The sequence below is a fragment of the Coffea eugenioides genome, chromosome 5 (genome assembly GCF_003713205.1).
Source record: "Coffea eugenioides isolate CCC68of chromosome 5, Ceug_1.0, whole genome shotgun sequence".
Taxonomy (NCBI): Eukaryota; Viridiplantae; Streptophyta; class Magnoliopsida; order Gentianales; family Rubiaceae; genus Coffea; species Coffea eugenioides.
Window position 1 is genome coordinate 46,460,451 of NC_040039.1, and position 139,445 is coordinate 46,599,895.

The window sequence follows — 139,445 nt, forward strand, 5'->3', positions numbered from 1 at the left end:
GTTTCACACACGAAGTACAGCAACCCCTTCGTTGGTTTCTGTGACTCGACGATCTTCAGGGCTGCCCTTCTTCCACAACTACAGTAGCGATATTGGTACCTTAGGTCAGTAGATCCGCCTCCAGTATTGCTAGATGAAGACATTAGAAAGATGTAAACCTCCCTTGGAGCAGATGTTAGGAATTGATGTTTGTAATAAGGGATGATGTAAAGGTAATGTGTGTTGAACGGGATAAGTCACAAAGCTTCAGATTTAGGTGTGTGGGAAGAGACGATATAGGAAAAAATACATTTTTCATCCCCAACGTTTAAGGTGTTCACTAATTTCGTCACTAAATTTTCACACAAAACACATTTCATCCTCATAATTTTGTAATTATGAACAATTTTGTCCCTAAAATTTATGTATAACACATTTCATCTTCATAATTTTATAATTACTACCAATTAAAGGATTGTTAACCATTTTAGACATAATATCATCACATGTCCCATTCATAATTGTATTATTAATACTTAATTCAATTATTGATTAAATTATAGAAATAACAACAAGTGTTTTTTTGATACGAGACTATATCTATTTTTTTCCTTTAAATGGTGATATGATATATTTGAGACTAAATAAATAGATTGAAAGATAAATAGATGATTGAAAAACATGTATATGATACAACAAAACAAAATCTTGCAAATAAATGACAATCTAAACCATTCATTCTTTTGTATTAATATTTTTCTCACATTTTCGTGTACCTCATTGTGATTAAGAAGAAAGTAATGGTGGCTAAAAATTTCTTAGTCTTTTTTGTACTAAAATGAGAAAGTGAATAAAGAAAAGATTTTTGAGGTTTTAGTTAATCCATTTTTTTTCCTAATGGCCATGTTGTGATTAAGTGACGCTATCACATTCAAATTGATTGACAATCTACCAATTGTCCATATGAAGCCAAATTTAGGACATTATGAGGATGGAATGTGTTTTTATGAACTTGAAGGATGAAATTAATCAAAATTATAAAATTACAAGGATAAAATGTGTTGTGCATGAAACTTTAGGGATGAAATTGATTAACACCTTAAACATTAGGGGTGAAAAATATATTTTTGTCGACGATATAAACTAGCAAAGATGCTTCTCACAAATTAGCAAGTATGAAATAAGTAACATGTTGACTTGGATCTAACACAAAAACATCTCAGACATCAAACGACACGTTTGCGAGCTGTTCATGGTTAATATTCGGCCAAACAAAATTAGTCCAGTTTAGATATCATCTTATACCACATTTTTTAACAATATGTCTGGAACCCTTCTAATTTTGTACGAGACTATTACACGTTGTCGAACGGGAGTTACACCATATGCAAACAGAGTTATGGAGTATACAAAATGCACACACCTTCAGCAACGATTGCACTTGGAACCTTTCCTGTGTATGTAGGCAAATTTTGCATTACTGCACCTATGAAATAGGTGCAGGTGCAACCGTCCCTGGCAATTGTGGTCATTATCAACTGTGCGTAACTTTATTTGTACATCGTGTAACTTTGTTTTCACAGGATGTATTTTCCGAACAGATAGTGATGGGCCCCACACTTGGCGCGGAAATCGAGTTACATGGTGTAATCTCAGCCGCACAAAATTTTGAGGGCAAATCTTGGCCCTTAAATCCATGAAATAGGCATGCCAGGAAGTAGGGATTGAAATCTATAGAGTAACATCCTTTCTTGGGAATCATGTTCATTTGATTTCACACCCACTTTGAGTACAAGGCGTACAGGAGATATTATCGAGACGTTTGATGAGTGTTACGGCGAGTTACTAAACAGTTACAGAAAATTGCAGCTTTTATCATGAAAGGAACTTAACAAAAACTCAGCAGGTCATGTGCGCTGGTTGAGAGTTCCGACCTTCCGTATACCGTTTATATGTGTATAAAGTTTTTTCATGCAGTATTTGTTAAAAACAAGAATTTTTTCATGCTTTATGCCTTACCTGTATATTATTTCATCACACACTTTATCATCTTGACCCCATATTTAATATTTGATGCACAAGTACTTGACGTGGCTTTACACCTTGTTCAAAGAAGTCATCCTTTTGAGCAAGTGTGGTAGTTACTGACAATAAATGGATACAGATAATAAAACCTCCAAACATTAATGCCTGTGGTCGGTATTACAAGTTCTTGGCCAAGAGTCAGATGTGTAACACTCTATGGCCTTGGTCAGTGTATGAACCAAAATTTTGTACTAAAGTTACACGTGGTGCAAACAAAGTTACGCCGTGTGCAACCAAAGTTACGCGCTGTTGAAAATGGCCAAAACTAGTATCTCTAATATTTGATGCAATTTATTACCAGTCTGACTAATATAAAGTGCGATCAGGTGAAAGTTATAAACTTGCGCAAGATTCAAGATGTCTTATACAACAACAGTATGTGTAACTTTTTACGTGCTCTATGTAACACACTTTCAACTACGAAAGCATATATATACCAATCCATGTCAATTAATAATCCTTGCGTACAAAGCGTGAAGGCGATAAGAATGAGCAATGGCACTATCAGTGTCATAACGTGTTTCTAATAAGTCATGAATTTTGCCACTACTCTTCATTGTCCATAATCTTCGTAGTGCCGGTATTACAAGTAGTTAGCAAAAAGTCACAGACAGATTTAAAACAATTAATGTTCGGCTAATGTTATTACTGACAATATTCTAGTGACAACTCAAAACCTAACTTAAATTACAAGTAGGTGCAAATATTGGCGCTAATGTGTCCAGAAAAACAAAATCAGTAACTGTTTCAAAAAATATCCTTTGCTATTATGCATAGCAGAAACAACAAATTACATCCCTGTTGAAGATGCTCTTGCAACCATTTACTATTTACTCCCAAGCATGGCGGAAATAGTGTCTACAAACTTTGTATTATGCTCCGAACTACAAAGCCGCGCGGTGTACAGCATTCGATACTTCGTAATATTTTCCTGCCACAATTTCACCTCTGATAATCAGCACCACGATTAAGTCCAATTTATTAACCATTTTATTGCCACAAGTACGTACAAAGATAGTTACAAAATGTGACCACACCTTTGTAATTCGCATAGCCAATCTTCCACTCCAGTGTTCAAGAAAGGTCATCGTGAAAACTCCACTATCGAACCTGGTCAGATCAACATGAATCTTCTCAGGAATAAGGATAATATAGTAAAGTGATGGTAGTACACCATTGCAGTGATAAGCTATCGGGAAAAAGGACATGGAAGATCCGATATTATACCAGCTATCGGGTGACTGATGAGGGACATCAGCAACTTCGAGTTTGAAACTTGCAAAGTCTATTTTCATCCCAAATTTAGCTGCCATTATCAGTCCGAGGCCACGTTGCTGCACGAAACACGGTCAAGTAACTCAACATATGATAAAAATCAATGAACAATTCCCATAAACAATCATACCAAGCGCTTTAGAACTGTAATATCTTTGCTTTTTGCTTGTTGTGGGTCAGGGTCTAGCAGATGGACTACGTGATGCGTGACATGGAAGGAGTACACGAACCAGTAACTATCTACGCAGACAGGGACAAGAATCTGATGCAGAGCAAAAACCATTTCAATGGTAAACTACCATAATTTTCATGTTTACTAATAATTTGCCAATAAATACAAATTCAGCAATAGTTACGATAAGACATAATTGTCCATACCAACTGACACTTGGAAGGATTAGCCGAATTATCCGGGCCGCGGATCTTGAACAACTTTATAAGCTTAGCAGTTAGGATGTCATCCGACTGTGCATCGAATTTTCGAAGATTCAGGATGCCATCCTGTTAATAATCAGTACAAGGGAATATAAGTGTTAACGGTGATTTTCAGAATTAGTATAAGATTATAACATGCATTTGTGCGAAATTTTCATAATAGTTTAATGAATAACTTGCCATTAGCCAACAACAAATTTAATGCTTACAACTGCTATAGGCTCGACAATATAGCGTTTGACTCTACTGGTTGTGCTAGTCGCCCCGCCCCAGTTGATATGCCGGGCAAACATGTCGATGACCTGTTTATTCACAACACAGTGACAGAATTGATTTAGTTACTGCCATTTCAAAAACCTATCACTTTACCTTACCAAACCAACACAATGTATTATTTGTCGTATGTGTCAAATATGCCTAACCCGAGTCGAGACATGCATGCCATCACAAAGAGTCCTGAGGTCATCTCGTGTGAGAGAAAGTTGAAACATTTGAATGAGAGTCTCCCTGCCATTACGCGAGACAAAAGGAGGCGCTATTTAAATTTGCCAGTTCTTATCAACCATGAGTTACAAAAATGTAAATGCTTTATCAAGTTGTTACACTCAGTTTCAGCCAACAAATAGTAGCACTAATAAACCATGCATCCCCTAGGATGGAGAAATTTTACTACCTTCTGCTACTTCTTCATTATAATCAAGTAGTAAAAGATACGTAATTTGGGAGAAATTTTACAACCGTCTTCTAAGAAGAAGTGATGCCACTGCAAACCAACTTTAATTCTAACTGGGAGAGCATAAAAATTCAAAGGCAACATGCAAGAAATGACTGACTATTTATAAAAGGGATAATTTCAGATACCCCTATTCAGCTTTTGACAGTCTCACTCTCCTCCTTTACGAATTCAAAAAATTTCAGAAAAAGTCTTACACACACTCCTTATCATAACTTCAGGTCCTATTTCTTACATCCTCGTGGCTAAAACGACTCAAACCCACTCACGACTTTGCTATTTTTTCGTGATTATGGGTTCAAGAATCCGTCTAACATTCTCAAAAGTAACATTTGAGTATTCTATATCTAATCTCCATTCCACATGTACAAATAATCAAGTAACTAACACCTAACAGGAAGTACATTTTGCTAGTCTTAACTTGGTGACTAACAAATAATTAAATCGAAGAAGAGGGACAATGAGTTAACCTCAAAACATGCATGAATTCATTAGGAATGGACTGGAGAGATGCACTTAACAAATAGTGGCAACTATAAATTCTTAAGTGGCTGTAGCATAACCTTATAATCGTATTATAAACACATTGGAACCTTACTTGGGATTCTGATCTACCTCCCACGCGAATGCAGCGATCCTTTTATCGTACGTGCTGACTGTTACGTGTGAAGGCAGAAGGTACTCGGCTGACCGTAGCATGCTGCTTTTCTTCGTTGCCCGAGTTGGTCTCCCCTCATTCTCATCTTCAACAGCTGCTGAAGATATCAATACATCAGAAAACATAATTCAATAATTAGTTCACACTGACAGAATAATGCTTAGGTATGCGTGTTATACAAAAAATTAATAAGTCAGCAGCAGGGCAGTAAAGTTTAACCGATTAACCGATCAGCCAAGTACTCTTCAATTGATATGCAAAACTAAAATGCATTACGCAATAATTCAGCTTCAACGGTATCAGGGTTTACAGTCGACAGAACATAATACAATAAATTCATGGAAATTCGTATATCAAATTCTTGACAGCCACCAAGTTTACTAACCTTTCCTTTTGCGACTATAAGACCGCAACCTTCTCGGTGTGTTTGGCCCATCCAAAGGATGCTCAATTTGTATGGGACCTGTTGAGCAATCATGCTGCATATGTTGTGTGGCTTCATCCGTAATGCGGTCAGAAATGCTTGTTATATGGTCAGTATGTACTTCAACGTCTCGCGAATCAGGTTGGCCAATTGGTGGGGTATCATTTGCCTTGTTTCCACTGAATGAAATATCCTTTCCATCACCTGTGATGCCATCATTTTTTGCCTCCTTTCCATCACTAGTTCTCCCACTTTGCTCTTTTTCAACCGTCTTCTGCCCTATTGCTTGCCGATTTGTTGGTTCAGTCTCATCTATTGATCTGATTGACGTCACAATGTCATCGGCAGTACCACCGGCATCTTGTTCTTTTTCACTATCACCGTCATCGAGATCTTTGGAGTCCTTTCCATCCTCAGCCGATTGATATTCTGAATAATCTTCGCTTTCCATATCAAGATGTATGTGCTCTGAATCAGGCAGCCTCTGTTTCTGCTTTTCCTTTGAAACGACCTCTGTTGCTGCTGCTTTGGCCCTAGGATGAGAACACAATATTTCTGCAATCTTTAATATCCTTCTTTGACAATTCACTGTCATACTGTACACTTCTGAAAGCTCAGCCTGCTTATACATTAACAAACTATAATGAATAGCTCGTTTCGACTTAATCCAGAACAGATGAATAGGAAATTATGCATTGATGTGTATTACTTCCTTGTGGATCTCACTAAATCTGCCTTTTCACTTTCAATTGGTGAAATATTTTTCATGACTAAGTTATGAATATCCAGTTATATGTGAAAATGCCTTCAGCTGTATTTGCCACTCGAATCGAATGAGGTTATGATAGTTACTTTTATATTTTGCATGAATAATATGCGAGAATTTTTTTCACTGCTCTTTTCTGTCATAGAATATGGAAAATACGACACGATCTGTTCTATGCAAGAAATGTACCTAGCTTAGATCACAACAATAGTGTTATTTGTGACCGGTATTTGAAAAATGTTGCCACCTTTTACAAAGCTTAACAAACGATTGGGTGTACTTATTTGTCCCAAACTCCACTTACAACAAACTTTCCTATTTTTGTATGTTATGCATAGCAAACGCAAAATGATTGTATGCGGTCATGGAAGATTTATCATGATTGTATCGGACAAGATAACTTTCCCCAGTTATGAAGATTTGGCTGCTTACAAAAACATCAGTATAAATGCATAACATTTGCTCTTAAGCAACAACATTACACAATGAACTTTCTTCTAAGAAAAGTTAGGCAGCTTACAGCAATGTCATGATGACCGCTGTCCATCATTATTCCAACTAGCTCAGGGGGTAGTTCATTTATCTGTGCACCTGATTCAGCCTCTTCCTCTTCATGCGCCCCAATCTACGAAAATAAAGTCAAACCATCATTTCATAAGTACATGGTATGTGTGTCTTATACATATGAACTAGTAAGTTACAATCCTTATCCAAGCAAAAAAATAATTATCTCTCTTACTAGTTTTCCTTTTCCATAACCTCCGAGATTATCGATCTCCAATGCATCCCGCTGTGAAATTAAAGCATCTGTCCATGCCTTTGCTCTTGGTGTAACTCGAGCCACTCTATGCTTTAGTATTGTCACTCGATCGAGGTAATGCACCTGCAAGCCAATTGGCGACTGACTCATCATTTATATCATTTGCAAACAATATATATATCACGAATTTCAAAATTTTATTTATATCTAATGTTCAACAATCCTCTTTCCCGTCCTTCATACTCACTTATCATATCATAATATGTACGTTGCATAAACAACCTTCATGTGCCTAATTAAAATTTCAAAATCGTTGCATCCCCTACTAGTTAAATGACTTACTAACTTTCAATAACGTGTAATTAAACTTACCAGTAGAACAAAGATGCAGCCCCCAACATATTGGTGCTGCTTTCCGCTTTTCTTCTGTACTTCTAATATCCTATTGCATAGTACATTTCTAATGTACTGGGCCCAGTTTAATGAGGCCACCTCAGTAACCACCTTCGTGCAACCCCATAGCCGGATTTTATGCTCAGCCCGTGTAGTTGGAGCCAATAGACATCCACAAGCAAATGCAACAAATAGTCGCTTGAACTCGTCCCCACTGCTCATGGATACTAACTCCTCCGGCAGCTCTTTCCATTTGTATGTTCGGCGACTTGGTCCAGAATCTCCACCCTCACTGCTATCAGCATCTTCAACTGGTAAGGGGCCATCATTTGGGATTCCAAGGATGAAACCGATGTCTTTTGCTGTTAGGGGTAGCACACCATCTCCATGTAATTGAAAGCTGCTTAGTGTAGGATTAAAATTGTCGACCAGCCAGGTTCCTATGCCGTTCGGAATGGAGCGACACTGTATTTCCAGCAGCCCTCCAAACCCCATATCTCTGATTTGCTGTTTTTTTGTTTCATCAATGTTCGATGCTAACCAAACCATCTGATTTGGTGAACAACGAATGGTGTACTTCGGATTCTATAATCAAATTCAAGCGAAAAACTTAGTTAGTCATACACAGATTATTACATACAAACCTAAACTTCATCCATACTTTGTGCTTACCTTATACTGCTTTATTGGCGGTATAGTCTTTCCAAGTCGCGTCATTTCTCTCTTATACTCCTCTTTTTCTTTCCAATAGTTCTCTTTTCGCTTCTGTACTTCTTCCTCGCTTAATTTATCATATGCTGCTTTGACCATTTTATTATACTGCATTCGATGCATATAATCGTTAATCATTCCTAATGTCATCATCATTTTCTAATGGGTTAATAGTATAATTCCTCCCCTGACTTTTGTTCTAATCACATCTGACACCTCTCAAATTAATATTATCACACCTAGCACCCCTGGCAGTGGGATGTGACAAATTATCCTAATCAAAAGATAACAAATTATTCAAAAATCACCAACATCTACCCCATGCCACAAATAACCTTAACTCATTCAGAGGCAAAAAAAAATCTGGATAAATAATGTTATACCACAACTAAAGTTGAATGCCCATAATTTAAAAATAATCTATGCAGTATACGGAGACCAATACTCCACTACAAAACTAAGAACAAAACTGTATACCAAAACAGATAAAAAAAATCAGAAAATTCTTTTAAGAATTTTTTGATAACTATTCTGAATTATGTTATATTTTTTTACAAATTGTAACTCTAATTGAACTATCCGTAAAACCTATTATAAGAGATACGATTATTACGTATTGTACCCATATGTACACTAATGTGTTACACAAAATTACAAAATTTTCAAAACGTGTTACCCTATTCAAGGATGATTGATCTAACAACCTTATTTACCTCGCATCTCTCCAAACGATACATATCGTCGTACTCCATGGTCTACAAAATAACAAATTCGGTTACAGTTTCATACAAATCCTATTACAACCCTGATGCTATCCTATTATTTATTATATGATCATTTACGTATACTAAAAATCAAGATTTATACCTGTTTTGCTCCTACGAAGTATACTCATTTTGGGTTATGGATAAAAGAGGAACAAAAATAGAGTCTTTCTCCTATACTTCATTTTTTACTACTATTTTCAAATAGAGGGGCTGACAATGACATCAAAGTTGTCATTCTAGTGGTGTTAAGTGTGATTTTGATAACATGGAGGGTGCTAGGTGCGATTCTAAGAAACCAAGAGGGAGGTTTCTGATATTAACCCTTTTCTGATTGTGTTGATTACTTTTACCGCGCCCCAACTTTCCAAATTAATGTTTTATTTAGTTCTTATGCGTACCTCTGTTATCTTAATGCCTTTCGCTGGAACGGTGCTTTGATACTCCTTCCTACACACATTCAATATTAACCAATTAACTGTGCATTCTACTCATCATTATTATTTTTAATAAACACCAACATTACCTAAACTTCATCCACGGATTCAGCGGTGGAACTGGTTGTCTAACTTCACTTGTCCCCGCTGCCTCTATTCCTTCATTTTCGTCTAAACTCTTGTTCCGTCTTTTGCTTCTTATCCGTGCCATCCTGTTTATACATAGCAATGAATATAATAAACATACACCAACGAAGTCTCAAATACGACATACCAATTACGCACTAACTTTTCTACTCTATTTTTTCTCTGTACTTATTCATCCACACCATGTAACACTTATCCAACACAACCGTGAACATGCACAAGAACTAATACAATTAACATACATTAATGCAGTTTCAAATGGAAGCAAATTTGAATTTCAATCTAACATTTCTCTTCACTTTCTGGCCTGTGCCTGTTAATCCACACCATGTAACACTTTTCCAACACTTTGTTGATGCAAAAGAACCAATACAATTAACATAGATCAATGCAGTTTCAAATGGAAGCAAATTTCAATTTCAATCTAATATTTCTCCTCTTTCTGGCCTGCGCCTGTTAATCCATACCATGTAACAGTTATCCAACACCATGTAACACTTTTCCAACACTTTGTTCATACACAAGAACTAATATAATAAACATACATCAATGTAGTCCCACATACGACATTCCAATTTCAATCTAACCTTTTCTCTTTTCTTTCTGTTCTATTCCTGTTAATCCACACCATGTAACAGTTATCCAACAACATGTAAGACTTATCCAACATTGTGTTCATACACGTGAACTAATAGAATAGACATACACTAATGAATATCCAGAAAAGACATACCAATTTGACACTAAAATTTCTACTCTGTTTCTTCTCTGTGCCTATTAATCTACAACAAGTAACACTTATGGAACACTGTGTTCATGCACATAAACTAATACAATAAACATATACCAAAGATGACCCAAATATGACATATAAAATTCAAACGATCAATTCTATTCTATTTGTGTCCTATTCCTGTTAATCCACAACATGTAACAGTTATCTAACATTGTGTTTATGCATAGCAACGAATACAATAAACATACACCAACGAAGTCTCAAATATGACATACCAATTATACATTAACATTTCTACTCTGTTTCTTCTCTGTACTTGTTAATCCACACCATGTAACACTTATCCAACATTTTGTTCATGCACAACACCTATTACAATAAACATACATCAATGCAGTCCCAAATACCATATTCCATTTTCAATCTAACATTTATGTTCTCTTTCTGTCCTGTACCTGTTAATCCAAACCATGTAACAGTTAAAGGACAACATGTATGACTTATCTAACATTGTATTCATGCACTTGAACTAATATAATAGACATACAGTAATGACGATCAAAATACGACATACCAATTTTACACTAATATTTGTGCTCTATTTCTTCTCTGTGCCTGTTAGTCCGCAAAAAGTAAGACTTAGCCAACATTGTGTTCATACACACCAACTGCTACACTAGACATACAGATCTGAAATATCAAATACAACATACCCATCCCAAACTAACGTTTCTTATGTTAATACTTTACACTTAACACACCATATCAATGTTTCTCCATGTCACTTTTTTCTCACATACCATAACATTATTTTTAGCCAGCATGCTGTATGATCCATCCTTCACTGAATTATCTTGTGACTATTTGATAACGCAGTGTATCACACACTCAACATATTGTACATCTACTCAGCATATAGTAATTTGAACGTACACCAATTTTTTACACCTACGAACTCCCTCCCAAATCCATGCACACATTTTCTCAAGCGGTTGTGCCGCAACATTTTCCCCTCCTTTCCCACTATCCTGTTTCGACGATCAAAGGCTAACACGTAATGCTCCTATCACGCTGCACTTATCAATTACTATACACAAAATTTTGCATGTGTGCCATCCCTCTGTACAATCATCATAGTGTACACCAACAACATCCAGAAAGTAAGGTTTTTCCACTTTTTGGTCAAATTACATGCATTACTATATCATTCTAGGCTTCCTCATGTTTTACCTGACTGATTTGTGGTCGTTCACTACTTTCGAATCCCACGATCTTCCACTTTCAAACTTGGGTTCAACTTTCTTCTTCTTTTATTAAACCCCAATCACCAAAAACTTTTACTTCCGCCACCACTTCTTCCTTCTCTTTGCTCTTATTTTCCTTCAACGATGCCGCTGTTCCACAACTTTTGCCAATGTCGCACTTTGTTGCCCGTCTTCTAGTTTCCTCTTTTAGTTCCTCCACTCCAATCTTGCCCTATTTTTTTACATTTGTTAATTTCAGCAACCGCTTCATTTGGGAGGGAGTGTAAGTGGGGCTCTTCTTGGGGAACGTTTCATTTTAGGCGGGACTTTGCTTGCCATTGGTGCTGACGGTCCGTTACGGTCAACACCGTCATCTATTTTTTTTCCCTTCATTTATATTGAAACGACGTCGTTTTGGAAGTCTGCTAAAGGCTGCTGACGTGGTTCATTTCTTGCCATTCCTTTCTGCTTGTGAGGAGACCGCTTGGGAACGGTCAATCTGATGACCGTTCCCGCCCCGTATCCCTATTGGCTTGGTGGAAGTAAACTCTAAGATACACCATTGCCACCTGGAAACTGCCTCCAACATTTGATGCCACGAGGCTAATAACAGCAGAACGGTGGAACTTGATCTGCTGCCAAAAAAGTATATATGTATAAATTTGTTTTTTTTTAAAAAAAAAAAAAATTTACTCTGACGGATTAATCATAAACTGATTTATAGTGTTAATGATGGCAATTTTAAAATCTGGTAATTTTCCTGTTGAGATGAAGAGCATGTTGTTCAACGCCTTCCACCATGCCACACAACCAGAGAAATGTGCAAATCTGACCATATTTTTTCTTACTATAATCTAACAATTCTGTATTGCAATGCTAAAGTATTGCCTGAAATAGATTATCATTTTGTACATTTGAGCAAAAGCTTGGGATCTTTGCATGAAGAAAATATTCTTTTTTTCCCCCAAGCATGAAGGATTCTACCATCTTTCGTCACCTGATTCTGCTATGTCAAATTTGGACAAATTTTTCCAAAAAAAATTTTTCGCCGACATCATAAATACATTTTTCAATTCTCTTTTTTATATTTTTAATGATCTTTTCTTCTAATATACATCACATCACAAAAAGTGTTACGATAATTATTTTAAATAATTATTTATAATAATACTCTATCTAAACAAGGATTTTTCTCATAACTTCTGATCAGAGAGAAAGTTTTAATACAAGTCAGCATCAAAACATCCAAATGAAAAGGTATCAAAGATGAAATATCCCACAAAATGAAGTTTTACACACAAAAAATTGTATAATCACTGATCAAAATCAGCCACTAATTGTTTTATTTTAGTACAAATAGTTGTTACACTTAGTCTTTCGTCTCCTTTTCTTTTGACTTTTTTTTTTTGTAATAAAATAAGTGTCCACTAAACACATATGCAACCCGAATTAACCATCCGGGTCTGCTCATACCCGTCGGAGTTTTTTCCAAAATTCAACAGAGATCCCAATTCTTCGTCCAAAACTGGCCCTATATTTGTATTTTATACAGTTTGCCTGAAAAAAAAAACTACTAGAAAATGCAAAGGCTGATAAAGTCTAAAGCGGGTCTTTCAACCGGGCTGACCCGCCGATGGCTGACCACCACCACCACCACCACCACCAGCAGTGGAACCAAAACAACTGTAATGAGCTTCGGAGACGGAAGCCACGGGGCGTTGGGCCTACCCTCGTCCGTTATGGGCCTGGGCTCCGACGCCTACGAACCCACTCCAATTCAAGGCCTTCCGGATAATATCTCAAGCATTGCCGCCGGCCATTACCATTCCCTCGCCGTCACCTCCGACGGCCATGTCTGGTCTTGGGGCCGTAACCACGAATCCCAACTCGGCCGCAGCCCTCCTTCTCCAAGGTTCTCCAAATACCCCCTCTCCCCCAACTCCATCCTCTTTACTGCTGCTGTAACAAGATTCGATCTTTTTTATGCTACTCAATATTTTTCTGCATCATCATTTCTTGTATCATCAGAAATACAGAATACATGTCTCTTTTTTTTCCAAATATTTCTTTCTTTTCTTTGGCATTCGTACTATGTATTAATCCATTTGGGAAATAGGAATCAAAATATGGGCATTCTATTAAACTTAGCTGATAAAAATTTACTAACATTTTCTCTAGAATGGTGCTTATTTATTGAGTATCTAGATTTTCTTCTTTTTTTTTGGGTATGATGAGCTATTCAAAGAATTCTAGTTTTTTTTTTTCCCTTTTAACTGGGCTTATATGTTCCTTCAATACTCGTACTCAACGATACATTTATATAGAGCTCATACTCTTATCATAACCATGCATAGATTTTATGCATCGAATATATAAAAGCTTGAGTTTAACTTGAGATCCTTGTAGCAAAACGGGAGAAATTTTCTTGGTGCTCTTCTGTCTGCTCAATAGTGAACTTTTTCTTGCCCCTTCCTCGTATAATATGTTGAAAATTTTGTAGAGAGACGTGGAACGAACCTAAGAAAGTAGAAGGGTTGGATCAAGTTAGGATTCAAGCCGCATTTGCGTCTGGAGTCATTTCTGCAGCTATTGGAGAAGATGGTTCACTATGGGTCTGGGGGAAGTCCAAGCGCGGGCAGCTTGGGTTAGGAGGAGGAGTTATTGATCCTGTTTTACCTACTAGAGTTGAAGCACTTGCTGGAGAAGATGTTGTTAAGGTGGTCTCATCATTGTGCTTAAGGTAGAAGGATAGTGATTCTTAACACTAAAATAATATTCTAGACCGGTTGTAATGTCATGACTCTCCAGGTTGAACGAAGTAGCTTGATTTGTCTTCTGCAGATTTCATTTTAATTATTTGCCCTATGGGAAAAGTTACTTATTGACTGTCATATTCTATTTGCAGGTCTCACTAGGTTGGGGACATGCACTTGCACTTACTCAACATGGAAAGTTGTTTGGATGGGGTTACTATGCTGATGGAAGATTAGGGAGAATTGGGAAGTCATTTGAGTCCTCTCCATTGGATTCAGTTACTGGTAAATTTCAACCTTCGAAAGAAATTTCAAATCCAATGCTTGAAGCTGCTGAGAAGCTGGTCTTGGAAGGTATTGAGAAAGAAAAGGGCATGCCAATCATTTGGGAACCCAGTTTAATTGAAGAACTACGTGATGTTGAAGTTGTAGATGTGTCATGTGGGCTTGACCATTCCCTGGTTCTTTGTGGTAAGTCATACAAATTATTTGTACATTGGTGAATATTTGATGCTACCTACAAAATAATAATAATAATAAGAATATCTGATGCTGATATATATTGATCATGTAACATGCTTTTGCAGGGGATGGAACTCTTTTAAGTAGTGGGAGCAATGTGTATGGCCAGTTGGGTAGAGTAAACCAAGATTCAGGGATGCATCCAGTTGACATAAAGTTCCGTCCTCTTTCTATAGCATCGGGCATGGGGCATTCTTTTGCAGTCTGTCAGAATCACGCATCAGACGTTACTGAAGATTCACCAATCATTGTTTCATGGGGATGGAACCACAATTCTCAACTTGGGAGAAATGGTCCAGCAAATATCCCGCTGGTGGTTGAAGCACTTTCTAGCGAGACACCTATTACAGTATCGGGGGGGCGGGCTCATTCAGTGGCTATCACAGCTAGGAAAGAACTTTGGACTTGGGGCTGTGGTAGAAATGGTAGACTTGGCTTGGGCAGCTCAGCTGATGAACCAGAACCTATGGTTGTTGAAGATCTGGAAGGTTGTGAAGTTATGGAAGCTGTTGCAGGTTTTGATCATAGTCTTGTTCTCATTGGGGAATGAGGTGTGTTGAGAATGATTTCAACTGATTCTTGCTAGTGCTCTTATTGTACTAGATCTTCCACTGATAAATTGTGGAATTTCCTCATTCCCATTTCAAAAGTCAGAAGTTATTTGCTACTAACAAGATCTTTTTTGATTGTCCAGTGAGTTTTGTTTCCCTTGGCAAGAGTTAACAAATCAACTTTCGTGTAGCGTTAAGTCTGCAAACCCATCACTTAAAGAAGATCCATCCGTTAACATACACAATTACACACACAAATGTATGCAGGGGTGCATTTGGAAAGTTTCACATTAAGGTGGCTTAGACCTGTCAGCGTGCAGGAGACAGGAGGGTTTGCCGGTTGAAGCGATCTTCTTGAGCCTGCTGTTTTGCAACATGAACATATGATCATTAACAACATGTTACTCTGTGCTGGGGATTACAAGGAGGTGATTCTGAGTTAAGCTTTGTTTCTTTTGAAGAGAAAGATCTGGTGTAGAAAGACAAATGCAATATTCTGTCTCATGACATACCATGTTTGCTGGAGTTCAGTCAATGTTAGAGTTCCAAAAAAGTTTCTTGTATCCGGGCCATGCTTTCAAACCTCATAAGTTATAGATTTCTCATGGTTTATGGTATATTCGAGTGTAATGATAACTTCTAATTTTTGTTTTATGGGAATACGCTATATTTTCTTGGGAAATGTGTATTTTTGCCAAGATCCTGTACAAATCTGAAACTGAAAATTAATTTGTTTGCCTCTGTCGTTGAAATGGAGCTCAGGAACCTTGTTGGCTTGGCAGTCCTATGTGAAACTTGGACAAGAAAGTTAGAAAATAGTCGGTGCTCAGTTATAACCTTGAAAAGAGCATTTGAACCCTATGAAGCTATTGCAAATCAAACAATCATTCACTTTGTATCAGTGAGAGAATACATGTCCAAGATTTTGCAGATGTAAAAGACCAAAAGCTAAAGACATTCAAATAGCGGCAACGGGCGTGTCAGAAATTTTCAGGGCTATCATCCAACTGCTTCTCATCTTCTATGTCTACCTCCAAAATTTCCTGAGAGCAAACATTTTTATAAATTCAGACTCAGTTAAGCTTATGGGCAATGAGTAGCATATATTACTGATTCAGTATACCCAATGGAAGTGAGATAATCCCAGAAAGAACGAGGAAATATTGACTTACAGGAATCCTCTGTTTCAAGTAATTCCCCAGTCTAGCTAAAACGGTGGAACGTTTGTGCCAAAATTTGCCCCTAAGACTAATCTTCACGTATGGTCCATCCAGGTCTGTTAATTCTGCTTGTCCTGCATATACATCTACTTGGTATCAGAGTATTACTACAGACTCAATATTTCATCGGGAAGAGATGCATTAACAAAAATAACCTGTCATTCCAACAGAATCGTCAAATAGTTGTCCCAGCTGCAGAAGCACACACACACGCACAATCTCAATTAACTGAGCACAAGAAACTAAGCAAGCACGATAGTAGGAAAACAAATAGCAGAATAAGTAGGAACAATGCCTCGACTCTTGCATCAGCCAAGACTTGCTTGATATTATCCTCAGTCAAATCCAATGGCGAAAGTGATGCTGAAACTGAATTGTACTTTGAACTGTTGAGAAATAATGGCAGCGTCCTCCTCCTCCGACTTTTTAACGCCACATTTGGACTTTCTTTGAGCTTTAATGCAGAGACTGCTCGGAAATTTTTGAAGGGGTGATGTAGAATTTGAGGGACTGAATGTTGGTGATGATGAGTATGAACATGAAAGTTCATCGTTCCTGTTTTCTTTTGTGGGGAAGAGTCGGAACTGCTGTGGCTGATATCCCGCTTCCTACAGTTGATGAGTGGAATATGTATGTGGTTGGTGGCAATGGTGTTCCATTCGGATTGAACCGGTCGGTCCAACTGATTTTCTTGAAAGTTGGCAGCTCTTTTTTTTTTTCACAAAAGACAAAATGTCAAAAAAAAAAGAAGATAAAAGCTCCCTGTAATTTCAATGATCCCTGTAGTAATACCCTGATGTAAATTTGGCCCAACAGTGTTTTTATGAGTGTTTTCCTCCATTTTACTAATCTCTTTCACCTGGAACTATTATTTTGTTATAGGGATTCTGCATTTCAGTCCGGGAAAATAGTCAATTTCATCCCCCAACTTTTCACTAGTGTTGATTTAGTCCCTAACTTTTATTCCTAACCAATTTGATATGTGAACTTATTTTACAGTTCCAATTAAGGACTTCCGTGGCGGCTTCACCACCTAAAACTAACCTGGCTCTTAATTAACCTACTAAACAATGGTATTTTAAGAACATCACTTATGGGGCTATAATAAATCAAATAAATTGTTTAAAAAATTACAATATTAAACTTTAAAAAAGTTTTACCTGATGATTTTTTATACGATTTAAAAGTTTTATTTGGTGATTTTTTATACGATTTACTTGTTTTATTACAGTCTCATGATAATACCCCTGTTTAATTAGTCAATTAGGAACTAGTTCAATTTTAGGTAGTGGTGCCACTGCGAAGGTTCTTAATTGGAACTGGGAAATAAGCTCAAGTATCAAATTAGTTAGAAATAAAAGTTAGAGACTAAATCAGTACTAACAAAAAATTGAAGGACGAAATTGGCCATTTTTCCTTTCGGTCCCTATGTATTATTTCTTGGGTAATAACATGATGCTGATGATGGGGTGTTGCAGAACCAAAGAGAAGACCCTAGAGATGGACCAACTCCTAATCCAACCATTTCCCCCATCAAGAATCTAACCATTGGAATTCTTTAAGTAGAAAAAGCTGTTTTTCCTTGTTTGTCTCTTCAGGCCAACTATTGTATGATTATCTCCCCAAGTACTTGAAGATTTGAATGCTCAACTAAAAGGGTAGGTACCATGTCACAACTACACCAAGACAATTATAATGCTTTTCTTCTCAAAAAAAAAAAAATGTGTGCCACATTTCCTGATCAATCTGCTAGATAAATTTAGTCCACACCTCAAAATTTATTCACAATCAGGTTAAAGCAACTAGCCTTTGCAGTGGACATGTAGACCCATCAACAATATGCTCCAGAATATCTCCTAATTAACCTCTAAATAGGAAAAATAATAATTTTTATGACCCACATTCATAAGTGCATCAATTTTCCACAAGCAGCCAGCTTTGAAAAAAGAGAGTAAATGAATCCAATTGCAGAAACAAACTAAGAGTCAACTATTCTCACATGTTACTCTTGAAGTCAATGCTGGTGGACATTTCTTGAATGGTAATCTAGTAGTAACTTTTCATAGGACTATTAGAGCAAAATACACTCTTATAGATTATGCAAGAGTCCTGTATAATTGCACATGCAAGGAGACAAAATGGTTGATTGTGAAAACTTTGCAAGTCTCACCTGTTAACGGCTTGGTCAGCACCTAAATGAAATCATAAGACAATTAATCAACCTCCAAAGAGGAAGACTTGAACAAATTGAAGACTCGTTACGAAGGAACATGTAACATGCAAGATAGCATGCATCATCAGATTGTTGTAATTATTAAGTTGGGACTCTATCAAATTAGATTATACTCTGCATTAATTTCAAGACTACAATCATGAGTAATTCCCGAACAAGAGGACTCAAATAAATTGATCACTGCCCAATGGAAGTAGTACGGTCACTAGTCTAGAGGGTTTATCACACAATTTACACGATCTCAACTATTAAGTACAAATCCAATTGCTTTTTTGGTCACCTAAATGTCCACGTCCTGAGGAATCAGAATGGCCCCATTACAACTTCTGCTGAATTGTTACGGTATACAAACAACTATATATGTATCCATGACTGTTTCCCGAATGCCAAAGAGATTAGATGGGATGAGCCTTGGGTTGGGGATTATTTAGTCATGTGTGAGGGAAAGAGAGATTGCACAATCGCATGGGAAAGTGTGGTTAGCTTTGATGAGCATTCAATGCAGCACCATCTACCCATACGGCCTTACCAAGGATTCATTAATAAGTAGTACTGAGAAAAGCCACACAACCACCTCCCGCAGGCTCATTCTCTTCCCTTCGCCAAGAACATCTTGGTTGGAGTCAAAAGAACACGAGAAAGAACAAAAAGGGGAATATAAAGAAGATTTATTAAGATGGAGGATAAGAGGGAGAAGGGCAACAATATAATAGTTGGTCATCAGTCTCCAATGGAGAGGGGAATGGGATCGCCACAAGATGATGATAATGGAAGCCCCGGAATGCGCACTGCTGAGACTTTGCTCAGACTGTTGCCTGTGACCCTCTCAGTTGTGGCACTCGTGGTTATGCTCAAAGACTCCCAAGCTAATGATGATTTTGGCTCTGTCTCCTATTCTGATTTAGGAGCCTTCAGGTAAACAAATCATTGCTCAAGCTCTATACAGTTTAATTTACAACATCTTGAATTTTTTTTACTTTTTAAGTTGATTTCATTATTTTGGGTTTCTGATAAGCTTGAGTTTCTGAATAATTCCAGAACAAACTTGGATTTTTTTTTTTTTTCCATTTTCACTTCTTTGCTTGATATGATAGAGTTATCTGTTCTGGACCAAGTAAACAATCCTGATACCTTCCGCTGCTCTTGCTTTGAATCTGCTCAATAGAAGAAAATGATAGGAAAAAGAGATACTAGTGGTTAATTCACTTGCTTGCCCTCCATCAATTGAACCCTGGTTTCCCCAGTGAAGTTAGCTGCTTCAGCAACTTGTTCAAGATTGTAAAAGGATTCATGGATGTTGAAGAAAATAGATGTTTCTACGTCTTTTCTTGGTAAATGGGAAGGAAAAGGGCGGTGGTTATGGTTTGAGCCCCGTCCCCCGTGATCTCATTTACTTTTAATAGGGCTTTGTAAATGTTCTTCTTAGACTATCTCGTAAAATCTAATGCCGCTGGTTAATTGAAACTCCTGCAGGTATTTGGTACATGCCAATGGTATCTGCGCTGGTTACTCCCTCTTGTCAGCCATTTTAGTGGCTGTACCTCGCCCATCAACCTTGGCTCGAGCATGGATTTTCTTCCTCCTTGACCAGGTTTGCACCTAAACCATGTTCCACCCTTCATCTTCTTTATAGGGGATATATGATTACAGGATTTCAAATTGGACTTAGCTGCTGCTGCTGCTGCCCTGTACATGCAGGTGCTCGCATATGCAATTCTAGGGGCAGGTGCTGTGTCCACGGAGGTGGTGTACCTGGCCTATAAAGGAGATCAAGCTGTTACATGGAGTCAAGCTTGTGGATCATTCAATGGGTTTTGTCGAAAAGCCACAGCTTCCGTAGCCATAACATTTGTCGTAATGCTGTGTTATGCAGGGCTTTCACTGATATCCTCTTACAGACTCTTCAGCAAATATGATGCACCGGTTGGCTACAATAACAAGGGGATAGAGATTGCTGCTTTCCGGGCCTGACCACAGTCATATGCAATAAGCTACAATCTTCCAAGCCATTAGATCTTACTAGCTAGCCTTGTAAACAGCCTAGTTTAATAAGATGCGTACGCTGCATAGCCAGGAAAAAACTTGTTTGCTCAAAAGATTTAATCAGCCAGGCAGTTTGACTACAATGCTATGATCATTTAGCTAACAAATGTCATGTGTTGCACCATTTTCACTTTCTCAAGGTGTAATAGTGATGACCGTGCACTGGAACGAATCTCATGTATGGTACCATTTTCACTTTCTCAAGGTATAGTACTACTCCATACCTTGAGGATTCCCTGTCTGATTTTTAAGTTCGCCGACATGGTACATTGCATCTTCCGGAGCTCAGTCTTGATAATGACTCACAAATTGGCACCAGGTAGCATCACTAAATTATTCGAGAAAAGGACATAGTGCAACTAAGATTACACATAATTGTCGGCAAACAAGAATACCAACAAATAATTGAGTGAAAAACACATATAGCTGTCGGATACATTACAACCAACCAAACCCCCAGACCATCGTTTCTGACTAGGCAAAACATTCTAGTCCTAGAAAGCGCCCTTTAGTTCAGTATCTCATATCTGTTGCTTCCATTTGCTTTTTGTGTTTCCTTGTATTAATTTGCCCTGGGCAAAAAAGGAACGAGCGAAGAATACGCAAACACACAAAGGACGGTCAAAAGATAACAATAGAAAGTGAAATGCTCAAGATGCAAGAGCCTACAGCATGGATGAGACTTCCCTGGAAACTTTAGTCATTGTGTCTACAGCATAGGAGCAAGTCTACAATACAACTGATACATCAAGAGCAGACTCCATCAACAAGTAGAAAACATTAACTACAATCCATCGAATAAAACTACCAACATATATCACATCAGACATAAAAAATATGCAGCAGCAGCAGAAGAACTCAAAATACTTGAGATAGTGATGATGCACAGTTGAGATCAGCTCAGCGAGCTTCATACTGAACAACTGCATCAAACAAGAATACCCTTCAGTATTTTATCTATAGAATTCCTTCAAGATAGCATATTCGATATTTAACAGGCAAATACATGCATTAATAAACCAAAAACGAGTCATTATATGATGAGACAGAAAATCCCACCCCCACCAATCCATATCACTTTAGTAAAATCTAATTCTTGCATTAAAAAAATAAAGATCAAGCTCTATCTGAACATACACTGCATGTTTAGTATCATTCCGAACAGAACCCAGAGTCAACGGTATCTTTCTACAAACAGCGAAGTCAATACTCGGTAATACTTGTCAAATCACAACACTAGATCTCTGATCATAAGCACGACATGGGCTCAACTTTCAGTTCAGGCCTCAGGGACAAGGATTCCAATTGCAAAACTAAGGAACAACAGTTAGATTTCAGGATTTAAGAGACATTAACAAGTCAGCAGAAGATGTCTGTCCATCTTAAGATCAACATCAAGATCATAAAGGCCTCCACTCTTTCACAATCTCACAAGCCACTATACTCCACTCACATATTCAAATTATGTTTGAACAACAAACTTTATCAATCGAAAATTAGTGGAAATCCCATTAGAGCTAAGAAACATGTATTTCAGTTCAGGGACAAGGTTTCCAATTGCAAAACTAAGGAACAACAGTTAGCTTTCAGGATTTAAGAGACATTAACAATTCAGCAGAAGATGTCTATCCATCTTAAGATCAACATCAAGATCATAAAGGCCTCTACTCTTTCACAATCTCACAAGCCATTATACTCCACTCACGTACTCAAATTACGTTTGAACAACAAACAACAAACTTTATCGATCGAAAATTAGTGGAAATCCCATTAGAGCTAAGAAACATGTATTTCGGTTCAGGGACAAGGATTCCAATTGCAAAACTAAGGAACAACAGTTAGATTTCAGGATTTAAGAGACATTAACAAGTCATCAGAAGATGTCTATCCATCTGTCCATCTTAAGATCAACATCAAGATCACAAAGGCCTCTACTCTTTCACAATCTCACAAGCCACTATACTCCACTCACATATTCAAATTACGTTTGAACAACAAACTTTATCAATCGAAAATTAGTGGAAATCCCGTTAGAGCTAAGAAACATGTATTTCGGTTCAGGGACAAGGATTCCAATTGCAAAACTAAGGAACAACAGTTAGATTTCAGGATTTAAGAGACATTAACAATTCAGCAGAAGATGACTATCCATCTGTCCATCTTAGGATCAACATCAAGATCACAAAGGCCTCTACTCTTTCACAATCTCAGAAGCCAATATACTCCACTCACGTATTCAAATTACGTTTGAACAACGAACTTTATCAATTGAAAATTAGCGGAAATCCCATTAGAGCTAAGAAACATGTAGCATAGGCGAATGCAAAAACACCTAAGCATTATATACAAAAGTATAAAATAAGTTGCAAAACGAGATCTTTATGCAAATATCTATGGAAAAAAGCAGAAAATTTCCGGGAATTTCAAGAAATGTGCAGTGATGATTGTAAGTAGGATATTCCAGCAAGAACCCATAAACAGAACAAAAAAAATTAAAACTTGGAAAACAAAAGGTCCAAAAAAAACGTACTTCTACGGGTACGCTTCTTGTAAAGAATACGATAGCCGCATTCTCTACACTGAATCACGTCCCCTGGCTTCAACGTGTTCTCTTGTCCACAATCTTAATGTTCAAAAAAAAAAAAAGCTCGAATACATTAGTTACTTCAAAAACAAAAGCACCTGACTTTGTCTGCGAACAAAAAAGATAAAGATTTAAAAATTAAGTATGGTATACCTCCACAGATATAGCTGACTGGCTCAGGTTGAGGATCCATTATACCCGAAATTCGGTAATTTCTACAATAAAACAAAAAAAATCAGAAAACATAGACAAGAATAGCAAATACTAACGTGTAACAAATTTCTTAGATCAAGAAACCAAAAACTACCAAGCTCTGGAAGCTTCAAAGTCGCTGGGAAATGGCAGAGTTTTAAGCCAAGGGACGGAGACGACTGGGTCTGGGAGGGACGGGTTTAAGCCTTAAGGGTTTGGTTTGTATACTAGTATCTGTCACGTCCTATGTTGATACTAACGATTAATTACTTTACGGTCCTCGAGATTTCTCCATATTACAAAACTAATCATGTGGTTTGACTAAATTGCGATTAACCCGTTAGTAGAAATATCGTTTTAAAAAAAATGTTGTGAAATGACTAAGGTTGCAAATGAATCGAACTGCTCGCGAGCGGCTCGAGTCAGACTCGAGCTCAGAATATTAAGCTCGTTAGCTCGCGAGCCGGCTCGCGAGTTTGAGTATATATATTTTATTTTTATTTTTATTTTTATTTAATAATAAAATTACGTATATTATATATATATATTTTTTATTTTTTATTTTCATAGTAAAATTATGTATATATCTTTAATATTTTATTATTTATTAACAAAAAAAATATTATTTTATTTATTTTTTAAAAAATAAAATAATTATTTTTTATTTTTTTCGAACTCGAGCTCGAGCTCGAAAATTGCCGGCTCGTCGAGCTCGAGCTCGAAAATTCAGTCGAGACTCGGCTCAATTAGCTCAAAACTCGATTCGCTCGAGCTCTTGGTAAAATTCAGTCGAGACTCGGCTCAATTAGCTCAAAACTCGATTCGACTCGACTCGTTTGCAGCTCTAGAAATGACCAAAAGGCCTACTTAAAAAGATTTCAAAAACTAAAATAGAAAACACAACGAAAGAGCATTCTTTGGCAACAAGGCAAAAGGAAAAAAATTATTATGCTAAAGGGGGGAAAATATACCACCATAATGGTGTATCAGACTTTACGAAAAAGAAATAATAAAGTAAATATTGAAACAGTTAGAAGTAAAACAACTACTATGGCGGAGATCCTATCGTTTCAGGAAAAAAAAACACTACTATTATAGAGATATGGAAGTTACAAAACAAATAAAATACAAATAAAATAATAAATGTCAAAATTCAAGAATACGGCTTTAGTACTGGTCATGGATTGAATTTTCATGAAAGTTACAGTTATCTCTTAGGATTTCTTAGTAAAAATAGAAATACAATATCTAATGGATTTTTGGCTTGACTTACATTTTTTAGCAAGCGTTTCATCTTTTCAGAATTTTCTAGTGAAAATTTGTTAAGTTTTTTGGTGAGAGTTTTTCTTCTCTTCTATCTTGGATCCAGAAATTTCACGAATAATATTATTGATGTTTGAAACAATTAATTGGTAGATCTACCAGCAGATCTTACCCTTAATAATGGAACTCGAAACAAATCAAAGCAATTGAAGCGCACACAGATGCTAGGACCATAAGTGATATATTTTAAGTATACTCTTATCAATATTTTAGATGTTTAGCATCCGCTCTTCACATCTATTGTGTTTGGTGCCTTCTTCTCTTTTTTGCCTTCTTTATTTATTAAAGAGCAAATTATCTGAATGGCCACTAAACTTTTGCAATCATTGAGTTTTGGCTATTAAACTATTAAATGCTTGGTTTTGACCATTAAAATATCAAAAATTGTGACTCGAAACCATTCCGTTACATTTAGCCATTAAATATACTAGATCTAATTGCCCGCGCCATTCCCAAGACAAAACGAAAGGGCAAATTAGAAAGTTGAAAAGAGTGCTTGTATCACTTCTTCCTCTCCTATGCTTCTGGTTGCTCGTCTTCCTTTCATTTTTGCTTAAACCCAACATCAAACATTTGAGAAACGAAGAAAAACGAAACGACAAAGTGAATGGAGGAATTAAGAATCAGTAGGAAGGGTTGACGAATAAGATCTTCATTTCCTAGAACGATGGACTGGGTGATTAGACTAGCAGCAGCAGCAACACCAGCAATAGCAAGTTCAAATTGGTAAAGTGGCGGAAGAAGAAGTAGTACTGACTTTGGAGGCAGAGGTATGGGAAACCGAAGAAGCGATGGTGATAAGCTTGTTGAGGCAATCGGAACTCGTCAATGTTGAGTTTCCAGGAGGAGGAGGAGTCGTCATGGTGGATGGAGGCAGTAGGTTGAAATGGAGGAGAGATCAATTCTCTCCTTGAAGATTCCAAGGAATCCGATCCTCCGCCATAGGCATCTCTACTAGCCAAGGCAGCGGGGCTGGGGCTTTTCATATTCTTCTTCTTCTTCTACTTGAGATTCTACTGCCACTACTATCCAATGATAAAAGATATTCTCCAGCCTATTAATCACCACTAGATAATTTGCCCCTTTTTCTTGCGGTCTTGAGAGTTGCGCGGCAGTCAAATTTTGGCATACTTAACGACTAAATCTAACGAAATGATCTCGAGTCTTAACTTTTGACATTTCAATGGCCAAAATTAGACATTTAATAGTTCAATGGTTAAAACTCAACGATTGCAAAAGTTTAATGGTCATCCAAATAATTTGCTCTTTATTAAATTCCAACTAGCTCGTCTTTTTTTTTCCGGACCCAACTAGCACTTGTCGTTTAGCTGAATTTTATGTTAGTACTTGCTCAAAAGGGAAAATGATCATTTTCGTCCCTAAACTTTTTTTTTCCGTCGATTTAGTTCCTAACTTTTATTTTTGGCCAATTTAATACATGAACTTAATTTTCGGGTCCAATTAAGGCCTTCTATAGCGGCGCCACCACCTGAAAGTAATTTAGCTCCTAATTTAACATTAAACAAGGGCATTTTGGAAACTTCAGATATAAATTGTAATCAAAGCCCTCTTCTTGCCTTAGAAGCAGATGAAGGAGATGAACAACCCCCAACAAGAAGATGAACAACTTTTGAATCTGGAGAAGCTTTTGAAAAGCCCTCTTGTTGAATCTGTAGAAGATGAACAACCTCTTGTTGAATCTGTAGAGACTACACTACCATTATTATTTAAATCCCTCTGATCAATAACTGGGCACTTCCCACTCCTGCTCTTCTTCCAGCATAGCATCCGGGTAACCTATGCCTAGCTCAGCTAAAACCCATCCATCCAGCTCCTTTTGCGTTGGTCTATCAGACCCTCCAACAAAACCGGCTACTCTGATGGTAATCCTGTCTTTTGCCAAAATCCCAAATTAAGTAACAAATGCACGCAGTTTTCCCTTTTTGTTGCCCCAGTAATGAATGCTAACCATTGTTCAAGGTAACTAATTGTGTGTGTTACTATATTCAAGACAACAAGAAGTTCCCAAAATGCCGAGCCAAAATTCCTAAGCTGGTGCCAGACACTTTTGAAGTTTTAAGACTCAGATATGTCAAAATTAGGTCAGGGAAAGGGAAAGTGACGCCGCCATGGCTGCAACACTGGTTGCAGTGTGATGTGAGGAAAACATTGAAAGTTTAAACAGACAGAGGACCCAACCCTAGAAAGAGCGATGGATCCTCTCAAACCCCTCCTCTCCCTCTCCCCCTCCGCCTCACATTTGCATCCGGGTTGTCTAGCCAAGATACGGGTCAGACTTGCCTCAAACACACTGACCCATTTGCTCTACAAGTTAAATCATCATAGCCCTCTTGTTGCCTTAGAAACAGATGAAGAAGAAGTACAAGGGTCACTCATGTCAAAAAGAAGCAAGACGTTAGAGATCATTAAGGCTCCATTTGGTTCGCCGAAAAGTCACATGGGAGTATTAAAGTCAGGCTCTTGAGAAAGCTCCTAGTCAGGCTGGAGAAGTTGGTCAAGCGCGAGGGGTTTAGGGCCAAGGCAACCGTTCTGCGGTTCATGGGATCCGTGATCGAATCCGGCGGGGCTCCTGCCGGGATGATGCTGAGCAACTTGTTGGCGTGTCTGGTGCAGTTTTTTAGCAGTGAGGATTGGGCAGCGAGGAAGGCCGCCCTTGGGCAGCGAGGATTAGCTGAGAAAATAACTGTTCCACGAAAGAGGAGTGGGTAGTTGGTGGCAGAGATTGGTAATAGAGAGGAGATAATTCAAAGTTCCCCAAATGCCCTTGTTTAATGTTAAATTAGGAGCTAAATTACTTTCAGGTGATGGCGCCGCCGTAGAAAGCCTTAATTGGACCCGAAAATTAAGTTCATGTATTAAATTGGCCAAAAATAAAAGTTAGGGACTAAATCGACGGGAAAAAAAAGTTTAGGGACGAAAATGACCATTTTTTCAAAAACTTCTACAGTGCACTACAGTAAAGTTTTAGACAAACTCCCAAAAAACTCAGGTTCCAGACAGGCCCATCGTTTAGAAAGCCCAAGGTGCAAAGAAGTTAATAATAGCTACGACCCCAACATCTCGCAGAAAAAATTAATAACATGAAATGGTAAGTTCATTTCAAGTTGATTGCACAACATAATTGAGTTATATCCGAAAAGTTCCGACAGACATATGAAAAAAAAAAAAATTCACGTCGTCTTCAAATATCACTAATACCAACCACTTAAGCAGTAGCAAAATTACTTGGAACGAAGAAATGCTGTTGAGTAGCCCAACAATCTATTAGCTACACTGATGACTGAACCGGCTCATTCAACTGTGAATAAGTGTTATCGACATTGCTGAAGACTTTAACTAAACTCTTTTCCATCTGTTGTGGACTTGGATCTCCACCAACATAACAGCACAAGGCACTGCAAGAGTGAAGCGAAGCCAAACGTCACAGTAGTTCTGCAAAAGATCACAGGGCCTGGAGATTTAGTAACCGCAACTGGTTGCCTATCATATATGACTACAAGCAACAAAAATACAACAGAATCATAAATCAAGGAAAGCAAAAATTTTCTGTTCTCTGCCTGGTTTCCAGATAATACTTTTGGTGGGTCCACGCAATTGGGTCGTAAGACAATAGCTTTACTTCATTTTGAACACGTATAATCAGATGAGCAAATAAACAAATGCTTATAAGCACAAGATGCCCATAGAATGGTGCAAGGCCTAATCTTTACATCTTTTTATCTTGTGGTGGTGGTCAGTGGATTTGGTGGGTGAAGTAGGGGACTGTAGCCTGCTCGGACGCTACTATCAGTTCAAGAGTGTAGAATAAGATTATTTAGGTTGGTTAACATCCTTGGATTAGGGTCCATACCTCAAATGGTTAGTAACTTACCGGTTTGTATTAGACTTCAAGATCTAATTCAGCTTTGTCCATGACTTTTGCTAAATGAGTGATGTGCCAAGAGTTTTCGACCAGGTGCAAGATGATCATCCTGTAAAAGCTCATTTCGTTAGCAACTGCACATATTTACATATCCAAGTGAAAGAGTGAGAGAAAACCCACACGAGACTTGGCAACAGACATAAAAGATACTGTCTAGAATAGTTTTATAAAAGCATTAACTATAATTTCCTTGTACATTTAATACTTCGTAATACTAAACCAGACTACCTATAGTTACCATCCACAAAATCACTTTCATCTTTCATGAGGAAAGCGAGTGATGATGCCATATTAATTCCAATCAGAACCCAGAAAAAAGATGACCACTCATAAATAGAGATAGTCCTTTAATGAGTGAACTCAAAAGAAAAGGAAGCAGGATGTCCCTAGCCATTGAGGTCCTGTAACACCACATGGGAATGAAGACATTTGTACTTGAAAACGCTCATAATGGCCCACAATAAGCCATTGCGCAGCCAAATTAACCGGGGGACCTAAAAAAAAAAAAAAGATTGCGCTATTCGTTATAATTCAAAATAGCTTAATGTCACTAGATATATCTAAAATTTTGGCTTCTTACCATAATTTTCAGATAGTTCATCTCGAGAACATAAAGATTCAGATTCATGCATGAACCACAAAAAGTCCTACCGTTACCCTTATCATCACTAATATTGCAGTTACCACAAGTAGTTTGCACACAACCACCACCTCTATTACGTGAAAAGCTACTGCAAATACAAAATTCACAGATCCCGATGCCCACTGCAACCCACAGGTCCATATTCTAAATCAAAATATACTGAAACCTAAGAAAGACGAGCTCTGGCAAAGCAAGATAAGATGAAAATGAAGGTAAATACAAGATACTACGAAAAGGAGGCAGATAGAAAACCATAAATTAGAACTAATGAACCTTGTACAGGGAAGCCGCTGATTCAGATTCCACAGTTTGAATGGGAACATTTCCAAGTGACTGAAAAGCATCGAGAGCATCTAAAGTCAGCTGCCAACCACAGACAGCCAGAGCACCAGCACTGGAGCCAGAACCACTACTACTACTGCAGCCTGCTGCAGCAACATTTCCATTAACCCATGGACAGAAGTGATTGTGATGCTTAATTGGATCAAACTCAATCGTCTCTTCATAGTTGCTTTCTCCATTGGGAGGGCCTGAACAACATTTCATTATCAGTAGATCACCAAGTGATAATAACAGAAAATCAGTCAATTTGGACTCCACAGATGAAATCATAACACCAGTAGCACTGGAGAGGTTCTCCCTTCATCCCATTTATACAGTCATGCATTCCTTTTCAAATCATCCAAAACTTGTCATTCCCATAAATGGTGAAAAAACTTTACCCCATTTCCTATCTATACCTTATAACGTGAGATGAACTTCCAGTTGAATTAAGTGCAACAAAACCTCATCCTTGTAAGTGCAACAGAGATGATGACACTTAAAAGTGCCCAGCACCACTGGAACTCACAGATAAACTTTCCAGTGAAATTTTGGGGACATTATTTAAGATTTGTACTCGTGTTATATCACTGCAGCATTAATAGAGCAGAAAATGAAGGCAGCATGGATATGGGTTGAATCTATAGTAAAATCTAACCATATCTTTGCACTTTCCTTAAACAGCTGAGTTACCATGATCAAAGTAAAACTTTTGCATGGTGAGAGAAGCTGATTAACCATGGACGAGATCGCTATAATGACCGGATACTTTACCCTCTGAAAATTAAAATAATGAACTAAAAGATCTGAAATTTTCAAATGTTTGAGACTAGAGAAGAACAAGAAACCTAATTTAGACATCTGTCAGTCTTCTTTTCACTTTTTTTTTTTGGTGTGATTTTGGCTAACTTGTCCCTTCAGAGAGCTGGAAGCTTACTGAATAAGGATCTCAGGGTTAATTCAGCAACACTCAGAAGTTAGCAGCACCCTCTTGCCTAATGAATGTAGTACGTAAGCTTTATGCTTTATAGAACAATGGCATGTAAGCATGCACATCTATTCACATACATTTGTACAAACACATACACATATACAGAGACACATAGACACCTGCCGAGCCAAAGAAACATAGAGATGTGCTTTATATACAGAGCACATATCTATACCGAAAGACAGACATGTTTTGTCTGGAGAGAGAGATAGAAAGAGGGGGGGGGGGGGGAACGAAGCAATAAAATAATGGTTACCTGTCCCATTCACAACCAAATATCCTGATTCAAAAAATCCACATTCTTCAGAAGGCGCTGTTTTCCCAGCCTGAGTAACTTCTTCTTTTGATGCATCAAAACCAGAACATAAAATGGCATTGCAAGAAAGAGAAGGATGAATCCTGTTCTCCTGGGGGTTTAAGTGCACGTTACTTGTCTTCTCACCACTTTCAAAGGACTCTGCCTTGGCTGAACCAATAATTTTTGAGCCACTATCTGCTCTTCCTACCGAGCCAGACATCAGATCTTGACTATCACCATGAGCATCTTCTCGGTCCATTTCTTCAGGGACAAAATCACCCATAAGCCCTGGATCTGGTGCAAATTCACCAGTCATACCCTGATTTTCAGTGATTTCAGCTATTGGTTCCACATCACCCACAACACTATCTGCTCGGTGCACAGAAGCATCTGTTCCATGAATTTCAGCTTCATGACTGGCACCCATCCCTACACTCCCTCCACTAATCCCAAAACTGGGGCCATCTCTTCCATGAGCAGTGGCAGTATCTGCATTCACCACTTCTTCATCATTAGTGCTACTCACTCCCATTTCACCAACATTTCTCATTCCACCCGGACAGGTACTCTGTTGTGCTTGGTTGCTGTAGTTCAGTTCTGATGTTTCATTCAGATCAGTGAATCTTAAATATGATGTAGAAGGGAAATTGACATCATCCACATCTACAGGATAGTTTTCAACACTTTCCATCGAATCATTATCGGGACTGCGGCAGACTGTATCCATTGCAATAACTGAGGAAACATGTGTCGAATCTCTAGTAGATTGAATGCCAAGCATTAGCTCATGCCCTTGGTTGAAAAGATCATCTCTTGGAGCATCTGATCCTATCTCAAATCCAAATTGCTGGCTAGGACCAGCACCAGATGAGTCCATTTGATATGATGAATGATGAGTGTCAAAAATATCTAAACCACGGGCACGTTTTGAAGGACCAGCTGAGTACTCTTTACCATCATCAACTTCATCACCATCACGATCAATAACAGTTCCTTCAACACTATCCGCCTGTTGCATCACTAGCTGTGGCCTGTCAACTGTGCTTCCACCTTCATCTAAGTTCCGCTTGCGAGAACTAGGACCTCGAGATTCATATGAAGCTGCACGATCACCAACCTCGCTACTAGAAGGTTGCCCAATTATGATATCTCTTCCTCTATGCACATCTTGGTAATTTTCAGATGTCACATTCATGCCTAACTGTGAAGACGGTAAACCACCAGCCATTGAAAGGTTGAGATCCACCCCCATGTTCGACAACGATTTCCCTTCATCTGTTGTGGCAGCTTCATCACGGTCCTCTGTCTGCTCCTTTTCCAAAACATCAGTTCCAACCCATCCGCTGATTCCACTTGCCGCACTTACTCCACGTGTCAATTGCATCTTCTTGCTGGTTTCAGGAACATCAGTGCTATTGGGAGCAAAGCCAGATGGACGTCCAACAGTGAGGAATTCCCAAATTCTCACTGTGGCTCCACATAAGCTACAATCCAACAAAGGTGATCTAGATTCACCTTTGGAATTAGGGCCAAGAACATCATTTTTAACAAACTTTTTTCTTGTCGAAGTAGACATTGCCTTCTTGCCACGGCTAGTATCTCGCGGAGGACCATAACATTTTGCTGGACCAACAGAGTGCCCATTCCTAGCAGACTGAGCAGAATGTTCTTCACAGTCTTGAACATTTGGAAGCCATCTTGGCTCCCATCCACACAGACTTATCAACTTTTGGGCCTATATTGCACCCAAGAGAAATAAAACATGAATTTCTTAGAAAGTCAGAGCATAAATGAATAGGTTGAACATAAACTACAATTTCAGTCTTACGCGAGAGTATGGAAAGAAGACATCATCTCTAGCATTCTCATTTCCAGATGTAAAGTCAGACCTAAAGCCAGATTCACCACCAACAAATATCAGCGGCTGAGCTAAAAGGCGGTCAAATTCTGAGCCCCGAGATACCCTTATCTGCTCAACTGCAGATGCAGCCACAACAGGAAGGGAGGGGAACTGGAGCAGTCCATCACATCGATCCTTAAACCCACCAATCAGAGCTGAAGGAGGAGTAGGAGGGAACTGCACCAAACTTTCTGCGCAGCAGTTTCCCCTCCATGGACAAGTGACTTTGTGCCCTTCATCAAGTTTCTTTGAAAAATCTTCCCCAGCACAGTCAGCTACAAGATCATTATAGACTTGTTGCAATGAGCAAGTGTCTAGTACATTATCATTGATCCCAGAAGGTAACTAGAAAAAGTCTAAATTTATCTTACGGTAGACAAAAGAAAATAAACTGCAATGAATATCATATGGCTGGATTTCTCCATGCACAATAATTAAAGTACTAAAACTCAAATAAATGCTAAATTAGGACTTTCTTCTCCTTTCTATTCTCCATGTCCCTCTCCCGCTAGACATTATAAAGGACAGAAATTTATAGTATCCAACTTGGAGCAAATTCGGGATAAAAATGATTTATATATATGCCGCAACTTTTATAATGATTTATACTATTATCATGATTTATATATATGCCGCAACTTTTTACCAATCATTGCACTGGCTACTTTAACAATTTAAACACTAACCTATTTTGCTGGGATACAAATGCCTCACTCCCTCTTAAGGCAAGGGCTGAAAGAAGCAGGAAACAAAAGTGTTATCATCCTGGCCAACTTTTTGCAATACAACATTTGCCTGTCAACCTTTCTGACTAAACTACCACCTCATCTATCTCATCACCTTTTCAGGAACCACTTTCTTAACCAGCTCCAAGAAACTCAAGGGAAAAACAACAGGACCTTCATCTATTGTTTCTCCCACTGAATGGTGTATTTATAAATCTTATGAACTGTTTAAAAATTCATTGACCAAACTCTAACTAATGCTAGTACTTGACATCTCATTTCATTGTTTTTTATGTGTCATCCATAGATTTAACAATGATTAATTTCCTATAACTTTTCGAAAGGACCAAAAAAACTCAAAAGATATTATTGGCAAGTGCAAGTAGAGAATAAATATCACAACATCCAACTCAAATATGAAATGCAAATTTCTTAGAATACACCAGGAAAGTCCACATCCAAGCAGACTAGCGCACTCCCTAATTCCAGTTACATGACAATTGAACATCTGAACCCACAAAATATGATGGGAGTAAAACTCTCTGATGTCTGACAGCATCTATAAAGAAACCTCAGAACATAGTTAACCCAAAAAATAAAAAAAAATTACCTTCAGAAGGAGTCCAGGTTGCTAGGGAAATAAAGTTCAGATTAGCACCACAAGACTCGCATTCAATTGTATCAGGATTTGTGTTTACCCAGCCTCTTCTGGCACAAGCTAGTGAACTTGCAGCCTGCATCAGCATTGATGCTAGGAATTTAGAAATCTAAAGATGTTATGCTTCATGTCCAAGTCTAGCAGTAATGTAACAAATAAATTATATAAAGACGGAAGGAACATTATCCAAGACATTCATAACTCTGATAACAATGAAGTCTGTAGCATCTTTTACATGTTCTTCTATCAGTTAACTGACAGCGATTGTGACCAACACTCCAATAATAAAACATGAATAAAGGAGAAGAAGAGCAAGAAAATATGAAAAACAAGATTTGCATCAAGGAAGTCAGTACAAAACCTTGGGCTTTCCGAACCAATTTTCAGGTTTAAATGTAGAGAGACGCCTAAGTAAATCACCCCTTTCCCAGGGCCTACATGAAGGTTGTGATGTTCCTAGTGCAGAACCACCAGCACTGGTGCTCAGTGAAGTCCACATGGGCTGTGACCCAATGCGGGACAGAGAACCCCCTTTAGATCCTTGTCCTTGACCCAACCAATCTGTGCTCCCAGCATTGGTTGGAAGTGCAGGAGAAGATGCCCCTGCAGAACTGATAGAAGAATAGATTGATTGACTAACTCCCGTGCAAATCAAAGAGGAACCAACTAAAAGGGAGGCAGCAATACTTTTGATTCCAATTATCATGAAAAATTCGTTAATTAAGAACAAAATACCACAATGACCTAAACTACAGACATTACTCTCAAAAGCCCCTTTGCTATAGCAGCTAAAACAAATCCACAGACAAAAATCCTAAGAAAAAGATAATGTCAACCTCAATCTGTACATTTCAAGCGTTTGCTCCTATACGCCAATCCTCGCAGTACTATCTTGTGTATATCCAACCACAAAGTTAAATAAACATATATAAACTCCAATAATACATAAATTACTTACTGCTATAAAGAAAACAAAATTGACTGAAATTCTCTAAAATAAAACTAAACATCAAAATTCAAATCCCATGTTATAAAATCAAAAGCTAGCAAAAAATTCCCATCAAAGCAGAAATCATTTACATTTCCCCCAGCTAAACAACATAACATAAACTAAAGGGAAAGGAACCCCAACGAATATACAGAAAAAGGAATGACCTTGGAAAATGAACTAAAAATAGAAAACCTAAATTTACAAAAATGATTGAAAACCTCAAAACCTAGATCAAAAAACAGACGAAATTCTCCTTTCCACCTTTTTCCCAAAATACCAAACACTTAAACCACAGTCCTGAAAACCAATTGACATCAATTCAAAAAACCCACGTAGGAAAACGCAACCAATTAACAAGAAAATGCATTCATGGTTAATTGGAATGCAATTACAAGCAGAAATAAAATTGGGAAGTAGGGTTTTGTGGGAAGCGGGAGTTTACCTGGCAGCAGGTGTAGGAGTAGGGGGAGGAGAAGAAGATTTACGGGGTATAATAGGGTCCCGAGATGAGCTCACAACTTCGTCTTTCATGATCTTTCACTCTTTCTTTCTCTTTCAGCAGGTGTCGGTACGAGTATTCTTCGTCGATTTTGGGGATTTCAGCTATTCGGGTAAATGGGATTTTTTTTCCCCCCAAGTGGAGGGGTTCAGTTTTCAGTGCCCAATATGGTAACTAGAGGCACTGATTCGTTTCTGCTGGTCAAACAGCCGTTTTGGCTGTTTCGTATTTCCATTTTGTTTTTCTTTTGCCTTCGTATTGGTTCTTGTACTCTATGGTGCGGGTTGCAAACCAACCTAATTAAACTGAACATCTAGCAACTGTTTGGATTCGCCATTTTTTTAAAAAAATAAATTTTTTAAATACAATATTACGGTAATATATAAATAAAAATAATTAAAAAAATATCTTATCCATATAATATATCAAATATTTCAAAAAATATTTATAGTAAAAGTTTTTCATGTACACTGTTACAGTAAAATTTTTTAAAAACAACCTAAAAAACTACTAATCCAAATGAATAATGTGTAAGGTTCTTGCACTTTACTCGTGTCGTGCAGGGTGTAAACGAATCTAATTAAACCGAACATTCTAATGTTTAAGGTTATCTAATTATTTTAACGAATTTACAATTTTATTTAAATTTGACTTGTTTATTTATCAAGCTGAGGTTGAACGAGGGTTTTTTTTTTTATCGAATTTGAATGTTATCAAACATAAAACGATATTCAAATTTGTCTTGACTAATTAGCGGATCAAGTTCGAATGAACTCTTATCAAATCAAACTCGATTAGAAGATCGAGGAGTTTGGTTCAGCTTTTAACCTTACGTGCCAATGTCGAATTGGAACAATTATTTAAGTACTTCTGATTATGCATTCTAAATTGTCATATTTTAAAATATTTGGAAAGTTTATAAAAATATAAGAAATTGGACTCATTTAAACATTAAATTCACCCCCTGAATTCAAAGAAATTTTGTTTTTTAATTTTTTCTATACAATCCACACTTCGGATCTACTTCTTATCATGCGTCCTTAAAGCACATAATGGAAGAATCCTTTTAAGAATGACTAAAAAAATAAATAGCATAATTTGACTCATCTACATTATCAATGCTTCGATTAATTATAGTAGTATAATCTACTGATATAGTTCAAATCCTTCAATTTCTTAAGTCATGTTTAATTAATGACAGTTTCATTTTAACCATGTAAGTATTTGCAGGTTAATAGATCGGATAAGTCCATTGCTTTGTATATTAACACATATCTGCCACAAGTAGATGACTTAATTTCATTATGTAAAGAACTAACACTGGAAATACCTACCTAGCACTTGTCAGACAAATCCCTATCAATACTAGATCCATATATTTGATTAAGTCTCCTGTACAAATACATGTACAAATTTATGTATTTGATGAAGCCCCCCCCCCCCCCCCCTTTTTTTTTGGGAAAACAATAATAATGGTTGCAGTCTTTTTCTTCCTGGTATATTATAATCCTGCTAGCCCAATAGAATAACCTGCCCGAATTGTCAACAGAAGAAAATCATTACCCAATCATTCAGATTTGCGTGATCATGCTAATCAAGGAGATAGCAGAAGAGATAACAATAAAGCCAGGGTCAGATTATGAATGTTTGACACTCCATATTCTTGTTTCAAAGTTTTCATATTTCATTGTAAATTCAAAAGAAGGTTGCTATTCAAGTTTGTGACGATTTTGTTGAAAGTGTCTAAATTTTTTTTCTTTCTGACATTTTCTTACAGAAGTAAGAATTTACGCAAATAAACCTAATCCCCACAGGAACTTCAAAAGTCGGCAACTTTTGAAGTCCTGTGAGGGACTTATCTACCGATGTGGGATAGAAAACCAACAGGGTGCCCGCTGCTAAGAGATAAAGACCCCCAAGTTGAAAGTGTCTAAATGCAAGTACACCAAACGTAAAAATGTATGCAATTAAATAGTACAAAACTGAGCGCAAATCAAGTCAAATGACTCGTGGGACACATCGATGTGCAGATTGAGTGCAGATCACATCAATGGGATCATTTGACAGCATTAGAAAATTCTTGTCCAAATCCAAGGTTTTATCTTGAGACAAGGGTCTATGGCTTTGCCAGGCTCTACGTTTCAGTCGATAACTCGGTACAAGTCTCTTAGAGTCATTAGAGTAGGTAATCAACTACAACTGTTTGGGGGTTGAACCAAGAGCTGAAATCAACCAAATTCCCACGGCCATGGTGTAGCTTTTTTTTTTTTTGTCAATACAATAGATTTCTATACTAGAGGGAGAGAGAGGACCTAAAGAGATCCAAGAGATACGAAGGAAACTGAACCACCACCGGACCAAATAGATGCGTAATGCACCCGTCTGAATTTTTTAAGCAAAGCCACTTTTTAATATAACGAATTGGTGGGAGACAAGGATTTCCACCTCACCAAGTTTTAATGCATTGGTGGTGGCTACCAACCTTTGGACTGGTGGTTTTCCCACGGCAATGGTGTATTTTTATTTTTTTTTTTGTCGATACAATAGATTCCTACTGCAGTGGTGTAGTTGATCGAATGAATACTGACATATACGGAATTGAGATGGGGGACATGGTAGTATTGGTGGGATGGGGCGATACAGAAGAAAGTATGAGCAGCCTGCGACAATAGAGAACAGAAATCCCGACCAGGGACATAAAGTACGGATACATATTAGTTTACAATCTGTAGGAGATATCGGTTTCATACTACGTCAATACCAAATACTAAATATTGACAGAGCCAAGCATCGTCAACTTGAGCGTATTCCACCCATGAAGGTTCTTGGGTCCGGACAACTCCCACTGAACTGAGCTTGTGAGAAGTCAAAGCCAGGGTTCTGCATAAAGGATTTGTTAGTTAAGATTTCTGTGAAATAACAAGTAGCCAAAATCAGAGATAATGTTGCCCCTATTGAAATAAGATAAGAGGTTTGCTTTAATACAAACCAAGGGAAAAACCAGTGATATATGTGTAATCTTTCCATTCTCTTAGGCATTCGATGCGATACAGTAGGATAATGTTAGATGTTCAAGGTAGCAATTCTTAAGGATGTCAGTTTATATAGATGAATGTAATGCACGACTGACATAGTGATATGTCACTCAGTTTACTAGCTATCAGCAGTTCCCAAGGAGAATCAGAAGGCAGCATTACTCCCAACGCATATTATCAACAGTTAGTCTAGCTGCAAGAAAGCTGAGAGTGGTGAAGGTAGATGTACTTTTTAATTTATCACTCTAATATACTATTATAACAGGTGCAAAAGCTAACTTGGCCAAAGTAACAGTAGCCGGGGAAGAAAAAAAGAATGCGAGGAAATTCTGAAGAGAGAAACTCAACCAGTTGCCTAGAGATATCCTAGTTTAATTGAAATCTTGGGAATTTGGATAGGTCATTCTCGCACTATCTGATTCCGTGTTAAAGCTGTTATTTGCTCCAAATGCATACCATGTCTTTTAAGTCTTGAAATACTTGTAAATTCTTAAATCTAATAACAGAAATTAAGTGAATTTGTAGTTGTTCTTGTAAAACTCTCTGCCCAACACTTGAAAGACCAGATGTTCCATGACAAAGTATAACATGGAGGCTTCTTTAGAAATAGAAGCAAAGAACCAACTACTCCAGTATTCAAATTTTATAGTTTAACTGTTTCCTTTAATACCTCCACAAAACTGAACCAGAATCGAACTTCAAGATAGTAAAATTATTGGGCTAAAGCTACCATAGGAAATGACAGATAGAAATTTGGTCCAATAATCAGCTTAATAAACATCAAGCTAGACAAATCACCAACATGCATGCACTGAAACATACATGTGTTCTAGATGCATGAAAAATCTAAACAGTGAGTTAGTATGAATATGCTAAGTTCATCAGATAAAACCAGAAAAAAAGCGACAATTTAAGAATTAGCAGTTGTGTAAGATTAGAGAGTGCATACCTCCTCTTGAAATCTCTGAAGCATAAGGCGTTTCTGTTCCATGTCTGTGGCGTAAGGATCCAACTGGCCTTGTCCCATTATTGGAGAAGGCCATGTCTGACCTATATCCCTTTTCTGCAGAGTTATGTGCATTGTGTCATCCTCTGTCACAAACCAATTCTTCAGTCACCACACATATATAATCTTTTAATTTATAAAATACCAGCAATAGTAAAACCAAACAATTAGATTCCAGAACATTAGTACACATCTACAGAGCATTTGGATATATTGGCTCAAGCTAAAAGGCAAGTGCATGAATCAAACTCAACATCTTTTCAAGCCATTCAGATCAAATACCGGACAATTAAAACTCTAGCAAGACATCTGAGCAAGTACCCTCTGTATCAAGCTAAACTCAACACAATTCAAGAAATCACACATATGACAAATGGGCACTAGAACCAAAAGCACGAATTCAGTAGCATATTATAAAACAGAATCTCCTTATGCACTAGAAAATATATGAAGAAATTACCTAGAGTCCAAAATGAACAATCAGTCTTCACTGGGTTAGTAAGATCATGCTGAAAAAGAAAAGAGAAAAAGAAATCAACTTTGCAATCACTTTACAGCCATATTCTAACTTAAGTTTCTTTTTTGGGGCTAGAACAAGCAAATTCCTAATAAATAATCAAATTCCTCAACTAACAAAAAAATGGTAAGGCTAAAAAGAAAAAAAAGAGAGGGCTGACATTAAGATAAGGAGGGTTGCCTTTGATCCCAACTTCCAAATGTTTAGATTCAATCTTGCTGTAAAATAGCTTCTTAGGAACATTTGCTGGAAGTGGGATGTAAATGTTAACTTCTTCAAGCGTTTGATCCCACTCAAACACCTTTTGCCCTGCAAAAATTTAATCACCCAATAAAAATCAGCAATTTCTACACAGATAACCAGTTAGAAATTGAAGAATCATCAAAAACACAAAACCGTTGTGGGTGAAGCTATGGCGCTTCTCAGGGGCCAATTTCTCTGCCATCTTCTTCTAGGGTTTCGTTTGCTGGTTTTAACAAAATTGATCGGCCAGGGGATTATGGGGAATTGGGGCACCTAGGTTCCCGGCAGAAAAATGGAATGACTGATTTTCCCGGGAAGAAGAATGCTTGCAGATTACTATAACAACGAGAATAGAATGAAGAACTAAATATAAGGAATTTTCTATTTCTCAAAAAAAAAAAAAGGGAATTTTCTATTTCTCAAAAAAATGGATTTTTCTCAAAAAAAAAAAAGGTACAATGTGCCTTAGAACCTGTTCTTTCAAGAAAAAGCAAGCAAATTACCTGACTACCCCCTAAACTTTTAGAAGGATAGAGTTTTGATCACTCAACTTTTATGAATATATTTTTACCCACTAAATTATATATATATATATATATATATATTTTGTCAACACATGGAGTATCCCAACATAGCCGGACTAATCTCCCTACGCTTGTGCACCTCGCCCCCCAATAATACACAAGCGTTAAGAGGGATCGAACTTGTGATCTTGGGACCGAATGGCTACCCCAAGACCAGCAGGCCAACTCCGAAGGGCTCTTTTACCCACTAAATTATAGAAAAGTATAAATGTTGGACTATTTTGTCTATTCTCACAATCAAGTCTATCAAATCTAAGGAGCTGCACTAGCCACGAGATATAATGGCAAAAACAGACAAAATAGCTCAAAATTTATATTTTTAATAATTTAGTGGATAAATACATGAGTGGCCAAAGTATTACTATTCGAAAAGTTTAATGGGTAACCAAATAATTTACTCTTAAAAATAAATGTACAAGTATTTGGAAACACAATTTCTTTAAATAACTAAAAAAAAAAAGAGAAGATTCTGCAGACTACAATATCATTTCACGTTAATCCCAGTCTTGAATTTAGCATTGATGAAACTTTTTTATGATGAAAATGGAAATGTAATTCAATAGATTAGTCTTACATATACTCTTCATGTATAACAATTTCTCCTCTTTTGCTTTTTCATTTTGTCAAAATAGGTCTCGATTTTAGTCACGTGTAAAATTCTAATAATTGACCATTTGCTTCTAAAAGACATTAATGGGAGACTCTAAACCCGCTTGTATATAAATTTACATTTCATTCATAATGGTCATACTCTTAAATACTAATTTTTGAGATTGTTATGCAACATTTATCCTAATTCATATGCCATAACTATAGAATATATATATATATATATATGTATAAATATATTTTACATAAATTCATCCATAGTGACTTTGCAGAGGGACCATATACAGAGGGACCATATAACCATCTCAATTAAGCTGAAAAAACAATGATTTAAATACCAAGAGGGACATGACAGAGACAGATTCATCACGCTTTTCTTGTAATTTGCGGAGGGCTGAATGTTGAAGAGTATGCTATATCACGCTTTTGGCAATAGAGAAACTAATTCAAGGGGCTGATGGGATATCATATAACCTGTACGCCTTTGGTGACAGAGGATACAGCAGAGTAGCTGTTGAGAAAGCGTGATACAGTAGTTTGACGCCTTTTCTATTATAGATAGAAAAACATGTTATCATGCTTGAAAAAAAAGTTAAATCAATCACCAGCTGAAATAAATCAGAGTAATGCAGTACACAAAAAGTAACACCTGACAAAAGCTATAGTCATCTAAGAAAACTGACAGAATGAAATGATGCTAAGAGAAGGAATGTAGCAATTGATCAGAACAAAAGACCAGTTTGGTAGATAAAATAAGACACAGAAATAGAAGGTACAAATCCAAAGGTAGAAATAATCATATTTACACGTTCAGCCTTCAACCAGCATACATTACTACAGCAGGTTCTTCAAGAAATCTCAAGGAAGAGCATCTAAAGGAGGGGAAGGAACTGGAAAGAAAACTATGCTGATCCATTGAGATTCTTGCCCCGGCTAAACGCTATGATCTGTACGTCAGTCTGCCTATCAGCTCCCTTCTCAAAGTCGACGATTGATGGGACAAATTTCTTCCGGCACCAACAGTGAACTGAACATGTTACATTGTTTCCTTGCGTCCAGCATACCGCTTGAGAGGTCAATCCCTTCTTGAACTCGGATCCATATTTTGCGAGCAGCATAATATTACGAGTGAAATGGCCTTTACAGATAGATTATGACACCGCTATCCCAAGTTTTTACGACTGAAGGTATGAGAGTAAACTGAACACCCAATTTTGATGCAAGGACGAGCAAAATTTCAGAAACATATGCACAGAAAGTAAGCAACTAATACTCTCTATGATTCCAAATATTGATATGTCTGACGTGTAAAGGGGGACAGAGATATATCACCCAAAAGGCAGAAACCTCAAGCAAGACTAGACGCGACATCCAGGAAGGGTAATCAGGCCCTCAATGTGTTTATGAACATCAATCCCTATATATCTTCTGGTGATATAACAATCGAAGCAACTGTCATTCAGATCACAAATTTTCCTGCAACTCACTTGGTTGATGTCATAATACATAGCACAACCAGCAATGTAGAACACCAATTCATCTTTTTGATCCACTCTAGGGATGAAGGACAACACAAGATATGGGCATTTATCAGAACCAGCCCTCTCCCTAACCATTGAGGGACATGCACCCAAAACTGCATCCATATCAACAGAATATTTGAGAAGCCACCCCGAACAACTATCCTCCATCTCATGGACAAAACATTGTGACTCTTGATGCACAACATGATATAAATGACCGCCAGACTCCACAAAAAATGAATTGCAGTACGGCCAAATTCCATTTGGAGGCATGGGTATAGACTTTATTGATTCTTTAGCTACATCAAAGCACAAGGTAGTTCGACGACCAAAAGAAGGCCAATAAATTATCCCATTCAGGAGTACCCCTCTGTAAAAGTTAATGGACAATTTCAAATCATCCCCTGAAAGTATATCATTGTTGACTAACTTCCACAGTCCTGTCTCTGATGAATAGATTTCAATACTGTAACGATAGCAACTAGACTCAAATTTAGGCCTAGAAAAGTCAATGATCTTATAGGAGGATGATTCAAGAGGATCAAAAGCCAAATTCCAATAATGCTCATTTAAAATATCATAAAGTAAGTCTCTCCTCATGCCTTCAGAACTCGGGATCTGAATATGCCAACCAAGAGTAGGATTATATAGGTAGAGACTGAGGACGACATTCCAATTGCTCAACCAAGTATCACCACAAAGCAATAAGCCATTGCAAGAGTGCAAAATTTTCATATCTGGGCTAATGTGAGGAAGCTTTGCTAGAGGGGGTTTAACTGATACAGAATTACCATGGAGAGGAATGAGCTGACCTCCTGCTGTTGTGGTGAAAAGGAAACCAGAGATGGCACTGGGATTGAAGTGCAGAAGAGCAAGTCTGGAACTCGAGATGAGAGCATGCCATTGTCTTGTGAAACTTTGAATTGTAACAGTTGACTTGCTGGCAATTTTGACAGTATGATTATCAAAAGATCTTCATTGCCTCCCACAATCTCAGCAGACATTGTTACAGGCGCTTTAAGCAGATTTTTTGAATTTTGGCTTTTCGATGAAGCTAGCCGCAATCTCTTTCCTGCAATAACGTTAGCAGATTCTCTACAATACTACGACTCCGGAAAAGGAAGTATCATTTGCGTTATGGGATTGATGGCTGCATTTGCAATGAAAGAAAAATGTGGCAAAAATGAGAATGGTGGCTGCATCTGCAATGAAAGAAAATCAGGCAATGAGGGATACAAGAGGATTTTAAGGACTGCCAAAATGTAGTAATTGCAATATCTTTAGATTCCCAAATGTTTAGCGGCTAATAAAAAATTAAAGAAACAGAAATTTATGAAGAATATCTCGTAAGTCCTAAACTGAGGGACTAAATCAACAACCATTTATAGTAAGCTAATGCCCTAACTGTATTCAGAATCAATTGAAAATGCCTATTATGATAGTAAGACCCCTTACCGCTAATTGCACAAATAGTAAGCTATAATTTTATATTTTACTATCTTATTGGCCTCGTGCACTGATAATATTTTAAAGATATCATCTATAAAGGCTAAGATGCTTAAATGCAGTAAACTGACAGAATAAATATTAAGCAACCAAGATGTGACTCTAATGATATTCCCAATCAACGGTAACAGAACCTGAATCAGCATCAAATGATTTTCACAATCAATGGTAATTAGACACTGAATCAGTATCAAATTAAGTATAGAAGAGTTAAATTCAACATTATCAAGATTATATGGTGTCACAGGATGAGCAACAGGCTAAAGGGCACTCACTGCCAGGCGTCTCTTAGAAAATAAAACACCAGTTGAAATAAGATATTAACGCACCTAGATATATACAGTTGCACATTTCTGGCTTTCAAGTCTTCCATCAAACTCCTCAATCTGCAGGTGCCAACTTTTGAACTTGCACCGCCACCAATATTTGGTTCCTAAACAACCTTTCCTTTGTCTAGATCGTAAATTGACAAAAAAATTTATCAATCAGTCCTTGGTAACATAATTGATAAATGAAAGATATATTACACCCACATTTCAGAATTTTAAATCCCTTTCATTTGAAAATCGCAAAATTAGCATCTGCCAGAGGCAGGAATAATCATGTTATACAATCGATTTTCTGGTGATAGACATAGAAAGGCAGAAGAGCCAAAAAAAAGACAAAGAAGGGTGACTCCACTTCTCAACTAGAGTTGGGTTTCAGACCTGTTGGCATAATGCACACTGGAACATACTACTAAAAACCTACATTTTGTTTTGTTTGTGAAGAAACCATATCCGGTCAGGCCCATGAGTGGATCCTTTTAGAACTATGGCCCGGCCATTCACATGAGCATAGGGAACCTATACTCAAGCGTTCAACTGGGCCCTTGACAGGATGGGTGAGGAATCACTCTAGATCTAATTTATTGGGGAATCACCCTAGACATTTTTATACTTATCATAGTATAATGAAGGCCTAATTCTTTTTACCAAAAAAAAAAGATGGCCTAAGTCTAAAAGTAGCTGTTCGCAAAAGCACATACATGCATTGATTTTAACGTAGGGAAACTAATTATCCAAGTTAGTAAGGCTACACATGATTCATAGTGATTCAATTGCAACCTGCACAAAACAACAAGATATACAGAAAACAGCCTAAAATCAGCTCTTACACAAGCAAGCCAAACACATGAGGAGCAATCAAATTAGTCCCCATGCATAAAAGAATAACAGCTTGGCCTTATTGCAATTCCACAGCCAATCGAAAGCACCAAGAAGCCAGAACCCAAAAACTTACTAAGACCAACAAAGTAATCTACCAATTAGCAGCATCCAAGAAAACTATCTATCATTCATCCTATAAGTTCAATCACCTAATTGTAAACTTATACATCCCAATTGCCAAGGCTAATCACTGCAATCATTGTTTTATAACTACCAGCTATTGAGAAAAAGCAAGAGAAAAGCAAAATCAGGGAAATTGAATTACCAAATGTTTTTTTTCCCTTACAAAAGACAAAAGCTTCAAAGATAGCTTGTTGAAACTTCCATTATGTCTTTGCTAACAGTCATGCGAAAAGTTGAACTTACTACAGCAGAACACCGACACAACACCGCAAGAACAGACCACAGAAGTAAAGCTTAGTGGATCATATCACCATGTAGAAACCGCATTATACAAAAAACAGTAAGAGGGGAAAACAAAATGACTGAAATTTCTTTATGTCATGATTAAAATGTCAAAACACAAAACAGAATTAACAATAAAAATTCCTTTAACAAAAAATGGTTCTTTTTTCTTCTTTGAAGCAAGCATATGAAGATACCTAGGATTCACTTTTGAACAAATTGAATCTTTTGCACTACTAAAATATCTCGTGCAAAGTGCAACACCTCCCATTATAGCTAATTAGAATTCAATACATGCCTAATTCAAGTGGTGCTCATAGCAGAGGATTTACATGATCAAGAGATGACGCGGCCTTTGGCCCCTCGAAACTCCAATAGAAACAGTATCGCCCTCAAAACCCTGGCCACACCAGCAACAATCTGCACTCCCTCAGTACCAAAACATATGGCATGTGTTTTTTTGACAAAGATAAAAACATTCTCAATCAACACCTGAACCAATCTTCCATTAAGCTGAATAGTGTTGTAACTATTCAGTAGTTTAACTATTTAATGCTTTTCAGTAGTTTAACCTAGTATTTTTCAAACAATGCTTTTCAGTAGTTTAACTATTTAATGACGACATTCACACATCCAGTTTCGCTTTTGGAAGATAAAAATAAGAATCATAAAGACTTGAATTAAAAAGCCAAGACGTCATTTTTAATTGGAGAAACAGTCGTAAAATTTCCCCAAATTTGGATTGGGCTTTATTTCCCCAAATTTGGATTGGGCTTTATTTCCCCAAATTTATTTGCTTACATCATCATTACAATTTCCAATACACCTTTTTACCTTCCCAATTACCTTTTTATCTCACATACATCACATCACAAAAAGTGCTACAGTAAAAATATCTCTAATAATTCACAATCCAAACAGACCCTATTCATTAATAGTAATTCAGTACTCGAGCTCTTTTTGCCAGATATGACATCCACATATGCATTATCAAAAATATTGGCTCATCATCAATTTACTATGTTTTGACATTAGCTTTCCTAATAAAACCATGACCATCATAATACCACCAAGGAAAGGAAATCCTATATTGGTATACAAGAGTTGAAAGTGAAAAGTAAGATGATCTAGAGAAGTCCACACCAACAATACCATCACCCATGCTAGAGTCATTTTTATCATCATCAAAAGCCATGTTCTACAATGATTTTTTTCCAAAAAAAAAAATCTTTACCAAATATATGCACATAAGATTTTTGCTATGGATAAATAAAGGCAAAGCACAAGGTCTAGACTGATTTGCATTGGGAAAAGTCAATCCCCCACTTCCCTGTGCCTCACCCTTCAATGTATGACAGAAATATAGTCTGAATTTTGTAGAATATCCATAACCTGCAGTGCCACCTAACTCTCGCAAATTAATTAGTTAGTCAATAAAGCAGGAACAAGACTGTAAATTGATTGAAGCAAACAACCTCGAAAGGAAACCAGAATATGGAAGCAAATTAACAGACAAAGAAAATAAATCAACCAATTAATTAATCAATCCAATTAAATACCACAAAAAACAGTAAAGAGGAAAGAGAGGGAAAAAAAAAGAAAAAAACTTACTTTGGGCAGAAGAATGGTGGTCGAAGGAGCCCAACAAAGGAAAGGGAAAGAGGATGGAGGGTCTCTGCGAACAAGAGTTGGCTGATTCACGAGCATTCTCAGCAAAAATCAAAGCAGCATCACATGGTCCTTTTCTCTTTGTCAGGTGAGAGTAAAGAAAGGAGAAGGCAGCGGTAGTGGTGGTTGTGGGTATGGGGTAGGCACATTCAGATAGAGAGAGAATTATGCGGATTTTGGAGCATAGTAGTCGAGAAAAATATGGCCAAAGCGCAATCTTCACCACTGCAGCAACAAAAAGAAATGCACATTGTCTTCACGCTGATTTATTGCCAAAAAGACACCTATGCCCCCCAACAATAAAAAAATCCCCCTAAATGCATAGGGAATGATTGGGTACTGTAGCTAGGTGTAAGTCCCACCTTTATATATTTAGGATACCATCAAAATCTTTTCAAAACAAACGGAAATACTTATACATGCATTTCCTCACTAATATGAAGAATAGAGATAATAGAAACCATCTTACTTGCAAATGTCATGCAAATGGAGGAGTCAGCTTTCTTTACGGAGCTCATTAGAAATTGCTCCTATTTGCCTTTTTGTCAGGTTTTTACAATAACTGCAATGATGGGGGCCCCAATTACTTCCCCTTCTTAGACACTATGTTCCTGTAGGAAAAGAAGGTTCAATGCAACACCTTTATCAAGCGAAAGCAACTCAATGAGTAATTAACATGCCAACAAGTTTAGTTTACAATCTTATTACAAGTTTAGTTTACAATCTTATTCTCTAAAAGGCACTATGAGGCATCCAGGATATTAACACGTGTAAAAAGTAAAGGCAACTCAATGAGAGATTTACAACATGAGTACATCTCGTATAATTAACTTACCTCAAACATGGTTTATAATGGGTCTAGAACAATAGTATTGTTTAATTTCCATTTTGAGTATTATGACAATGATTAAAGGCCACATTTGCATATAATAGCATAAGGAAACCATGATATCAATGTGAAGTTAAAGATGCAGTACCAGAGATTGTGAGCAATAACAAGAAATGAATAATTAAGAAAATTTTGTACGGAATATTTAAAAGAAGAATGATTTGAGGAAACTTCAGTCGAACAATGCCATTGTTTGAAAAGACAAAGAAATTGTTCCAGCTCTAAAAAATGCATAAAGATGAATTTGTTAATTTATATTTCTCCATTCGACTTGCCTAATTTTATGAACTACACTCTTCTAAAGTAGTTGATGAATACGGTATACAACTATGATGCACATGTACTCACGTGGCCGCAATTTTGAAAAAGAAAAACAAAAGCAAGCTACATAAAGCAGAAACTTTTTTGTTTCTTGAAGAGAATTTCTAAGTTAATAGTCAAATTTGCAAGAGCTACTCCAGTCCTAATCATTAGTGTACAAATAATATGAGATAACGGGAAGTATTTAAAGGGCCATTGTAGCGATGCACACACTTATGATATGCAATGGGTCTGATTTCCTCAGACAACAAATTTACAACATAATGCAATATCTTGGTAGTCTCTAGTAGTAATACTTATGGTATGCATTATGTTGCATAATGCAACATAACGGTAGTCTCTAGTGGCTAAATTGCATAATGCAACATCATTTTCAAGTCGAGAAAAGGAAGGGACTGAGCAAAATCCAATGCCTCATTATACTGATGGCTAGAATTGTCAGCTCTCTACTTATAACAAAAATATGCAAGCACATCATGACAGGAGTTCCATACAGTAATTATCTATCACAAGAATGCAAATTTATAACATATAGTCAAGTTCAGAAAAAGATTTTAGATGGCACTTCACAGCAGAAGAATAACTGTGAGATAAGGTGAAGTGACATGAAGCAGCATTTAGAAAAGGCTACATATTCAGCGAATAAAGACACCAGAGAGAAAGGTCGAATTAAAAGAAAGAAGGATGGGGAATTTGGAGTCTGAGATGAGATAGAACCATTGTTTTGAGAAAATTTTGAACCTCTGCAAAGGTTTAATAGGATTTCCTGCTAGTGTGATGGTCAAAAGCTTGGGGTTGCTGCCTGTAAGTTCAGCTGATATCAGTGCTTGTACTTCTTCGTTAGTGGATTACTGCACCTTTTGCTGCCTCTTTGAGGTAGTTTAATTTTCAATTTTTCATCATCAATCTGTCTCTCTCTCTCTCTCACAAAGATCCTACAGTAACCAACAGTGGAAATCTAAAAACAAAAATTGCAAAGAAAAACTAAGATAATATGGTATAAACAGGTAAAAATTCTTATAGGAAATACTAATTAAAAATGCATCACGCTGATGGCATCGCAAAAGCAAAAAATTCCGTACTTGATTAAAAAAAAACAATGTTTCTGTTTGTTTTGATATTGCAACTCTTCACGCACTCAAAAACTATGCCAAAATGGATTATTTCCAAAATCAAACATCAAGAAAATGGAAAGCCAACCATAAAAATTAAACAAGTAAAATACACTGAGATTGCTGCTGAGACATTAAAATTCAAGGTATTGTGCAACTCCAAAACCCACACACTGCTATACACATAAAGTTTACGTGACACCAGCAATATCAATCTAAAGTAAGAAACTTCTACAAGGGGCTCCACTCAGCTGTGGCCCCATGAACTGAACTTTGTTACACTATTACAAGCAGCACACAAAAACACACTCTGTTGCAAGTCTTGCTTCAGGGCAAGAAGCCAAAGAGAGACCAGCAGAATGATTCATTTGGATGGGTGTGTGTTTTCAGAGCACAAACTACGAAAAATTGGAATGTCTATCTATCCACAAACAACTTAAGTAAAGCCATTTGAACCAAGCGCAAATTAAGAAAAAGAATATATTGTACGCACTCAACATAAATTTCCTCCAGGCTCAAAGTTTAAAAACCTGCTTTCTTCTTCATTTGCCCCGTTATTTCTCTTTTCTTCTACTTTAAATTTTTTTTAATTGTCATTGACACAAAGTGTATTCAACAATGCATCTGCTCTCTGCCATTAGTGAAGTAAAGTAAACTTCAGGGTCTGCAAAATTCCCTGCCAGCGGGCACCCAATGGCTCAAGGTTGTAATTGGATTACAGGTTTACAAATTCCTTCTATTGGAGCCCCTAAAAGTTCATAAATACCACAAAATGTGTATCTTCGTGTCAGTAAATCAAAAGGTGCAATGAATCACGAAAATCATTAAAGTCTGATAGATCTACCACATTTTCCATGATATAGATACTACAGCTATAAATAAACTTGGGCTTCCCAGACTCCTAGTGTTTCAATTCAGAATAAACTATCTTGCAACAGGTATTCAAAGAGAATGACATCTTCATGCACCACTTCTTCTCTAATCTACATTCCTTGGAATATTTATGCACTTAAGAGCAATAGTACAAGCAGCCAACCACTTGTACCTTCTAAACTGCCAAGTTGCAGTCATTCATGTAAGACACGAGGAGATATTCCTCAAAACATTGATGGAGTGATTCACTTCTATGCCTTTGGATCAAGTCAAACAAATACCTTGTAATTGTTTGTCCTGGAGGTCAAGGCTTCATATCATACTATACAAGCTTAATACATGCATAAAAGTTCATGATTAGTGCTTTATGTTAACTTTCAACCATCAAACTGATATTCTTGAGAGATTGTAAAACCTTCTCAGAGATTTTCCCTTGTTCTTTTCTAACAAGTTAACTTGCTAGAATAAAGTACAAGTGGGGATATAATTCATGTCAATGGTGCTGTGTGTCATTTTTTCTAAGATTAATTGAAATCCTGACTCTGCCATTATTGTTATTACCATTTTATGCGAGGACAAAAATCAACATCCTCTAATATTGTTCACATACTATCTTTTGATGTAACAAAGATTGTTTCTTGATGACTTTCCTCAAGTACTTACATCAATTCATCATGTTGATGCATCACAACGTTGCCATACTAGTATTACATCAACAGACTATTATCAGTAATCAAAGTCACTATATAAAAAGAACATCTTTTGCTTAGAGCTTCAAACAAGACTTGCAATAGCAAAGGCAGGAACCCTGAAATTGCAAAAATTCTACTAGCCCTCATCCTAAGTATATGAAAAGTTGAAAACATTGCATTAAGCTTGAGAAAAAGAACAAAAGGGCAAATTTTAGTCTGCCTTCTTGTAGCTACCATGGCCTTATTTTCTTGGGAGGGGATGGATAGTGGAGGATCACACACCTGGGAGCAAAAGGGCTTTCTTTTCTTTGACAGAGAGTTCTTCGAATGGGGTCAAAAATCTGTATGTCCACTTGGTTGCTTGGTGGGGCGTTCTGGGAAATAAAGGAACAACGGGTTGTCGGGGGCTCCGGCTGCGGAACAAGAATTTGAAGGGGAAAGGAGGGGAGAGAATGGGGACGTGCAACCGGGCAAGAGAGACAAAATTTGGGCCTTTCAGCATGAAATGCCCGGCAAATTAGCCAAGATAATTTCTAGTTTACCAGTCAACTACTACTAGTCTTCTAGAGCACTAGTCTCTAAGGAATAGCGTACTGCTCCAAGGTCGCCAGTGGTTGATGAAACCGGAAAACAATATGATGAAATTGTTGGCCACAAAATCATTGCATGAGAACATGGAAAATGTGGAAGATTTTCTATCCTTATAGTGATATATGAATGCTTCTGCGGTGAAATTGTCGCTCAGCTCTAGCTTTTTTCGTTTGAGTGGATGTTCTGAAACTGTGAGTTAAATCTTCTCTATTGTAAAAGGGTTATTAGTTTATGATTAGTGGGTTTTTTTAATCAGTTAGAAGTTTTTATGTAGTTAAATTTCATGAATTATTCCTTTTTAGATCAAGAAAGGTTTTTTTTTTTTTTGGCAAAAGAGAAAGGTTAGTTAATTGGTGTAAAAAGCGCTTCTATTTATTTGGAAATAAAATACATCAGTCTACCACAATTACAAATAGAAAATAGAAAAAAATAGAAAATATTTGTAGGGATATGTATAAAAGCATATGAAAATAGACTGGGAATAAACCTTAGCCAGAAGCCTATCACACGGTGAATAATATGACAGGCAGAGAGACAGCCACACAAGCCAGTGTCCCCAGCCTAGAGATTTCCCACTTCTGTCCACCCCTCTCGGCTCACACTTCTTGAGTTCTTTCCCCCTTCAGCCACACACTTCTCTGAATTTCCTTTTCATCATTCTCATCTCTCTCCCACGCGCTCTCAAAAAAACACACATTATAGCTTGAAGTAGCAAAAATAAACTCAAGGGCAGTCCCAATTCAACTCTTCTGGACAGACAAAGTTACAATTTTGTGAACCAAGGTGAGAACTTTCCTCATCCCCTGAAAACAGTGCACCTTTTGGTATTTGGGTTCTTCGATATTTGTCTTCATGATAACAAGTTTGGTTTCAGTTCTTCACTTCAATTCACTTCTATTCACCAGCCCTTTCCCCACCTCCCACCTTCTTTCAAAACAATTACAGGAAATTACCCTTTTGAGGTGAAGAAATTGTTGGACTTTTTTTTTTTTTGGTTTTTTTGTTGTTGTTTTTTTTTTTGGCCCTGCAATTTTGGGGTGAATTTTGTGAATTCAAACAGGTTACCTTTTTTTTTTCAGAAGATAACTGTTAAGGGGTTTGTGTGGATTGCTGCATTGGAGGGGTGTTATTATAGAGGTTGTAAAGTGAAGGTCCATGATAGGATTAAGATAAGGTTAAAGAACAATGGCTGCTGTTGCTTCCCTAGTGAACTTGGGAAGTGGTTGCACTTGCACTTGTTCTTCTGGGAAATTTGAAGGTTCATTTTCATTGATTAAGCGGGTTTCTTACTCTAGGAATTACAGGGCTTCTCCAAGAATTTGGGTTGGTAAGAGATGGAGATATGTGTCGGTCTGTAGATTCTCAGTGACCACCGACTATATTGCTGATCAGGGTACGTCAATATCCCTTGATTCCACATTTAGAGGAAGTAATAGTGATGATGCTGATCTTGTCCTTAAGCCAGCTCCAAAGCCTCAGTTGAAATCTGATTCTAGAGCTGAAAACCTTTTAGGAATAGATTCTCTTGATTGGGATGGATCCAAACTTAGCTCGGATTCTGAAGATGAAAAGGTGAACAATGATGAAGAAGAGAGAAATAAAGTGATTGAGTCACTTGGTGAGGCATTGGAGAAGGCTGAGAAACTGGAAACAAGTAAGAAGGTTAGTGTTTCAGTTAGTAAATCACCAGCTAATGGTGGTGCTAACAAAAGTGATGGTAATTTAGTAAATTCGGGATCCAGTTCCAATAAGAAGTCTAAGACATTGAAGAGCGTGTGGCGAAAGGGGAACCCAGTTGGCAGTGTACAAAAAGTTGTGGAACCTGCAAAGCAACGGCCAAAAAATGATGTTGCAGGGAAGATTGAATCTCAAACTGTTTCTCCTCTAGGAACCCCTAAGCCATCACAAAATGTTCGACCAAGGTTACAAGCAAAGCCTTCTGTTGCTCCTCCCCCTGTGGCTAGAAAACCTGTCATTCTGAAGGATGTTGGAGCTGCTCCAAAGCCGTCATCTGCGAATGTAACTGACTCTTCCTCTCAGACCAAAGAAAGAAAGCCAATATTGATTGACAAGTTTGCTTCTAAGAAACCAGTGGTCGATCCTTTGATTGCGCAAGCTGTTTTAGCCCCACCTAAACCAGGAAAGGGTCGTGCACCTGGAAAATTGAAGGATGGAAAGTTGAAGGATGAAAAGTCCAAGGATGAATTTCGTAAAAGGGGTGGTCCATCTGGAGGCCTACGTAAGCGTATAGTTGATGCTGATGATATTTCTGATGAGGAGATTCCAGAGCTTGATGTTTCAATTCCTGGTGCTGCCACAGCAAGGAAAGGAAGAAAATGGACAAAGGCAAGTCGTAAAGCTGCACGACTCCAGGCAGCTAAAGATGCTGCGCCTGTTAGGGTTGAGATCTTGGAAGTTGGCGAAGAAGGTATGCTAACAGAGGAGTTGGCGCACAACTTGGTCATCAGTGAAGGTGAGATTTTTAGATCTTTATACTCAAAGGGAATCAAACCTGATGGTGTGCAAACTCTCAGCAAAGACATGGTGAAGATGATCTGTCAGGAGTATGATGTTGAAGTTATTGATGCTGACCCTGTGAAAGTGGAGGAAATGGCAAAAAAAAAAGAAATTTTTGATGAAGATGATGTCGACAAGTTGGAAGACAGGCCTCCTGTTCTGACCATCATGGGACACGTGGACCATGGGAAAGTAAGCAACAAAATTTTTTCTTGTAGTTGGTTTCAAGAAGCATTATGTGTGTTGCCAGTTAATGGATCTTTTTTGAAGTCATTATGATCTCATCCCATGAAATAATTTTACCTTTCTTTGTTTGTTGCCTATGAACATTTTGTGTGCTTCCAGTTAATTGATCTTTAGGAGAGTCATTCTAGATTTATCGTCCCATAACAATCTTTAGCTAATATATTACCGGTTTTCTTTTGGGTTGGCAGACCACACTTTTGGATTACATCAGGAAAAGCAAGGTATGAATTGATTATTTTTATTGATGTTCATGTTGAGGTACATTTTTTGTAATGCCATTATGATTTGATGACTTTAGAAGAAGTACCTTATTCTTTCTTGTGGTATGATACTTGAATAGTTGGGAACTGAACCTTAGACAACCTACTGTAGGTGGCAGCATCTGAAGCAGGTGGAATTACTCAAGGCATAGGGGCATACAAGGTACAAGTACCTTTTGATGGCAAGCCACAGACTTGTGTTTTCCTTGACACCCCTGGACATGAGGTAATTAATGATGTAGCACTGATTCTAACTTTTAACTGCTTATTCATGCAAGTTTTTTTTTTCTTTTTTAAAATTTTTATGTCAAATGCTCTTCTTGGAGATTTTGCAGACATATCTTAAAAGGCCTTTGTCAAGATGAATTATCTAACATAACTGTACGAATGGTTGGATAGGCATTTGGAGCAATGAGAGCTCGTGGAGCCAGAGTAACAGACATTGCTGTTATTGTAGTTGCTGCTGATGATGGAATTCGACCTCAAACAGAAGAGGCCATTGCTCATGCCAAAGCAGCTGGAGTGCCAATTGTTATTGCTATAAACAAAGTGCGCATGCATTTATTCTGAGATTTTCCGCTGTGTGTTGGCTTGTATATCATTTAGTCTCAATTGGTGTTTCCAACTTACAATAACGAAAATTTTCCGTCCACGTTTCCAGATTGATAAGGATGGAGCTAATCCAGATAGAGTCATGCAAGAACTTTCTTCAATTGGTTTGATGCCAGAAGACTGGGGTGGTCAGACCCCAATGGTTAAGGTGCCCAAGCTGCAACCTGAAATTTGTCCTGATATTTCTAAATAATCCTTTGGTAATTGAGTCAGTGCTCATTTATTTCTTCCTCTTTAACAGATCAGTGCTCTTAAAGGCGATAACATTGATGATTTGTTAGAAACTATCATGCTTGTCGCTGAGGTAGCCTCCTAGACTTATTTCTTTGCAGTTTGTTCACTTTGGTACTCTTTTCAGTATTATCATGTTTACCTAGAACTCTATCCACACTATTTTGTTTGGAAGTACATTAGACTGATTAAGGATCTCCATCTGATTAACTGGCAATATGGTCTTGTGAGTGTTGAAAGTACATTAGACTGATTAAGGGTCTCCTTCTTATTAACTACCTATATGCTCCTTATGAGTTTGTTTTGAGAGATTGTAGAGTTTAATATGTTTAAAGAAACCCTGATAATTAGTTGTTAGGATACTTAGCTGATGGCTTTGCTACTCAATTATCCTGAACTTGCCCTTGTACTCTGCACTCTTCTTGCCTGCCGGTCTGAAAATGTAGTTGCCTCTTCAGCATATGTGGTGCCATATAGTCATATACCCTGTTTCTGATTTTCTGCCATTTCTTCCACAGTTGCAAGAGCTGAAGGCTAATCCTCAGAGAAATGCAAAGGGCACAGTTATAGAGGCTGGCCTTGAAAAATCTAAAGGATCTGTTGCCACATTCATTGTGCAGAATGGCACGTTAAGAAGAGGAGATGTAGTAGTTTGTGGGGAAGCTTTTGGAAAGGTTGGTGGGCATTAGACGGAAAGTTTGTGCCATTGATTAAATAAGATTTACTTTTTCTTTTCTTGTTGTAATGTTTTGCTTTCCAGAGATTTAGACAGATACATCTAATTGTCTACCTCTATCTCAAAAAAGTTCCAATTCTGTGCTGTGACAGGTAAGGGCTTTATTTGATGATGGTGGGAAGCGAGTTGATGAAGCTGGGCCTTCTATACCTGTTCAGGTATGCATATTCACCAATTTTGTTGGATGTCATCTGTTTGATAGTTATCATTAATTTCCATGCACTGTGTGAGATTCACAATCAATTCAAATGTAAGATGCACATTTCATTATTTCTTGAAATAGCTCTTAGACTACAGTGATGAGTGTGTAAGTTCTCACTGGTTTCAAGTGCCTCCTCTTAAATGTATGATTTTAAGTTCTAATATGTCGGGATGGCATGTATTTTGTACTTTTTAACCATAGGTAATATGTCTATGCTATAAAATTTTGCTTCCCTGCTTATATATGTATGCTTGATTTTACTAAAAAAGTTCTAGTTTTTCATTGAAACAGATTCTATATGAGGTTTCAAATTTGCTTTGAAAAAGCCAATTTAGTGCTTAAAAAGGCAAAAAATTGTAATCTGCCTTAACTTGTCATTCTGTTAATTCTGTCTGAATTTTTTGATGTCTTTCTTCAATGGTTGTTACACCATCCTGCATCTGTCATCAGGTCATTGGATTGAATACTGTTCCTTCTGCTGGTGATGAGTTTGAAGTTGTTGAGTCTCTTGACTTTGCTCGTGAAAAAGCTGAGTTATGGGCTGAATCATTGAGGAATGAACGCCTGTCGGCAAAAGCTGGAGATGGAAAAATTACACTTTATTCCCTGGCTTCTGCTGTTTCAGCAGGAAAGCAGGCTGGATTGGACTTGCACCAGCTGAATCTAATTCTAAAGGTTGATCTTCAGGTATGCATATTCATTTCAAACTACCAAAGCAATGGTAGTTCTTGTACATCGATGTTATTCTGATACATTAAAAGATATTATATTCCGGAATTTTGTATTACGAAGTGATAGCAACAATGTCTCATCCTATTTTTTTGTCCAGCACTCTGCAAACTGGTATTAAAGTCTGTATCTTTCTGGTAGGCTGCATATTATAAATATGGTGATGTTTTATGTGAATTCTTTATGAATTTTTTTGATGCTTAAAAGTTCTTCCTGCTAGGGCTGTCCTATAGTCATTACAGTCTCTCTTAGAGCTTAGTGCTTATATCTGTTGGCCTAAATGTACTTGCGTGGTTATGTCCACAAGTGTGCATGCAAGCATATTAGTGTGCCAACTTTAGTGGAAAATCCTTCGCTTCTCATTTAACCGCATTTCATCGGCTATATAGGTTTTGCTCATATACCGAGGATTAGTGTATTAATGTAGATGAACATTGTTAATTATGAATAGGGATCCATAGAAGCTGTTAGACAGGCCCTTCAGGTCCTTCCGCAAGAAAATGTGACTTTGAAGTTCCTACTACAAGCAACTGGGGATGTGAGCACCAGTGATGTTGACCTTGCTGTCGCTAGTAATGCCATTATATTCGGGTTCAATGTGAAAGTCCCTGGTTCTGTCAAGAGCTATGCAGAGAACAGGGGTATTGAGATTCGGCTGTACAGAGTTATATATGAACTTATCGATGATGTGCGGAACGCTATGGAGGGACTACTGGAGCCTGTTGAGGTAAAACAAACTTGTTTAGTCTATACGAGGATATGATTTTACCTTTTCTCCCCAATTTTCGGTGAGCAAGTCAACATTCAATATGGTACACAATATGCCTTCTGTACTTTTTTTTAAAGAATTAAGCATTCATTTCGGTCTTGGTTGTATGCCTTGGGGGCAATTAACTTCCAAGTCTTATGAAATGGAGGCTGAGACCAAAAAAATCCCCAATATCATTTTTTCTTGTAAGTCGGGGCTATGTGTTAAGTATAATTACTTGCAAAGTAAGAATTGATTTGTCCTAGAGGAATTACCCATTAAATTTGATTTTTTTAGTTTTTGTACTCTAAATCGGGAAATTAATGGATGGGTTCTATTGGCTTTTCTATGCTGATATTGGTATTCAGTAACCTTTAGGCAAAAGCTTCTGCTATTTGCAGGAACAAGAGCCAATTGGTACAGCTGAAGTACGAGCTGTGTTCAAGAGTGGGAGTGGGCATGCTGCTGGATGCATGGTAATGGAAGGAAAAGTTGTGAAAGACTGTGGGATTCGGGTTGTGAGAAAAAGAAAAGAAGTCTATGTTGGCAAACTTGATTCACTACGACGGGTTAAGGAACTTGTGAAAGAGGTATATTGTCTTTCCTCTAAAAATCGTATTTTCTGGACGAGGAGGAATTCTGCATAAAATGGGAAAGTTAAAAAATGAGATGGAAAAGATCTCTGGGATAAAAAGCTATGTGAAATAACAAATTGGGAATAGGAATGGGATTAAAAATAATAGATGTGCTGTTTCAATCACAGAATAGGACATAAAATTATAGCTATACCATTTCTTTGGCCAAGTTTTAACATACATCTTTCGCCTGCATGGACAGGTAAATGCGGGACTAGAGTGTGGAATAGGAGTAGACGACTTCGATGGCTGGGCGGAAGGGGATGTTATTGAAGCCTTCAACACCCTGCAAAAGAAAAGAACACTTGAGGAGGCATCAGCCTCAATGGCAGCTGCTCTTGAAGAAGTTGGAATAAAGCTGTAGAGAAGGTATCAATTGTTGGTTTTAGCTGACCTGCAATCTTGATTTTGTCAAGACATAGTTTCTCCCTTTTCCAGAGGTGAATTTACCACGGTTTCAAGTGCACTCGGCCTGGGAGTTGGGTCTGTCTTCACTAACTGACAAGTATACTCAGATGCCTTGGACATGAGCTTGGGATTTGGCCATCATGGGTTGTTGTTGCATTGTTTGTAAATAGTGGTATATATTAGATTTGAGCTCCATTTTGTAGAGAGCAACTGAGCATGATATCCACCATTGTTTTGAACTGTTCAGATTCAATGAAGATACTAAGTGTAACACACCAAGTCATGAAAAGAGTAAAGATCCAAAAGGAAAGAACGAATATGATGCAGCCTTTTTGCTGCCACAGCTTGTTCAACTGAGCAATAGACTCCCCTCTTCTGGGTGTAATTTCCTTCAGGCTGTACCACAGCTACTCTTACTGGAATGCTGAGATGAAAATACAATATGACCAGAATTCAAGTATTTATTTGTGTTCCTTGTGTCTTAGCTATCGACTGCAGCATCTAGGCTCAACTACTAACTTAACCATTCGACCTGACTGAGGAAAAGGAGGAATTTTCTGTACTTGCTCTTTTGTATGCCAGAATTTTAACCGACTCAGAATTGCTTTTGCCTCGGCCATGATATTGTTACGACACTATAATATGTTGTTTTCTTGTGGAAATCTCCATAGTAACGCAGATGTCCTAAGCTAAATGGATCCTTACTATCCTTTTTTAGTTGAAAACTTTTGATTTTTTGTGAGACAGAATATGGCACAAAGCCTTCGCTTGTGCTCCGTTTGGATTTAACATTTTTTTGAAAAATTACTTTTGTGTTTCACATCTTTAGTAATAAACTCTGAAAAAAACTTCAAAACAATTCAAAAAATACAACACATCTCAAATATTTTTAAAAAATAAAAAAAAATTTCTCACTTTCTTTTTCTACACACTACCCACCACCCATCACTGTCCACTACCACCACCACCATCCTCACACCCAAGACCCTCTCTCTCCTTCCTTCCTTCCTCAGTTCTCCCTTCCTTTTCTTCCCCCCAATCCCCCCTCCCCTCCACTAACCGCAATCAAGAAGGTAACAGCTAGAGTGGCACCACCTACAAATGGGAGAGGGGTTTGGGGGCAGGGGGAAAGGAGGGAGAGGAAAGAGGGAGGAGAAAGGGGAGAAAAAAGTGGGGAGGAGGAGGGAGGGGGTGGTGTGGTGGGTGCGGTAAAATTTTTTTTAAAAAAAGTCTCAAAAAAGTGATAAATTGTAAAATACCCCAAAATGGATTTTAAAAATACTTTTAAAAACATCTCTAAAAATATCTCCAGTAAAAATTTTTCATTTATATAACTACTGTACAGTTTTCGAAAAACATTTTAAAAAAAAGGTAATTGAAACGGAGCCACTGTTTGTGTTCCAAAATAATGTTTACACGGTACGCTCGATGGTTCAGCGTACTGGGACTTGAGAATCTCTAGTTGCTGAACAAACTCCCATTTAGTTGGATGGATTAAACTCTTGGCTCATCTGAAGGATGCAAATAATCTTGGATATGTTCCTACTGTTAAGCCTGGATTGTCGGATACTATGAACATATTGGTATGTCTTTGTTGGGGTTTTTTTTTTTTGGGTGGGGGGAGTAATTACCCTAGTTCTTAAGCACAAAAGCTTGAAAGCGAGTTCAAGGAAATTTTCGTGTTATGAAGCTGAAGCTTGAGATCTTGACAATACCAAACACGGTTTAGATTCTGAGTTTAAGGAAATTTTCGTGTTATTAAGTTGAAGCTTGAGATCTTGACAATTCCAAATACGGTTCAGGTTTTATGATATCATCAGAGATGACATGCACCATTATTCAGTAATACTCATTTTTCCTAGCTTAGTATTATCAACTGAATCAAATCAAAGTGTAAATTGAAATTGCAAAAAATCTGGTGCAAGTTCTAAGACCACATACGCATCTTATTTCACTGCTTAAACATCAGGTGCTTCTACTACATAAAACAAAAGGTTCCCTCGAAAACTAGAAACCGAACACAACTCTTTCGCACCGGCTAAAAACATGGTGGTGAAGAGGGTTGAACGGAAGTCAAATATCTTGGGCACTAAAATCTTCCACCGCCAAAAAACTGCAGTGAAAATTCAGCCCTCAGAAAAGAAAAGCAAAGAAGTTACAAGCTCGTACATATGAGGAAACCTCTTCCAACATGATTCATCTCTAGGAACCTTCATATCATCATGCTCAATCTCTCGGTCTATCGGAGGAGGAAGAAAGACCGGAGACATGATCTTCTTCTTCATTAATAGTGTCCAAAATTTTAATCAATGGACGCTTGATCAGAGAGATGAGCTTTGGAGGAGCAACTTCTGTCACAAACCTTAGTTTCTGAAATTTGACCATTTTTTCCTTTCAAGTGTAGGCCAAGAAGACCATAAATCTTAGCTGAAGTGAAGATTGAGATAAAGAGAGAAAGAAGTAAGAAGAATTTATGAGAAATGGGTTGCTGAGGAGAACACCAAAATTGATGATTAATTTATAGTGCTTGAAGTATTTGTAACGTGGTCCACACGTAGTTGCCTGAAAAGCTACTGTTGAACTGTACTGCCGCCTTCTACTTTCGCATTAATTGCATGGCGGGTTTATCTTCGATAGCACAAGAAATTGACTAGACCATAAGGAACACGACACAGGAGTACTCTTGCATGGTGTTCAATATTGGAGGGGACCAATAATCTTGATAAGATTTGCTTTTAAGTTCATTCTAATCTTTCATGGTCTTCATGAAGCATCATAAATACTTGAATTTTCTGTGGAATAAAAAAAGTTTAATCATTATCCTTCATCACTTCTTAGCCAAAAGAATAGTTGATTCGTGGTCTTGCCTGTTCAAACAATACTACTGTTATCAAAAAAGATGCAGACAACCATTTGGGATAATGTATACACACCATTGTAGACTCTAATCCGTTTTAACTCTAAATTCAAGCTCAGCCGTCGAATATTAAGTTCGATTATCCTAGCCATTAGCTTTTGGATTAAAGTAAATTTTCCTGCCACTTTCTTTTTTTTTTCCATATATACTTTATATATATATATATATATATATATATATATATATGCCCATTTTTTCTCGATTCCAAGAATTTTATATGATTGTGAACAACTTATCAGCTGATCCTACCATCTTTAAGCAACTAGGGTTGTTTAGTTGCTCAAGCAAATTAAGGTCCTCTTGTTGTCCATTGTTGTACTGAAATTAGTACGTAGAGAACTCAGCATTATTTGATGCTGAGGGGCAATGGTGACGAGAAATTTCTTTCAACGGGGCTGCTGGACCATCAAAGATGTGACCAGAGTTCCCTTTTTCTCACAACCTCAAGAGTGATCAAAATGGGAGCTGAGAGGGACAATGCAACTATTTACTTGTAACTTTCTATGTAAAGTGTGTTATGTCCTTTTGAAATTCTCTAAAGGCAACCCTGGCGCAATTGACGGTTAGGATAAACAATTTCCACACAATTTACAGTCACAATGAACCATGTTATCTACAACAATTATATTATTTTCTCGTTTGGCTAATGTACACATTCAATCGTTAAGGAAGTTGCGATCTTTTAGTCTGTCCTTGCGACTTGCGAGCAAGTTTTATTGTTGACTTGCCTCAACCCGTGTGCATGTTCAAATACACGAACATTACTGCTAAAGAAGTCTTGATTCTTGATCTAGTGGTTAAGGTTGAGATTTCAAAATTTAGAGATCATGCTTTCAAATCTTTCGACCCCTCTCTGTTTCTTAAATCTCACCCTTCCCTTGTTTGGAAAAAAAAATAGTGGATGAACATTACCTAATATCTTCATACCTTATGCATTATTTTTCAGTTCTGATGAATGTTTAGAAGGCACTTGTACAACCTATATCTCCATTACTGAAAACTGAGTAACATGACTTTCAGTACATAGAATTGAATCTTCATTCAAGTTTAACGAGCATGTACAATCTTTCAAGATGATAAAAATCTTTCGGTTGCATGTCAACAAAAATCATCATGTGTTGCATCCTAAGCAGAATGAGACATAATTGCATCAAATTTGAGGACAGAATGACATCAGAATGGCTCTGAGCTTATCCTATGGAACAGTAAGCATTTTGCAGCTAAGCATTCGTGTGGTCAGCAATCACCAACAAATCCATACTCCTACTGCAACCGCCTTAGACATTTGCATTGAAGACCAAAAGAGAAATCATTTTCAGTTGCTACTTTCCGCAGTAAAAGTACCCTTCTTTATGTAAAACTGAATTAATGCAAAAGTTGTTACCTCTGTCAGAGGTTAAGCATGGTCTTCATCTTGAACTTCAAGTTGAAGAATTGATAGAACGAAATTGCTATGACACCTTTTTGCACTTTTGTCAAAAGCAAAGATACGGAATTGCAGAATTGCTATTGATTGGTCTTCTCTTTGAAAACGTGCAAGAAAATTGGCGGTCTGATACTAGTAAGAAAGGCCAATTATAGCCGATTCCTTGTGCTTCATCATAACCATTACGGTACTATTTAGAAAGCTCAAGTTAACTCAGTGATATTTTTAAAAAAAAAAAAAATTTTTTGGGACAGGGGACGAGTATGATTTAAGAAACGCAAAGGGAGAAGAGGAATTTGAACTCATAACTTGTAATTCTTGGAATATCAACCGTATATGCCAAGTTAACTCAGTGATAATTAATGAGTAACGGATTAACTATGTAATGTGTTAATCAAGCTCTAAAGAATCAAACCAGATTTTCTTCAATAATTAACTCTTGCCTGTGGTTACACAGATAATGGTAATAACATGTTCAACAAGCTTCAAAATATCTCTTGCAAAATTGCTTCAAGACAAGACAACTAATTTGGAGTTGTCATAGGCTCTTGTCGGCGTTAACGCTGATGAAAACCCCACATGTGTCAATAAATGGTAGATGAAGATCAGACTCCTGGACCCAAAATTGTTATTCAGTTCAGCAGCCTGAAGCTCCCAGAAAGCGCACACAAACATATCACTGTCGTTGTGCGTCGATGGGATTTTGTGTATGGATGGTAGAAATGCATTCCAGACGTTATTAACTATACGTAATGTGTCGACCGAGCTCTAAAGAATCAAACCTGCAGATTTTCTTCAATAATTAACTCTTGCCTGTCATTACACAGATAATGGTAGCAAGATAATTCAACATGCTTTAAAATATCTCTTGCAAAATTGCTTCAAGACAGGACAACTGACATGGAGTTATCATAGGCTCTGGTCGGCATTAACGCTGCTAAAAACCGCACATTTGGTAGATGAAGATCAGATTCTTGGACCCAGAATTGTTGTTCAGTTCTGCAGCCTGAAGCTCCCGGAAAGCACACCCGAGCATACCACCGTCATTGTGCATTAATGAGATTGTATGCATGCTGGCAGTGGGTTCCAGACTTTATCAGTGGCGGATTTACGCTAGGGGCACTGGGGCCCCCTTAAATTTCTACAATTTCTATAAAAATTTGATGTAATTTTAGCTGTGCCCCTAGAGTTTTGTGTATTTATTGATTTATAGGCCCCCACTGTTCCCCTTAAATTTCTATAATACTTATAAAATTTGATGTAATTTCAAGTGTGCCTTTTGGAGTTTTGTGTATCTATTGGTTTATATGCTTTTAAAGTTGTCTTTGATTTTATCTATTGTTACAGCTACCGTAAAAAGGGTTTTTTCAATGATGAATATGATGAAGAATCGGTTACAAAATAAAATGGAAGACACTTAGATAAATAATTGTTTAGTTACGTATATTGAGAAAAATATATTTCGTGAATTTCAAAATGAAAAGGTTGTAAACCGTTATCAAAATATGAAAACTCCTCATGAGCAATTGTAAATGGTTTAGTTTGCTTTTGAAATAAAATTATTATTACATTAATAATTTTGAGTTTATCTTTTGACGTTTTCATGAAATATATGCATCATTTGTACTTGTTGATGAATATTTTTTTCTTTAAAAAACTAAAAAAGGAGTAGATAAAAAATTTTAGAATTGTTTTTGCCCCCACTGAAAATTTTTTCTTGCTCTGCCACTGGACTTTATTAATATGTGCATTTGCACATGTGGCGATCTTTTTGCCAGTTTCCATCCAGAAGAATTGGCAGGGAACAGCCTTGTGTAAGAGGGTAGATTAGTGAATTAGTTATCATACACTGCTTGTTTTTCCTTTTTTTTTTTTTTTTTTTTTTGCAATTTTCTTGCTAGTTTATCTAACAATTTTTAGGCAAAATATAGCTCATTAATGATAAGCAAAGAAAAAGGTCTCAAGCGGCAAAGTAATACATCCAATATAGTCTCAAGTGACACTATAACAAACTACAGCCACTCTTAGCAAACAAAACAAGTGCCATAGCTTGTCTAACACTTGATGCAACATTTGTATGACTGGAGATACATACCATGAATATTGAAAAACTTTTGAAACCTCAGTTGATTATACTTTTATGTTTGGAAACATGATAAACTGAATATTGAGTTGAAATAGAGAAATTCTAAATCAAATGATGTCCAGGCATGTTAGACATTAGTTATTGCCTTGTACTTTTACTATCCCATATAACAAAGAAATTTTAATTATACGTGAAAGAGAGATAATAAATGTACTGATACACAATAAAATGAGGATAGACCCATCTTTTGTTTTGCTTAATTGTAAACTTTCCCAATAACTCATTTCTGTGCTTAAAAAATGCCTACTCTCATGATTTATTTATAATAGGTCAGACACGTTTTTTGAAAAAAAAAAAATCATCTTTTTTTTTTGGAAATGTTTGGGACTAATATACACAGCCTTGAAATTATGAGGGACCATTCTAACAATTTTTCCTTCATAGCACTCCCGGCTTAGAAATTTCAAATTTAAAAAGATCAACGGTCGATTACATCGTAACGGAATCGAGTCGGAAACGAAATCAACGGCCTCTCAAAGGGAACTTTCTTTCTTTCTTTCGAACCTCCCTCTCTCATTTCTCTCTGTTGAAAAGCAATTGAATCCCTTTTTCTCTTTCTTCTTGCATTTGATTACCACTTACTCTTTTTCAATTCAAACTGTTCCTTTATTCCTCCTTATAACATCTCAAATCCATGGAAGACAATCAATGGCTAGACCCACTTCTTATAACTGACGTTTGTACTCAAGAAAAAGAACAACAATTCAACTCTGCAGGTGGTTTAGCAAAAAATTGATCTTGTTTTGCTGTACACTTTAAACTTGAAGTTTATTGAGTTTTTTGATTTGGTACTTGCAGACCCTTTAAATCAATTGTGCAGCTCAACAACTTCTGTCATGGCTGATCCTGATGATTGCAGTCCCAATTCAATTCAAGGTAATCTGTACTACTATTTTTGCTTTATGGACGCCAACTATTTGATAAAATGGTAACGTTGTAAAGTAATCTGGCAATATGCATGGAATTACGACCAAGAATGTTATCAAAATTGTTCTTTTCCCCTCTCTTTGATCCTTTTAGGAAGTTGAACTAAGGATCTTATTTTTTGTAGTAGGCGTTTCTTGGAGAAAACGAAGCTTAGATGACATGTATGGAGAGAATTCTAGTAACTCTGCAGTTAAAAGGGCTCTTGATGGTATGGATTATTGAGATAATTGAGATTGTTTAGGCTTGTTGAGCTGTTGGATTGATTAAAGATTTTCATTGAACTCTAGGGCGGGCAATGTTGGGGTTTTCATTAACCTCGCCTGATTTGGTTATCTGCACTGGGTCACCTGATATTGCTGGACAAAAATTTGGAGATTCACCTCAGTTTTTTAAGGGTGCCTCAACTGTGGTTTCTCTGGAAAATGGAATCAATGGTGAAAACGGTTCCCCTGAGAACCCGGAAGTTACAAAATCATCAATGTTGTGGCAATCATCCACTGATCGAAATGTGCCTCAAGAAGCTGAATTTGAGCTTCCTACTCCTCCGATGACTGAAAAGGAGTCACCAGAGACCTCAATGCCTTTGATGAGCATTAATGTTGGTTCAACGGATGTCATTGTCTCTCCTCAAGGGGTGAAGTTCTCAGAGGACCAGTATTTCAGTGGAGGTGATACTACAAACACTAGGATTGCAGTTGGGGATAGTGAAGATTTTAATCTTTACCAAAGTGCACGACTTGGAAACATTACATATAGTTTAAAAACTATGGGGCCAGGGTTCTACAGAGTGGATTTGCATTTTGCTGAGATTGTGTTCATTGATGGTCCATCAGGAATGAGGGTGTTCGATGTTTTCATTCAAGAGCAGAAGGTAAGAAATCTTATAATCTCAAGAAGAATAGTCTTGAGGTTCAAAACGAATTAAATATTGTCCTATGAATTGAACACTGACTCGCCGCTGATTGAGTTCTTTTGCTTAGGTTGTTTCCAGCTTAGACATTTATGCACGGGTTGGTGGAAACAGACCCCTTGTTCTATTGGATATTGAAGCTCGTGTTGAGGGTGAGGAAGGATTATCGATCAGATTGGAAGGAGTTGTTGGAAATCCAATACTTTGTGGGATTTCAATAAGTAAGGATTTTGCTGTTAAAACTTGATTTTTCCTTTGCACGTATTTTATATTTTTGAATATTTTTGTCATTCCAAGCTAATAAGCTTTCTCAAGCGCTGACTATGTATTCCACACTTAACTATCAGGCTGTAGAGATGTCAATTCACTGGCTGCTATGGGCATACCCCACATTCCACAATGCAAATCTCTGAAAGTACTAGTCAAAACTTAATTGAGTATTGGAATATATTGCTGAGGTGATTCATTTAATTTGTCTTGATTCTCATGATGATCATTGGCTAGGATACTGGTAATGACACTGCAGATAAAGAATTCCAAAGATTGTACCTCAAGTATGAATGCCAACAGAAAGAGCTAATGGAAACAAAGCAGGCACTTGTTCAGCTTCAAAAAGAGAATGAACTGAAGCAGAGAGAGTGTCAAGAAGCCTGGAGATCTTTGAAGGACCTTCAAAATGAGCTCATGCGCAAGTCAATGCATGTTGGATCATTGGGTACAGATATTTTATAATGGATTTGTCCTAATTCATGCATTTTATGTGTTATAATTGTGTTTTACGTTGTTCACATTAGCACCAATGGATCAATTATTTACTTTACTGGGATTTAAAAAACAAATTATGTTGGAAGTAGAATTTTTATACCATTTGTTTGGAACTTTTACAAATCTGATGATGGTTATTATTCCCTTGCAGCTTTTGCCATTGAAGGACAAGTGAAAGAAAAGAGTAGATGGTTTTCATCATTGAGAGACCTGACAAGAAAGCTGAAGGTTGTAAAAAAAATTGTGCTTTTTTTTATGTGCATATGTGAGTTTAATATGTCCTCTTTTGCTGCCATTATTATTTTCTTATTTGGTGTAGAACTTTTCTTTCTGCAGATTCTTAAAATGGACCAGGTCAAACTTGCCGAAGAGGCTTTAACATATAAGGGATGCTTGGCAGAGTTGAATCACATAAATTCTGCAATTCAATCCAAAAGTAAATTCTTTTGTTCAGCAGATGGTTTTGGACTGACAACCTATATGCATAAGATCTTGATTTGTGTAATTCTGTTTACAGTGGAAGAACATGTACAGATTCATGAGGACCTTAAGGTCAGATTTATCAAAAGCTCGAAGGAAAAAAAAGAGTTATATAACAAAGTTCTGGAGTTGAAAGGTTGATCCTAGATATTATACGAGTTCAATCATCATCATGTCTTGGGATAACAAATCTAATGGTTTGCAATTTCTTGCTTTCCAGGAAATATTCGGGTCTTTTGTCGGTGTAGACCCCTGAATGGTGAAGAGGTTGCTTCAGGAGCTTCAATGGCAATAGATTTTGAAGCTGCCAAGGATGGAGAGCTGACTGTAAAATCAAATGGGCTTGCGAAGAAAATATTTAAGTTTGATTCTGTCTTTAGCCCCCAGGCAGGACAAGGTAGCCATTAGGATTAGTACATTTTGCAAGTTCTTTTGCAGGGATTATTCACGATTATGTTGATATTTTTGTTCTAAAAATATTGACAGTTTTATTTGGTTTCCTTGTGTAGAAGTCAATTTAAAGTCAACTTATCTTTTTTTTACTTGTCCATTTTACTTTTCCATGACTAATATATCCTCATATTTTATGTTGTTTCTTATAACAGTTGATGTCTTTGAGGATACAGCCCCATTTGCCACATCTGTTCTGGATGGATATAATGTGTGCATATTTGCTTATGGTCAAACTGGAACTGGAAAAACTTTTACCATGGAAGGTACAGAAGAGGCGCGTGGTGTAAATTATAGAACGCTTGAGGCTTTATTTCACATAATTGATGAGCGACAAAGCACTTTCTGGTATGAGATATCTGTGAGTGTGTTGGAAGTTTACAACGAGCAGATTCGAGATTTACTAGCGTGTGATTCAGGACTCAGCACAAAGAGGTAATTTAAGATTCAGATTCCTATTCTATCTCGGCTTTTTCAGTCTTGGAATATCACAAACGTTGCACATTATATGCATAGTACGGTATCCAGATTACATTTACTATTGGAAACGTTTTTACAACATTTCTTATTAATCCAGACAAAATAGGGGCAATTGCTTCTGCAAATTATGATAAGAATTCAGTTGTTTGTCTCCTGAAGACAAAGTAATTCACAATTTTGACTAACCAGTATATCTCTCTTACCATGAAATGTTCTGAATAAATATCAAGTAGCTTCTGAATGATAAGCAACAAGTGGTCATTCTCTTTTACAGCTAAACCAAGACAGTAGGCAGCATATAATGTCATTTAAGCACCTTTTGTTTCTCAGGATCTCTATTTTTAAGAAAATTCCTATTTGAAAATAATATTATACGCTGACAAAACAATCTTTAGAATCTCATAATGATATTTTTGGATGGTTGCTTTTAGACTGGAAGTAAAGCAAGTAGGTGAAGGAATGCATCCTGTTCCAGGATTGGTTGAAGCTCAGGTCAACAACATGAAAGAGGTCTGGGAAGTCCTTCGAACCGGTAGCAATGGAAGGGCCGTTGGATCAACCAGCGCAAATGAGCATAGTAGCCGGTCACATTGGTCAGTTCCTTAATAGTGTTGTATCATGTACCAAAGAGTAGCTTTGGGGGCTAAAACTTGGTATCTTGTTTGTTATCAGCATACATTGTGTGATGGTGAAAGGAGAGAACTTGTTGAGCGGAGAATGCACAAGAAGTAAGCTATGGCTAATTGACCTAGCTGGAAGTGAAAGGATTGCCAAGACAGAAGTTCAAGGTGAAAGATTAAAGGAGACCCAAAACATCAACAAATCTCTGTCTGCGCTTGGGGATGTGATATCTGCTCTTGCAACTAAAAGTCCGCACATACCTTTCAGGTATTAACCGAGGAAAATGTTCAAAAAGATCAAGGCTAAGATACATACTTCTAAGTATCTTCTGTTGTTTCTGTTTCAGGAACTCCAAGCTTACTCACTTGCTTCAAGACTCTTTAGGTATTTCATTTGCATTATCCTAACTATGAAAAGAGTGCAATATAATTATGATAGTTTTACTTGTTATTACAATGTTTAAACAAATCATCCAGACTCTAATTTATTATAAGAATCAAAATGCTATCAACTAACTTATGCGTATATTTCCTTCCATCTACAGGTGGAGATTCAAAGACGTTGATGTTTGTACAGATTAGTCCCAATGAGAATGATTTGAGTGAGACTCTCTGCTCACTAAATTTTGCGAGTAGGGTCAGAGGGATAGAGTTGGGACCTGCAAAGAAGCAAGTAGAAAACAATGAGCTCTTGAGATGCAAACAAATGGTGTCGACAGAAACTATCCTTGTAGATTATTTCTTCACACTTAGGATACGTTGTGTAAATATTTTACAAACTGAAAAAGAACTATCTCCTTTTATTAGGTTGAAAAGATAAAGCAAGAAATGAAGAGCAAAGACTTCCAAATTAAGAAGCTGGAGGATACCGTTCAGGGCCTAGATATAAAGATCAAAGAGAAAGATATGAAAAACAAGAACCTGCAAGACAAGGTACCGTTGTTGGAATATGTTTTTCTTAGTTTTTTGGCAGATGGAAAAAGCCTTCCTAGATATTTAGAGATCAAACTAGTGTTGCATTTCATGAAAAGGTTCGAAGGATATTCTAGATTCTTTTCTGCATGTCACTGAAAAATACGTGTTCTTTTTGTAGATTAAAGAATTGGAGTCGCAGCTACTGGTAGAGAGAAAGCTAGCAAGGCAGCACGTGGATACTAAAATAGCAGAAGAGCAACAACACGCGAGACAACAGCAAGAAGAGCAAAATTCTGCACTTACAAGGCCACCACTTGCATCCAGAACACTTGACTCTTTTCGAATGCTTGGTGAGAATAAAGATCAACAGTCAAATATAACTCGTCAGAATAACGAGAACAACTGCAAAGTTCCTTCCTTCCCTACCTTTGATGGCCTGACCAAACACAATGAGATAGAGAAAGAAAATAATCCTGAGATGACTGAGCAATTCCCATTGCCAAAGCGGACAGGCAGAGCTTCTATTTGTCCAGGTGCACAAAGGATTCCACCTGCACAACTTCCACGACGCAACTCTCTAATTCCTTTGCCAAGTGTGCCATCAACAGCCAAGATGCCTTCTTCACTTTTAGCATTGAAACCCATACAGGCTGACAAGATAGAAGATGCTCATGGGGTTGAATATGATTCCCCGCTTGAACCGACTCCATGGGACAGTCCTAAAGAAAATAAAATTGGAACTAAGAAGCTGAGCAGTTTACTGAGAAAAAGCATCCAAAAGAAAATGCAGATGAAGTCGCCAAAGCAGCAGCAGCACATCAGAAGAGCTGGTGTGAATGTGGGAATGGAGAAGGTGAGAGTCTCTATTGGAAGCCGAGGGAGAATGGCTCATAGAGTGCTAAGTAATGCTAGAAGAGTAGCTAAGGACACGCAACAATTGCAAAGTAGGAGAGAGAAGGAGAGAGGGTGGAATATTGGAACAGCAGCAAGAGCTATTTTATGAAGCACGATTTCGACTTCTTCTTCCTTTCACCTTCTTGTATCTAGACTAACACGATATGTTATGACACACGTGATTTGCTAAGATTATTCAATGAATAGGCTTTGAGAGCGGGATTCAACTCAGGAAAAGGCAAAACTTGTTTATGTATCTTATGCACTTAAAAAAGAATGGTTTTTTTCCCTCTATAAACAAAAATGTTGATTGACCAGTGTTGATGGAGCGACACCATTTTGTCGGGAGAATTACAGGAGGAGAAAGAACAAAGTTCTACTGCCTTGAAGAATTTGAACCTCAGATCTGTTTTTTATTCTTTTGGGCTTAGGGGCTGCTCAATTTGCCAAAGTTTAAATTGTATGGGGGCATGATGGTGACTAACTTGCCTTGATCTACAGAGTATTCTGCAGCAAAAGTTTTAATTTTCCGATCAGAAAAGCGCAGACTAGAATTTGCCTTGATTATGGATTCCATATATTTCTCAGTAATCCCTAAATCAACGTTATGGTGACTAATTTTGGATCAATTGTCTGAATAGGGAACGGAAAAACCAATTGGTGCAGATTATGAATTATAATCTGTAATTACAAGTTACCATTGCCTAATGAGAAGCAATGAAACTTGTAAAATTGAAGAAGAGAAAACAGCATTCCCAACAGAAATTTGACGAGCAAAAAACCACGTATGGTAGGTAGAACTCTTCATTATATTTATTTCTGACATTCAAAATATACAGTTTTTACATTTTACATTCCCAAAAATATGCCTCTATCAATGTATAACTGATATTATACTCCAAAACACTGGCAAACTGCTAGTCCAGTCCTTGAAGTTCAACTGACTCAGTTGTATTGAGCTTTTACATTGTCTCCTAAACTAATTCCCGAACATCACATTGCCTCCAAAAATTGATGCTGAAACAATTGAAGAGGGCCGGTTATAGTTGAGGTTTCTTCAACCTAGAGATCAGAAGAGAAAGAAAAAGAAAAATACATTTGTTAGGATATATTCTTTTTAACAAAGCTATCAGCAACTCAGTTGCCAAGACAAGCGAGGAGAGTTAAATCGATGAAGCAAAACTAACGACGTACCAGAACCCTCCTACAGCTTCCCATATCCTTCTCCATGAGCTAAATTCCTCTGCAATAGGTTCCGAAAGCAGGCCGTCCATTTTCTTTTCAATTGAAGGACTCACTTCCTGGACAAATTTGATAGACTCTGATAGTCGATTCAAAAGGTTTACCAAAGCAATCACTTCATTTCTTTGTAATTGGAGCTGTCAAAATAAAGACAGAAAATAAAACAGAGATAAATATATTTAGATATGTTTTGAGTACAGCTGTTTTTATGGAAGAAAAAGCTATTTGCGATGCAAAGTGAAGCACATCAGATACGCACAGGCTGGTTTGATTGGCTATGACCATCAACAGAAAATAAAATCTTCAGTGCAGTTCCTAGACCAAGTACTTGAAGCTTTCCCCATAGACGACATTTTTCACATCCAACACAATCCATCAGGGCACTGCAATTAAGAATAAACTTTTACACCAAAAATATGAAATGATACAGTATATATTTTTAGTGATGAAGAAAATAAAAGGAAAAAATGTTGCACAACTCCAAGGATTGACAAGAATAGTTTTAAGTAAAACCTGTTCCTCATGTGAGCCTAGAAAAATTAAAGAGGATTTCCATTATGGATTAATTTAGTATAACTGGAAACAAATGAAAGATAGAAAGAAAAATAACTGTGCATGCCTATAGTAATTGCAAAGGAAGGGTGGAGAGAAAAGTAACTCTCATAGCATCAATAAAATAATCCGATCAAGAAATAGAAGGGTATCAACAGGCATAAACATAGGTACTGCTAAACCCTGCCTGCTCGCATTAGTGAGGCAGCTCTTCGTATTGAAGATAAGTAAGACAAATGATAGAGAGAACAGAGACCTTATGTTCCTGAATTGCTTCTGAATCTGCTGCTTTAGTTCAGGTCCACTTTGGCCTTGCCACAACTTTGCTTCATCGAACGGAAGTGGACAGGCAGCCTGCAGTTTTGGATTGTAAAGTAGCTGACGAATAAGAGACTGTGCTTTGAGGTCCTCATCATGGTTGCCAGTCTCATATTCAGCCTGCTCCAGGTAATTTTTTGCCTGTAAAATACCAAAAAGATTGACAAATGAGGATACAAGAAATTTCAGTCAAGAAGCATTATGGACAGATTCTACAAAAGTAAGACATGGAGCAGCAATTCTCACCTTTGTCACAGCTCGCAGAACAAAAAGATACGTAAAGTACAAATTTCTGACACGGTCAGGATACCTTAAAACACGGTCGTACATCAAATCAAGATTTTTACCCCACTGAAAAATGACAAGTAAATTAATCAGGCAACAGGAATTTATTTCTGAGTAGCCCAGTCTGAGCTGCTAATTTGGCCAGTCACACAAACATCTAATCTATCAAATGCAAGTGATTCAACACAAATATCTAACCTCCAGCACAAACACTTACAAAAATATGGCCTAAATATCTAATCTATCAATGCAAGTGATTCAACAGTGAGACCCTGAGTTACAGTCGCTTTAAGCAGGTTAGATTGATCCACATAACAAGCAAAAAAAATGGAAAAAAAAATCTGGCATAAGAAGATAACTGAGGAAGAACAAACCAGGCTCTTTGCTTCATCAAGCAGGTAGTCAGACGCTATATGAATTGAAATCGAGGAGTGGAGTCCTGATATTAACTTGTACAAAACTTTCTTCTCCTGGCAACTCTCTCCAGAAGCATCTGCACCAAGCATAAATAACTCTGATGAGAAGACCCAAGAAAAATCATGTTCTCGAAGAACAAAAAAAAGTGGTGAAATTCAAGACAGAATAAGTCAGTAAAAACCTATTGCAGGACAACAAACATTGGTATAGGTTATCATTTTGTTCTTTTAGACTAGTCTACAGATTAGGGGAATATTTGCCATCAAGGAGACTAATTCGATCAATAAAGGAAAGAAAATAGAAAACAATATATCTTTCATTACAGGACATCCAAGTTCCAATAAGTTAAACTGGCATCTAAACATGATTGCATGGAGCAAGGAAGTCAATCAGCAAGGATGAATTTTGAACATTTCATCGGACCAAGCAGAATATTTAATGAGCCAGAAGATAACAGATATTACAGCACAAAGCCCCAGATTGGAGTAGCTAGTGATGAGATTGGAGGTTTTAGTTGGAATTATCTCTATCATGACACCCATCTAAACTAATTAATAATAACAAAGACTCAAAATTGTTCAGAAGGACAACCAACTCACATTGTGGACAATTTTCAGAATATACTGCATCCCAGATTCTTCTGGCCGATGGTCCAGTGTATCCGGTGTAACGTTCAGGGTTCAGTAGAAGATTTACGTACGTCATCTCACCTAAAAAGGAATACAAACAGATGATTAAATTGCAACTCAACAAACCACTTTTCCATCATGACATATTATGCTTATGTTGACATAATGACATTACCAATCCCTTTCCGTAAATAATCAAATGTCCAATCATGAAATAGGATTTAAGAAGAAAGAGAAAAAGAAAAATACAAATTAAGCGCCAAAGAAAATATGCAAGGATACAGTCAACTGAGGATTTGGTAAGGTGAATCCACATTGAATATGACATTATTTGTGTTTCATGAAATAAATAACGAAGAAAAATGAGATGTAATTTACTATTGTCAGTCTCGTCATCATTTGTCCATGGGTTGTCAACTTCCATCCAGCCCCGAAAAGCTTTAGAATCCAGGGTGCGATCTACAGCAGCCTCTGGTTTTCCTTCTTGACACTTCAAATCATCAGATGGCAGGGCATATTGTGATGGCTTCTTAAACGGTTCAGGAAATTCAGTTTCTGGACACTCGCATACACTACAATCCCGCAACTTGCACATACCATCATCGGGCCAAAAAGGGCAGTCACACCACAGCTTAACCTGTGGCAAAGTTTTCGTCTGAAAGAGTTACAATGATATTTCTTTTAACATTTGAATTGCCTTGAAACTTTCAGATCTTTGTTTAAGGATGAACAAAAGATAATCCAAACCAGTAGAGCAGATCCACTTCCCTTTGTTGGAATCTATGAAATATTACATACTACAAGAGATATTCAGGGATTGGTTCCAAAATGAGGCTTCTAATAATAATTATTTGCAACCTAAGTATGTTCTTTTGCCTAGATCTGGAGATACAGCAAAGAACATCAATGGTCCATGCACCCTTTGCAATTATACCTATGAACCATTAATGATAGCTGATCATAACATATTATGCAGTGAAGACATGATTCATGTATTTATCCTCCATTGCATAGAAACATGTAAACAAAGAACCAATACTTTTCAATACCAACAAATACCATTAACTTATACTGGCATTCTGCAAGTCATCACTTTGATTTAACAACACTTGAATTTTTACAACTTCTCCGTCAAACTAGCGTTCTTCTTTAGAGAAAATAAAAAATAGTTTGCGGATACCTAAAAAGTCAAATTTATCCATATAAGCATCCATTTAAATGTCCCAGAAATGTCAGTCTCTCTCTCCAGGTATCATGAGCCATTTCAATTTTGAGGAAACTAGTGAAGTGGAATTTGACTTCTCATGTGTCATAGTCCCGTCTATTCGGTTAAAATGCCTTAAATTCTCCTAAATCTGCAACAGTTTTGCTATCTATGAGGAAAAAGTCTTGATCAATGTATTAACAGATCATCAAACTTAAATAAGTGCATACAGCCCCATCAGATATTCTGTCTAGCAGCCTTATAACAAGTTACCTTTCAGCCCCCTCTCTTTCCAAAATGATAAAAAACAGAAAATTTCACAGTATAAGATTTGCTATAACAGCAGTTAAAATCCTTCCTCTTCTAGGACACTTACACTCAAACCAGAATATAAGCAAACATTGTAGCCATAACACTTCTAGATGATTATACAGACAGCTACTGCTTGAGGATAACACAAAACTGCATTGCACCTTAAAGTATCTGAAGAATGGAGTCGTGACAAGTTCTTGGAGTAAAGGGTGCAACACTGCACCATTAATACTGTCTACCGTCTCATAATCACAACAGCAGTCTTCAACTATGCCTGTATATTTTCTAGAGTCCTGCAGCACCAGAACAGGAGTCGTCGAGTCATAACAACTTTAGTTAACAAATTTAATACGTTCAAGTATCAAGCAGTCATTCTTGTAGATTTAAAATGTGCAGAACATGTAATACACTTTGATCAAGAAAAGAACAACGAGCATTACAATTACAGAACTAAAAACTTATTGCATTTTCTAGGTAAGTATGACTTCTACATCTAAAAGCCAAAATTAGTTGGCAATTGGTCCAGTACCCAAGTACAAGGAATAGCAGCTGATTTTCACAGAAAAATGCAATACAAAGCACAATCCAGCTCCACAATACAACTTAAAAGGTTATTCCTTTTTCCAACCACAACTTTACCCTTTAACATTTCCAGCAAGAATGTTCCAAAAATGTTAAAACATTATACTAAATGGGCCTATAAGTACACAAAAATACCAAATCAAGACCGAAATTATTTCCGCTAAACAGAACTAGTTATACAAATTGAAGAAACAGAAAAGTGCTAATTCAAACCTGTGCACACTGGCAAGAATTGGGATTCTTGGTATACTTTGATGTGATCGAGATTGCAACTAAAACCATCAGAACTGCCCCAATTGCAGCCCAACCCCATCTCCTCTTTCCACCCCTCTCCTCCTCATTCTTCTTCTTCATTATAACCTCAGCTTCGACCATTCCAGTAATTCACATATATAACGTTAAAAGAACCAAAACTGAATCTTTTTTCTTCTCTAGGACAAAAAGATTGAATCTTTATAAAATGTGAAAAACCCTGAACATTTCCTTGGCGGGTTTTCTAGATTTTGCATGTAAATCAGTTTGGGTCAAGTCAGAAATTTCAACGCGTAATCGCACACAGATTAGAGAAAGAATTTTGACAAAGAAACAGTTTTGGTTGGGCGGGTGGAACCGTGGAAGAAAGGAGAATAATACTCTCGTTAAGATGCCCGTGTGTACACTCTCTCTAACTGATCCACGTGGCTGTTATGGATGGCATGTGGAGTGTACCTTCATTGGTAGCGAGTGGAAAGGACGTGGGATATCAGATAATTCCCATTAAAGAATTCATTGAAGTGAGTTAGTTTACGGGAAATGACGAAGATTGTCCAATAGGAAGGCTTTCTTTTAGCCACGTAGGACTGAATAGGCGAGCCATGCTGGCCTTGTGGACCTGGTCCGTCCACTCATTCCCTCTTGAATCCAAGCAGGGAACCAAAACCCCTCTTAAACCCGGACAAGCCCACAAGTTTAATTATCAACCTAAGGCTTAATGCATGTATTTTCAGCAAAAGTTCCGTTTTTCCTTAATTTTTTGTGAATATATATTTCTGGGTTTAATTTTAATCTGATACTAAAAAGGGGTCATGAGAAAAATTTGTATAGAATAAGCCTCTGTTTTTATTTGTTGTTGGAATTTTGTTTTTGGACGACGTAAAAACTACTTGAGTGTTGGAAGTTTGAAACTAGCAATGGGATCATGAGAAATGCATAATGGAGAAGAGCCTGGTTATTGTTTATACGTTTGTGAATTGCGAATTGTGTAGACTTAAAACAGTTGTACGGGGATGAATAAGATCAAATTGACCTTGCTGGCATAATTTCACACCTAGGAGAATGTACATGTTGTTGTTTTGTTTTGATCGTGATTAAGGCGAAACGTAAGAAAATAAAGTCTGTATCTTTACTTCAAGTTGTTGAGAATTTTGATGGAGGTTAAAAAAACTTCAGATTTTGTTTTGCGTACATTATAAACACAATTTTCAAATTTCAGATCGTTTTTTTTTTTTTTTTCTAAATAATCTCCTATCGAAACAGGCCCGCTGCACTTTCATAAGCAACAAAATTCTGAAACTCTGAAACATCAATACCTTACAATTGACAATTAATCAATGTTGAAGGATCTTTTGCATATTGACACAGATGTTCTGTTGTTATAGCGTGACAGGTTTAAGAGTAAACTCATGTTCTACTTTCGAGTTGATTGGTGAAAATCTTCTGGTGTTCAAGTCTCTAATTTTTCTGCTAAACCTGTGAACCTTGAAAGTGGCGAGTAAGAACCAGAGTTCATACCACTATTTCTTGGAGAATCAAGATTCAACATTTTGCTTCAGGACAAGGAACTAGTTTTGAGTATTTGCCACTTTGATGGATACCAATTTTTTTCTGTCTTCTCTCAGGAGAGAGTGGAATAAAGTACGCTGATTACGCAATTCCAATGTTCGAAGAAATGGAACAGTAACTAGAGTGTTAATGCGTCTGCCAAAAGGTTGTGCAGAACAATGCAAACTATGGACAAGCAGAAAACATTTGTGCATATGAGCAACCTTGGATTTGATGATCTTCTGTTGTTTTGTACATAAAAGAAAATTGATCTGATGCTTCAGTATATTCAGTTTCCCATTCTTTGTGGGGGTTCAAATACGCATCTTATATAAACCTGATGCCTGGATTAGCACCGTGGTTGAGTATGAAGTTCAGGAGCTTGACATTTCCTGCGACCGGATGGATGCTCAAATCCTTTTATGTACAAGTAGTAATGACAAATTATGATCTGATGTTCTGCTCATCTTTAGTTCCCAAGACTAACAGTCGCATGTCCTAATGGCTCTTGTTCCAACGCATTCTGTAGTTCAGAATATTAATCTTTCCATATTGGACTGTTCGTCTTGAGAAAAAATTTCATGAAGATCTGAATGAGCTGAGGATGGATCAAATTTCAGAAGGCAAGAGGACTGGAGAACATTTAGAAATTCAGTTTTCTGAAATCGACTCTGAAACCCTGATCATTAATCACTATCAGCGTTCTACTCAAATTCATGAATTATATCATTCCATAAATCAGTGTGAATTTCTCAAGTATTAGAACGTAAATTTTCTGCAAGAAAGTCTATGTACCTCTGAGGGTTAATGCACCCAGTGATGTTCTGAGATTATTGACTTCATTTTCTTATTTCCAAGTTTGTCTCCAAGCAGATTACATTAATTAGCCTAAACGTGAACATAAATATATTCACTATCATACGTATTATGCATGCTCATTAATTTCAATCAGTCAGAAGGCCCCGGGACTACAGTCTCTTTGTACTGTTCAAATAATCTTCTGGATGTAGGAATCCAGTTGTTCTTTTGCAGAAGTCGAATACTTTTCGTTTAACACCTATTTCTATGCAGGGGCGTTGACAGTTATTCATTTGCTTGAAAATTACTTGATGCTGCCGCCAGCGCCTCAGTGTTTTATATCTTGCTGAAGTTTGTCTGGGAAAATCCTGCAGCTTTGGATTCAATCAGGATCCTTCATTTATGTTCTTTGTCAAGGGATTGGAAGAACCAAGAGGAGGTTAGTAACCACTTACATGCTCTCCACATATTCAATATCCTGGTTGATTGAGCTGTTGCAAGATATATTGTCAGATTTCATTACAGCCAAATACTCAGCGAGTCTGTCTGATCTTTGTTGGCTATCAAAATCATTCTGCTAATCATCATGTCGATGCATGTGGAATGGAGAATGGGGTATATGATAGTTCAGTCTCTTTAGATAATGCTCTTTAATTCCATGTGGATTGCTGGTGTTGCTGGTTTTCCAAAATCGCCAATCATGACCTACAAAAGCTTGCTTGATTTCTATGACCTTGAACCTGAAAATGATGTATAATACTGACTCTATGGCCCTTCCACAATTAAATTAGGCACTTTTGGTCGAAATCATGTCTCTTGCACAATATGCACACTCAATCAGGCAACCACCAGCACAAATTATTCCATTGAAAATTCCCATTGGAGATTTCAAGTCTTATTCTTGAACTACATGAAAACAAATAAGTATTACTTCAGGACATCAGGGACAAACTTGGTTGAGGAGGAAGAAAGATATCATACTGTTTTGGATAATTTGCTGCAGAAGCATCTTCTCGCTGTTATAAAAATTTGACTGATGGAGTTTAAAGTACAAAAATTTGAGCTGGCTGTATTTCTCACTGTTCATAAGGTAGTTTAGGCTGTTAATTGATTGCAACAATTAATGCGGTGTTGTTTGGTTGTCAGAATGTCCATCGGTGAAGAGAAACTGGGCTGTAGACATTATTGCTGGCAGGAATATGCACAATTGAAATGTATACTGTTCATTTATCATCACATGAAACTCAACTCATTGAATTGATCAAACTTGGACCGTTCATGCCTTAATTATATTTTTGAAATTGCAAAGTAGGCAACGTTTTTGACCAACCCCTTCAATTTTGGTTCATAGGTAGGATAAGATAGATTCATGGTAGTTTGGCAGGGGATCCTTAATTAAGAGATTTATTTCTTGTTTAAGTACTGATGAAGCATATATATATAATTCCATCAGGAACGCATAAGACAACTTTGACAGTCTATTCTATACTTGTGGCCCCTCAATTTCTGCCCCCTATTGGCATCCCAGAAATCTAATCACCACAAAATCCAGTATTTTGCTCCATGTGGCTTTCACTCTCATTTCAACCACCAGCCGTCATTTCTGATCAATTCTCAATCCTGGTTTATGTGAATTGAAAACTGTTGCAGACAAAATGTTGCAGACATCGCATTCAAACACACATATACAAGGACATTTGCACCAGGCTGGTTCCCTTCTCAATATTCTTTCATTTTCATATCTGCTAAGCTTTTTTCTTGAGCATCTTAAGCAGTGCATTTAGGGTTTAAGCAAGTTGAGGGTTCAAACTTTAAAGGGTCATGGAATTTGTCATCAGTAGTCCTCTTCTAAAGTCTCTCATTGTTTGGCATATTTTTGATCGATGTTTGGCTTCTTTTGCCAATCACGGCTTGTTTGTTGACATTTCATGCATCCAATTTGGTGGGTCAGGAGACAAACGGAAGCCTAAGCCAACTGTAGTATGAGACCATCCCTCGTCCTGCTCTTTCTTTAAGAGAAGATTAGTACAGCATCTTTTTTAGTTGACTCTGTTATTGTGGTAGTTGATTTTCTTAACTCTTCCTACTCCATTCTTTGTATTCTTTATATGCGTGTGGGATCTAAGTAATGATTAGGGAGTTCATATGACTGGAACTGAACTAATAATAGTAGTAAAGAAGGTTGATCCATGTGATAATGTGGAGAAGTGGGGAGGGATCTGAAAGGACTAGACAATTCCATGTTTTAGCAGCAAACAATGAGTTTCGATGTACCTTTTTTTTTTTTTTTTTTTTTTAATGGCCATGTACTAATTAATCTATTTGACAATTAAGCACAATTAATTGATTGGACTGATACATTGCACTTGCCAAAAAAGTTAAATTGTCTACCTTGACTTGCTAATCTGCCATTGTTCTTATGCATGCATGTGTGCTTTAAAGTTTAATCTCCTCGCTTAAGTATCAAAAGTATTCCCATTCCCAAGTCCCAAATCATTGTTCATAGCTTGCTTAGTTATGAAATCAAAGTGCCTCCATAATTGATTGAACATAGAACAATTCCACGCCTAGGACTTTTGTGATGCACGTTGTAGACAAACGAAAGGAATGAATGAAAGTCGAATTCAAACATCTGTCCAAAGAGTGATATTAACTGTGTAACACCAAAGTTCTTATTCAACTTTTAAACCTCCTCCTTGTATGAAATGTCTTTTTAAAAAAAAAAAACCTTTGCACTTGCCTTCAATTTCTCTTCTTCTAAGAAATCAACTTTGGTGGCTAATTGCACTCAAATTGGAACAAATTCAATAATAGCCATATTGTCTGGATTGCTCTAATCTTTTTTTTTTCTGTAATTAAAAGTTTGAGTGGATTCGACTTTAATCATCATCACAAATCAGCATATGCCTTCGAGAGTGCAAGTTGCTTGCGGAGATTCTTATCGATCATCTACTAACACAGTTCTTATATCGATAGTAAAATTTAAATACTCGACTTTTTTTTTTTTTTGTCCCTTCCGGGTTCGGCTCCGTGGTTGTAGTCCCAGTTGGGGGAGAGCCACGTCCAGGGGTCGAATCCCGGCATTACCGAGGCTGGTGACGCTTGGGGCGAGCCGCTCCCAGCCCGCAGTAGGGATTAGTTGGGCCGTACGGTATTACCAGTCCATGGGCCCAGATACCCTACTGCGCAAAAAAAAAAAAAAATACTCGACTTTTTTTAAAAACAGTGACCAGTTGTTACTAATTGAACCAAGGCTCTCTAATCTCATTAGTCGCAGATTTTACTGAGTGACCCGTTCTCATGGAGCCCATATGGACATAGCACATCATGTGTCCCAGTCGCATAATTCGAGGGACATGCATTTGTGCCATGTTCGGGTTTTAATGCAGACACATTTGGGGCGATGCATTTTCCTTCCAAATCCCACTTGAATTTGTTTCTGATCAAGTAAAAAAAACGATCCAATGGAGACCAATCAACACAAGTAACCTTATGAAAATCATCAAAACAGAATTAACATGAACTTCAGGCAGCACATGTGCAACGAAATATTTTGGCTCTGAAAGACCAAAAAAAAGAAAGACTAATAAAACTATTTTAGCGCAACATTTTGAATTTGTAAACACACTATTTTGACTCCAAATAGAAATGTGTTTGGATGGACATGTCTTTTTTAGATATTTATTTTTGGAAAAAAATAATAATAAATAATTCAATGATTAAACATAACTGCAGAATGAAAATTTTGATGACAGATTCTTTTGAGTTACAGACTGCTCTCAACTACTAATTTTTTAAATTTATCATTATCCTATCTCTTTGTCCCTATCTTTTAAGTATTTCCGCTCTCTAATTCTGATTATTTAAAATCTCAAATGATATAAATTACATTGGAGGGAGTGTTGCGTCACTTAATCAATGTCACCTAACTACTGAGTTCAGATTGTATATCATACAAATTTTATTTTTTTCAATCACCTTTTTATCTCACGAATATATTTACTGAAAGATGCACTTATTGCATTAATTTTATTTTTTTTAAAAAAAAAAAAAAAAACACCCCAAATACAGCCACCCATGCATACGTATGAATCTTGACATGCTAGTTTCTCAACAACCAGAACAAATCTTGATTTCGAGGAACCAATTGCCACCGAATGCAGTGTTGAGATAGAAGCCCAAGAGCCGAGTTACCGCAACTTTGAGCTAAACCCCACAATCTCGTGCTGAAAATGATGGCTTCCCAAAAAAAAAAAAAAAAATACAAGAAAACAAATTTGGGCATCGTCACCCAATGATCACGTGCCAATGGCAGGATCAATTATTTGTGCATATTTTTTTCCCTGAATTATGAAGCATTAACTCGATAGGTAAGACATTATTGATGAATTATACCATGTACCAGAAACAATTTCCTATTTTTGTATTTTACCACTATAATATCCTAACATATCTTATATACTTTAAGTTTTCAGAGAATTAATTTCACTTTGAGCTGAGAAATGTATCTGGGCTGAAAGGAAGAAGCGACATTGTAGGCCCGGTGTTGACCACGTGGCAGACAGCATCGTCTAACGTTACACCTGGGTCCCAGAATAAATGGGGGGCCCATCACATGGGTCCATTTACCTTCCTAGTTTTCTATATCCTCAATACCAAGCCCATACCATCCAATTAAATTTCGTTTTATATTCTATTTTTTTTTATCCATTCACCCCTTCGATATTTTTTCGATTTCAATTAGTAGACACAAAATTCGCATCTTGAACTCGACGGTAAAAAAAATAAACAAAAAGGAATTTTAAGAACCCTCATTTGAGAGCCATTGAAACCCCATTTAGTTATTTAGTTATAATATATTTAAGTTAAATAGTGTGTTTAGGGCAATTAGTTCGGTACACGTAGCCTATGCCCGACAGCGGCGGCTCCGGTGACTTTCGGCCTGAACCGTCTTCCAATGTGGAACGGTGAAATTGTTGTTGATGCTGATAAGGATGAGGAGGAAGAAGTCAAGGACCAAAGTTTCACGAGAAGTTTAATTTAATTGAGGATGTAAATAGTGAAATGTTGTTTATTTTATGTTTGATTAGATTGCTTACCCCGAGAAGATGAGCAAGCAATTAAATTCTTTTTTTTTAAAAAAAGACAATTACCAAGGAACCTTAAGAAGTTTATGCTTTGTAGAGCCATCAATGCAAATATTTGAGAGGCAATTCAGCTCGATAAAACAACTCTTGCAATGCAAACAAACAAAACCAATGGTGTTTGGTGCATGCAATAAAATAATATTCCCTCCGTCTCAATTTGATAGTTTTGATTTTTTTTTCACATAATTTTAAAAAAAATTACTAGTTAATTTTGTTAGAAAAGTAAATTTAGACTACTATTTTTTTTTTCCAAAATATCCTTACATTAATATTAGGAATATGACTAATCATATATCTTTACATTAGTTACAATAACAATACTAGTGGAAAGTTGCACTATTGAAAACATGATTCAAAACAATTATCGAATAAGGTATATTATATAACCTATCTTATTTAATACGGTCAAATTTTTCACTTGGCTATATGTCTTGAATGGTACGACATACCATCTTTATTGACGTTATAATTAATGTGAAGGTATAGTGATTAGTAATATTCTTAATATTAATGTAAGAATATTATAGAAAAAATATTAGACTAAATTTACTTTTTCAATAAAAATAATTAATTTTTTTTTAAAATCACGTGAAAAAAAATCAAGACTGTCAAAGTGGGATAACTAGGTATGCAACTAGAAAATTAACCAAGTGTAGAAGAAAAACATTTACTGCAGCAAAACACACATAGTCCCCATACTACCACCTTCAACTGCCATCATGATCTCATGAAGCTCATCTGTTCCCACAGCTGCTACCTAAATTATTAGTCTTGAATTCAGTAATGATATTACTTTGTGTGTCACAACTTTCTACTCCAACCCAATCACGCAATGACATAAGAGCCAGCTTTAGCACTCATAATGCTGCCACTACTATAAACTAAACAAATAAGTCTGCTAAGATAGTAATTGATATTCTAATAATGGCACTCACTATTAATTTAGTGTAGCATATTACATTGAGAGAGCAAGACGAAGGAAGGTTGGCGCAAGGCAGCTGCAAATCTTACCGACCAGCCGTTAATTATTGCCTCCTCAGCCCTCGATTTCTCATGTGTCATACAATTAATATTACTACTATTATCAGCTTCCAACGACACCAACCAACATTAATTTTTTAGCATCTTACTGCTCCCAATGTAAACATCAACGCGGCTTTAATCAATTGCTCAACACTCACCGGCAGCTGTTTCAGAGCTTGCCTCCAAATTCCTCAAACTCTCATTAATGCCCCATTTCGTTTTCCTAATCAGTACTGCTCCCTAGAAAGAGATAGCGAGTGAATAATTTACAATCCAAACAATAATGGACAATACATAGGTAAGTCTAGCTAAAAATTTTACTTGTACATCTATTCTATAATTACATGTGATGGTACATCTAACAGCAAACTCAATCCAGCATTTAAATTTAATGGAATCAAATCTTAATATATTCAGACCATTTTATAATAAAAAATTGAACATATGAATTGATTAAGTGACATTGAATTTTTTAGATAAAACTTGCTCTCAAAATTAGGTGATAATATATTCACTTATCATTGAATGTAATATGCAGTCAAACGTATTAGATTTAATACTTAACAATTCAATAACTTAATAGATTCAGACTCCAAATTTCAAATTTCAAACTTCAATTTTGTCAAATGCACCACTCTAAGTGATAGTAACTAATTGGACTATTTATATATGTGTGTGCGCGCGCGCGCGTGACATCATCTACAAGTAAACTTGTGAATCAAATCTATTTGAATATTTACGATAATCATTTGGTTGTAAAATTATGAGGAAAGAAAATATTGACCATTAGGCTACATTTGATTTCTACTTGCATCCGCTAATATTCTCCTTTTTCTATTCACAAGAAAAATTTTGGGGCTCAAACCCATTGCTATCAACAAATTTAAGGGTTTGTGGATGTCCATTAAATTAATTAATACTCTTTTATTCTATATCTTTATTATTATCAGCTCCTTAATTGGGTCAACCTCTCAAAACACCTAACTATTCTCACTGTATTGGCCTCCCACTCTCTCTCTTTCATATTTCTCAACAGTTGGGTCAACCAAACACGTCATTATGTTAATTTTTTGTCCCCCTCCCCAGCAGCCCATTGGTTTTCTACAACACCATCCTTTATAAGCAGGCCTCAGCTGAACCCTCAAGACCTCATACATCATATTTTTGGCAAAACTCATAATGGAAGAAGAAACCCATAATCCAGCGGACTCCGACCTCGACCTCAGTTTCACCAGCTGTACCACCACCACCACCGACCGGACTTTCAGTGCCCGGAGCAGTCTTGCAAGAAGCAGCCTCACTCTCAGCTTCAACGAGTCCCGTCTTTCGTCCACTTCAAATCCCACTTCTTCATCCACCTCCATCCCCAACCTCCACCGTCGTGCCCACCGCCGACATGATCCCAACTGGGCTGCCATCAAAGCTGCCACCACGCTCTCCTCCGATGGAGCACTCCACCTCCGCCACCTCAAGCTCCTCCGCCTAGTCGGGTCCGGAAACCTCGGCCGCGTCTTCCTCTGCCGTCTCCGTGACTACGATCACGCTAACTTCGCCCTTAAGGTCGTCGATCGAGACTCCCTCACGTCTAAAAAACTCTCCCATGTCCAGACCGAGGCCGAAATCCTTTCCTCCCTCGACCACCCTTTTCTCCCTACGCTCTATGCCCATTTGGAAGTCTCCCACTACACTTGCCTCCTGATTGATTACTGTCCTAACGGTGATCTACATTCCTTGCTCCGCAAGCAACCGAATAACCGGCTACCCGTTGATGCGGTCAGGTTCTACGCAGCTGAAGTATTAGTAGCCCTTGAATACTTGCACGCACTCGGGATTGTTTATCGTGATTTGAAGCCAGAAAACATTCTAATCCGCGAAAATGGCCATATCATGTTATCCGATTTTGATTTATGTTTTAAATCTGATATTTCACCAAAATTGGAAAGTAGGACCCACGTTAATCCGGGAACCACCAGGAAACGCCATAGAAGAAGAACATGCAATTGTTTCGATGGACGACATCAACGGCAAGAAACGGTTATGGAATTCGTCGCGGAGCCAACGACGGCGTTTTCGAGATCCTGCGTTGGGACGCATGAATATTTGGCTCCAGAGCTAGTTAGTGGAAGCGGCCACGGTAACGGAGTGGACTGGTGGGCGTTTGGGGTGTTGATATACGAGCTTTTGAGCGGTACGACACCGTTCAAAGGTGGCAGTAAAGAGTCAACCCTGCGCAATATAGCGTCGACCAAAGGGGTGAGGTTTTACGTGGACGAGAGAGAGAGGGAGGAGGCAGGAATGGCTGAGGCAAGGGACTTGATAGAGAGGTTGTTGGTGAAGGATCCGCGGAAGAGGCTAGGGTGCGCCAGGGGTGCGACGGATATTAAACGGCACCCGTTTTTTCACGGAGTTAAGTGGCCGTTGATCCGGGCATACCGGCCGCCGGAGCTACGTGGGCTGGCGGTGAAGAGGAGTAAGAGTAAACCGCACGCGAGTCACGTGAGCGGACTGTCATCCTCCCCTAGAAGGCGGCGTTGCTGGTGGAAGAGGCTGTGTAATTATATGAGGATTAAGGGGTCTAAGTACAGTTTAAAGTCTAATCAGAACTATTACTGTTATGTGAATAATAAGGTTAGAAAATGTGTTTGAGATGATGGATCATTAGTACTCTTTTGTTGCTTCAAATCTTACAATTTTTTTTTTTAATTCTTGTCTGTTTTTTAGGATTTTTTAGATATACTTTGAACTTGTTTTGTCAAAGTACGGGGGTGAGAGAATAGATGAGTTTTGTTGGAGATGAGATTTCTTGAGTTAGTTCAGAGATTTGTAAATGAAAGTGTACGTACACTAATGAATAAACGTTCGATGTTCATCATCTAGCACTTCTTGCCTTTATTCTTTTCTTCTGAAAAAAAAAGAAGGTAATTTCATAGTTAATCTTTTGGCCTTCTTTCTTTTTATAAATTGGTTTTGCAAAGTTTAGCACTCTTATGTTTGAGTTGATCGTGCGAGACAATTGATATTAGATCTAATTACTCTTATGCACTTGGTAAATCTCAATTCCACAAGTAGGTTGATATCATTACCAGGGCATACTTGCCCTCTTATAAATTTATTCTAAAGATCTCAATTACCTAATATTGAAAAATCTTGCAATAGCTCGTTGCTTGATCAATAGGGATAATTTCAGAAACCTCCCTGAAATTTTTAAGAACTGCAGCCATCTCTCTTGAGGTTTGAGAAACCACATAAACCTCCGCTAGAAAGTATGTTTTGGTAACAAATACAAAAAGTCTAATGAATATCCTATTTTGCCCCTATTTGATTTACAAAACAAATTGAATGATAAAAGAAATCAAGTATTAGCATTACTTGTTAAGTAAAAAATTTTAAGATAGTTCTTTATAGTAAAATTTAGGCCATGTTTTAAGGCATTATTTTTTAATGTTTGGATTTCTTTTTCTTTTTCTTTTTCTTTTTCTAAGTAAGCCGTGAAGAAACTATTTTTAACAAATGCATCCCTGCTAGTCGACTATTTATAAAACTAAGAAAGAAGTCCATTCAAATGATCTAAGAATTGATCAATATAATGTATTAAGTGAAATGAGGTTAGCGTTTTTGGATAAAAAAATATTTGCAAAATATAGTTTTCTTTTTCTCTTTACACTCACTTTTACATAGGATTTGGAGAGTTGTCAAAACTATTATAGTCTGTTCATAACATCAAGAGAGGTAAGTGTAATTTTTTAAACCTGAAGGGAGGTGGCCTAGGCTGCAATTGTTAGAAGCCTAGGGGAGGTTTATGAAATTACGCCTCATTAATATCCTTGGGCCATCAACCAATTTACAGTCTTTTGCTGCTTGTTATCAATTTCATGCCCTTTTTTTTGTGCGTGTATTTTTTCTTTATGTGCAAGTTTACACATTCATGCGGATTTTAGCGGAACCATGTTTGAAAGACGTTGGAGATGTAATTCATGTGGAATGCCCAATTCTGTACTAGATTTAAATGAAACGTATTACAGGGCATGTGGAAGAAACATCAAACATGATGGATCATCAACTTACCCAAAACAAATGAAAAAAAAAAAAAAGAATTCTCATCTTCACTGAAGCAACTAGCAGGAAAGAGAGGAGGGTTTGACTTTCAATAAACCAATAGTCAAGAATATGATCAAGCTAAGTTGTAGATTCGTAACAATATCCAGATTTTTTTACTTCTCAGTACTAAACAAGTTTAGCTGGAAATTTTTTTCTTCCGAGACAGCTGTACACTGAAAAAAGAACATGACCATAAGTTTCATAGGGAATAAAAATATTGTCAACTTGCATACCTGCAGTTTCTCCAGAAAAATTACTCCAGCTTAAGGGTTAAGGCCAATTACACTTATTATTTAATTGATAGTATAAATTTAGTGGATTTGGGTCAAAACTACTTGTTTCATTCAGAGAGCCAGATGATGATATATTCTGGGATGGTATATTATGGGCTCATCCTGGACTGGCCCATCATTAGAATTGGACTAAATTGGACGAGTAGACATTCTAATGCCAATTTTGGTGTAAGATATATATATTTTTTTAATTTACGAAAGTAATTAGTTATTTCCCAAGAAGAAAGAGATGAAACAATATAGTAGTAATAAGGAACAAATAGAAATTTCATCTGGTAGCCTGGTCAGAAGATTCAAATACGATGAGATTATAAGAAGCGCATTTGTCATAATATGTAAACCACTACTACTACTACTAATCATGCTATAATATGCATTCACACGGAGGAAATTGATGCATTGCATGCAACAATAAGGCTGTTGTAGCTCTAATATATAGAAGAGTTTTTATTCATTCACAGGTAGCTTAGATTTTGATAATGTCTAAGGATTCATGTCGCGGGACGTGGGATTGAGAGCTCGTGGAGGGGAAGTGGGATTTGAGCCTTCATTTGCATCACAGTAGCCAAGAAGAATGTCACTTTCTTCAGAATTGATGCCAACAGAGCCAAGCATGGATGGCCAACAATGGTGTTCAATGGTTCTTATTGCATTGCAGCAGCTTGGACCAAGGTATGTTTCCCCATTGAGGAAGAAGAGAACAACTTCACCGGTGCAGGATTGAAGCTCAAACAATGAGTCCCAGCAAGTAGATGTGCCGTCTTCGTCTAGTTTTAGCCTCTCCCACAGGGTTGACGATTTGGGCTTAAGTTCCCTGGAAATGACTGTGAGTGATGAAAAAGAAAAGACTAGGAAAGCTAATAACAGGAGTCTGGAAGTGTATGCCATTGTTTTTTTTTTTGGCCCCTTGGGTTAGAAATGGGGAAGAAAGAAGCAGAGAAAGCAGTACATTATTGGACGAGGAGGTGAGGATTTATATAGCAGTACTGAATGGAGGTGAGGAAGCGACAGGGAATTTACGCAGGAGAAGATTGGAAGTCAGAAGTTTAACACAAACTGATGTTACCATTGAATGAAAGGAAGCCGAATCATTACATCTGCATATATATGATCATCCTATGAAGACGTAATTGAATTAGACAGAGGTCTTGAAAAGGTTTCTGAGTGTAACTGAAGATGAGTTAATGGTTATTCGTTCTAATCATTACATTAATGGTAATAATTTGAAGTGATCTTGGATCCGGGAAAGCAGCATAAATTGTTACTTGCACGAAAGATGCATCTCTTTAAATTCACAGGGGCAAATCGATATACATATTTGCATTTTGTTCGTCCTTTTTTCTTTTCTTGAATAGGACATGAGATTGAGAAACATGAGATTTTTGTCATTGAATGTGAACATCTTTTTTTACATGTTAGGAATCATATGCCATTCAAATGATTGATACGTATTAACTTGCCTCGACATACTGATGCCTAATAAAAATAAACAAATAAAAACCCAGGAGTACAAAATCTGCATCTCCTATTCTCCTAGGATGAAGCAGAACTCATGGCTCATTAAAACCTGCAAAATGTACAGTAGATACTCAATGTTATTCCAACCTCCTGATAACACATTTATCACCATTGGCACTGATACAAAGTAGGCAAGCCAAGTTGAGGACTAATGGGCATAATGCACAAACATATGAGATGAGAGGATTTAGCTACCTTTATAAGAGCCATCCTCGTTCAAGGGAGTTTCCGATGTTGGAGATGATGGTGAATTGCTCGCATTCTCCCTAGCATCAATCAGCATGGCTACGACTTCTCGCATTGTTGGTCTGCTGAGAGGAGAGATACTGGTACAGAACAATGCGATCTTAAGAACAAGAGCTATCTCTTCACTTGTCCTCCTTACACTGAGGTCTAGCCGTTTGTCATACACTTCTGAAATTTGTACAACTTTATGAATTGATCGTTTTACCCAAGTGACCAAATCGCCTCCTTGATCAAGAGGTTGAACAGGAGACTTCCCAGTGATTAGTTCCAATAAAACAACTCCAAAGCTATAGATATCAGATTTCTCTGTAACTTTCAGTGTGTAAGCATATTCTGCAATGAAGAGAAAAGCCACAGATATTCCTCAGTGTCCAAAAGAAAAATTAGCAACGATAGAACTTCTTACAGCTTAATGTTATGCTCGACACAACATCTTTTTTATCAGACATGAAGTTTATTACAGATGTTCATTTTTTTCAGAAAATGCCCAGGGTGAAATACTGATGCTTGTCCAAGACCATTACTAGAATAGAGGAAGTATCAGCACTACATTAAGCTATAATCGAATCACAAGGAAGAAAGCATCAGAATCACTTGTAGTATTCTTACCAGGAGCAATATAGCCATATGAGCCAGCAACAGCAGACATGGACTTTGAGTAGGATAAGTCAATTAACTTTGCCAAGCCAAAATCTCCCACATGTGCCTGGAACAACTCATCAAGGAGAATGTTGTTTGATTTTATATCTCTGTGAATGATCTGGGGCTTACAATCATAATGAAGATAGCATAAACCTTCAGCTGCTCCAAGAGCAATTTTGTAGCGCGCATTCCAGTCCAGCAAACAACTTCTGTTGCCACGCAAAAGCTCTCCTAGACTTCCATTTTCCATGTACTCATACAAGAGAAGATTGGAATCCTGATGATAACAGAAGCCATAAAGCTTTACAATGTTCCTGTGCCTAATCTTGCCAAGAGTTGATACTTCAGCATGAAAGCTATTGTCCGAACTAGGTGCTTCTCCACGGCCTCTCAGCTTTTTAACAGCAATGACCTCACCATCAGCCATTACGGCCTTGTAGACTGTGCCACAGGCTCCACTTCCTATCACTGCACTGTCTGAGAAGTTGCCGGTAGCATCCACAATGTCCTGATATGTGAAACCTTCTTTTGGAAAGTAATAGTTTTCTAAGACTTCAGGTCTTACTTGATCTTCAAGTGAGATAAAGGAAGGTTTTTGGTGCTTTATAACCCAACAAAGAGAGAGAATGAAAGTCAAAGAGATCAATCCAACAATAGCGCAGACAATGCTAACCAATTTTTCCTTGGAAGAACCTTGCTTCAACCAGCTCAATTTTGGGGTTGATGAGGTATTAGTAGCTGGATGACAATGATATGAACCCAGTCCGCATAAACCTTCATTTCCAGCAAAATTGCTTGGGTCCATCTTCTGGAAAGCAGGGGTGTTTGGTATTATCCCAACCAGGTTGTTGTTGGAGAGGTTGCAGACAGTGAGACTCATTAAGCCTCCTATTGCACTGGGAATTTCACCAGAAAGCTGATTGTCATTGAGATAGAGCGATTCAAGCATCTGCAAGCTCCCCAGATTGACAGGAATGGTGCCATTGAGCATATTATGACTAAGGTTGAGGGATATCTGAAGAGCAGTAAGCTTACCAAGCTCAACAGGAATATTCCCGGAAAAGAAGTTGCCCCCAATTTCTAGTTCAGTAAGTCGTATTAGGCCTCCTAAACTACTTGGGATTAATCCATTAAGTTTATTATCTGACAGCTTGAGCCGTTCCAAATTTGTCAGCATTCCAAGTTTTTCTGGAAGATATCCTATGAAAAAGTTCCCACTAAGGTCAAGCCTCTGAAGTTTAACACAATTTCCCAATTCATGAGGAACGCCCCCAGAGAGTCGATTAGAAGAGACGTTGAATGCAACAAGCTTCACAAGTTTACCGATCTCAGAGGGGATATTTCCAAAGAAATAGTTGCCTGACAAGAGCAACCTTTCTAAATTCGTTAGATTGCCTACTTCTGGGGGTATGAATCCTGAAAACCTGTTATGAAAGAGCTCAAGAGCCGAAAGATTCTGAAGTTTGGACAATTCAATCGAAAGGCTTCCAGTGAGCAGATTGTCTCCCAACATGAGTGTCTCCAGAGATCTGCAAGTTTTTAGGCCATGTGGAATGTTTCCAGACAAATTATTTGACCCAAGGCTAAGAAACATCATTGTGTGGTACCTGCAAAGCTGTGCTGGTATGCTGCCTACAAGATTGTTCATGGACATGTCAACAACTTGAAGCCTGCTATTTAGTCCAAGTAACGGAGGAATGATCCCTTCAAGATGATTGTCGAAAAGCTGTAAATTCTCCAAGCTCTGCAGGTTTTGAAGCTCTACAGGGATAGTTCCAGTCAAATTATTTATTGACAAATCTAATTTACTGAGCTGCTTCAACTGTCCTAGCTCCCTCGGAATATCTCCTTGTAAGAGATTTTCGAAAAGATGAAGCAACCAAAGATTCGGAATTTGTCCCAACTCCTTTGGGATGAAGCCAGTCAAGTCATTTTCAGAAAGATCAATCTCAGATGCACTTGAACAATTCCCCAATTCTCTTGGGATTGTCCCATTTATCTGGTTTGTGTATACGTATAATCTTTTCAGGTGAGATAACTTCCCCAGCTCTTTAGGGAGGGAGCCAATGAATGCATTTTCATGCAAAGCAAGTAATTCTAACCTACTAAAATTCCCAACTTCAGGAGGAATCTCACCATAAAAAAGATTCTTCCAGAGAATCAAGCTGTTAAGATTGACAAGCTTTTGAAGCTCAACTGGAAAAGAACCTTCCAGCTGGTTTTCAGCCAGTCCAAGGACTTCCAAGCTCTCACATTCATTAATTTCTGCTGGAATTGGACCCGACAGATAATTTCGACCTGCCCTTATGATCCTAAGCTTTTTCAATCTGCCAATGGATGGTGGAATTATTCCAGTAAGATTGTTACTGTAAACTACAAGCTCTTCAATTGAAGACATATTTCCAATTTCCTCTTGGACTTCTCCGAAAATGTAATTCTCACACAGATAAAGCTCCCTGAGGGATGTAATGTTGTAAAGCTGGGCTGGAATTTTGCTGTGGAGCCTATTTGTACAGAGGTCTAAAATCTCAAGACTACGACAGATTGCAAAATCAGCAGGAATGGGACCGGAAATGAAGTTTGTAGATACATTGAACTCAGTTAAGTAAGGAAGCTTACAAATGCTTGAAGATAGAGTACCGGACAAGTTCAGGCGACTGAGATTTATGGAAGTCACCCTATATTCATCAGTACAGCCTATACCAGTCCAGTTACAGGGATTGGAATCCAAACCATCCCAGCTTTGCAGATTGCCACTGGGGTCTGTAAGGAAACTTTTGAACTCCAAGAGAATTGATCCCTCTTCATTCACAGATTGAATAGAGATGACCATGCAGCTACAGAGCAAGAATAGTAGCAAATGCTTTTGAATTTCAAAAATCCAACTGTTCTCCATTTTCAGTGGAAAAAAGCAAGAAAGGTCACGTGCTGGAAAGCAAAAATGAAAAATTAGAAGGCCTGCAGAAAGATCAAATTGCACTTGCCCGATGATCCTGCAGCATTGTCTATTCACAAGGGACTAACAAGAAGTGTATGGAAGAAAGATACACTCACTGATATTAATCGAAAGAATCTAAAAGAATCCTGAGTAAGGGAATTATTGTTCACTTCAATCTCTAATTTAAGATGAGTCTAACAAATTAGATAGACAACTTGGGTTGTTGAGGATGATAAGTAGCAGATAAGCAAAGCCAGACAATCTGAACGGAGAAAGACAATCGAGTAACAGTCGAAGTGCTACAGAGGCCTAAAGACAAAAGCCTGATTGCATAAAGAAAGCTTTTATTAAGGACTCTGCAACACGATACAGAGGATCAAAATGCTCAAATGTGTCTTAGCCATGACCCTTCAATTTCAATATTAGTTCAACCAATGGACCGCAAAGGACCAGCATACGGGGCAAAAAACTAGAAGAAGGGCCCTGTTCTAATGGGAATTTGATTTTAGTTCAAGCGTGAATAGCAATGATGATACTGATGAGCAATAGAAAGAAAAGGATAAGGCGTAGGAGAGAAAGAGCATGGCCTAGAGAGTAGAGGGTGGGGGAAAATAATGCATTTCTTTTCTTTCCGTGACTGATTGATGAGGCAAGAAGCAAGAGATGGACCGTGAAGGTCACGATCCAAACGAGAGAAAGATAAAAGAGTCAACGGAAACTTTACAGTTGTGAGTACATGAATGTGCATGCGAGTGAGTGCTGTTGGTGGTTTGCTGCAGAAATTGCACAGCCACTTGCTTCTAATCTCCTTCTTCTTCTTCTTCTTGCACTCATGATCATCATTTTTTTTCTTGTGTAAGGTTTGAAAATTTTGATGCTTTAGTGGGGTGGAAACTGGATTGGACTTTGTACCATGTATGTGTACTAACTCGGGACAAAGATTGAGATTTGTCATGGGAATTCTCGGATCATGATCTCAGGCCACATTGCTTCTTGGCCTAACAATATGGGAAAATTTTCAATTGCCAATTAGGATTCTGGTATATTCGGTATCCTCTCTTTTCACCACCCCTTTTTTTTTTTTCGGGTCTTGTCTCGTTTCTTTTACCTGTAACAATTTACTACTAGTGTGGAATGTCATGATTTGAAGATAGACTTCAAAGAGGAGATGAGACCATAGTGGAGGGATGAATTGGAATCTCTAGCACCTGCCTACTTTTAATATCAATGGGTTTGGCAAACCTTGGAAAACTATCTGCAATCTCCTTCTAGAGCACAGAATTTTTTGGCAGATGACCAAAATGAAATGACATCAACCATCTAATCTTGAGGACTGTTGGCTTGGCTACCAAAAGTTGATTTTTTTTTTTGTTTGGTTGCGGACTGTTTTCATTTAAGGTGCCTATATTTGACTGAATCACTAAAGATTGGTGTTCATGTTTAGTTGTTTACTCATGTTCCTGTTGCCTTATCGGTAAAACCATATGGACACCAATCCATTCATATTTCCACTAACTCTCTGTCGGCCGTGGACAATAAAATTGGACTAGCATTCTTTTTCTTTTTATATTTAGATGTACAGAGAATACAAATTTCACTCTAATTTGGAAATGAAAAAAAAAACTTAAAAAAATAGTTGAAACAATTAAATGGACTTTTCCCTTAGAGGCACTGTTTTTAGGTTCGTATTTGATGTGAACTTATCGAGGTAAAATTTATAAGATTAATCTTTTATATACTAATAATGTATACACCGTCTAATTTAGGTGTATGATAATTAATTACAATTTGAATTTAAAATCTAATCTTTTTTATATATGACATGCATTCTACCCTAATAATATGTACACTGTCAATATATAAAACATTAATTCAAATTCATAAGCTGTCGAGAGTTAAATGAATGAATCAAAGTTACACCCATAAACCAAGTATAGTATAGTATGACACCTTTAGGCTTTAGAAAAGAAAGTTCACACATTTTTATGTAAGAACCTAGAATAGTTTGCAAATAAATTTATTTAACTACCCATTTTATATAGGTTCCTCTAATGTTTAGAGCAAAATTAATTTTCAGAGAAGTAAAGACGAGCGACTTTTACAAATGGGATAATTTCACAAACCTCCCCTGAGGTTTCTGACACTTGCACTGAGACCCCTCCAGGTTTTAAAAATTACACCTAGCTCCCCTGGCAGATTATTGGGGCCCAAATCTGACATGCAGAGCACTGAAATCACCTATTTGTCCTCAGAGGATACATTTGCACTGACGTTAACTACCTACACAAATGCATTTTGAGATTTCTAATTATGTTTAACCAGAATAACAGAAATTTAATGTGTAATGAAGGTGATTAAAAAATGATTACTCCTAGGCGCCAATAGAAGATGTAATTTGGCGCCAATTTCTGATGATAAGTGATGTGACTAGGCTGATTGAACATGTCTTATATAACATGTCTTATAATTTGGCGCCAATTTGGCAGATAACATGTCTTATATCTAAATGCTAAGAAACGGGACAATGAAGAAGGCAATGGAACTGGTGTGAAGCTGTCTTCATCTGGTGGAAGTTAAGCTTCTTAGAAGCAGAAATTGAGGTACCAATTTTCATTTTCAGATATGCAGTACTATAATCTCTTCCGCTGTGATGAATCAGTTTGTTAAAAAAGTGCATGTTATCTGTTAAGGTATTAATCTTGATCAGTAGATGTGTCAAGAAACTAAAGATGTTTGTTGCTTCATGCAGTACTGTAAGTAAAGATGTTTCTTGAAATTTCATGCACGATGGATGCATGGAAGATGTTTTCTGGAAATTTCATTAACTTCTATTAAAAATGTGCATGAATGTATTAGCAAATATTGACTGTTTTGCTTGATCAGTAGTTTCTGTAATGCTGAAGTACGTTGATATGTAGTGAGATGTATGCTGATGTGTTTCTGGAAATTATATGTGTTTATGTAAGAATGTAAAGGCAGGAAGCATGCACTTTTATTTAATCACTACTTTGCATCCAAATCTGAAAATGTAGGATGGGGAGTATTGCTGCTGCATATGACATTGTTGTTCACTGTAATGCAAACAAAATCAGGATTCCAAATGTTGATCCAAGTGGCTACTCGTACATTAACTTGTTGTTTGATGTAACTGAAAAGGCACTGAGCAAGATAAGTGGGAATGTTAACATGATTATGCAGATGAGATGTGAAATTCCTGGAAAAAATTGCACGATGGATGTTAATGATGATTATTCTGTTAGTGAGATGTTCAAAATACATCAATCTAAGCCAGTGATTAACTTGCATGTCTCTGATATGGAAATTATCCCTGTTGATGAAGAGAATAACTTAGTAAATCCGACTACTGTGAACATGCAAGATACTCTGGTTATTAGTAAACAGAATAAGAAGACAGTAGCTATAGATGTTGATATCTCAGATGATCAGTATGGAGATTCTAGCTCTGATTCTTCATGGAGACACAATCCGTATAGTGACAATGAGGATGAATTAGTTCTGGATAGGGTCTCAAATAATGATAGTGAAGAAAGTGATACTAATTTTTTTGATTTTGAAGACAATGAAATGGAAATTGTGGTGCCTGATTCTGAAAGTGAGGAAGGGGATAATTCTAGGAGACAGTTAATAAGATCAAAGATGTGGATTTACAATCTTAAAGATGACATAGAATTTGAGAAGGGTCAATTATTCACCAATGTGGATGCATTTAGAGCTGTCTTAAAAGATTATGTTATTCAAAAAGGTTTTCCACTTCTGAGATTGAAAAATGAGAGATCGAGAGTGACTGCTATATGCAATGCTGAGGGATGCCAGTGGAGAATACATGCATCACCAGTGGCTGATAATATAACTTTTCAGATTAAAAGTTACCAATCACAGCACACTTGTATGATGGATAAACACTGTGCTGAAGCCACTTCTGATTGGATGGCCAAGAAGCTGGTTGGTGTCATGAGAGATCATCCTAATATGACCAGCAAAGGTGTAGAGGCAGAGTTGAGAAAGTATGGTGTGAAGCCAAGTAAAATGCAGATTTTCAGAGCTAAGAACAAAGCACTTAATGAAATAGAAGGCACACATGCTGAATCTTATTCTAAACTCCCCTCATATGCTGAACTGTTAAGGAACAATAATCCCAATAGCATTTGTAAAATATATTATGATAGGCCAAATCTGTTAATAGAGCCTAAATTTCTGAGAATATTCATTAGCTTTAGAGCTCAAAAGCTGGGATTCCTAGAAGGTTGTAGACCTTTTGTGGGATTTGATGGATGTTTCTTGAAGGGTCCATTTGGAGGTGTGCTTCTCACAGCGGTTGCTTTGGATGCAAACAACAGCATTTTTCCAATAGCATTTGCTGTAATTGAATGAAAGAACAAGGATACTTGGAGGTGGTTCTTCTATTACTTTCAAGAGTTCTTTGGACCATTAGACAACAACATCCCTTTAACTTTCATGAGTGATAGGCAGAAGGGACTGAATCTTGCTTATGAGGAGATATTTCCTGATGCAACTGGTAGGCATTGTTGTAGGCATATATGTAGTAATTTCAAGTCTCAATTTCCAGGAATATTACTTAGAAGTTTCTTTTGGAAGGCAGCAAAAAGTTATGATGTTGTTGGCTATAATGAAGCAATGGCAAGTATTAAAGATATTAACATTGCTGCTTGGAGATATCTGGACAAAATTCCAAGAAGTTCCTGGTGTAGGCATGTCTTCTCATCTGAACTTAAGTGTGATCATGTAACAAATAATTTCACTGAATCCTTTAATAATTGGGTTGGTGATCTTAGAGGAAAGCCTATACTGACATTAGTGGATGGTTTGAGGAGAAAGTTCATGAAAAAGTTGCACAAGAGGTACCAGAAAGGTTGCACTTTGACTGCTAATATCACTCCCAAGATTGTTGAGAAACTCACACAGATTAGCCAAGCATCAAGAAAATGTGAGATGCATATGGCTAGTGAAGATACATTCGAGATTGGTGATGGTGACAGAAGCTACATAGTTAATCTTAGCAAAAGAATCTGTGATTGTGGTGCTTTTCAGATATCTGGAATTCCATGTAAACATGCAGCATTGGGAATTATTTACAGGAGAGAAAAATTGGAACATTACTGTGAAGCCTGGTTCACGAGGGACATGTATTTGAAGGCATACTCAGAAATGATTCATCCTATTCCTGATGTGAAAAGGTGGCCTGTGATGCCTGATTTACTCCCAAAAACTGTGTTGCCACCTCCTTTGCGAAGAGCTCCTGGTAGGCCAAGAGTAAATCGAAGAAGGGAAGCTGATGAGGGAGCTTCCTCTTCACAACCAAAAAGGAGCAGCACTCTCAAGTGTGGCAATTGTGGAGCTTTTGGTCATAATAAGAGGACCTGCAAAGGACAACCTGTGCACAGAACGACTGCAAACAAAACCACAGCTGAACTGGTAGTTTCTCATTTTATCACTGAACTGCATCATCTTACATTGATTTTTGTTATGTGCTACTCATTTGAAGTTGTTATCACAGATGACAAATAGGAGAGGTAGGCCAGGCAGAGGAATGGCCAGCACAGGCTTATCAGGAGCTGTACTTTGGGTATTCTGCTGCTAGTTTTATGTTTCATTTCTTATCTATTACAATTATATATGTGAAAAGGTTTCCAGGGACTCACAAGTGCTCTCATTTCACAGGATTATGCAGAAGGAGCAGTACCTATAGTTCACTCCAGTCAAGGGAGCAATCATAGTCCTACTGGTCATAATGGAGGTGTTAACGTGCAGAATAATTGTCAAACTACTGCTGCAGGTTCTAACAGAAAGGTAATAACTTGTATATTATAGCTTGTGTAAGAGAATAACAAGTTCTGTGATCTAATTTTTGCTCATTTGAACTTGATTTTCATCCTATTATGTTTACAGAGAGGAAGGCCTGCTTCAAACAATCCTTCTACTTCAACAGTCAGAGGTGCTGGTAGGACCAAAAGTACTAGAATGTACTCCAATCCTCAGGTTCCAGTTCATTCGACTTCTGACATAGCTGAAAATGCTACATCTGTCAGCATGAATGCACCACCAAATATGAACTCCAATAGCATTAGCAGTACCAGCATTTTCAGTAATTGGTTTTGAGTTGCCAGTTCAGACTAGTTAGCATGTAATGATTAGTTTAGCTTCTTTTGAATTCGATGCTGCTATTTGGAAATGTACCAGAAGTTAGGACTGCTGAAATATTTTGTTAATGGGAGCTCACACTCTTTTACACTATTAGTGGTGCAATCCTCACCATCTATTCTAGAAACTGTCTTGGTAGATGGTGTTTTGTAATTCTGGATTGCATTGATGGAAATGTTATATGTTCTGTTGGCCAGAAAAGTTGCATTTTAGCATGTGTAATGTAACTGCTGCTATTGTTCAGTTGCTATTGATCAAATTAGCATACTGGTGCTATTCCCTTTCACATACAATGACTGTAAACTACTGCATACATGGATTTTACATTAGTTTATGTAGCATTCTAACTGACATAGCTGGATAACTTTTATTTGGCTTTCACCACAAAAGGCATACTACAACTGCTACATTGTTGCAGCAGATTTACATGAATTCAGGAGCTGATTGATTTTACTATTTGAATGAAAATATATATAGCTAACAGTAGCATATTGGTGATGAGCAGCACGTTTCCTAAGACACTTTGAGCTGGCAATTGTCGTTGCAATTCCACATTAGGTTCAGATTGCCTTTCTGAAATGCCAAGCACTCTAGCTCTGCTAATATCCCTTTCCCTGTTTGTGTCTTGGTTGCTTCTTCTGCTATTAACTTCTTCTTCTTCTCCTCCATCATACCATTTGAAATATCTGCATTTTGAGCAGCAGAAATACAATTTGTCTGGATTCTTTTCGCTCTCTGATATCTTCACTGTGGCCCTGCGATTGCAGTAGTAATATCTATTCTTAATATTGAAAGTTGTTGATGAATTCCAAAATTCTGTTGGTTGGGTTGAAGAGGCCATGGAATCTGCTAAATGTTTTCAGCTTAGCCTTCTGTGACTGCTACTCATAGTCTTTTGGCTCTTGAGGATAAAATGTGCTTTCCAAATTTGCATGAAAAAATTTGGCTTGAAAAGGCCATGGAATCTGCTATTGAGGATGTTTATATGCACAATCTTTTCCAAATTTTTGGCCGTTGGAAGATTGCATCAGACCGTTGCCTATTCCTGTGCATCAGACCGTTGCCTACTGAAGAGTGCTTGGTGTAACAAAAGAACTTTTCCTAAATTGCATTTATACCCCTTCAACTTTGATAATCATGTCTACCTTGTTATCAACTACCAATCTTGTATTAATAAGTTCCATTGAGGGCATTCATGGAATATAATTATCAACTCTGTCATGACAGGAATATTGGATTGCTAATTGGACTGAATTGTTACCAAAATATGAAAAGCAAGGGAGCTAGGTGTAATTTTTAAAACCTGGAGGGATCTCAGTGCAAGTGTCAGAAACCTCAGGGGAGGTTTGTGAAATTATCCCTTTACAAATAGCACAACGCTGCAAGGATGGGCCGTTATTTAATATGCGCTAACCCACTCGGAGTCAACAAATTAATATTTACAATTGGGCCAGTACTTGTTTCAAAAGAACAGAACGTTGAATTGGGCCAGGCGTCAGCCACGCCAAGACGACAGTGCACGACAATTGAAATAGACGGTACCTTTTTATTCCCATGCAAAGCCGCTCTCATCAAAACTCCAAGAAATCCTCCTTGAATAAAAGAAAGAATTCGTTGAGGTTATCCTCTTCTTTTTTTTCTTTTTTGGTTTTGCCTTTTGAATTTATTCAAATGCTTATGTTTTTTCAAGAGTAAATTTTCATGGTTTTGTGATTGAGCGATGACATCATAAACTTGTTCAAGATCCAGAATTCCTTGAGCTTCTTTTAATTGTTTAGACTTGCTCTATCACTAGTTGCCTAGCCATCTTTATAATGTAGTATTAGTTTTTCTTTTTTGCATCCTCATCTGATTCATGCAAAAAGGATTAATGGGTATATGTTCCTCTTGGGTGTTGGTACAAAAATCTGGGTATTCGATTCTGCGTTCCCTGTTTGTTGAATAAGCAAATTTAGTCAACCATTTGGTGGTACAACATCCATAGGACTTAAAAGTGGGAAGAAATGCTGCCTCTTCAATTTGTATGGCAGCTTTGGTCAGTCATTTCTTTTGTTTGCAGTAGTTGACTTCATGTTCCCGCTGGTGACAAATAATCCTGCTAGTTTTGCAATCTTTAATCAGATACTTTTTTTTTTTTTTGGCAGAATGCAAAATATGTTGAAAAAAAATCCAAACAATGCTAACAAGAATGGGGATGTAATTTGATCAAACTTGAGTCGTGCTAAATAGCACTGTTCGAAAAAGCTATTTTAAAAGATTGAAATATTTTTTCAAAATTAAACGAGCCCTCTTCTTATAAACAAGAAGGAAAAACAGGAATAGCGGATAAATTAGCAACAAAGGAGAAGAGAGAGTAGAGAGGAGGAGGTGGAAAGAATGAACTACCAAAAAAGTTCAACCGGAGATACCGTGGGAGGAGTAAAATATAGAAGTTCACCAAGGTTGAAATGGTATAATCACAGAGCAAAAAGATTGAATTGGTGGTTACAATTATCATGACATGGATTAGCAGCCTACCCACCAATTGACTGTAACCAAGAAATTTGAATAGAATTTGGAACAAGTTCATTGCAACCAAAATTAATCATAATGATTAAAGCAATTGGGAGCTAGTAAAATGATGGACTTGTTTGGAACCTTAGTTTTTTTGCAAGTTTATATGCTACTAGTTTTTTAACAACTTTTGCTACAGGAACTTCAAAAAACTTCTCAAAATTTTTTACTTACATATTTCAAAATACCAAAAAAAAAAAAATATTCCCTTCCTTTTTCTCCTTCTTCCTTCCCCACCCCAACCCACTACCACCTCCGGCGCCGGAACCGACACCGATCACCTCTTCCGGTGCCGGTCTTCCTTTTTTTTTTTTCCTTTCTCCCTCTCCCCCTCTTCCTCCCCCGCCATCTTCCCCCTTTACCCGATTTGATCCTCCCCTTTTTTTTTCTCCCTCTCCCTTTCCCCCAGTCCTCCCCCCACCACTCTTCCCCTTCCCCTCTGGCCGATCTGGTAGCAAGACCAGATCGCACCAGATTGCTCAACGGAAAGCTGAGTTGTACTGATATGAACTTTGGCAGCGGCTTTTTTTTTTTTTTTTTTGAAACTTAGGGTGAGGGTGGCGGGGAGGGGGAGGAGAAAGGGAGAGGGAAAATTGCAAAAAAAAAAAATTTTTTTGACTACCTGATCTGTGCGGCAAGAGGAGGAGAGGAGAGGGGAGGAACACGGGAGGGAAAATTAGAAGCAGGTGAAGCAGTTTCTGTTGCTCCTCCATCGCTGGTAGGTGAAGGTATTTCAGGCAAGGGAAGGGGGAGGGGAAAGGGCAGAGGGGAGGAGAGGGGGAGAGGGAGAGAGAAGAGGTGGCGGGTAGGAGGTGGGGAGAGAAAATGCAAAAAAAAAAAAAAAAATTCTATTGCAGACTGTTTGTGCTGCAGTTTCGGGAGAGGAACAGGGGAAGGGAGAAGAAGCGGGAAGTGAGGAAAGAAAAGAAAAAAAAATGAAAAGGAAAAAAAGTTTTTTAATCTTACAAAAATTATTCTAAAGTGATCTACAGTAAAATTTTAGACAAATTTTTAAAAAATTCAGGTTCCAAACGGGCCGATATTTTAGCCTCCCAAACCCAATTTTCTTCTTTTTTTTTTTTCATTTCTAAATTCTAGACATATCCATTAAAATACTATTTCCTAATATAGTTTTCTATAATATCACGCCATAGACACTTCTCAACTATTAAAATATTTCAAAAGTTCTTTAAAAAATCAGGGAAAATATATAAACTACAATAACGATAACAGCAATCAAATCAAATTGGATTAGTAAAATGCAAACTTTCGTCTGATCACACGATCCGCAACTAGACGTTGCGCCCTCGGCCTTCATTGAGATCTGGGCCAATTGCCAATGAAATGCTTCCTTTGGGCTTGATTGGGCTCTCCGGTCTTGGCCTATTTCCAATGAAATTTAGGTTTTTAAAAGTTTTTGCTTACGAAACAAGCAAGTTGGCCTGGTCCAATAGTCTTCTTCACTGTCTCTTCTTCCTCCCCTTGCCTCGCTCCTCCTCTGTTTCCAACTTTCCACCACCACATGCCCCCCCCGGCGGCCGGGGCCCCTGTATGTTTCCCGACCTTCACTTCCCTACTGCTTCTCCCTTTCACGATCGTCTACCATTCTGTACTTGAATAAAATTGGCCCTTTTTCTTAGTGTTTGTTTGGTGCAGATCTTTTAAGGAAATTCCTGTTAATTTTTTATCCCTGTGTGAACCCGGTCAAACTTGCTATTTCGTTTTAAAAACGGTAAGACCTTGTCCGCTGTGGTATGGTTCCGCTCGTGATTACCACCTGTTCGATGATATTGATGAATGTCCATGCGTGTTGTATATGACGTGATGATCATGTGCATGAATTTGTATGAAAGTTTTTTGTTGATACTCTGAGCAATTTTGGATGAATTAGGATGCTTTTGAACCTTTAAAGTGTCCAAAATGAAAACTTGGTGTAAAAAGCTTAAGGGGTCAAAGTGGAATAAATACTTCCTTTTCTCAAGCAGGGTTGGATGCTTTATAGATTAATATTCTGGTTGTGGGAAGAACGGGCCTTTTGTTACGGCTTAAACATGGTCAGTAACCGCAGTTTTAGATTGTGGTTATCTATTTTGCTGTTGGGTTGTAATCAGAAGTTGTGATGTTCTCTGTAATCTGTATACCAAAGAAAAGATTTTTGTGGCTTTTGGATAGAAAAGAGAAGCTTTTGTTGCCTCGTGGGGTGCTTTGGCCGTTTGCTCTTGCTATTTTCTTAGTGGAAATTGGAACAGGATTATGAGACCAGGATCAAGAAATTTATGATCAAAAGTACATTTCAGCTCCAGTTGGTGTTGTGGTATAAGATGAACTTTCGTTTCAGGTAATTCCTTTGGTTTACCAGCATGTCGATGATAACTGGAAGTGGAAGTAGGATCACCATCCCTGCACCAGAAATACCACCAAGTCATGCTATTTTCTCAGGTAATCTATGTCGCAAATTTATCCAGTTGGTGTCAATTCTTCTTCTTGTTATCATTACAAAGTTTCTGTTAACATCAACCCAAATTGTTGTGTTTTGGAATGCTAAAGTTCAGTTGTACTAAAATGTGATATTTATGCAATGGTTGAATCTTTAATGGGGTATGGTTAGGGAAACAATTGCGACTGATTTTGTCGAATAACCTTTGATGCTTTCTTGTAGCAAAAATCAAGCGTCAGTCCAAGAAGAAAAATCAGTTAAACTTTATCAAGACATTGGACTGTAAAACATTGCAGATGTGCGCCGCAGCACGCGAACCGTTTGGTGAAGCAAGATCCATGAGACATAAAAATCAGAGAAAGTCGGCCTCAATGATCTTTCAATCATCTTTGGTAAGTTTGCTGTAACAAATTCGTCTTGTTTATCCTTACCGGATGGTACTAGAGCTTAATTAAATGTTGCCATGCTGCATTGCTTTCAGTTTTCCAATTTTTCTGTCGCATGTTAATAATCACATAATAGTAATCCCGCCAGTTTATTTTTCTTAGTTCTGCCATGAATTTCTTTTGCAGGCTGCAAGATGTGTTGCCATACAAGCTCTAGCCAGTGTAGAAAGACATTCAACACTTACGATGCCTCGAATTAAAGGTAATATTCATAATTGTATTTCATCTTGTGGATTTTTGTTGCTTAATCTTTTATGCATATGCTCGCTGCCAGCTCTGTTTCACCCAATTACAAGATTTTAATTAGGCATAGGAAGTTTTGCATTTGCTTCTAGATATGTACTATATTTACGTGGCTATGCATCAGGTGATATAATGGCACCGAAGCTCAGTGACAATGGCCCTAGAGTTCCTCCAGGAGGTGGTGGAGGTCCTGGAAGAGGTGGCGGAGGAGGCAGTGGTGGAAATGGTGGAGGAGGATATTGGTATTTATATGGTGGATTCTTTCTTCTTCTGTTTCTTGCTTTTCTTTCATATCTGAAAGATCATGAGGAGCCAGGAATGTAGTTAGGAAAGGGTACAGTAGAAATTGATAGTTTGGTTTAACTACAATGGTTTACAATAGCTAGGAAAGGTCTTCTCTTATTTCCTTACAATGGTTTAACTACATCAGTTAAACTTGCCCTTTTTATTTTTTTGGCCTTCTTGAGCCACAATGTTAGGCAGAAAAAGGGAAATTTTTTGATCAAGCGAGATCAACTTTTGAAGCATGGTTGATTTTGCATCATATTACAGTGTTAGAATTTGTGCTGCTGTATTTCTACCTCAATATGCATTACCATGGATGTTTGAAGTTTTACTTTTGGGCTACACATCATATTTCATAATCCAGAAATGCAGATACTACAAGAGAAGCTTCCTTTTCTCCTGAGCCTGAGTTTTAGCAGCACAACGAGGATGATTACTTTAGCTTAGTAGTTGCAAATCGCTGCTGATGATACACTATTAATAGATGATGCATTCATCGATCATACAAGTTGCTAATATCTGTTGTGCTTCTTCACAACGATGAATGTCTTTTGCATAAGCGAATTGCTTAACCAAGTACTGCAACAGTTCCTGTCCCGAATTCCAGATAGTTACAGGGTTACAGCAGCCAAGTCAGGAAAGGGCTATTGCCAAATGTGTTGGCAAAAAGAGTTCTTGATTCACATATAGTGGTTGTAGAAAATAAATTTATGATCCACAACCCACTATATATATCTATAGTCCATGGTTCATTGCGTGGAACGATTGCTAAAACCCCTGCCCGTAATGACAAAAATTATGGTACAACAAATTTTTTTTCTTTAAAAAGAACAGAAAATAAGGAAAAAAAAAAAGAACTTAAAAAGTAATCTCATCCAATTAGCATCAACCAAACGACTCAGAGCCGTAAGTTTTGATCTTGTACGTTGAGCCATTTTATGTTGGGAAATGGAAGCCGGTGACATCAACCAAGCATTGGCATGGCGGTTCATTCTTCTTTCTTCTTCGGTGTCTGTCTATTCTGGAAAGAGCTGAGGGAGAAGGAGAGCTTTCGAGTCCCGACAGCAGTGAAAGTTTAGAACCTGGTCAAATCAAAGGCAAATTCGGCTACGTAAGAATCAAACTTGATCTTAAAGTATTCATGCATTTCACTTTTTTGGAGTTTGGAATGATTTTACTCGTTCTAACTTGCAAAATTGAGTTTAGTATTTTGACGTGATGTTCGATGCCATATGAAATCTTCAAAAAAAACGTGATGCATTTAGGAGAATTTGTTTGTCCCTGGTGATTAAGCACTTTATGCAAAAGAAAAATGTTGAGAAGATTTTTGACATATTTCGAGTGAGTGCTATTACTTACTAAAAAAAAAAGATGCATTTTTGAAAGAACTCTTTTGAGAAAGATAAATTCCTTTTTTGCATTATTGGCTCAGAATTAACTAAAGCTTAGCAAAAAGGCTGATCACTCAAGACATCCTTTAAACCAGGGTCGTCATTTGAAGCAAATAAATTAAAATTTGCACAAGTAAAAATACTTTAAAATTTGAATGCGCAATTGCTTGCATCTTTTATTGCTTGCTTTTCCTAATATTAGGATCTTGTTTGGATTGTTGTTTTCTAATTAAAGAAAAATTTTTATGTTTTTTTATGAACACATTTCTCAATTATTTTTTAATTTCACATGTATCAAATCTTTACACTATATTTTTCTAAAAAAAAAAAAGTTTTAAAAAATACGGATCCAAACGGGTTTTAAATGTTCCAAGTTAATGTCAACTGATCAAGGACAACTTCATGAGGGCTGAGGCTTTGATGGAACTAATATTGGACTCTCCGTCGATAAGCGATCAACACTAGAATATACAAGGTGGCAAGATCGAGACTGAGGACTGAGGACGGCATTTTACCAGATCAAATGGCAAGTGAATAATTTAATCTTAAGTGGAGTTTCAAGTTCGAGTTTAAATACTCAACTATACATTTCCAATGTAAATGCGTACCAGTACCTATTCTACCCGCTAGAATTTGTGGTAAATTTGCAAGAATGAGTGAGGCAAGTGAGGAGGTAATTCTGTTACACTTCTGGACTAGCATGTATGGCATGAGGGCAAGAGTTGCACTGGAAGAAAAAGAAATTAAGTACGAGCACAAACATGAGGATCTAGATACTGGCAACAAAAGCGAGTTGCTCTTGAAGATGAATCCAATTCACAAGATGATTCCGGTTCTGATTCACAATGGAAAACCTGTTTGCGAATCCCTCATTATAGTTGAATACATTGATGAGGCGTGGAAAGGTAAAACATCACTCTTGCCTTCTGATCCTTACGAGAGAGCTCAAGCCAGGTTCTGGGCTGATTTTGTTGACAGAAAGGTAAACAGGCATCCTCTCCTCAGCAAACCTCTATAGGTTTCAGCTATTGTAAACAGTTCCCCACACATTATTCCCATCATGTCATCAGTATGGAGGCTTAGGATTCAGTTAATTTTTCCTGCATGCATCAATAACGGGTCTAAATACATATTACTTATGTATTCATTCAGATACACTAATGTAGCGTATATACTATCAGTGTAAGAAAGATTCTTGAAAATAACGTACTCTAATTGAATTGCAGGTGTATACATATGGCCGTCAAGTCACGTGGTCAAGAAAAGGAGAAGAGCAAGAAGCTGCAAAGATTGGCTTGATAAGCTCCATCAAGACGCTGGAGGAGGAAGCCCTCGGAGACAAACTTTACTTTGGGGGTGAAAAGTTTGGGTATCTTGACGTTGCTGTTATTGGACTCTGCAGTTGGATGCATACCTATGAGACCGTTGGCAAGTTTAGTGCAGAGATCGAGTGTCCGAAGCTGATGGCCTGGGCTAAGAGGTGCATGGAGAGGAATAGTGTCTCCAAGTCTCTTCCTGAACCCGACAAGCTCTACAAAGGCATTATGGAATTGAAGATGTCTTTTGGACTTGAATAATGCGAAGAAGAATTAAGGGTTGTTGCATGGTCCTTTGTTCTATAACAATAATATGGCAAATGATATTGTCACAGTTAAAATTTTATTTTAACGGTAAATTTTGTTAAAGTGACAAATCTCCCCCTTGCATTTGGACTTGGGAAGGATTAAATTTGGCATTTTATGCAAAAGTTGATGTAGAAATAAGATTTGTGCTCAATCATGTCATTGTTCAACTTCTTTATGTTGTCTCAGCTCGTGTTTGTAATCCAAATTACGTTTTTCTCTTAATTTGATGCATCTATGGAACTAGTAAATCAATCCTGTGTGATTTATTAGATGTTTTGTTACTTATGGTGAAAAGCAGCAAGCAATTTCTATTTATTTTAAGGTATTGGCAAAGGATCTAGGAGGATTCAATGTACATGACAACAAAAAGAATATATCGAACAAATAATTTGGCGAAAGATCGTTTATTTGAACTAATTAATACATGCATCTAAAAATAGAGGAATCAGATATGCAAAACTTGACAGAGAAACACAATGTAAATACATTTTGTTTTAATTTTAAAAAGGTTATATTGGATAAACATCCTAAATCCATTCAATGGAATGATTAATTGAGTATAACAATCATGAAGAAAGAAGAATTTTTAAAGTTGAAGAGGTTGAGAGATTTAATTTCTATCATACTTTTAGCGTTACACTTGATTCCAGTATTTACATTTATCCCCCTTTATCATCAATAAATTCAAATGGGATTCAATAAAAAGGCAGAGGAACACGAAGTAAAATTGCAAAGGCTTGAAAAATAAAAAGCAAAATTGTAATTAAAAGCGTAGTGTAAAACCAAACATTATCTTAGTTTCTGACCAGATAAGTTAATACAGAAAAATATTAGTTTTAGTGAGAAAAGGTAATTCTAAAAATGTATTAAAAATTAGTTTTGGTGAGATTTGCCAGCAAGTTGCGGGGTAGGGGATTAGTTTGCGGGTTCACTCCCTGCTGCGGGAAACTCTAAAAAAAAAAAAATTATATGACAGGAGCAATGACTTATTTTGATGGTGACTTCTGACATTTACGTCCATAGACAAAAAAGTACTTAGTAGATTATTCAAGATGTATGAAAATTTTTCAAAGTGTAAGTAATTTTATCAAACCAGAAAAGAGAAAAATGCGGTTTTGGTATTCAAATTTTGACACATGAATGGTTTTTGTCTCCGAACTTTAGATAAAAGCAAATATGGTACCCAATTTTTTAACTTTTGAACACATTTTACATTTAGTACCTTTAATCGATTTTTTCCAAATTCTTATCAGAAAGAATCACGTGATACTCACATGTCTACCAACTATTGTATACTAAAATGCCAAAAAAACGTAAAATTTAGTCTTTAAACTTAGTGTCTGATATTTTACATTTTTTTTGACATTTTTAATACAATAGTTGTTGAATATGTGACTATTACATGACTCTTTGGTAGCAATTTGGATAAAAACCATCAAAGATACTAAATGTGCTCAAAAGTTTTTTGTTTTTTGGATCAATGTGCTCAAAAGTTGAAAGATTGGGTATCAGATTTGCTTTTGTCCAAAGTTTGGGGACTAAAATTGCACATATGTCAAAATTTAGGTACCAGAACTGCATTTTTCTTAAAACAAAAATAAATATGTGGAGGGTAACTACTGTAGCTTAATCATGTCACTTGCTTTTGCATCATAGTGAACGAATGGATGAGGAGGTGATTCTCCTGGACTTCTTGACTAGCATTTTCGCCACCAGAGTCAGAATTGCTCTAGCAGAGAAAGAAGTCAAGTATGAATCCAAGGAAGAAGATCTAATGAATTTAAAGAAAAGTCCGTTGTTGTTAAAGATGAATCCCATATACAAGAAAATTCCAGTTTTGATCCACAATGGAAGACCTGTTTGTGAGTCCCTAATTATAGTTGAGTATGTTGATGAGGTATGGAAGGGCAAAGCTTCCCTCTTGCCCTCTCATCCTTGTGACAGAGCTCAAGCTAGGTTCTGGGCTGATTTCATTGACAAAAAGGTAACAAATTATCATCTTCTGTTTGCAGGAATACGTATATTTAACTTTATGATTTCATGAGCGTCATGTTACCTATTGCAGCTAGAGGGTTTTGCTCGTAAAATATGGTCGACAAAAGGAGAAGAGCAGCAGGCAGCAAAGATTGGCTTCATAAATTGCCTGAAGACGCTGGAGGAAGGAGCATTAGGAGACAAGCCTTATTTTGGAGGTGACAATTTTGGGTTTCTTGATGTGGCTCTTCTTGGACACTATAGCTGGTTCTATACCTATGAGAAATTTGGTAAATTCAGTATAGAAGCTGATTGCCCCAAGCTGATAGCTTGGGGAAAGAGGTGTATGGAAAGGGACAGCGTTTCCAAGTCTCTTGCTGACCCCATAAAGGTCTATGAATCTGTGTTGCTGTGGCAAAAGCTTCGTGGACAGGAGTAACATGGAGAAGCTAGCTTAATTACGTTGTTATGGGAATTTATCTCGGACTATATTTCATGATCCATTTGAAATATTAAGCGTGATTATTTGGAGAATTTTGTGTATTTACAGTTTGCATTACAAGTGGATTAGGATGTAATAACCCTTTTGTCACAATAATCAATGCTTTCGCGTTCCAAGTACTTCTTGATTCAGTTGTAGCTCGTAGATCAGACAAACTTTGATGTTCATACTAGCTTCAAATTTAGAAAATTAAAATTCTAGATCTCAAAGAAAAGCTCAGATGGTTAACAGGGGTCAACTGATGCACAAAACAGGCATAACGAAAGATTCAATTATTTCTTCATAGCTCTTCTTGAATGCAAATGGCCTAGTAGCAGACAGCTTGTTTACTACTGATCCTGATGACAGAGTTAAGAAGTACCCTAACCTGTGATCTGATGCAATCAAGGGAATTTAGGCAATAGAAATCAAACAGGTAAATAATAAAAAAGATTTGCAATCCAGTAAGCGCTCTATATGTGTTTCTTTATTCAACCCCAAAATGCTTCTTCAGTATCAGAAAAAAGTCATAAACCTTTTCAGGATCAGCAAGGGACTTGGACACGCTCTCCCTCTGCATGCTCCTTTTAGTCCATGCCACAAACTTTGGGCATTGAGTCCCAATTTTGAAGTTTCCACAAGTCTCATAGGCATGGAACCAACTGTAGAAAGGAATCAAAGCCACATCTACATATCCAAACTCTTCACCTCCAAAGTAAGGCTTCTCTCCAAGTTCCCCTTCTAGTACCTTGAGCGCCTCTATGAATTCCTTCTTGGCTGCCTCCTGTTCTTCCCCTTTAGCAGACCAGGTTTTTCTTCCTAAGGTATGGACCTGCATTGCACAACTGCAGATGTCAATAAATACGTATGGAAATATAATTGACCATAGCATGCAATTTTTATTGTCCAATTCTTAACAAATTCATCTCATTTTTAATGTGCAGCCACACAAAAAAAAACACAGAGAGACAGTCCATATGCTAATCCTAGTACCTTTTGGTCAACAAAGTCAGCCCAGAGTCTAGCCTGAGCTCTCTTGTAAGGGTCAGATGGCAACAATGGGTTCTTATCATGCCAAACCTCATCAATATATTGAAGGGCTATGAGAGACTCACAAATTGGTTTACCATTGTGAATTAACACAGGGACTTTCTTGTGAATGGGATTCATTTGGAAAAGAAATGGGCTCTTTTTGGGCAAGTTCTCTTCCCTGTACTCATACTTGACACCCTTCTCAGCTAAAGCTATTCTTAGCCTCATGCCAAACATACTAGCATATGCATCCAACAGAATCACTTCACCATCCATTTTTTCAGCAAAAATGACAAGAGACTTTGGACACGAGATAGGGATGGAAGCAATGGAATTGATTGGGCGTAGTGTCGCATTTACTGAGTCGTATATATAATAGATTGCCTGAGTTGTACCTGTTGGAGCTAAAACATATGGTTGGTAGGTCCGGGTTGTGATTTCGTAAGCCATGAAATAATATGCACAGTTTTTTAATGGATATAATTTTCTTCTTCTAATTGAATTGTTCTGAAACTGAATAGTTTACTGTTTAGACTTTGTTTTCAACAATTGTCACTAGTTTCATAATTATAATTTTATGCAGTTACACTCCCACAGCATGGCAAATCCCCGGCAATTTTCATTCCCCAGTTGAAACATATCCAAATGATTCAAGTTTGCCAGTAGTAAACAGAGTATTTGCTTCTGGACTCGTTTGCAACATATTTTACACTTTTGTGAAGAGTAACAAAAGCCAACAAGAATTGGTACTTTTGTTTCTTAATCAATCCCATACTTCTTCTTCAATGTGAAAACATACTGATAAAACCTTGCAAGGATCAGCGAGGGACTTTTGACACATTATCCCTTTTCATGCACCTATTAGCCCATGCCACAATCTTGGGGAACTCTCGGTCTCTATCTTGAAATTTCCAGAAGTCTGTAGGCATGAAACCAAATATAGAAAGGTATTTATTTGAGCCAAATCTAAGGACCCAAAATTTTCACCTCCAACGTAAGGCTTATCTCCAAGTTTTCCTTCCAAAATTTTGTATATCTCTATATGAATTCCTTCTTGGCTGCCTCCTGCTCCTCTCCCTTTGTAGCCCAAGTTTTTCTTCCTACATTACAAACCTGGGCAAATATGAATCTAAGAATAACACTAGTAATAAGCTCAAGTTTTTGCCTTGGAAAAGGAAAACTCAAGTGTGTGTCCCTACAGTATAAAAACTGGGCTTTCCATCATGGATCAGAACTGGGATTTTCTTGTGAACAGGATTCATCTGGAGAAATAGGGCTTCTCCCCTGTATTCATACTACACACCCTTCTCATCTAGTGCCATTCTGACCCTCATGCCAAACATACTGGGATAGTCATCCAGTAAAACAACTCCACCAGCTATTTTTTGAGATGATTTGCATCAAAGTAAGAGTAGTTACAGGATTGATTTGGTATGAACACTTGTATAGTTTGTCAACTGTATAAATTTTAGTACTCGTATGTCAATTTTATAGGTGATTAGAGCATTACTTGATGGATTAATTTTTTTAATCCGTTGAAATTTCAAAGGGTTGTTATCTAGTGTAATTTAAGTAAAATAAAAAAAAAACGAGACAGAATAATGGCATCTGAGTACTTAAAACTATTAGGTGAACAAATATTTCAACCACTCTGCAAGATTTTGATTAGGCAATTCTCTATCTCTATGGTTTGAAGTTGGAACTCCGCCTTGTCCATAGACTATGGAATACAGTACGAGAGTTAGAGCTGTACAACACTAATACTTGGTCCTGGTATGGGTGATGATGCATTTCAATTATCTTCTTTAAACTCTTCAAACAGCTGATAAACCGATCGAGTCCAAGAAACTATACTTGAATCCCTCCTTCTCCCTGCTCTTCCGGCCCCTTCCTCTTCCCACCAAAAAAAAAAAGACCCTAAAATAAAATCCACAAAATAGAAGAAAATGGAACATTCTGTGGTAATCTATTCGATCCCAAACATCTTCTTCAGAAAAAGGACAGTATCATAAACACTGTGAGGATCAGAAAGGGACTTAGACACACTCTCCCTCTGCATACAAAATTTGGCCCAAGCCACGAGCTTTGGACATTGGCTCTCAATCTTGAAGTTTCCACAGGTCTCAAAGAACATAAAACCAACTGTATAGAGGAATAAGAGCCACATCCACGAGCCCAAAGTTTCACCTCCAAAATTAAGGTTTTTCCCCAAGTTCTCCTTCCAAAATTTTCCGAATCTCTATGAATTCCTTCTTGGCTGCCTCCTGCTCTTCACCCTTTGTTGCCCAGATCCCTCTTGCTGGATCAAAAGCCTGCATATTCTCCATTAGTTAGTCAAATTTGTTTCTTCTTGCATAGTGTAACTTTTAGTTATTTTCCGTTTCACACCTAACATTAGTTAGTCAAAAAATTTTTCTTTTAATTCATGCAAAATCTAACTCGATAAAGAAGACTTTCTCCGGAAAAAAAATGAATAATATAAAATTCACACAGAAATCTTGCAGGGTACCTTTTTGTCAACAAAGTCAGCCCAGAACCTATGCTTGAGCCCTCTCATAAGGATCAGATGGTATCAATGGATTCTTGTCATGCCATACCTCATCTATGTACTGGACAATTATAAGGGACTCAACTATTGGTTTTCCATTATGAATCAAAACTGGAACTTTCTTGTGAATAGGATTCATCTCAAGAAGGAGTAGGCTCGTTGGTCAAGTCTTCTTCCTTGAGTTCATACTTGATACCCTTCTCAGCTAGTGCTATTCTGACCCTCATACTGAACATGCTCGGATAGACACTCAACAAAATCACTTCTTCACCAGCCATTTTCCCAGAGGATGGTATGAAGCAGGAGGAGTTTTCTTCTCTGGTGTGCTAGTTTTTTTCAAAGAAAATTGATGGTTGACCCACAAAAGAAGAGTGTACAGATTCCTGTTTTTTTAATAGTAGTACATTTGGTCGTCATGATTTTATTATTTAAGTTGAACTAGTACCATGAAATGGTACCGGATCGTTCCTGGAACTTTCGAGCTCCACGCCCCCCAAGTCAGTGAGCCATTTTTGCTGTACTCAAGCAAGAGTTAATATGAGTTGGTCTAGAGATTTTCGCCAACTTCATCCAAGCAAAACATTTTTTGTAAATGAAGTGCACATATTTCACAAGTCAATAAAAGAAAGGAGTATCACATTAACATAATTTGGACATTGTACGAACACTCTGCTTAACTGAGGACAAAGACAATTGTCCTCTAAATTTGTGGAAGAAATAATATGCATATAAACAGCAGCATATCCATGAAATCCTAGTAGTAGTAGTAAACATCATTTACTACCAGTCCAGGATATCAGGAAGACGACGCTAAATCTCTTTTATTCTCACAAGCCAAGCAAACAAAACTAAAGGATTCTAAGACAGATCTACAAAGCCCAAAAAAGACAAAGCAGTCCCAAATACATATTCGTGCGTAGACTTTTATTCGATCCCCCATTTAGCCAAAAAAGTTGAAAGAGACTTTATTCGATCCCAAGCTGCTTCTTCAAGGACACAACAAATTCGTAAACCTTGTGAGGATCAGCAAGGGACTTGGACACAGTCTCCCTCTGCATGCATCTTTTGGCCCATTCCACCAGCTTTGGACACTCCGTTTCTGTCTTGAAATTCCCGAAGGTCTCATAGGCATAGAACCAACAATAGAAAGGAATCAAAGCCACATCCACATATCCAAAGTTTTCCCCTCCAAAGTAAGGCTTATTTCCAAGTTCTCCTTCCAATGTTTTCAGAATCTCTATGAATTCCTTCTTGGCTGCCTCCTTTTCTTCTCCCTTTGTGGCCCAGATCCCCCTTGCAGAATCATAAAGCTGCATTTCACCTTAATTATCTCAGAAAAAAATTGAACAGAAAAATCCCTCCTTAACATAATATTTTTATCCCATATCTAACTTGTCATGCTTGCTTATGTTGTTTGCCTAAAATAATCTAGAGAAAATAGGTTAAGAAATGCTTAGTTCCACGACTAGACGATCTTGGTAAAGACAGTGGAAATACATGCCCGAACAACTGACTGAATATCAGTTGACAAAATTAGAGTTTCCATAAGAAAAAAATGTTACCTTTTTGTCAACGAGGTCGGCCCAGAACCTGGCTTGAGCTCTCTGGTAAGGATCAGATGGGAGCAAGGGATTCTTGTCATGCCACACTTCATCTATGTACTGAACAATGATAAGGGACTCGCAAAGAGGCTTTCCGTTATGAATCATAACTGGGATTTTCTTGTGAACAGGGTTCATCTGAAGAAGAAGGGGGCTCTTGTTACCCAAGTCTTCTTCTTTGTATTCATACTCGATGCCTTTCTCTCCCAGAGCAACCTGGACTCTCATGCTAAACATGCTCACATATGTACCCAACACAACCACCTTGTCACCAGCCATATTTTCAGATGATATTCGACCAAAACAAAAAAAAAAAAAAACAAAGAAAGGACTTTTCGCTAGGGGAGATGAAAAGAAAGCAGAATGATGGGCAATGGTAGCAATTTGTGAGCAACTAGCAGGTATAAGAACCGGGGTCCTGCGTTTTATAGTGAATGAGAGGCTGGTGATGGCAGCATGAAGGAATGGTTGGTAAGTGGTTGATTGTAGCAGGACATTTGGGTCCTCTACCCTTCAGCAATTTGAATTTAGGCCACAAGTCAAAATGCAGGTTTTTTTTTTTTTTTTTTTCAAGCAGTAGGGATAGGATTTAAAGGCAAGGGAAGGAGAATTAGAACCATAATTTCGAAATCTTGAGAAAATGAAGGATCGCTTTTTCATGTGCTATTAATTAGATCTTTTTTGACTCTTTAATTTTTTTTTTCAAGATTCTTGAAAGCCACTGTAGGAATTTACAACCTATACTAGCACGTCTTTGTTTTGATATATGCTCAAATTTTTAGCATATAACTTAAGTTACTTGATAATATTTTGAATACAAAATTAAGTTTCCTTTTTCAACTACTCACTATAAATTGATAGAAACTTCACAAGATGAATAATGGGTGCTTAATTGCTGTTCGCTCACAATTTTGACCAATTGCCACGTCTAAATCCAGCAAGTGCTTATGGCATCTGTGTGATCCGATGATTATTCAATTTTCTTTGATTTATAGGATTCAGTTGCATCTATACCCCTTCTTCCATAATCGATGTATGACCCAAAAAAAAAAAAATTCACAACATTGTCTCTACGACTAAATATTAAAACCCGTTCCACTTGTTATTTTTAAAATTTCTCTAAATTTGAATAAATATTTCGAGATAAATACAATGCCATTTGAATGCAGAGTCACAGCTTTCGCAGTCAAAGTTCAAAAAAGAATTGATTAAATCCCACTGCCGTCCCCAATCAAATCAAAGGTTGTAGAGGATTGTGGTACTCAACAAATAAATATTACTAGTACTAGAATATTCGTTGTCTAGAACTTGTTCTAGGATGCTTGTCTTGCTTTTTTTTAGAGGTGGCAATTTGTCCCAAGTTCCAGTGGGTCACCCATGCCCATAGGGACTTTGGGCGGGATGGGTACTGGAATTTGATATTGGGTTTAAAATGGAACAAATCTCAATTGTACCCATTAATTGATGGAAAATTTTGGAAAATACTTGGGTACCCATTGGGCTCAAATAGCAAGGGCTCTGTTTGGATTAGCTGTTTTTTTGGGTGTTTTTGAAATATTTTATTGTCGCAGTATATATGAAAAATTTTTACTATAATTTTTTTTTGAAATATTTGATATACTAATATGGATGAGATATTTTTTGAGTTATTGTATATTACTGTAACATTGTATTTGAAAATTTTGTTTTTTGAAAATATAGCCAATCCAAACGGAGTCTTAGATTCAAAAATTATCTTTAACAATTTTTATAGTCATACCAGCGAATATAATCTAGCAATCTTCCTAGTCATTATCCACAAGAATTTCCAACATTTCAGTCAGTTTAGACCTGTCATCCTTGGACAATGATGAGGATAAATATTCGACACCCTAAGTGCCTTTGCCATCTTGATATATGTTGGAATATGGCTGTATTATATCTATCCTTTCCTTTATTTGTTAATCCAATTTTTGGTGGGAATCCTGAGTATAAAGCACTTGCATGTTTATTTAATAAAACTAAAAGAAATTTAATAAATCAAAAATCTTAAAGTTATATAAAAAATAAAAAATGAATTAAAGGAAAAATATATATAGAAAATTTGGGTATTGGGCGGGATCAATCTAAACCCATCCCAAAGTGATCCCGCCCAAGTTAGTCCCAAAACACATATGGGTAAGGTTGGGCCCAAACCCATATGACTCGGTTCCATTTTAAACCCAAGCAAATCCCGCTCATCCCGCCCATTTTGCCACCTCTACTTTTTTTGTTCCTCCTAATCACCCAAAATTACGCGACAATTATCTTCTCCATTAATGAATCAGAAGATTCTGGTAATTGTGAGTAAAATTATTCCCATTACCAGTTTTTTCAAACCAAATCAGCGCCCTGGTGGAAATTAAGCTGCTAAATATTAAAAGACTAACTAAGAAATTGAGGAAGAAAAACTTCGGTCCACGAAAAAGGTTACGGTCTCTTTTTCTTGATTGTCTACGTAGTAGCTGCTGCTGGTGGTCCCTAATTATTGGGTTCCCAAGTTTTTAGCTAAGTGCTTACGCATAGTCTTGAGGAATTTGACGTCACTCCTTAAGTAATCACATTCAAGCTTTTATCTTTCCCCCCCTCTCTCTCTCTCTCTCTCTCACGCACCTTTTTCTTCCTGATTTGCACATTATTTAAGTTCAATATGAAAAAAATACGAAAATGGACAATTCAACTAAACCAAGAAAACAAGAAAAGAGTACCCCACCACATGTTATGTTTAAACTGGTCCGTACAATGGACCCTAGAATTAATTTTTTATATATTGTTAATGTATAATTATTTTTACACCAACAAATTTACATCATGTTACATAATATAAATTTAAATTTAAATTTACACTGTTAGCACGTAAAAATTTAATTCTATATATGCTCAAATTCAATCATTTAGCTCTAGTTCTACCCCTTCTACATGGATGAAAGTAACTCGATTGTAAGGGTCAGAATTGTGTTAACGTATCAAAAGGTTGAGTTATGTATATATTTTAAAAATCATAAGAGGGTTATATGATAAAACATTAAATTATAAGAGAGATGTATGGTAAAACATAAACCATACGGGGTTAGAGTGCCATGCATATTATGTTTATATATTTTGATCACTTCAACCATTTTAGTTTCTAAATAAAGGTAATTTCGACATTTTGATGGGTTTCGTTACAAATAATCATATTCATTATTTTAATAAGTTAATCCAAACTATGAGGGAATTGTATATAACTTTTAAAACTATAGGGAAATTGTGTAAAAGATTACTAAATTACAAAGGAGTAAAGAGTATTTTGCCCTTATTTTTATGTTAACAAGTTTTTGGTCATATCACATAATATAAATCTAAATTAAGCGGAAATTAACACACACACACCTATAATTAGACTAAACACACTGGAGTTAACGGAGAAATCGCTCCGAAAGCAATATAAGGGGGACCCACAAAGAACCCACGTTCAGCCAATTTGTGACAGAACGAGACCCCTATGGACTTTAAACCCAGAATAAAGACCCCACGATCTTCCGATGTGGGATGGTTGCCCAATCTCCCCCCCCCCCTTCGGTGCACGCACCCTCACTACAAGAATGAGTTTGTTTTTTCCCGAAGCGGGAATCAACACACACACACACCTATAATTAGACTAAACACACAGGAGTTAACGGAGAAATCGGCCCGAAAGCAATCTAAGGGGAACCCACAAAAAATTCACGTTCAGCCAATTGATGACAAAATGAGATCCTTATGAAAATTAAATCCAGAGTAACGACCCCACGATCTTCCGACGTGAGATGGTAATTAGGTTTTGTTTGGATTGGGTTTTATTTTCCCAAATTTATTTGCTTACATCATCATTACAATTTTTAATGCACCTTTTTACCTTTTCAATTATCTTTTTATCTCGCATACATCACATCACAAAAAGTGCTACAGTAAAAATATCTTTAATAATTTACAATCCAAACAGATGCTCAAAAGCCATCATTTAGCTCTAGCTCTACCCCAATACAGGGACGAAAGTAACTCGGTCATAAGGGCCAGAACTATATGTTAACGTGTCAAAAGGTTGAAAGGGATCTTGCTCGTTCTACAAGGATCCCGCTCGATCTCGATCCACTAGTTTTTTCCTGTAAGAGACTGAAATGACACCATTATGAGACCATCGTATCTACGTGGCTATATTAAAAGGCCGCACCTATCAAAGTCAAAAAAGAAAACAGGGCATTTTCTTCTCTGGATTTCGATAGGGAAATATGGCGGTAGAAAGACTGTTTCCCATTTAGTAATCCAATTGACCTGGTGACCTTCAAAATCATGTTCAAAAGAAATTATGAAACATAATCCTTCACCCTTTCTTTTTCTTTCTCTACGATTTTATAGAATTTTTGCCTTTTTTTTTTAAGTTGATGCTAACCTCTTCTACATCCCACTTGGTCAGTATTGCACATTGCAATTTGCATCCATCCATTCTTGAAATATTTCAAGAGATTTAAAACAGTTCTTGAAGGGGATATCCAATGGTTATTTTCTCCTCTTTGTAGTGGTTTGTCTCCCTCTAATAAACTGAACCAAATCAATTGTTTTTAGCAGAATTTGCACTATGGACCTTTTCACGTATGACTCAAATGCAGGTAGCGATATTGGTTTCTAAATACAATTGACTCATTCTAGATTTGTCTAGACATAAACATTCAGGACAATCGTTCACAACAAATATATTTTGTCATGTACAAAACCTTGAAAATAGATCAGATTATACAACTGAACTTATTCAGTTTAAAAAAAAAATCCCAAGTGTCTTAGTTTTTGCCTTTTAGGACTCTAATAAAGAACTTGAAATGCCCAGTAGGGTCCATGATCCATGTGCACAAATAATTGCAATTGTTGGCTGTGGACACTGTTCATTATGAAATTCCTATGTAGATTATTAATCTTTGCTTTCTTTGTGCCTATGATGCCAAATGATTGCAGTTGTTTGTTAAACCCATTTAGAATATGCCTGTCTCATTTGAATTGCAACTTTTTTAGAAATTTTTTTTTTGATACATTCTTCTACTAGTATCTTTTTACGTCACATACTCACGTCATTACAGTCAATATTTTTCAACAATGTCACTCAAAAACTCCCATCCAAACTGGTTCTTCTTATACTTACTAGGTGGGTATCCCGCGCAATGCGCGGGCGCTGGGTAGTAGGTCATAAGTCCGGCGAAGTTTGGTTTTTGTTTGTGAATGTGTGGTCAAACGTTTTGAATGGAATAAATTGGATTTTTGATGGATAATTTTAGAATTTTAGTTAAATACAGTGTATTTGTAAATGGCATGGGTTATTATATACATTTTTTTAGATTAAATGATGGAGTTTAATTCATAAGTTTTGTTGGAATTCTTAAAAATTAATAGTTTTTTCAAATTCAATGATTTGGGGATATGTATATATGAACCAAAAGAAAATATAAAGGATAAATGATCTAATGTATTTGTATGTATATAGTTGTGTATTACTGTATATTAGTTATAGGTATATTAGTATATGTGGTATATTTGCATATATATGTATAATTATTATATACATATTAATTAATATATGTATGTATATCTTTGTAATGTGTATATATATTAGTATTAGATTTGTATATGTATGTAATATATATGTATATATATTAGTATTAGAGATACATGACCTCGCATTTCATATACCCGTATAAATGTAAACACCGGGTGTTTTTTTTTTTTTTCTTTAGAATCTCTTAATTAGCCTAAAACCTGCGTGCGGGTTTCCTTCTTTTTCCCTTTTTTTTTTAAAAATAACAAATGGTAATTTAACAGTAATAAATCCTATTTTGTGAATAATTTTCTTTCTTTTTCTTCTTTCTTTTTTTTTTCATTCATTTTTTATTTAAGGCCAACTAAATGAGCAACAAATAACATAAGAGAAACGACAATAAAATAACAATAATAATAATTAATGATCTAAAATGTAAACACTGGCCGTTTGTTTTTTTTTTTTCTTCAGAATCTCTTAATGAGCCTGAAACCCGCGTGCGGGTTTCCTTCTTTTTTCTTTTTTCTTTTTAAAAATAACAAATGGTAATTTAACAGTAATAAATTCTATTTTGTGAATAGTTTTCTTTCTTCTTCTTCTTTCTTTTTTTTTTCATTCATTTTTTATTTAAGGCCAACTAAATGAGCAACAAATAACATAAGACAAACGAGAATAAAATAACAATAATAATAATTAATAATCTAAAATGTAAACACCGGCTGTTTTTTTTTTTTTCTTCAGAATCTCTTAATCAGCCTAAAACCCGCATTCGGGTTTCCTTCTTTTTTCTTTTTTTTTTTTAAAATAACAAATGGTAATTTAACAGTAATAAATCCTATTTTGTGAATAATTTTCTTTCTTCTTCTTCTTTCTTTTTTTTTCATTCATTTTTTATTTAAGGCCAACTAAATGAGCAACAAATAACATAAGAGAAACGAGAATAAAATAACAATAACAATAATTAATAATCTAAAATGCTATAAAATGCTAGAAAATGGCCCAAAAACATGAAATTGACCAATAAAATAGATAATGCAATAATAAAAAAATTATTCAAAAATTTGGTGTCTATACATAATATTAATGTATATTATAAATATACATAAATGTTAATATAAATGTATACAAATGTATAATTACGTAAATACGTATACATAAATGTATAAAATATATTATATATATATGTAAATATATAATATTTAAATAGATGTATAATTACATATTTATACAAATATATTATAAATATATATGAAAATATAGTTTGTAGGGGTTTTTTGCAGTAACCCTTTATCAAATGATTATTATGTGATTATTTATTTTATAAAGTACAAGATATACTTTGCTATAAATGCAAAAATAAAGATCCAACATAATAATCATATTTGCAATTTATTTGTTTATTGTAATTTATTATAATTAATATACATATATATGTACATTTACTTTTATTTTTGAGAAAATTTTGACATAATCTCCCCTTAAAAGTGGACTAAACTCCCTGCCAGCAAATCCAAAATAGACCACAATATTTAATCTGAATAATATTTCCAACAACTTGTCTACATAGGTATATATTTGTACATGCGGAATTATGATATATGTGTTTTATTGTGTATTACTTATAGATATGTGTATATGTATTAGTATTTTATTTATATTTATTATTGTATATTAGTGTTATATATGCGAGAAAGTTTCTGTGGCTTGACCTTATCAGAATGTATGGTGTATTCACGTGTGCATGGCAGTTATTTGTTTGCATGTGCAGCTAGCATGAAACGTGTAATTTCTTGGGTGGAAGGACAGTAAGAAGTACAGAAAATTCACGTGTGTGTAGTAATGTTTCTTGGTTATATAGTTGAAGATTAGATAGGAGTAAGAAGTGTATATTTCTTGGGTGGAAGGACAGTGAGAAGTACAGAAAATTCACGTGTGTGTAGTAATGTTTCTTGGTTATATAGTTGAAGATTAGATAGGAGTAACAAGTGTATATTTGGTATATGTCTGCAGATATTTAACATTTGGAGATGGCGGGTGGAAGTGGGAGATTTCCAACTGTTCAATTGTATTATCCAGAGGTGGATGAAGAGGTGAATCAACTGGCTGTTGTTCGTGGAGGTGCCTATCCTATGGGGAATGGTTGCCGAAATCGTCCAGCTGAACCTGTTGCGCGAGCTCAAGTGGCAAATGTGTTGGTCAAAAATGAGATATGTAATTTGTTCAAAGAATTTTATAGGCATGATGATTGGGCTTCGGTTTTGGAGGCTGCGTTTAGGACTGGAAGGGATTATCCGATCTTGGGGTTGATTGCTAGTAGAATGAGATTGGAGGTGTTAGAAGAAAGGTATTACTTTCCCAGTCCGCCATCTTCTACCGACATGGGTGGCGAAACTGATTAAAGATTCTAAGTTTGCGAAAAGGTGTTGGTTACTTTGTGTATTGTTGGTTTCTGGTGTATGGTTTTTGATGTATGCTGTTTAGGGTTTAAGATGTGTTTGTAAATTTCTTAAGGATATGATGGTCCTGTACTTGATATGTAAGGTAGGATCATGTGTATTTGTATTTGTTGTATGAAGTGGTGAAGTTTTTGTTTGTATAACTGTGATTCGATGGTGTGTAATGAAAATTTGTACAAAACTTTAAGATTTGGGGTGTAATATTTTTTGGATTTGAGAATTTATGAATAAATTAAAAATTTTAAGAATGTAATGTTTTTGGCAAAAAGGATGAGATGTTAGAAAAGAAATGAAGGCCAAAGCAGAACTTTTGAACACATGAACGTGTTTAAAAGTGTAAATGTTTATTAAATGCATGATAAAATGAAAATTGTTCAATTGTATTTTTTTGAGGTATTGAGATTTGGAACCACTGAACAGCGAATTATTGTTCAATTGAAATTTGTAGGAAAATTCGAAAGTGAATGAGAATTGAATGTATAGTTTTCTAGAAGAATCCAATGTTGGGTGAATGCATCTAAAAATACATGAAAGGGTCTAAAAATTTAAAAGCTGAATGAATAGATAATAGAATGAATAAAATTTATTTGATGTTTTCAACTATTTCGTGACATATAGGACGTTGTTGAATGAGTCAACAATGGATAGTTGTAGTAGATTTCAGATAAGTATTGATAGACTAAACAGACCAAAAGAATTCACGTGCGTACAGTAGTTTTTTGTGTGCCACATATCTTTTTCTCAGGATTGTTTACCTCACATGTGTATAGTGTCATTCTGTTTTTTGTATTTGTTTGTTTTTGCTTTATCGGGTAGTTGGTGGGTATAAATTCATCAGTTCTTTGATTTGCTTATTTAGTTCTTGTATTGTTATAGATTCGTGTACGATTTTTTAGTAGTTTATCTTTGCCTGTTTGTGAGTTGAAGATGGATTATACTCATAATCATATTGCAGTATTACGTGATTTGCATCCAGATGTTGAGGTTATGTTCAATCGAATGTCACTAAGTGGTGTCTTGGGAAGCTTGCCCGGCCATAGCGGAGACAATGGAATGTTGAGTGGTGGAGATCGGGTTTTAGCGAATAATATTCTGCTCAGGAATGAGATATATGAGTTGTTCAAATGTTTTTATCGGCATCCAGAGAAGGCTTGTGTACTGGAAAGTGTATTAGGAGATATTGGAGAGCTTCCATTTCTTCAAATTATTGCTGGTCGTATGGAAGTAGAAGTTGAAGAACAGAGGAAAGCAATTCAAAGCGCAATGAGTGGGTTTGCTGATTCCTCTGGAAGGAATTTGTAGGGTGTTCGTATGCATGTTTTCATTGGTTTGTATAATTTCTATGGTCGAATTGTTTCCAGTTGTGGTTTAGTGTATTATATGTAAAAGTTTGTGTTTAGATTTTGTATTGAGGAACTTTAGATGCATAAGCTTCATAGGTTATGGGAATGTTTTTATGTTTTATCGTTTGTTAGTATTTGGTTTGATTGCAGTTTGTTCTGTTGTTTTTTTTCAAGTGAAAGTAAAATGAATAAACTATTGTAAAGTTGGGATGTATTTCTGGGAGGAGCACAAAATCAATCAGAGGAGGTGAAGCCAAAATAGTTGCAATAACTGTACACATAACTCTGGTCTATTTCCAGTTTGACAAATCTCAGCTAACTATTTCTAAGCAAAAACTGATCAAAAGTTCAGTAAGCATACAAACGATGAAGGGTAGTAAAAGTTCAGCAACAAAAAGTTAAGGAATAGATAGCTGAGGAGCCAAAGGTTAGAGATCAAAAGTTGTGGAACAGTAGTAGATATCCAGAAATATGTGCTAACAAAAAGTATTATATGGCAGTTTCAATCTTCCTTTTCAGACTTTTCGGTACGTTGCTTCTTAGTTGGGCTCTCTGTAATTTTGAGAGTTGAGAGCAAGCTGGTATGGACATTTGTGTCTTTTGCAGAAGTAGTGACTGCAGTTTCATTGGTATGTGGACTGGTGATGGGAGCTTGTGTAGTTGACCCTGAGTAACCAATGGTGGGAGGAACTTGTGATAAAATGTCTGCCATTAAGGTCTTATGTAGGATAATCGCTGAGTATTTCTCAGTACTGCTGGAAGCATAGGTGTTTATCATTTTCTTCACAAAGCATGTTATGACGGTGCTGTTAATCGCTTCTTCAATGACCTCATAGTTGAGTTCATGCTATAGAAGTAAGATAAATAAATTTCCATTAAATATAGTAAACTTAGTTCTTAGTGAGAGTATTCTGAATGTATATCAAAACTGAATTTGTTACCTTGTTTTCTAAGTCCTGCATCTCTGATAGGGTGAAGGGAAGCAACTGAAGAGCATCGTTGTCATAAAGATCAAGCGTCAAAACTCCAGAATAATCAGCAAGTTCTATAGTTAATCGGCATCTTGCAGCAATGTTGACTTGTTTGTTGCATGAAGTGCAAACAATTTTGCACACAGGCTTTCCTCTGAATGATTTATGGCATTGTGGACAAGCATTATACCATAATCGTTGGCTCTTGTCTAGTAATCTTGGAGTACCACGCAACCAATACGTTTTTTTCTGTATTAAAGTCACTATTGTTTTAGTTACATTGATAACTAAATTCAGATGTGGATTTTAATATTGAACATGTTTAACAAGAAGACGGAAATGCTGAAATAAAAAGACAATGGAATAAAACTTATTGGCCAACTTAGAGGTAGAAGAGATCAAGAATAAGGAAGCAAATCATAAAGGCAGGAATTTTATAAAGCATAAAAAAACATATATTTTTTACAGGATAAAAGCAGAGAGTATATATGTGAATTGTTGTTGGTAATAAAGCATCAGAAGTAAAATTTACCATAGGAAATGCAAGAAAGTCTTGGATAGTGGTGAGCTCATCATCTCTTGGTTGTGGCAAAAGCTTCGCTCGATTGTGGTATGCTTTTTCTGTCATCAGTTTCTTGATGTCTCCTTCAGTCTCGCTAGCCCTTGTAAGTGAAGATATAAGTTTTATTTCTAAGCCTCAGAATATATTTCATAGAAAATGTTCTCACATAGTTATTTATGAGAAGGATTAGTACCACTGTTTCAGATCAGCAGCTTGTTGTATTGGAGGATTAATCAGAATGCTTGATCCAAATTTTGTTGAAAGGTTTAGAGCTGCAAATTTTGTCATAAGATACATAGTATTTTGAATACATACTAAGTGAGAAAATATGTCCAAGATGGGAAATTTGTGATCTACTCACTGTGATATGATGACACTTTAATTCGAAGTGCAAGAATTAGTGGCATTGTGTCAATGACATTTGCAATGATCTGGCCTTCATCTGTCTCATGCTCACCCCAAAGAGTTAGAATCACTGGCATCATGCTGCATTGTGTTTCAGAGTTCATATTGTTTAGAGTTCATATAGAATAATGGTTTAGAGTTCATGATGCCAGAAAGCTGATGATCAATCTATAATGGTTTAGAGTTCATATAGAATAAATGGATGGTTTTACATACCTTTTATCTATAATCACCACTTCTCTGGTAGCAGTAGTAGTTCTCTGTATTCGAGGATGAACTTCAGCGACAATGCCTAAGACATCTGATTTTGGAATGTGCTAAGTTATAATTTTTATCAGAATTATCTGTATTAGGACTTCAGCAAATGTATTTCTGATTTACCTATATCTGTATTATCATCTATGTGCTGATGAAATCTTCTGAACGGTGAGAATTTGAACACAGCTGGAATCTGAGGTGGCTGAACTTCATCTATTGCTTGAACAACAGTAGAATTGTCTATGTACCATGTACACTGATTTGGATGAGTGCGATATTCTGATGCTGTGTACTCAACTCTAGCATTGCAGAGAATATATCGTTTATACAGTTGGAAATGGTTTCTGAAGAAGTCAATGTCTGATTTATAAATCATTGCTTCAACTGTTGTACCCTGATAACAATTATAGTTATATTCAGCTGAGTATAAAGGTTGAGGAACAAAGCATATAGAGTGCAGTTCAGAATATGCATTACCTGCTTATCAATTAATATCAGCTTCTGATATCGGTTTCCTGCTTTTGAGAGTAATGCCTTTTGCTTGTCCAGAACCTGAACCACAGTTGTCCAGTTTTGCAGTCCAGGGATTATCTCAGTGAATGGAATGATGTTTTTTTCCTCCTGTGACTCGTAATAACAATACATAAGTACTGGATGAAGACTATAAGAGATATACAAGTATGAACATAGATAAATAAGTCATATGTACATGGTTGGAGCAGTTACTAATAACCACTATAAGAGATATAGAATTATGAACATAGATAAACAAGTCACATGTACATTCTTAGAGCAGTTATTGATAAGCTAGATGCTGTACTTCTCTATATACTATATTTTCAGTAATCGAGTCTTGTTGGTCATCAAATATGGATGGTTTGATAAGAATTTTGATGGAGGTACTGTTTTTAGCTCTTGACAATGCTACATATAGTTGTCCATGTGAGAAAACTGGTTCACGCAAATAGATGCCAACAAAATCAAGCGTTTGGCCCTGAGCTTTGTTAATTGTCATAGCAAAACAGGGTCGGATAGGAAATTGAATGCGTTCAAATGATACTGGTGAGTCTGAATTGTTCTCTGCTCTGAAAGAAATTCTGTGGATGAAGACCTCTTTTCCAGCAAATTCACCACATGTTATGGCTGCATGTATGACGTTTGAGCTCAATGATTTGCATATGAGTCTAGTGCCATTGCATAATCCCTGAGGTGCATCAATGTTTCTGAGTAACATGATAGGGCAATATGGTTTCAGAAGCAGCTTATGAGGTGGGAAACCATTTGGAGTTAAACTGTTTAGCAAGTCCTCCATGATTGTCTGGTCAGAGTTGTCTATACACTTGTCTCGGCTGATGTATTCTTGCACTTGTCCTTCTAAGTGTACAATGAGCTTCTCATTAATCTGGTCGACAAAGTCATTCTTTGTTGTCAGTATAGCACGGTTAACTGCAGATAAATTTCCATTTGAAAAAGCTTTCAAATCTGGAAACACTGTCCTCATCAGTGCAGTCATTGAATCTTCCTCATTTGTATATCTTATTAGCATTGATCGAGGTATCTGGATAGAATTGTTGAAGATAATTGGCTCTGTTCCATTTCCAATTCGAAGTAGATATTGAGTAAATTCTGGATCATGCCTTGCTCTCATGTTTTCAGTCAGATGTAACTTATGCAGCTCTGGCCATATATATGAATTGACTATACTTGCATCAATAAATTCAGATTTTGATCCTCTTGTTACCACTGGCAAGACTTGACGAAAATCACCTCCAAAAACAATAACCTTTGATCCAAACAAATCGTTTGAGTCCATTATGTCCCTCAGAAGTTTGTCGACACTTTCAATTGAGGCTTTATGCGCCATTGGAGCTTCATCCCAGATGATCAGAATGGCGGATTGAAGGAGTTTTGCTAATGAGCTTTGTTTACTAACTCTACATTGCTTATCTCCTGTTCCACTAATTGGTATCTTGAATCTTGAGTGAGCTGTTCTTCCACCTGGCAGAATCGAAGCCGCAACTCCACAGGATGCTGTAGCAAGAGCTATGAATCCTTTTGACCTGATTTCTGCTAGTAGTGCTCGATACAAAAATGTTTTTCCTGTTCCACCTGGTCCATCAATGAAGAAGGTTCCTTTCTTATGAACAAAAACTGCATTCATGATAATGTCAAAAGCTTTTTTCTGCTCAGCATTTAGTTGTTTAATTGCTAGTAGGTCATGCTCTGGTACAGAGATTCTTGTTTCAGCTATTGTATCACGAGTGTTTTTGTTCAAGTCATCAAAGTACATGGTATTTGGAACTAAAGCATATTGATTAATGTCTTTTCCCATTGATTGCAGAAACTCATTTATTTGGTATAATACCTGCAAACGAATCTGATCAACTGATATTTGTGGAATTCTGGTCATATCTTCAGATAATGGCTTCTCAAATTGCTCCCAAAGATACCTCGGATTTGAAGGAGGAAAATGAACAAGCAGTGTCGCAAATAATCTTCTTAAAGTATATGGCATCTGATACAAACTTGCTTCTTCGAGGCATTGTTCTTGTGACTTATCAGACTCAAAGTAACCTCTTAGAATTGCTGCCTCACGAAAAGTGTGGACATATGCTCCATTTATTGTTCTCAAATCATCAAATGAAGTTGGATTGTTGACATGTGTAAGGAGCAATCTCAGAAAGTATCTTTCTCCTTCCATTGGACTTGCTGTTACTATCCTGCCTATAGAATCTTTCTGTTTTCTTGGCTCCCATGTTCTTCTTCCTGGATACCAGACAAAATGTTCAGGAAACTCTTTGTAAGTGCATTTGAGATTCTGAGCTAGAGAATGAGTAGAGTTCATGTAGAAGAATTCTGTTAACATAGTTCTCTTAGCAAATTTATTCCTTACTACATCGCGCAAATCTTGATCTTGTCTGAAGTTCAATGGCTGACAATTTTCTAAGTGAAGTTGCAGATGAATAACAGCAGGATGCATTTCAAATAGCAAGAATCTGTATATTCTCCATATACCTTCGACGGCGCACACCCACCTAGCTGATTGGTAGTCTTTGATTTCATCGACTGCAGATACATGACGATCAGGATTTGAGCCATTAGAATCGTCTGAATTCACTCGAAAATGGATCTTGTCATGACCTTTGTAGATGTACTTGTATATGTATTTGACTGCCTTTACTGTAGAACAGATTTCGACATTTATATGGCAGTTGAATTTTGCGAGAAGATAAGGATTGTATGGAACAACCCATCTGTTATCCAACTGATGTCCACGAACCATGATTTTGTATCCATTGTTCCTTCTTTGATAAATGGGATATGCATTATCTCCATGGAAGGTTTTGTCAGCAAATGATTTTGGATAATTGTTTCTGCATTTTTTCTGATGTTCTCCTTGCATACAGACATTCTTTGGATTTTTTTTTCCACAAGGACCATGAATCATATGTTTGCGAACCATGTTGAAAAGATGTTGATTTTTGCTCTGATCTGGAATCTCTGCACTAACTATTTTGTCATAAGAATCTGTAGAGTAAAGTTTTGAACTTGGCTTCAAGATTATGAGGAAATGAGCATGAGGAAGACCACGTTTCTGGAACTCAATCACATAGGTGTAAGCAGCAACAGATCCAAATATCTCTTTTTTGAATAACTCTTGCTTCAATATATCAAGCTTTGCATGAAAGACTCGAGTGACTAAGTCTGGCCTGTTATGTGCTTCGTCTGTTGGGAGCATATGATCCTTTATTTCTGGCCATGAAGGATTACAAGTCATCGTAATGAATAAGTCTGGTTTACCAAATTTCTGTACCAATGCCATAGCATCAACATATCTCCTTTTCATGTCACGAGGACCTCCTATAAATGAAGCTGGAAGCACCACTCTCTGGCCTACCTTTGAACCTTGGCATTGACCTGCTATCACGCTATCCATAACACCTTGTAGTTTTTCTCTCCTTATAAATTCTTGTTTGCTCTTATAATAATCTAGTATCTGACTTTCGATTTTTATGTACATATCAACAACATACTGCTGAAGTAACCTTCCAGTGTTCAGTATATTTGGACAATATTTATCCCTCATCTGTAATTTATAAGCATAATATTCTCGCATTGACACAGATTCGCTGTTGTTTTCAGGATCATTGCAGGCTGAATACAGTGAGAAAACATAAGTAATGTGTTTCCTGTATATAAGCAATGGAAGTACTGTATTCTGCATATAAGTGAGTGGATATGTGTAATTATATAAATAGTGCATAACTAATGTGTATAGGTAATGTATAAGTGATCTGCATATCATTGATGTATAAGTCATTAGAGGTTCGAAGTACCTTGTTCTTCAGCAGATATCATTTCTTCAGCAGATTTGTAATTGGTCAGAACAGCAGTAGATTTGGTTTTTTGAATAGATCTTTTTCTCTTTTTTGGATTGTCTCTGGTCATTCTTCTGATTCCAGGATGCTAGCCTGTTTCACCAAGTGCAAACAATAGTGGATATTGTAGAGGATCGTAACAGCCATAATAGTATTGCACGAGGTGATCATTTCCTTCTTTTGTATAAATTTGGATGTGTCTGGCATAACTTGGTTCTGAATTTTGTCTTTCTGTCCAAAGAGCTGCAACTTGAGAGGCTGTTGGATGATTGAACACTCGTTGATCATTTTCTGAATGTGATTTGAGCACTATTTGATATGAATCTAAATTCGGAACATTTCTGAGACTTCGCAGAAAGCATGCATATGGATTAGACTTCATCAGTTCCATGATTCTCATTACTATGCTTTCTGTTAACCTTTCAGAAACTGCCATTCTATTTTGAAGCTCATGCTCTGTATCATGGAAATAAAGCTGTAGATATAATCCACATCCTCCATGCGGAATAAGGTCTTTGATGAAATGATAGGTCTGTCCTTGAACTTTGAATGTGTAAATACCATTTGTTCTCTTGCAAAGCGATTTATCATAGTGTACACCAAAAGATGTAAAAGCAAACATATTGTTATATGTTCGGACATATGTGCGGAAGGATAAAGCTTCATCAGAGTGACCAGTAAATAGTTCTACAAGAATATCTGGAAGCTTATTTTCATGTAGAACTACTTGTCCGTCAGAGCAACAGAAATTAGGTGTCTCAGAGTGCATCTTTTTTGCCCCACAGTATTGACAATCAGCTTTCGTAGGTAACCTATCTGCATTGTCATTAATAGACTGCAGTGTATGAACTCCATCAATAACTTTATTACCTGTAAAAGTATCCATTACTTGAGTGAAACTAAGAGTTGAGAGTCAAAATAATTATGTAGGAAAGTAAGGAGTAATGGTCTGCAATGTGTACCTCTTTTTTTTTTCTTTCTGTTACTCATGGCTTTCATTTGTTTCATTGATGAATGTGTTGTACCTGAATAATTCAATTATGTATGATCAGAAGTGATTTCATGAGATATGCTTATATTGAGGCTTTGGAAGACTATCACAAAAAATGAGTTGTAATAGGATTGAATGTATGTGAATGGTAATCATAATATGATTTGGATCATTGAACTGAAGTATTTTCACAGATAGCAGAAGGAATTAAGATTCAAGGTAGTAACCTGCAGTTGTCTTTGTTCTAATAGAGCCACTGTCCGGAAGTTGATACATTTGATATGTTGGCAGAATAACTGACAAATCTATTAGAGATAAAGTTCATAAGATTCTTATGAATAATGATATAAAAAATCTTGTTAAAAACTCCAAGAAACATTTATCACCTGAAGCCTCTTCAGCAATGTCTGTGAGAAATTTGTAGCAGTTCATACATATGAATGATTCATCTGATAACCAAAAAAGTTAAGTAATATGAGTGTTAGTCATAATGTTCATGATTATATATAATAAACATCAATCAATAATGAATTTTGAACCCTAAATAACCTGCACTATCTGTAAAAGCTAGGCATGTATGTTTTGTCTTACAATTAGATGTAGATCCTGCGTTTAAAAATTGGAAATAGATTATTATATCAATACAATCATGCTTATAATCTGAGTACAAACACTACATGGCAAATGAATCATGTAATATACCTTTCTCATACGTTGAGAATGAAGAAATCTGTTGCTTTGACTTTTTACTCGACTGACTATCAGATAGTTCAGCACTATTGTTTGCAGACTCAGAAATTTGAACACCATATTTTAGAGGACCTATTAAAATCAATGATTAGCATAAGAAACAATCAAAAGTGTAAGTGATCAGAATATAGTAACTTATATAGAAATAGTACCTCTGCAGTGTCCTGTAAAATGAGAGTATAACAACTGATTAGAAGAAGCAGTTACAAATGATTTAAGAGAAATGTGAATTTAGTATAGCTAAATATGTTCCTTACAGAACAGTAAATAGTATGGCTAACCTTCATTACAATCAAGAATTCGATCAACCTTCTCTTGGTGTTTGAAATTCTGAGAATCAGTTACTCTGCTAACTTTATGATTGAAAGATTAACATGAAGCACGTAAGGGGAATAGTGAATGGTGAATAAACAGATAATCAAAATATAATGAGAGTGTTCGAATTAGGATGTACCATGAGAACATTGTTGAGCAGCAAAGGGACGCATGACAGATGTAGAAGCTGGTGATTTGCAAGCCTGCTCAAATTGCTCTGGCAAGGACTTGGAAAGCATTTTTCCCAATTTTTTTCTATGATAAGCCTCTCTATTCTTTCTCCGACAGGCTTCTTTTTCTTCAAACGAAAGAGCAGCAAATTTTTCCCTCTTTTTACGATTTCGATTTTCCTTTTTGTCACGAAGTTTATGAGGATCATCCTTTACCAAGAGCTTAGAGCAGCTCATGTTTCTTATACACAGAAACCAACCAGGAAACAAAGACAGAAAAAAAAAATGCAGGCGTATGCACAGATAGCTATTCTTTGTATATATGCATGTAAACAACTATCTACGTAAAAAACAGATATATATTGATGTGTAAGGAACAAACTACCAACGTAAACAACAGGAAGCTAAGGAATACATCAGTAGAAAGCAACTAAAGTAAGCAAAAAGAGAACAAGACCTCCATAAAGATAGGAAATCGCTGCTGATATGAAACAGTTGATGGAAAATTTAGCTGGAACACCTGAGCAAAGATTCATATGAAAGAAATATATAGTACCATCAAAGAAATGAAAACCTAATCCAAATAAATTGGGTTGAAGATGAAAGAATACCTGATGTCAAGGAAGTAGTAAAATGCAGGGGAATTTGCATGTAAACTGGTTCTGTGGATGTAGTAAACTATTTGCATGAATCTGTGCTACTTCTGTATTGTACCTCTATCACTAAAAAACAAGAAATGTGGAAAACCGAGACAAAACAAGTGGAAATGACAAAAATAGGGAGGGTTGGAACCACAGAAGGCCAAAAAATAAGCATATAAATGACCAAAAGAGTAAAAAACAAAAGGTAGTGGCAGACAATTGATTTAACATTCCAGCTAGATGATTTAACTCCTTGGTCAAAATTGAAAAAGTAAAATCTATGTGATCTTTATCTTGATCCTAAGATTTATGAAAAAATATGTTTAAGATTTATCTAAAAATATCTTTACTTATTGTATATATATATATTATATTTTATTGTATATATATATATATACATCTTTATATATCATCACTTATTGCATATATCCTTTATATACATATGCATTAATTATCCATCTTTTAATTTAGAATTGGAGTTGAATTAGAGTTTTAACCACTGAGTTATATTCCATAACTATCAAAGTCTTTTGATTAAGATTCTAATTTTAATTTAGAAATCTAATATTTCTAAATCTATGATTTGCGATTATTATGTCTATCATAATTCAGTTCAGGTTTATTTTTAATTTTTACCGAAGGTTTAATTTGGTTCAGGTTTATTTGAATTTTAATTTTTTAATTGAATACTATGGGAATATGGATTAGCAGCTTGAACTATACACACAATCAATTTGGGGTCCACGGTCCAGAAGGAAAGAAGCAAAAATCTTGGGCTGAAGCACCTTGCGAGAACTGAGAAGCACAAGCTTCCAATGTAATGGTATAAAG

The 139,445-nt window shown here is 36.8% G+C and overlaps 19 protein-coding genes and 2 pseudogenes across 28 annotated transcripts; 9 read left to right on the plus strand and 12 right to left on the minus strand.

The window, feature by feature from the left end:
• The first annotated feature begins 13,118 nt into the window (after positions 1-13,118).
• On the plus strand, positions 13,119-16,154 carry LOC113770696 (secretion-regulating guanine nucleotide exchange factor). 2 transcript variants are annotated; one of them, XM_027315246.1, is made up of 5 exons: positions 13,119-13,459; positions 14,048-14,264; positions 14,453-14,771; positions 14,888-15,373; positions 15,517-16,154. In XM_027315246.1, exons 1-4 carry the CDS (start codon positions 13,128-13,130, stop codon positions 15,370-15,372), a joined length of 1,353 nt encoding a protein of 450 aa, XP_027171047.1. In that variant the 5' UTR covers positions 13,119-13,127; the 3' UTR covers position 15,373; positions 15,517-16,154. The 2 variants fall into 2 exon arrangements, with proteins under 2 accessions (XP_027171047.1, XP_027171048.1); XM_027315247.1 differs by having other exon boundaries at positions 15,641-16,154.
• An 86-nt stretch (positions 16,155-16,240) lies between these two features.
• LOC113770697 lies at positions 16,241-17,241 on the minus strand. 2 transcript variants are annotated; one of them, XM_027315248.1, is made up of 4 exons: positions 16,889-17,241; positions 16,749-16,785; positions 16,546-16,679; positions 16,241-16,416 (listed from the first exon to the last, which is right to left on the minus strand). In XM_027315248.1, the coding sequence occupies exons 1-4, from the start codon at positions 17,141-17,143 to the stop codon at positions 16,354-16,356; spliced, it is 489 nt and encodes a 162-aa protein (XP_027171049.1). In that variant the 5' UTR covers positions 17,144-17,241; the 3' UTR covers positions 16,241-16,353. The 2 variants fall into 2 exon arrangements, with proteins under 2 accessions (XP_027171049.1, XP_027171050.1); XM_027315249.1 differs by having other exon boundaries at positions 16,546-16,667; positions 16,889-17,235.
• A 2,034-nt stretch (positions 17,242-19,275) lies between these two features.
• LOC113770183 (CASP-like protein 2A1) lies at positions 19,276-21,113 on the plus strand. Its single transcript, XM_027314574.1, has 3 exons — positions 19,276-19,741; positions 20,300-20,417; positions 20,525-21,113. The coding sequence occupies exons 1-3, from the start codon at positions 19,503-19,505 to the stop codon at positions 20,795-20,797; spliced, it is 630 nt and encodes a 209-aa protein (XP_027170375.1). The 5' UTR covers positions 19,276-19,502; the 3' UTR covers positions 20,798-21,113.
• Positions 21,114-21,485: 372 nt separating this feature from the next.
• On the minus strand, positions 21,486-23,849 carry LOC113770184 (DNA-directed RNA polymerases II, IV and V subunit 12). Its single transcript, XM_027314575.1, has 4 exons — positions 23,761-23,849; positions 23,607-23,668; positions 23,400-23,492; positions 21,486-21,792 (listed from the first exon to the last, which is right to left on the minus strand). The coding sequence occupies exons 2-4, from the start codon at positions 23,644-23,646 to the stop codon at positions 21,770-21,772; spliced, it is 156 nt and encodes a 51-aa protein (XP_027170376.1). The 5' UTR covers positions 23,647-23,668; positions 23,761-23,849; the 3' UTR covers positions 21,486-21,769.
• Positions 23,850-28,049: 4,200 nt separating this feature from the next.
• Positions 28,050-36,127, minus strand: LOC113770145. Of its 2 annotated transcripts, none has more exons than XM_027314527.1 (8): positions 35,881-36,127; positions 34,809-35,058; positions 34,400-34,523; positions 32,993-33,339; positions 31,123-32,899; positions 29,828-30,084; positions 28,861-28,960; positions 28,050-28,384 (listed from the first exon to the last, which is right to left on the minus strand). In XM_027314527.1, exons 1-7 carry the CDS (start codon positions 35,967-35,969, stop codon positions 28,889-28,891), a joined length of 2,916 nt encoding a protein of 971 aa, XP_027170328.1. In that variant the 5' UTR covers positions 35,970-36,127; the 3' UTR covers positions 28,050-28,384; positions 28,861-28,888. The 2 variants fall into 2 exon arrangements, with proteins under 2 accessions (XP_027170328.1, XP_027170327.1); XM_027314526.1 differs by having other exon boundaries at positions 28,050-28,421; positions 35,881-36,126.
• Positions 36,128-38,502: 2,375 nt separating this feature from the next.
• On the minus strand, positions 38,503-41,113 carry LOC113770588 (nudC domain-containing protein 2). The gene is made up of 5 exons (XM_027315099.1): positions 40,892-41,113; positions 40,656-40,804; positions 40,439-40,487; positions 39,922-40,064; positions 38,503-38,817 (listed from the first exon to the last, which is right to left on the minus strand). The coding sequence occupies exons 1-5, from the start codon at positions 40,938-40,940 to the stop codon at positions 38,731-38,733; spliced, it is 477 nt and encodes a 158-aa protein (XP_027170900.1). The 5' UTR covers positions 40,941-41,113; the 3' UTR covers positions 38,503-38,730.
• A 1,486-nt stretch (positions 41,114-42,599) lies between these two features.
• Positions 42,600-52,664, minus strand: LOC113769907 (F-box protein At5g07610-like). 4 transcript variants are annotated; one of them, XR_003468347.1, is made up of 5 exons: positions 52,411-52,664; positions 48,711-48,852; positions 48,185-48,466; positions 45,290-45,413; positions 42,600-44,656 (listed from the first exon to the last, which is right to left on the minus strand). XR_003468347.1 is itself a non-coding variant. In XM_027314226.1 (3 exons), the coding sequence occupies exon 3, from the start codon at positions 44,187-44,189 to the stop codon at positions 43,290-43,292; it is 900 nt and encodes a 299-aa protein (XP_027170027.1). In that variant the 5' UTR covers positions 44,190-44,656; positions 45,290-45,413; positions 46,434-46,610; the 3' UTR covers positions 42,600-43,289. The 4 variants fall into 4 exon arrangements, 2 of the variants coding, with proteins under 2 accessions (XP_027170027.1, XP_027170026.1); XR_003468348.1 differs by lacking the exon at positions 52,411-52,664 and adding an exon at positions 50,193-50,424; XM_027314226.1 differs by lacking the exons at positions 48,185-48,466; positions 48,711-48,852; positions 52,411-52,664 and adding an exon at positions 46,434-46,610.
• A 649-nt stretch (positions 52,665-53,313) lies between these two features.
• On the plus strand, positions 53,314-60,515 carry LOC113770260 (translation initiation factor IF-2, chloroplastic). Of its 2 annotated transcripts, none has more exons than XM_027314676.1 (13): positions 53,314-53,502; positions 53,799-55,428; positions 55,671-55,703; positions 55,855-55,968; positions 56,142-56,291; positions 56,404-56,502; positions 56,596-56,658; positions 57,104-57,259; positions 57,414-57,479; positions 57,974-58,210; positions 58,704-58,979; positions 59,402-59,590; positions 59,838-60,515. In XM_027314676.1, the coding sequence occupies exons 2-13, from the start codon at positions 53,905-53,907 to the stop codon at positions 59,997-59,999; spliced, it is 3,069 nt and encodes a 1,022-aa protein (XP_027170477.1). In that variant the 5' UTR covers positions 53,314-53,502; positions 53,799-53,904; the 3' UTR covers positions 60,000-60,515. The 2 variants fall into 2 exon arrangements, with proteins under 2 accessions (XP_027170477.1, XP_027170478.1); XM_027314677.1 differs by having other exon boundaries at positions 53,802-55,428.
• A 6,538-nt stretch (positions 60,516-67,053) lies between these two features.
• Positions 67,054-73,098, plus strand: LOC113769949 (kinesin-like protein KIN-14Q). 2 transcript variants are annotated; one of them, XM_027314292.1, is made up of 18 exons: positions 67,054-67,248; positions 67,331-67,408; positions 67,584-67,667; positions 67,747-68,330; positions 68,440-68,590; positions 68,717-68,784; positions 68,874-69,084; positions 69,286-69,362; positions 69,471-69,570; positions 69,652-69,750; positions 69,835-70,011; positions 70,220-70,499; positions 70,976-71,137; positions 71,217-71,432; positions 71,512-71,549; positions 71,710-71,873; positions 71,972-72,097; positions 72,258-73,098. In XM_027314292.1, the coding sequence occupies exons 1-18, from the start codon at positions 67,167-67,169 to the stop codon at positions 73,080-73,082; spliced, it is 3,522 nt and encodes a 1,173-aa protein (XP_027170093.1). In that variant the 5' UTR covers positions 67,054-67,166; the 3' UTR covers positions 73,083-73,098. The 2 variants fall into 2 exon arrangements, with proteins under 2 accessions (XP_027170093.1, XP_027170094.1); XM_027314293.1 differs by having other exon boundaries at positions 67,587-67,667.
• A 663-nt stretch (positions 73,099-73,761) lies between these two features.
• Positions 73,762-79,155, minus strand: LOC113772526 (endoplasmic reticulum oxidoreductin-1). Its single transcript, XM_027317138.1, has 10 exons — positions 78,728-79,155; positions 78,094-78,225; positions 76,795-77,053; positions 76,387-76,497; positions 75,745-75,863; positions 75,332-75,436; positions 75,024-75,226; positions 74,475-74,598; positions 74,168-74,352; positions 73,762-74,035 (listed from the first exon to the last, which is right to left on the minus strand). Exons 1-10 carry the CDS (start codon positions 78,887-78,889, stop codon positions 74,014-74,016), a joined length of 1,422 nt encoding a protein of 473 aa, XP_027172939.1. The 5' UTR covers positions 78,890-79,155; the 3' UTR covers positions 73,762-74,013.
• Positions 79,156-88,461: 9,306 nt separating this feature from the next.
• LOC113772071 (serine/threonine-protein kinase WAG1-like) lies at positions 88,462-90,154 on the plus strand. The gene has a single exon (XM_027316608.1). It carries the CDS (start codon positions 88,462-88,464, stop codon positions 89,926-89,928), a length of 1,467 nt encoding a protein of 488 aa, XP_027172409.1. The 3' UTR covers positions 89,929-90,154.
• A 2,002-nt stretch (positions 90,155-92,156) lies between these two features.
• On the minus strand, positions 92,157-92,561 carry LOC113771877 (egg cell-secreted protein 1.1-like). Its single transcript, XM_027316425.1, has one exon. The coding sequence runs from the start codon at positions 92,559-92,561 to the stop codon at positions 92,157-92,159; it is 405 nt and encodes a 134-aa protein (XP_027172226.1).
• Positions 92,562-93,037: 476 nt separating this feature from the next.
• LOC113772037 (leucine-rich repeat receptor-like serine/threonine-protein kinase At1g17230) lies at positions 93,038-97,265 on the minus strand. Its single transcript, XM_027316576.1, has 3 exons — positions 94,047-97,265; positions 93,387-93,770; positions 93,038-93,240 (listed from the first exon to the last, which is right to left on the minus strand). The coding sequence occupies exons 1-3, from the start codon at positions 96,973-96,975 to the stop codon at positions 93,224-93,226; spliced, it is 3,330 nt and encodes a 1,109-aa protein (XP_027172377.1). The 5' UTR covers positions 96,976-97,265; the 3' UTR covers positions 93,038-93,223.
• Positions 97,266-100,050: 2,785 nt separating this feature from the next.
• Positions 100,051-101,409, plus strand: LOC113771878. Its single transcript, XM_027316426.1, has one exon. It carries the CDS (start codon positions 100,051-100,053, stop codon positions 101,407-101,409), a length of 1,359 nt encoding a protein of 452 aa, XP_027172227.1.
• A 5,808-nt stretch (positions 101,410-107,217) lies between these two features.
• Positions 107,218-109,471, plus strand: LOC113772585. Of its 2 annotated transcripts, none has more exons than XM_027317214.1 (5): positions 107,218-107,482; positions 108,089-108,189; positions 108,410-108,579; positions 108,760-108,835; positions 109,001-109,471. In XM_027317214.1, the coding sequence occupies exons 2-5, from the start codon at positions 108,111-108,113 to the stop codon at positions 109,198-109,200; spliced, it is 525 nt and encodes a 174-aa protein (XP_027173015.1). In that variant the 5' UTR covers positions 107,218-107,482; positions 108,089-108,110; the 3' UTR covers positions 109,201-109,471. The 2 variants fall into 2 exon arrangements, with proteins under 2 accessions (XP_027173015.1, XP_027173016.1); XM_027317215.1 differs by having other exon boundaries at positions 107,238-107,299.
• A 1,733-nt stretch (positions 109,472-111,204) lies between these two features.
• LOC113770387 (probable glutathione S-transferase parC) lies at positions 111,205-112,129 on the plus strand. Its single transcript, XM_027314824.1, has 2 exons — positions 111,205-111,534; positions 111,779-112,129. The coding sequence occupies exons 1-2, from the start codon at positions 111,205-111,207 to the stop codon at positions 112,127-112,129; spliced, it is 681 nt and encodes a 226-aa protein (XP_027170625.1).
• A 1,692-nt stretch (positions 112,130-113,821) lies between these two features.
• On the plus strand, positions 113,822-114,772 carry LOC113770386 (probable glutathione S-transferase). The gene is made up of 2 exons (XM_027314823.1): positions 113,822-114,161; positions 114,243-114,772. The coding sequence occupies exons 1-2, from the start codon at positions 113,841-113,843 to the stop codon at positions 114,588-114,590; spliced, it is 669 nt and encodes a 222-aa protein (XP_027170624.1). The 5' UTR covers positions 113,822-113,840; the 3' UTR covers positions 114,591-114,772.
• Positions 114,773-114,906: 134 nt separating this feature from the next.
• Positions 114,907-115,983, minus strand: LOC113770127 (probable glutathione S-transferase). The gene is made up of 2 exons (XM_027314497.1): positions 115,626-115,983; positions 114,907-115,464 (listed from the first exon to the last, which is right to left on the minus strand). The coding sequence occupies exons 1-2, from the start codon at positions 115,938-115,940 to the stop codon at positions 115,120-115,122; spliced, it is 660 nt and encodes a 219-aa protein (XP_027170298.1). The 5' UTR covers positions 115,941-115,983; the 3' UTR covers positions 114,907-115,119.
• A 499-nt stretch (positions 115,984-116,482) lies between these two features.
• On the minus strand, positions 116,483-117,381 carry LOC113771879 (annotated as a pseudogene).
• A 221-nt stretch (positions 117,382-117,602) lies between these two features.
• On the minus strand, positions 117,603-118,744 carry LOC113770128 (annotated as a pseudogene).
• An 87-nt stretch (positions 118,745-118,831) lies between these two features.
• Positions 118,832-120,217, minus strand: LOC113770126 (probable glutathione S-transferase parC). The gene is made up of 2 exons (XM_027314495.1): positions 119,775-120,217; positions 118,832-119,522 (listed from the first exon to the last, which is right to left on the minus strand). The coding sequence occupies exons 1-2, from the start codon at positions 120,090-120,092 to the stop codon at positions 119,178-119,180; spliced, it is 663 nt and encodes a 220-aa protein (XP_027170296.1). The 5' UTR covers positions 120,093-120,217; the 3' UTR covers positions 118,832-119,177.
• Positions 120,218-139,445: the final 19,228 nt, after the last annotated feature.

Coding starts and splice junctions, on each gene's coding strand:
- LOC113770696 (XM_027315246.1), top strand. CDS start 13,128: ATGCAAAGGCTGATAAAGTCTAAAGCGGGTCTTTCAACCGGGCTGACC. Junction 14,265..14,452: donor CTGGAGAAGATGTTGTTAAG/GTGGTCTCATCA, acceptor TTCTATTTGCAG/GTCTCACTAGGTTGGGGACA. Junction 14,772..14,887: donor CCATTCCCTGGTTCTTTGTG/GTAAGTCATACA, acceptor ATGCTTTTGCAG/GGGATGGAACTCTTTTAAGT.
- LOC113770697 (XM_027315248.1), bottom strand. CDS start 17,143: ATGAACTTTCATGTTCATACTCATCATCACCAACATTCAGTCCCTCAA. Junction 16,786..16,888: donor TGGCTGATGCAAGAGTCGAG/GCATTGTTCCTA, acceptor GTGCTTCTGCAG/CTGGGACAACTATTTGACGA. Junction 16,680..16,748: donor CGATTCTGTTGGAATGACAG/GTTATTTTTGTT, acceptor GATACCAAGTAG/ATGTATATGCAGGACAAGCA.
- LOC113770183 (XM_027314574.1), top strand. CDS start 19,503: ATGGAGGATAAGAGGGAGAAGGGCAACAATATAATAGTTGGTCATCAG. Junction 19,742..20,299: donor TCTGATTTAGGAGCCTTCAG/GTAAACAAATCA, acceptor AAACTCCTGCAG/GTATTTGGTACATGCCAATG. Junction 20,418..20,524: donor TTTTCTTCCTCCTTGACCAG/GTTTGCACCTAA, acceptor CTGTACATGCAG/GTGCTCGCATATGCAATTCT.
- LOC113770184 (XM_027314575.1), bottom strand. CDS start 23,646: ATGGATCCTCAACCTGAGCCAGTCAGCTATATCTGTGGAG. Junction 23,493..23,606: donor AGTCAGCTATATCTGTGGAG/GTATACCATACT, acceptor TTGAACATTAAG/ATTGTGGACAAGAGAACACG. Junction 21,793..23,399: donor CAAGAAGCGTACCCGTAGAA/GTACGTTTTTTT, acceptor TGTTTGATGCAG/TTGTTCAGTATGAAGCTCGC.
- LOC113770145 (XM_027314527.1), bottom strand. CDS start 35,969: ATGAAAGACGAAGTTGTGAGCTCATCTCGGGACCCTATTATACCCCGT. Junction 32,900..32,992: donor TCTTCTTTCCATACTCTCGC/GTAAGACTGAAA, acceptor GGTGCAATATAG/GCCCAAAAGTTGATAAGTCT. Junction 28,961..29,827: donor CAGCGGCTTCCCTGTACAAG/GTTCATTAGTTC, acceptor GAGCTTTTACAG/GATGATCATCTTGCACCTGG.
- LOC113770588 (XM_027315099.1), bottom strand. CDS start 40,940: ATGGCAGAGAAATTGGCCCCTGAGAAGCGCCATAGCTTCACCCACAAC. Junction 40,805..40,891: donor CCATAGCTTCACCCACAACG/GTTTTGTGTTTT, acceptor AAATTTTTGCAG/GGCAAAAGGTGTTTGAGTGG. Junction 38,818..39,921: donor TTCAGAGATTTCAAGAGGAG/GTATGCACTCTC, acceptor TCCTTTATGCAG/AACCCTGGCTTTGACTTCTC.
- LOC113769907 (XM_027314226.1), bottom strand. CDS start 44,189: ATGAAAATTTTGCACTCTTGCAATGGCTTATTGCTTTGTGGTGATACT.
- LOC113770260 (XM_027314676.1), top strand. CDS start 53,905: ATGGCTGCTGTTGCTTCCCTAGTGAACTTGGGAAGTGGTTGCACTTGC. Junction 55,429..55,670: donor GACACGTGGACCATGGGAAA/GTAAGCAACAAA, acceptor TTGGGTTGGCAG/ACCACACTTTTGGATTACAT. Junction 58,211..58,703: donor TTCTAAAGGTTGATCTTCAG/GTATGCATATTC, acceptor AATTATGAATAG/GGATCCATAGAAGCTGTTAG.
- LOC113769949 (XM_027314292.1), top strand. CDS start 67,167: ATGGAAGACAATCAATGGCTAGACCCACTTCTTATAACTGACGTTTGT. Junction 69,751..69,834: donor CAAAGTTCTGGAGTTGAAAG/GTTGATCCTAGA, acceptor CTTGCTTTCCAG/GAAATATTCGGGTCTTTTGT. Junction 70,500..70,975: donor TCAGGACTCAGCACAAAGAG/GTAATTTAAGAT, acceptor GGTTGCTTTTAG/ACTGGAAGTAAAGCAAGTAG.
- LOC113772526 (XM_027317138.1), bottom strand. CDS start 78,889: ATGGTCGAAGCTGAGGTTATAATGAAGAAGAAGAATGAGGAGGAGAGG. Junction 77,054..78,093: donor CATTCTTCAGATACTTTAAG/GTGCAATGCAGT, acceptor ACTTTGCCACAG/GTTAAGCTGTGGTGTGACTG. Junction 75,864..76,386: donor TTCTGAAAATTGTCCACAAT/GTGAGTTGGTTG, acceptor TGCTTGGTGCAG/ATGCTTCTGGAGAGAGTTGC.
- LOC113772071 (XM_027316608.1), top strand. CDS start 88,462: ATGGAAGAAGAAACCCATAATCCAGCGGACTCCGACCTCGACCTCAGT.
- LOC113771877 (XM_027316425.1), bottom strand. CDS start 92,561: ATGGCATACACTTCCAGACTCCTGTTATTAGCTTTCCTAGTCTTTTCT.
- LOC113772037 (XM_027316576.1), bottom strand. CDS start 96,975: ATGGAGAACAGTTGGATTTTTGAAATTCAAAAGCATTTGCTACTATTC. Junction 93,771..94,046: donor ATATGGCTATATTGCTCCTG/GTAAGAATACTA, acceptor TCTTCATTGCAG/AATATGCTTACACACTGAAA.
- LOC113771878 (XM_027316426.1), top strand. CDS start 100,051: ATGGGGAGTATTGCTGCTGCATATGACATTGTTGTTCACTGTAATGCA.
- LOC113772585 (XM_027317214.1), top strand. CDS start 108,111: ATGTCGATGATAACTGGAAGTGGAAGTAGGATCACCATCCCTGCACCA. Junction 108,190..108,409: donor AAGTCATGCTATTTTCTCAG/GTAATCTATGTC, acceptor GCTTTCTTGTAG/CAAAAATCAAGCGTCAGTCC. Junction 108,580..108,759: donor TGATCTTTCAATCATCTTTG/GTAAGTTTGCTG, acceptor TTTCTTTTGCAG/GCTGCAAGATGTGTTGCCAT.
- LOC113770387 (XM_027314824.1), top strand. CDS start 111,205: ATGAGTGAGGCAAGTGAGGAGGTAATTCTGTTACACTTCTGGACTAGC. Junction 111,535..111,778: donor CTGATTTTGTTGACAGAAAG/GTAAACAGGCAT, acceptor ATTGAATTGCAG/GTGTATACATATGGCCGTCA.
- LOC113770386 (XM_027314823.1), top strand. CDS start 113,841: ATGGATGAGGAGGTGATTCTCCTGGACTTCTTGACTAGCATTTTCGCC. Junction 114,162..114,242: donor CTGATTTCATTGACAAAAAG/GTAACAAATTAT, acceptor TACCTATTGCAG/CTAGAGGGTTTTGCTCGTAA.
- LOC113770127 (XM_027314497.1), bottom strand. CDS start 115,940: ATGGATGGTGAAGTGATTCTGTTGGATGCATATGCTAGTATGTTTGGC. Junction 115,465..115,625: donor CTGACTTTGTTGACCAAAAG/GTACTAGGATTA, acceptor TGTGCAATGCAG/GTCCATACCTTAGGAAGAAA.
- LOC113770126 (XM_027314495.1), bottom strand. CDS start 120,092: ATGGCTGGTGACAAGGTGGTTGTGTTGGGTACATATGTGAGCATGTTT. Junction 119,523..119,774: donor CCGACCTCGTTGACAAAAAG/GTAACATTTTTT, acceptor GGTGAAATGCAG/CTTTATGATTCTGCAAGGGG.